Genomic DNA, 128391 nt, shown 5'->3' with positions numbered 1-128391 from the left:
AACTCTTGATTTGGGCTCTATACTCTTGATGGGTCCACATGTCACCCCAAAGAGCCTTTATCAGTTGAATGATGACAGCTGTCTGTATCAGGAAGAGGATCACAACCATCGTCATCATAATGACAATCACAGATTAGTTCATGATAATGAATTCTCCATGTTTGAGATCTTTGCAGAACTCAAAGCATTGTTGTTCTGAGTAACTTGGATCTATGCCATACTGTAAAAAAAAAAAAAAAAGGCAAAAAATGAGGCTACCTACCACCCAAATAATATTGTTTAAAACTACTACATGGTATTTTTGTAACTGTTGCATTTGGAGGTTCTTAAAATAAATGAGTAAATAGAGTATGACAATGGCCACATAGAAAACAAAAGTAAAGTACATATGCCCGTATATGGTGCTGCTAACCACTTGGCAGGTAAAGAATCCAAGCTCGCAGATGACTAAGACATAATAGCTGAGGCGGAATGGAAGGCTGACCAGGAGGATGGAGTGTAGCACTAGGATATTGAAGATGATTGTAGCAATCATTGATTGGCTATTCCTTTTGAAGATCATACGTAACATCATAACCATTCCTGTAGTGCTACCAAGTAAAATCACACTGTACAGTGTCATGAGAATCATCTTATGATGCATGTCACAGTGATCTAAGTCTATGTTTGAGGAGTCTGACAGGGTGGTTGTATAGATCATCTCCATGTTTTGCCACACAGAGCTTGGACGAACCCCTAAATAAAAAGTTTTACAAAATAATGATAAACATATTAAAACTAAACAACTGTGTATTAACGTTATTGAACTTGGCAACTCCAGATAATTATTTTAAAAACAAACCTATATACCAAAAAAAATTGTCAGAGATTCCACCCAACTGCCAAATATACTTAAGAGACAGAAGTTAGTGAAATAAATTAACAATAAAAATTTGTTTGAATATAAAATTCAGAGCTGTGCACCTACAGACAAGTTTAAGCACACATATCAGGTTCAGGGCTGGTATGAGACATATTAGCTTCAGGGGTAAAATTTAAGGAAAGGCCAAAAACTCAGGAAACAAAATAAATAATATTTTGAAGCAATATTTTTTAAATGAAAACTAATGCAAAATATCATGAACAAAATAACAAAAGTTTAAGTAAATGCAGGATCAGTATACATCCAGTCCACATTTAGGTCAGATATATAAAGGTCATCCTATTGTCATGCGATCCAACTGGGGAAATGTAGAGAAAAAGACACTAATCATGTGTAATTATTGTAAGAAGGCATATCAGACAACATTTTAGAATATTTTCTGTGGGATCTATTTATTGCAGGATCTGGCCAAGAGCCCACAATGCAATGGGGCTCTTTCTTTGTTCCCAGGTGGATTGGCAGGTCGAGAAATAATGGACACACACAAGATAGTGAAAGTTGGGTCCAGGATGGTCACTGCCTTCTGGTCCCACGATGCCAACAATGCACTGGATATGCCAGCATTTATTATTAAGTTTAGTGAGGGCAGGGGTAGGTTAGTGAGGGATTTAGGGTCATTTGATTATGAGATGAGATGGTCACATGGGGATGAAGTAGTTCTTTAACATAACATCTGTATGCAGAAGTACAGTATACAGAGATAAGAATTTATAACATAGTGTAAATTACATCACAGCATCATAAATTACAGCATCATTAATTTCTAACAGAGCCTTAAAAAGTAAACAGTCTTTCCATAACCTATGATTAGCAAGATATTAATCAGCCATAACAGTTGCAGCAAAAGCTGGTTACAAACAATCCATATAAACAGGACGTGAAGCTAGACAACTGGTTAGATCAGAAATTCTCAGAAGGGAGTATGCCTTAACCCTAAAGAGGCCTAGAAGAGCCATGGCAAGATGAGGGCATTTATAGCACTATCTTATCCATATGAACAGGCACCCTCATGCGTCCGTTTATAGGCTCTCCATGAGGGTCGCATTCCATTCCCAGAGCTATGAACATCTGCTTTACTGGGATAGGAATCTTGGTGATGTGAAACCTCCCTGACTGCACGTCCATTCATAGGCTCTCTGCAGGGGGAAGCACAGCATGTGCTGTCGGCTCGTTCTGGCAGTCCAACCTGGCATTGTCTTTACACAATCCTACATGCAATTTTGTATTTACAATAATCAGGAGCATTTCATCTTTTATTCCATAGCAATAGTTTCAGGGGGTCTCCCTATATCTATTAAGCAGAAAGTAGCATATAATATATATGTTTACTATAGTCCTTTCTTCTTCTTAGACCTGAATCTCTTCTTGCACTGATGTGGTACATTTTGGTGAAATGTTGGGGATTGAAGATGGGTTCCTTTTAGTTTTTATTTGAATTTTCCAGGTGTGGGAGTTTAAGGAGCAGTGATCATGTAGCAGAAGGACAGAACATTGTCGATCTGCCACCCAGCAAATAAGCACCAACTCTGTCATTTGGTTACTGTGGGCCTGCCATGAGTTACTTGACTTCTTAGGGCTTCAGCTGTGAAACAAGAAAAGTTGTACTGCCTGCCTTAAAGGGCTATTCAAAAGTTAAGTAAATTGGCAGGGCGCAGTGGCTCCTGCCTGTAATCCCAGCACTTTGGGAGGCCAAGGCAGGTGGATCGCAAGGTCAGGAGTTCGAGACCAGCCTTGCCAAATGGTGAACCTCTCTCTCTACTAAAAAAAAAAAAAATTAGCTGGGCATGATGGCACACTCCTGTAGCCCCAGCTACTCGGGAGGCTGAGGCAGAAGGATCTCTTGAACCCCAAAGGTGGAGGTTGCAGTGAGCTGAGATCACGCCACTGCATTCCAGCTTGGGCATCAGAGTGAGACTCCATCTCAGAGAAAGAAAAAAAAAAAGCCATATAAATGTTATGGTTCTTAAGGCAAAACCACAACCACAAGATGACATTATTTGCCTCTTCCTCTCTGCTATAAGTAGGGCAGAAACATAGTTACGATCCATAAGATTATGGTTGCATCAATAGCTATTTAGTAAATATCTAACTATTTAAAAACAAACAATAACTTTTCCAGACCTTGTTCTGACAGTAAGAGAAACTCAGGCAGCAACAGCTCAAAATGTTCTCTCTGGGAAGACCTGTGTCATTTTCTTCATGTATTTCCTACCTACCTGGCCACATTGGAGTTTGATTGTATCAGAGTGAAAAGGTATTCCACAGTGAAAGTCTAAATATCTTAGAGCTTTTCCTCTGCTACTACAGAATCTTCTTAGAATAACTAAGCTTTTTGTTTGTGATAAATTATATTGGACTTGGCATATTTACTACCCTCAATAAGATTTTATGGCAACTTAAAAACATAATTACAACTGATATAATGATCTAAGTTTTATGTGTTAAAATATGCATTTTTTAGAAGTATGTGTGTATATATATATATAAACGTAATGCTTATAAGCTTTTGGGTGAAATAGAGTAGGTTTATATGACTTAATAAGCAATAAATATGATACTGATTCAGTTTTAAAATAGTGGTCATTCTCAGGTCTAAGCATACATGATCTTTTAAAATAATTTCAAAAGAATGAAAACCTAAATTATTTACCAGTTCCATGGTTTATATGAACATATCTCCTAAGGCAGTGTGATATTTGGAAAAGGACAGGTAGCGCCACACCTTACTAGCTGGGGAATCATGAGACAGATACTTAACTCTGTAGCGGTTTCTTCAGCTATAAAAATGAGAATGATAATGACTATTTTGTAAGATTTTTGTGGGCAGGAAGTTAGATCACATCTGCAACAGACTCTCTGACATATTATAGGTTACTGAAGTGTCAATGGCCTTTCTCTTTCTATAATGTCCACAAAGATATTTCACAAACACAACGTGCAAAAGCCCATTCTGCTTAAGTTGCCTCTCAGAAACCTACAAATGTTTAAATTCATAAGGACAAATACAGACGGAGGGGAGAAGTTACACAATCACTTTTCTTTTTTTTTTTTTTTTTTTTTTTTTTTTGAGACAGAGTCTTGCTCTGTCGCCCAGGCTGGAGTGCAGTGGCCCGATCTCAGCTCACTGCAAGCTCCGCCTCCCGGGTTCAAGCCATTCTCCTGCCTCAGCCTCCCGAGTAGCTGGGACTACAGGCGCCCGCCACCTCGCCCGGCTAGTTTTTTGTAGTTTTTAGTAGAGACGGGGTTTCACTGTGTTCACCAGGATGGTCTCGATATCCTGACCTCGTGATCCACCCGTCTCGGCCTCCCAAAGTGCTGGGATTACAGGCTTGAGCCACCGCACCCGGCCCCACAATCACTTTTCATATCCCTCAAGACCCTATCCTATGACTGCACCACCACTCATAACATTATCTTTCAAAAGCTTGTAATTTCTGGGATGATACTTGCTTATTAAAACCACGTAAAGACATTTTTGGATCTGTATTATACTCAGAAACAAATGGCTACACAAACTACTTACTTGTTCTTTTCCTGTTACAATTTGCTTAATATCACAGTGGGTGTACAACCTGTAATATTATTTGTAATATCATCGTAGGGGAATATTATCCCTAATATCATAGTGGGTGTACCCCTGCTGTGTACACACTGTGATATTATTCATAATAACTTAGGGGGATGTTACTTCTAATATCACAGTGGGTGTACACCCTGTCATATTATTTGTAATACCTTAGGGGGATATTACTGCTAATACTATAGTGAATGTACACACTATGATATTATTCATAATATCTTAGGGGGATTTGACTCCTAATATCACAGCGGGTGTACAGCCGGTGACATTATTTGCAATATCTCAGGGAAATATTACTCGAAATATCACAGTGAGCGTAGACCCTGTGATATTATTTGTAATCTCTTAGGGGGATATTAGTCCTAATATCACAGTATGTGGACACCCTGTGATGTTATTCATAATATCTTAGGGGGATATTCCACCTAATATAATAGTGGGTGTACACCAGGTGTGTACACTTTGTGATATTATTCATAATATCTTAGGGGGATATTCATCCTAGTATCACAGTGGGTGTACACGCAGTGCGTACACCCTGTGATATTATTTATAGTATCTTAGAAGGATATTCATCCGAACATCACAGTGCATGTACACCTGGGGTGTAGACCCTATGATATTATTCATAGTATCTTAGAAGGATATTCTTCCTCCTATCACAGTCCGTGTACACCTGGTGTGTCCACCCTGTGACATTATTCATAATATCTTTGGGGGATATTTCTCCCAATATCACAGTGAGTGTACTCCCGGGGTTTACACCATTTGATAGTCTTCATAATCTCTTAGGAGGATGTTCCTTTTCATATCACAGTGGGTGTACACCCAGTGATATTATTTGTAATATCTTAGAGGAATATTACTTCTAATATCAAAGTGGGTATATACCTGGTGATATTAAGAGTAATGTCTCAGGGGGCTATTACTTCTAGTATCACAGTGGATGTACACACAGTGTTATTAGGAGTCATATCTCAGAAGACTATGACTCCTAATATCACCGTGGGTGTACACCTGGTGATATTATTCATAATATCTTAGGAGGATATTACTCCTAATATCACAGTGGATGTACACCTGATGATACTATTCATAATACCTTAGGGGAATATTACTCCTAATATCACAGTGGATGTACACCTGATGATACTATTCATAATACCTTAGGGGCATATTATTCCTAATGTCACAGTGGGTGTACACACGTGATACTATTCATAATATTTCAGGGGGATATTACTCCTAATTTCACTGTGGGTGTACCCCGGTGATATTATTGGTCATATCTCAGGGGGATATTACTTCTAATATCACAGTGGGTATACACCTGGTGATATTATTCATAATATCTTATGGGGATATTCTTCCTAAGGTCACAGTGGGTGTACACCCTGTAATATCTTCAGAGATTCCTCTCCTGATATCACAGTGAGTGTACACCCTGTGATATTATTCATAATATCTTAAAAGAATATTCTTTATGATATCACAGTGGGTGTACACCATGTGGTATTATAAGGAATATCTTAGGGTGATATTCCTCCTCATATCACAGTGGCTGTACACCCTGTGATATTATTCATAATATCTTAGGGGGAAATTTCTCCTAATATCACAGTGGGTGTACACCCTGTCATATTATTTGTAATATTTTTGGGAGATATTTATCCTAATATCACAGTGGGTGTACACCCTGTGATATTATACATAATACCTTAGGGAGATAGTCCACCCATTATTACAATAGGTGTATACCCTGTGTTATTATTCATATTATATTGGGGGATATTCCTTTTAATATCACAGTGGGTGTACATCCTGTAATATTATTTATAATATATTAGGGGGATATTCCTGCTAATATCACAGTGGTGTGCACCCTCTGATGTTATTTGTAATATCTTAGGGGGATTTTTCTCCTAATATCACAGTAGGTATACACTCTGTGATATTATTCATAATATCTTTCAGTGATATTCCCCCTAATATCACATTGGGTGTACACACTGATATTATTCATAGTATCCTAGAGGGATATTTTTCCTAATATCATAGTGGGTGTACATCCTGTGATATTATTTGTAATATCTTAGGGGGATATCTCTTCTAATGTGACAGTGGGTGTACACCCTGTGATATTATTTGTAATATCTTAGGAAGGTATTTCTTGTATCACAATGGGTGTAAACCCTGTGATATTATTTGTAATATCCTAGGAGGGATTTCTCTTAATGTCACAGTGGGTGTACACTCTGTGATATTATTCGTAATGTATTAGCGGGATATTTTTCCTAATATCACAGTGAGTGTACACCCTGTGATATTATTTGTACTATCTTAAGGCGATATTCCTCCTAATATCACAGTGGGTGTACACCTGGTGATATTATTTGTAATATCTTAGAGAGGTATTCCTTCTAATATCATGGCGGGGGGGAACCCGATGAAGTTTTTCAAAATATCTTAGAGGAATAGTCCTCCTAATATCACAGTGTGTGGACAACCTATGATATTATTTGTAATATCTTAGGGGGCTATTACTCCTAATGTCTCAGTAGGTTTACGCCCAGTGTGTACACCCGGTGATATTATTCGTAATATCATAGGATGATATTCCTTCTAATATCAAAATGGGTGTACACCCTGTGATATTATGTGTAATATCCAAGGGGGATATTTTTTCTAATATCACAGTGAGTGTACACCCTGTGATATTATCCGTAATATTTTAGGGCGATATTCCTCCTAATATCACAGTGGGTGTACACCTGGTGATATTATTTGTAATATCTTAGAGAGGTATTCCTTCTAATATCATGGAGGGGGAAACCCGATTATGTTTTTCAAAATATCTTAGAGGAATATTCCTCCTAACATCACAGTGTGTGGACAACCTACGATATTATTTGTAATATCTTAGGGGGTATTACCCCTAATATTTCAGTAGGTGTACGCTCAGTGTGTACACCTGGTGATATTATTTGTAATGCCTTAGGGGGCTATTAATCCTAATATCACAGTGGGTGTACACTCAGTGATGATATTTGTAATGTCTTATGATATCACAGTGGGTGTACACCCAGTGTGTACAACTGGTGATATTATTCACAATATCTTAGAGTGGCATTACTCCTGATATCACAGTGAATGTACACCCGATGTGTACACCCAGTGATATTAGGAGTAATATCTCAGGGGCGTATTACTGCTAACATCACAGTGGGTGTACCCCCGGTTATATCACAGTGGGTGTACACCCGGTGTTTACACCTGGTGATATTATTCGTAATATCTTAGGTGGATATTCCTTATAATACCACGGTGGGTGTAAACCTTGTGTTATTATTCATAACATCCTCAGGGAATATTTATCCTAATATTACAGTGGGTGTACCCCCTGAGATATTATTAGGAATATCTTAGGAAGATATTCCTCCTAATATCACTGTGAGTGTACAACCTGTGATATTATTTGTAATATCTTGGGGGATATTCCTCCTAATAACACTGTGGGTGTACACCCTGTGATACTATTCATATTATCTTAGGGGGATATTTTTCCTAATATCACAGTGGATGTATACCTGGTGATATTATTCCTAATATATCAGGAGGCTATTTCTCCTAATATCACAGTGAATGTACACCTGCTCATATTATTCGTAATATCTTACAGGGATATTACTCCTAATACCATAGTGGGTGTACACCTGGTAATATTATTTATAATATCAGGAGGATAGTACTCCTAACATCACAGTGGGTGTACACCTAGTGATAGTATTTGTAATATGTCAGGGGGATTTTACTTTTAATATAGCAGCATGTATACACGTGGTGATATTATTCTTAATATCTCAGAAGGATAGTACTCCTAATATCATACTGGGTGTACACCCAGTGATATTATACGTAATATCTCAGATGGATAATACACCTAATATCACAGTGGGTGTACACCCGGTGATATTATTTCTAATATCTTAGGGAGAAATTACTCCTAATGTCACAGTGTACGTGCTACAATATTATTTGTAATATTTTGGGGGATATTTCTTCTAATATCACAGTGTGTGTACAACCTGTGAAATTATTAGTAATACCTGAAAGGGATATTTCTCCTAATATCACAGCGGTTGTACCCACCATAATATTATTCGTAATATCATAGGAGGATATTCCTCCTAATATTAGAGTAGGTGTACACTCTGTGATATTATTCTTAATATCTTAAGGGAATATTTTCCTAATATCACAATGTGCGTACACCTTGTGATATTATTCATAATACCTTACAGGAATACTCCTAATATCACAATGACTATACAGCCTGTGATATTATTCTTAATATCTTAGGGAGATATTCCTCCTAATATCACAACGGGTTTACACCCTGTAATATTATTCACAATATCTTAGGAAAATATTCCTCCTAATATCACAGTGGATGTACACCCTGTGATGTTATTTGTAATATCTTAGGGGGATATTTTTCCTAACATCACAGAGGGTTGGCACTCTGTGATATTATTCCTAATATCTTTGGAGGATATTCTTCCAACTATCACAGTGGGTGTACACCCTGCGACATTATTCATTATATCTTAGAGGGATATTCCTTCTAATATTACAGTGGGTAGACATTCAGTGATATTATTCATAATACCTTAGGGGGATATTCCTGGTATCACAGAAGGTGTACACCCTATGATATTATTTCTAATATTTTAGAGGTATATTCCTCCTAATATCACAGTTGGTGTACACCTGGAGATGTTATTCGTAATATTTTAGAAGGGTATTCCTCCTAATATCACAGTGGGTTTACTCCCGGTGATATTATTTGTAATATCTTAGGGGGATATGCCTCCTAATATCGCAGTGGGTGTACACCCGGTGATATTATTCCTAGTATCTTAAGTGATATTACTCTTAATATCACAGTGGGTGTACACCTGGTGTGCACACCCACTAATATTATTCATAATATCTTAGAAGGATGTTACTCCTAATATCACAGTAAATATACACCAGCATGTACATCTGGTGATATTATTTGAAATATTTTAGGGGGATTTCCTTCCTAATATTGCAGTGGATGTATACCCTGTGATATTATTCATAATATCTTAGGGTGCTATTCCTCCTAATATAACTGTGGGTATATGCACTGTGATATTATTTGCATTATTGGAGGGGGATATTTCTCCAAATATCACAGTGGGTGTACACCCTGTGATATTATTTATAATATCTAAGGAAGATATTCCTCCTAATGTCACTGTAGATGTACATCTGGTGATATTATTCATGATATCTTAGGGGGATATTACTCCTAATATTATTGTAAGTGTAGACCGGTGATGTTATTCATAATATGTCAGGGAGATATGATTCCTAAGATCACAGTGGGTGTACACCAGGTGATATTATTCATAATGTTTCAGGGGGATATTACTCCTAATTTCACTGTGGGTGTACACCTGGTGATATTATGCATAATATCTGTGGAGGAGATTTTTCCTATTATCACAATGGGCGTACACCGGTGATATTATTCGTGATATCTCAGGGGGATATTAGTCCTAATATCACATTGGTGTACACCTGGCGATACTGTTTGTGATATCTCAAGAGGATATTACTCCTAATATCACAATTGTTGTACACCCGGTGATGTTATTCGTAATATCTCAGGAGGATATTACTCCTAATATCACAGTGGATGTACACCCAGTGATAACATTTGTAATACCTCAGGAGGATATTACTCCTGTTATCTCAGTGAGTGAACGCTCGGTGATATTATTCATAATATCTTACGGGGCTATTCTTCCTAACAGCACAGTAGCTGTACACGCTGCAATATCATTCGTAATATCTTAAGGTGATATTCCTCCTCACATAACAGTGAGTGTACACCCTTTGATATTATGCATAATGTCTTACAGTGTTATTGCTCCTAATATCACAGTGGGTTTACACTCTGTGATATTATTCGTAATATCTTAGGGGGATATTACTACTAATATCACAGTGGGTGCACACCCTGTGAAATTATTCGTAACATCTTAGAAGGATATTACTCCTAATATTAAAGTGGGTGTATACCCTGTGTTATTATTCATAATATCTTAGAGGGATATTACTTCTAATATCACAGTGGATGTACTCCTTGTGTTTACGCCCTGTGATATTATTCATAATATCTTAGGGGGATATTACTTCTAATATCACAGTTTGTGTACACCTTGTGTGTACACCCTGTGATATTATTAGTAATATATTAGTTGTATATTACTCCTAATATCACAGTGGGTGTACATCCTGTAATATTATTGGTAATATCTTAGTGAGATATTACTCCTAATATCACCAGTGGTGTACACCCTGTGTTGTTATTCGTGATATATTAAGGGGATATTACTCCTAATATTCCAGTGGGTGTACACTCGGTTTGTACACCATGTGACATTATTCGTAGTATCTTATGGGGATATTACTCCTAATATCACAATGGGCATACACCTGTTGTGTACAGTCTGTGACATTATTTGTAATATCTTAGGGGGATATTACTCCAAATATCACAATGGGCATACACCTGGTGTGTACACCTGTGACATTATTCATAGTGTCTTAGGGGGATATTACTACTAATATCACAGTGGGTGTACACCCTGTGATATTTTTCATAGTATGTTAGGGGAATGTTACTCCTAATATTATTTTTTATAATGATATAATTTACTGTAGTCATTTACTAATCATGATCAGGGCAGGCAATGAGAGCAACTTACTGGAACCAAGACTTCGCTAACCTCAACAGTCTTGAAAACCATGTGAAAAATGATGAACCGAGGGAATAGCTTTAGACTGAAGGCTCACAAGGAGGAACAGTGAAAATGGAGAGCCCAGATGAACCATCCCAGCCACAAAGGAATGTTTATCTCTACAGTTAGTGGTGACACACATTCGAGAACATTCCCATAAGTAAATGCTTCATTTTCACTCTCAATGTCTTATTTTCAGAAATATTCCTTATTAAAATGAAACACTTAAAAGATATTTTTCAGTGCTGTTTCTCATTGTATTTATGTGTTGCCCCAAATGTTTCACATTCAGAATGAAAACAACCTGTGGCATGACTCCCTGTGAGATTTTTGTATTCTCAGCAGTAAGCCTCCAATATTTAGAACTATAATTTTCCATTGTCAAATGTCCCTTCTCTCAACAACTGCCATTTGGACATATGGTTTTCTTTGAAGTCCAATCCTCTGGTGATGTAACTTCAACAATGAAGGTTGTCTTCCTCAAAAGTTTTTAAGTTTCATGTATCAACCGTCTCACTTTCTGTCCTAACTTCACAGTCATCTGTAGCTCTGCTAAGACATCAAAGCATAATTTTGAGGAAGTATTGGGTGAGTACACCCTACAGATGGAAGGAACTAGCAGTTACAGGCAAACTCAGCACCAAATCATATTACTGCTCAACTACAGGAATTCCAAAGGACGAAAATGCATAATGCAAGTGCGTTATGGCCTATGTTTAGGTAACAACTGATAAAGTTCTCATTTGCTTTGGAAAACAGTAAGTATTGTCCCCACCTGTGCCATCTGCTCCACAATCATCCAACAGTACTTGCGGCCACAGAGATGTAAAACAGCAGAATCCAAATGTTATGGAGCCATATGCTTAATTATTTCAAAAAAGGCTCTCAATAAAAGGTAAGATTTCAATTCTTATTATCAAAATCAAATATGTACCAATTCAACTCAGCTGGAAAATTTCACATGAAACCAATTTTTCAACTAATTTTAAACAATCTACTTAAATGAAATTCATTCAAAAATATAAAACCCAGGTTATAGCCCTGAATTTGGATGTATTATCTGACAGTTCCTTATTTTTCAGATAAAATGTGTTCCTGGAATCTTCAGGAGAATGTATGTTCCCATAGAAACCGTGCTATATTTAGGGGTTGCTTGTCTAACAAAGGATAAACTAAGAAATAAGTTAGATGTGACCAACAGTGGAGTATAAAAGTAAAAATCAGCTACGATTTGGAACTATGACCAACACATACTTTAACTGTTCGCATTGATGATATTAGGATTTCAAAGTACTAAAATCTGTACATATTGCATTTGCAACACAGCTAGAAGAATGCAGGTGTTTCATATAATTTCTTACTATACTCAGAATTTAGCACTTTTTTCTTGGGTAGTGCCAAGATTTTAAAGAAAACTAACAATTCCTTAATGTGGGAGCTTAGAAATAATTTCCTCCAGAATAGTACAATTCTCTTATTTAAGAGATGAGCCCACCCCAATTCAGAGATTAGGAATTTACCACAAGGCCACAGGGCTACTTAGGGAGAAGATAAAGATGAAAACCAGGGTTTGTGTTCCAAGTCTTCATTTCAACTGCACCATGATGGACACTACACATGGCAAGGAATTTGAGACAGTCTCTGGCAGACACATTAACAATCTATGGCTTCATTTTCCACCTTTTCCTTTTTGCTATCTGGAAACTAATTTTTGAGTTGGAACTTAATCTTTAAAGTAGAAGTATATTTTTAAATCTCAGATAATTAAAATTCTTTAAATATAATTACTTTCCCCCTCTGAACTGTTAAATTAAGACATTAACATAAGTGATTAACCTAATTTCATTTTCAGAAGACAAAGTCAATCTATCCTCAGAAGTCCAAAGCAAATGCTGCTGGAGATGTCACCAACTTGCCCACTTCTCCTTTTCCATGGAAGTGCCATTTGAAATGGCCATTGCTGGGATATTTCTCCTAATATCTGCTCCTGAAAGAATGGGTGGAGGTCATTTTTCTTCTCTAGAGTTCTTAAACTGCCACTGTGAAGTATTCTTAGGAAAGTGGTAACAAAATCTGCAACTGCTAATTTCCAAACCTGTTTACGCTCAAAAGTCATTAGCCAAAAACTTGAGATGCCAGGCTTGGTGCCCTGTTTGATCTAAAGAAAACCCAGAGTCTTAACCATCCTAGAAACTAGGAGTGGTGTGTAGGCTCTTCATACTAGGCACCTGCATTCTTAAAGTATGTCTTTATTCATCTTTCCTTCTCCACATATGTGCATGTCTCACTCTGTCTCACTCTCTCTTGATTGAATGTATCCATGCTCTGGGATGCTTCCAAAGTGTTAAGATATACAGTGCCCTAAAAAGGCCATATTTGGAATTTGGAGAACCCTCCAGCTGTAGTGGATCTGAGATGGTCAAGTTGGGTGGCAGAGCTTGTTAAGAAACGATGATGAACTGAGAATCTCAGAGCCAGGGCATTTCAGTGCTTTCCACTCAGGCTGGCTCTCTGGGTTCTGTTGCTAAAGTATTTTACAGGGAAGAAGCAGAACCCAGAGAGGTAGCCTGAGGTGAAACCACAGAACAGAGATTTCCCAGCAATGGTACAATAGACCTTTCTTCCATTGAAACATGAGATTTCAAATGAGAAGAGTCCAGATAGGTTATCCCATCCCTGTCTTCCACTTTGCAGCTGAGAGATGAAGGCCCACAAAGGTCATTCTGTCTCTCTCACTCCTCCCCCAGAGGAAGGTGATCCAAGGCCACATTTCTGAGCATCCACAGGACCAAGAAAACAAGCATGTTAAAAAAACATATTATCTGGCATTTCTTTTCTAGTCTAGATATAGTCTCAAATAATGAAATCATAGTTGGCACACAAAAGTCTTGGATGATCGAAAGCTCTGGATATTAGTCTCCAAATATTTATAAATGCATACTCTGCCCTGTAAGAGTGTTCTCTACATCTAACAAAATGACAGATGATTTTAAGTGCAACAAGAGAGCTTGAGATTAGACACTAAGAAGGAATCTGTAATGACTACAGAGAAAGATTTATGCTGGCCTACAACATCCTCCTTTTATATGCTGGACCATTATTCATACCACGCCACGCTCCATCCGTTGGATTTTATTTTGCTCCTGGAGCCCACCCAGCTCTTTGTGCATTGTGTTCTTTGCACCTGTGGGTTTCTCTGCCTGGAGTGTTTTTCTCACTTCCACCTGTGGGGCTGTCCCTGGTCATTCCATTCTTAGTATTAATGGCACATACTTGGGGAAGCCTGCTTTGACTGCCACAGTGTTAGGAAACTGCTCAAGCACTATCACATTGTTCTTTTTGAATTCTTTGCATATGACTTTCCACCAGATGTTTTCATTGCCCTATTACTTGGCATGGGTTTCTTGTCTGCCTTCTGCTGAGATATTCTGCTTCCACTATCTTAGTGGACTTAGCCACTATACTTTTAAATCAAACAGGGCACCCCCACCTGGCATTTTATAGTTTTGATCAGTGTAAACACGCAGGGTAAACAGGTTTGAGAATTAGCAGTTGCTGATTTAGCTAACACTTTTCTAACGATCTATTCCACATGGCCCTAACTATATTGTTTATTGTTATTTCCCAGTGCCCAGAATAATGCCTTGCACGTATTTGTTCAATTAATACAATATTTTCAATGATGATCTGACTATACATGATTTTCTGAGAGTGGTCGTGGAATAATACTTATTTTGTAGATAGCTATTTAATCATTCTTAACTTGATTTTCAAAACTTTTCTGGGATCCCAGTTGAATGTGAGGAGAACTGACCTAAAACAAGGCTCTATCAAATCCATATACAGTATTTTACAGGGAAGGAACAGAACCCAGAGAGGCAGTCTGAGTAGAAAGCATTGAAATGCCCTGGCTCTGTGATTCTCAGTCCTTCTTCCTTTCTTAACCAGAAGTGGCACCCAAAGGGACCATCTCAAATCTACTACAGCCAGAGGTTTCTCCAGTTCCAAAGATGGCCTTTTTAGGGAGCTTTATATCTTTATTTTAATATTAATATATGTGTTTCTTTATTACTATAGTAAATACAGTATCTAGTGACAGGTTTAATGGTCACTGTAACATTGAAATGATTTGCATAAATGGTATTCTGAGAATGTGCCACAGTTGCAGTGTAATGTCAAGTGATCTGTGATTCCTACTGGTGACAGAGTCACTGGTTTCTCTAATACAATTCTCCTTTTTTGTCAACATTTATAATTGAAGGAAATGACAGATTTAGTTATAGATGAGTGAAAAATAAAAGTCAATTGTTTTCTGATCCCAGTTCACAGCTGAGGGCACGATATATCTTAACACTTTGCAAGTATCCCAGAGCATAAACACATTCAGTCAAGAATGAGAGAAGGAGGAGCAATATGACTAAATAAAGCCCTCAATTTATCATCCTGCCAAAGGAACACCAAATTGAACAATTATCCACACAAGAAAGCACCTTCTCAAGAAGCACAATTTAGGTGAGCGATCACAGTATGTGGTTTTAACATTATATCAAGGAAAGAGGAATGGAAGAGGGATAGAAAGACAGACTTGAAACACACCTTCCCCATCCTTCCACAACACCAATGTGGAGCATGGAGAGATAATTTGTGTGCTTGCAGGAGGGAAAGTGAGTGATTGTGGGGCTTTGCACTGGAAATCAGTGCTTCCCTGTTAACAGTGGAGAGCAACACCAGGCAGAATCCAGCTTGTGCCCAAGGAGGGAGTATTTAGACCATCCCTAGCCAGAGGAGAATTGCTCATCTTAGTGGCCTGAACCTAAGTTCCAGCTAACTTCACCACTGCAGGTTAATGTGCTCTGGGATCTTAAATAAATTTGAAAGACAATCTAGGCCACAGGACTTCAATTCCTGGGCAAGTCTTGGTGCTGTGCTGGGTTCAAAGCCAGTGGACTTGGAGTGCATGCGACCTAGTGAGACACCAGCTGAGATGTCAGGGCCAAGGGATTGCTTTCATCACCCCTCCCTCAACTTCAGGCAGTGTAGGTCACAGCTCTGAGACTTCTTCCACTTGAGGAAAGGAGAGGGAAGAGTAAAGAGGAGGCCAAGGCAGGTGGATCACAAGGTCAGGAGATCGAGACCATCTTGGCTAACATGGTGAAACTCCGTCTGTACTAAAACTACACAAAAAATTAGCCAGGCATGGTGATGGGCACCTGTAGTCCCAGCTACTCAGGAGGCTGAGGCAGAAGAATGGCATGAACCCAGGAGGTGGAGCTTGCAGTGAGCCAAGATCAAGGCACTGCACTCCAGTCTGGGTGACAGAGCGAGACTCCATCTAAAAAATTAAATTAAATTAAAAAATAAAAAATAAAAAGAGGACTTTGTCTTGTAGCTTGAATACCAACTTAGCCACAGTGAAATAAAGCACCAAATAGAGTCCTGAAGCCCCTGTTCCAGGCCCTAGCTCCCTGGGCCAGAAAGGAATCTGTTGCTCTGAAAGGAAGGACCCAGTCCTGGCAGGATTCACCATGACCTGCTGGCTAAAGAGCCCTTGGGCCTTGCATAAACATCAACAGTAGCTGGACAGTAGTCACCATGGGCCAGGGCAGTGGTAGACACAGAGAGAGACTCTTGTTTGAGGAAAGGAGAGGGAAGAGTAAAAGGACTTTGTCTTGCAACTTGGGTACCGGTTCAGCCATAGTAAAATAAAGCACCAAGTAGATCCCTTAAATTCCTGATTTCAGACCCTAGTCCCCAGATAACATTTCTAGACCCACCTTGGGCCAGAAGGGAACCTGTTGCTCTGAAGGCCTGGAAGGATACACCACTTGCTGACTAAAGAGCCCATGGGCCTTGAATAAACATCAGTGATAGCTAGGCAAGAGTCACCACAGGCCTTGGGTGAGGCTCACTACTGTGTTGGCTTCAGGTGTGACCCAGCAGTGGAGGCCACAGGAGTGGTTCCATCAGCCCTTCCCCAACTCCAGGCAGCTCAGCACAGAGAGAGAGACTCCATTTGTTTGGGGGAAAGGTATGGAAAGTGAACCAGAGACTTGGCCTGGGAATTCAGGGAATTCACTCAGATCTTACCCAAGACCACCAAAATGATGTTTTTACAAGTCTGCAAGAGTCACATTGTTACTGGGCTTGGGGTGTTTCCTAATGCAGATGTGGCTGTAGTGGGTGACCAAAGACTTAAATCACAACACTCAATTCCCTTCGAATACTTGGAAAGCCTTCTCAAGAAGGACAGGTACAAACAAGCCCAGAGTGTGAAGATTAGAATAAATACCTAGCTCTTCAATGCCCAGATGTCAGTGAATGTCCACAAGCATCAAAATCATCTAAGTAAATGTGACTTTATGAAACAAGCTAAATAAATTACCAGTGACCGATCCCAGAGTAACCGAAATATGTGACCTTTCAGACAAAGAATTCAAAATAGCTGTTTTGAGGAAGCTCGATGAATTTCAAGATAATACAGAGAAGGAATTCAGAGTCCTATCAGATAGCTTTAGTAAAGAGATTGAAATAATTTTTAAAAATCAAGCAGAAATTCTGGAACTAAAAAAATCAATTGACAAACTGCAGAATGCATTGCTGTGTGTTAACAGCAGAATTGATCAAGCAGAAGAAGGAATTAGTGTGCTTGAAGACAGGCTATTTGAAAACACACAGATTAAACAAAAGAAAAAAAGAGTGAAGCATGCCTACAAGCCTAGAAAATAGCCTCAAAATGGCATATCTAAGAGTTATTAGCCTTAAGGAAGAAGCAGAGAGAAAGAGATCAGGGTAGAATGTTTATTCAAATGGATAATAATAGAGAACCTTCCCAAAATATACAAATGTATTCATGTTTAAGTACAAGAATAGTATAGGCCACCAAGCATATTTAACTCAAATAAGGATACCTAAAGACGTTTAATAATCAAGTTCCCAAGGGTCAAACATATAGAAAGATTCATAAAATCAGCAAAAGAAAGAAACAAACAACATATAAAGGAGCTCCAATACACCTGGCAGCAGATTTCTCAGTGGAAAGCTTAGAGGCCAGAAGACAGTGGCATGACATATTTAAAGCACTAAAGGGAAAAAACTTTTAGCCTAGAATAGTGTATCCAGCAAAAATAAATGAAGGGGAAATAAAGAGTTTCCCAAACAAATGAAAGCTGAGGGATTTCATCAACACCAGACATGTCTCACAAGAAATGCTAAGGGCAGTTCTTTAATGTGAAGGAAAAGGATGTTAACAGGCAATAAGAAATCATCTGACAATACAAAACTCACTGGTAATAGTGAGTACAAAAATACAGAATATTATATCACTGTAACTATGGTGTGTAAATTACTCATCTTGTGTAAGAAGACTAAAAGTTAAACCTATCAAAAATAATAACTACAATGACTTTTTAATATATAGATAGTAAAATAAGATATCAATAGAAAAACAGTAAAAAGTTATAAGGTGATGTGGATGAAGTTAAAGGTAGGTTTTTCATTAGTTTTCTTTTTGTTTTTGTAGTCAAAGTTTTCTCATCTTAAATAATTATTTATAAGATATTATGTGCAAGCCTCATGGCAACCTCAAATCAAAAAACCTATAACAGATATTAAAAAAAGAAAAGCAAGACATTTAAACAAATCAGAGAAAATCACTTTCAGAAAAGAGAAGACAGAAAGAGAGGAAGGAAGGAAGGAAGGAAGACAATACCAAAAAACAACCAGAAAACAAATAGCAAAGTGGCTGTACTAAATCCTTATTATCAACAGTAACATTGAATTTAAATAGACTAAATTACATAATCAGAAGACATAGAGTGGCTGAATGGATTGAAAAAAAAAAGACCCAACTGTCTATAAGAAAGATATTTTACCTGTAAATAAACACATAGACTGAAAATAAGGGCTACAAAGATACTCTATGAAATAAAAATTTAAAAAGAGCAGAAGTAGCTATACTTAGATAAAATAGATTTCAAGAAAAAACTTATAAAAGTGACAAAGGTTGTTATATAATGATAAAAGGGTCAATTCAGCAAGAGGATATTGGGTAAATATATATGCATCCACTGTTGGAGCACCCAGATATATAAAGCATATATTATTAGACCTATATAAAGAGATAGATCTCAATACAATAATAGCTGGAGACTTCAACACTCTCCACTTTCAGCATTGGACAGATCACTAAGACAGAAAATCAACAAAGAAACATTGGACTTAATCTGCACTATAGAACAAATGGACATAATAGATATTTATAGAACCTTTCATCCAATGGATGCAGAATACACATTCTTCTCCTCAGCATATAGGTTACACTCAAGAATAGACCATATGTTAGGCCACAAAACAAGTCTTTGAATATTAAAAAACCTGAAATCATATCAAGTATCTTCTCCGAGCACAATGGAATAAAACTACAATCAACAACATGAAGAACTCTGGAATCTATACAAACTCATGGAAATTAAACAATATGCTCTGAATTACCAATGGTTCAATTAATAAATTAAGAAGGAAATTTAGGCCGGGCATGGTGGCTCACACCTGTAATCCCAGCATTTTGGGAGGCTGAGGCAGGTGGATCGCCTGAGGTCAGGAATTCGAGACCAGCCTGACGAATATGGAGAAACCCTGTCTCTACCAAAAATACAAAATTAGCTGGGCACGGTGGCACATGTCTGTAATCCCAGCTACTTGGGAGGCTAAGGCAGGAGAATCACTTGAACCCAGAAGGCAGAGGATGTGGTGCATCAAGATCGTGCCATTGCACTCCAGCCTAGGCAACAAGAGCAAAACTCCATCTCAAAATAAATAAATAAATAAATAATAAAAGAAATTTAAAAATTTCAATTAAAATGAAACCACAACATACCAAAACCAATGAGGGTACAGCAAAAGCAAAACTAAAAGAAAAGTTTATAGTAATATGCACCTACATCAGTCAAGTAAAAATTTTTCAAAAAACAGCATAATAATCAATAAACAACCTAATAAACAAACTAATGATGCATTTTAAAGAACTAGAAAAACAAGGGCAAACCAAGCCCAAAATTATAAGAAAAGAAATAGTATAACACAAAAGATCAATGAAATGAAAAGTTGCTTTTTTAAAGATAAGCAAAATCAACAAATCTTTAGCCAGACTAAGAAAAAAAGAGAGAAGACCCAAACAAATAAAATCAGACATTAAAAAGGAGATATTAAAACTGATACCACAGGCCAGGCACAGCGGCTCATGCCTGTAATCCCAGCACTTTGGGAGGCCGAGGCAGGAGGATCATGAGGTCAGGAGATCGAGACCATCCTGGCTAACACAGTGAAACCTTGTTTCTACTAAAAATACAAAAAATTAGGCAGGCATGGTGACAGGCACCTGTAGTCCCAGTTACTTGGGAGGCTGAGGCAGGAGAATAGTATGAACCCGGGAGGTGGAGCTTGCAGTGAGCTGAGATCATGCTACTGCACTCCAGCCTGGGCAACAGAGAGAGACTCCATCCCAAAACAAAAACAAAAACAAAAAACCCTGATACCACAGAAATTCAAAAAGTCATTACAGATTATTCTGAACAACTATATCCCAATAAATTAGAAAAACCAAAAGAAATTGATAAATTTCTAGATACCTGCATCTACCAAGATTGGCCAATGAAGAAATCCAAATTCAGAATAGAACACTAACAAGTAATAAGATTAAATCTCCTAGCAAAGAAAACTCTAGGACTTCATGGCTTCCCTGCAGAATTTTACCAAACATTTAAAGCATAACTAACACCAATCCTACTCAAACTCTTCTGAAAAATAGAGGAGGAGGGAATATATCCAAACTCATTCTATGAAGCCATTATTACTCTAATGCCAAAACCAGACACAAACACATCAAAAAATGAGAGCGAGAGAGAGAAATACAGGTAAGTATCTCTGATGAAAATTGATGCAAAAATTCTCAACAAAATACTAGCAAACTGAATTCATCTAAACATTAAAAAGATGCATTATAATCAAGTGGGATTTATTCCAGGCATCCAAGGATAGTTTAGTGTATGCAAATCAATCAATGTGATACATCATATCAACAGAATAAAAGACAAAAATCATATGACCATTACAATTGATGCTAAACAAACATTTGATATCATTCGACACCCTTTCATGAGAAAAATCTCTCAAAAAACTGGATAAAGAAGAAACTACCTCAACAAAATAAAAGTCACGTGTGACAAACCCATACCTAGTATCATACAGTACGAGGAAAAACTAAGTCTTTCCTCAAGATCTGAAACAAGACAAGGATGCCCACTTTCACCACTGTCATTCAGTAAAGTACTGACAGTCTCAGCTAGAGCAACGATATGAGAGAAAGAAATAAAGTGGATGTAAATTGGGAAGGAAGAAGTCAAATTATCCTTCTTTGCAGATGACATGATATTATATGTGGAGAAAGCTAAAGACTCCACCAAAAAAACTATTAGAACTGATAAACAAATTCAGTAACATTTCAGGACACAAAGTCAACACACAAAAATCAGTAGCATTTCTATATGCCAACATCAAACAATCTGAAAAAGAAGATAAGAATATAATCCCATTTACAATAGCTGCAAGTAAAATAAAATACATACGCATAAACTCAACCAAATAAGTTACAGGTCTCTAAAATGAAAGCTATTTTATTATAACTATTACTGATACTCAGTAATTTATAAAGGAAAAACGTTTAACTGACTCACAATTCAGCATGGCTGGAAGAGGCCTCAGGAAACACAATCATGGTGGAAGGAGAAACAAACATGTCCTTCTTCACATGGTGGCAGCAAGGAGAAGTGCCAAGCAAAAAGGGAAAAGCCCCTTATAAAACTATCAGATCTTGTGAGAACTCACTTTCAGGAGTTGGAAGTAACCACTCCCATGATTCAATTACGTCCCATCAGGTCCCTCCCACAACATGTGGTGATTATAGAAACTACAATTCAATATGAGATTTGAGTGGGAACACAGCCAAACCATATCATTCCACTCCTGCCCCCTCCCAAATCTCATGTCTTCAAATTTCAAAACACAATCATGCCTTCCCAACAGTCCCCCAAAGTCAACTCATTCCAGCATTAACTCAAAAGTCCAAGTTCAAAACCTCATCTGAAACAAGGCAAGTCCCTTCTGCCCGTGAGCCTGTAAAATCAAAAGCAAGTTGCTTGCCAGATACAATGGAGGTATGGGCACTGGGTAAATATGCCCATTCCAAGTCGGAGAAATTGGCCAAAATGAAGGGGCTACAGGCCCCATGCAAGTCTGAAATCCAAAAGAGCAGTCATTAAACCTTAAAGTTCCAAAATTATCTTGACTCCATGTCTCACATCCAGTTCATGCTGATGCAAGAGGTGGGTTACCATGGTCTTGGGCAGCTTCGTCCCTGTGACTTTGCAGGATACAGCTAGCACTGCTTTCACAGGCTAGCATTAAGTATCTGTGGCTCTTCAAGTGCACAGTGCAAGCTGTCAGTGAATCTACCATTTTGGGGTCTAGAGGACAGTGGCACTCTTCTCACAGCTCCACTAGGCAGTGCCCCAGTGAGGACTCTGTGTGGGGGCTCCAACCCTACAATTCCCTTCTGCACTGCCCTAGCAGAGGTTCTTCATGAGGTCTCTGCCCCTGCAGCAGACTTCTGCCTAGATACTTAGGCATTTCCATACATCCTCTGAAATCTAGGTGGAGGTTCCCAAATCTCAATTATTGACTTCTGTGCACCTGCAGACTCAACACCATGTGGAAGCTGCCAAGGCTTGGGACTTGCACCCTCTGAAGCCATGGCCTGAGCTGTACCATGGCCCCTTTTAGCCATGGCTGGAGTGGCTGGGATGCAGGGCACCAATTCCCTAGGCTGCACACAGCAGGGGAGCCCTGGGCCTAGCCCACAAAACCATTTTTTCCTCCTAGATATCCAGGCCTGTGATGAGAGGGGCTGCCGGAAGAGTCTCTGACATGCCCTGGAGACATTTACCCCATTATCTTAATGATTAACATTTGGCTCCTCATTACTTACGCACATTTCTGCAGCTGGCTTGAATTTCTTTGCAGACTATTGGTTTTTCTTTTCTATTGCATTGTCAGGCTGCAAATTTTCCAAACTTTTATGCTCTGCTTCCTCTTGAATACTTTTCTGTTCAGAAATTTATTTTGCCAGATATCCTAAATCATCTCTCTCAAGTTCAAAGTTCTACAGATCTCTAGGGGAGGAGCAAAATGCTGCCAGTCTTTTTGCATAGCAAGAGCGACCTTTACTCCAGTTTCCAACAATTTCCTTATCTTCATCTGAAACCACCTCAGCCTGGACTTCATTGTCCATATCACTATCAGCATTTTGGTCAAAGCCATTCAATAAGTCTCTAGGAAGTTCCAACTTTTCCCACGTCTCCCAGTCTTTTGAGCCCTCCAAGTCTCTAGGAAGTTCCAAACTTTCCCACATTTTCCTGACTTCTTCTGAGCCCTCCAAACTGCTCCAATCTCTGCCTATTACCCAATTCCAAAATCATTTCCACGTTTTTGATTATCTTTATAGGAGCACCCCACTCTCTGTAGTACCAATTTATTATATTAGTCTGTTCTCATGCTGCTAATAAAGATACACCTGAGACTGGGAATTTATAAACGGAAGAGGTTTCATTGACTCACAGCTTAGCATGGCTGGGGAAGCCTCAGGAAACTTACAATCATGGTGGGAGGGGAAGCAAACACATCTTTCTTCACATGGTGGCAGCAAGGAGAAGTCCCAAGCAAAAGGGGATAATCCCCTTATAAAACTCTCAGATCTTGTGAGAACTCACTCACTTTCAGGAGAACAGTATGGGGGTAACTGCCTCCATGATTCAGTTACCTCCCACCAAGTCCCTGTGGGGATTATGTGAACTACAACTCAAGATGATATTTGGTTGGGGACATAGCCAAACCATATCAACTATAAAAAGTTGATGCAAGAAATTAAGGAGGATACAAAAAGATGAAAAAATATTTCATGTTCATGGATTGAAAGAATTAGTATTTGAAAATGTCCATAATATCCAAAGCAATCTACAAATTCGATGCAATCCTTATCAAAATACTGATGACATTGGTCGGGCACAGTGGCTCACGCTTATAATCCAAGCACTTTGGGGGGCCGAGGTGGGCAGATCATGAGGTCAGGAGTTCAAGGCCAGCCTGACCAATATGGTGAAACCCAGTCTTTACTAAAAAATACAAAAATTAACCAGGCATGGTGGCATACACTGTAATCCCAGCTGCTCAGGAGGCTGAGGCAGGAGAATCGCTTGAACCCGGGAGGTGGAGGTTGCAGTGAGCCGAGATCGCACCATTGCACTCCAGCCTGGGTAACAGAAAAGACACTGTCTCAAAAAAAAAAAAAAAAAAAAATACTAATGATGTTCTTTATATGGAACTATAAAAGACCCCAAATAGCCAAAGCCATCCTGAGCAAAAATAACAAAACTGAAGGAATCACATACCTGATTTCAAATTATATTACAGAGAAATGGTAACCAAAACAGCATGGTACTAGCATTAAGACAGACACATAGACCAATGGAATAGAATAGAGAATCCATAAATAAACCCGTACATCTACAGTGAACTCATTTTCAACAAAGGTGCCAAGAATATACATTGGGGAAAGGACAGTTTTTTCAATAAATGGTGCTGGGAAAATAGGATACTCATATTCAGAATAATGAAACTAGATCACTATCTCTTGGCACATATAAAAAAAATCAAAATGGATTAAAGACTTAAATCTAAGACCTCAAACTATGAAACTACTAAAGTGAAATATTGGGAAACTCTCCAGGACATTGGTTTGGGCACAGATTTTTTGAGCAATATCCCAAAAGCATGAGTATCAAATAATGGTCAATCACATCAAGTTAAAAAAAAAAAAAAAAAAAAGCTCTGCACAGCAAAGGAAACAATCAAACAAAGTGAAGAGACAACCCAAAGAATCGGAGAAAATGTTTGCAAACTGTCTGTCTCACAAGAGATTAATAACTAGAATATATAAAGGCACTCAAGGAATTCATAAAATCTAATAATCCAGTTAAAAACGGCGTTTATCAGAAGAAGACATACAAATGGCAAACAGATATATGAAAAGGTACTCAACATCATTGATTACCAGGGAAAATGCAAATCTAAACTACAATAGGATATCATCTCACCCCACTTAAAATGGCTTTTATCCAAAAGACAATCAATAATGAATGCTGGTGAGGTGGTAGAGTAATGTGAACCCTGATACATTGTTGGTGAGAATGTGAATTATTATAGCCACCCAGGAGAACAGTATGGAGGTTGCTTAAAAAAACTAAAAATAAAACTAATGTAAGATCCAGCAATCCCACAGCTAAGCATATACCCAAACTAAAGAAAATCAGTATATCAAAGAAATATCTGCATCCCCGTGTTTATTGTGGTACTATTCACACTATCCAAAATTTGGAATCAATCTAAGTGTTCATTAACAAAATTTTTTTCCTATTGAGTTCCTTGAGCTCTTTTATACATTGTAGTTATTAATCACTTGTCAGACAGACCATTTGCAAATATTTTTTCCCATTCTTGGGTTGTCTCTTCACTTTGTTAATTGTTTCTTTTGCTGTGCATTTTTTTAACTTGATGTGATCCCTGTTGTTTATTATTGTTTTGATACTTGTGCTTCTGGGATACAACTCAAAGAAATTTGGGATAAAGAAAATGTGGTACATACACACAATGGAGTACTATTCAGCCATAAAAAAGAATGAGATCTTGTTATTTTCATCAATATGGATGTAACTGGAGATCATTATGTTAAGTGAAATAAACCAGGCAAATAAAGACAAATTTTACATGTGCTCATTTGTAGGAGCTAAAATTTAAAACAATTGAACTAATGAACATAGAGAGTAGAATGATGGTTACCAGAGGCTGGCAAGGGTAGTGGGGAAGTGGCAGGGGGAAGAGTAGGGATAGTTAATTGTTAATGGGTGAAAAATATAGTTAGATAGATGGAATAAGATCTAGTACACACATACAGTCTGCAGTAATTTATTGTACATTTAAAAATAACTAAAAGAGCATAATTGGAATGTTTACAACACAAAGAAAGGGTAAATGCTTGAGGTGATGAATACCCCAATTACTTTGATGTGATTATTACACATTGTATGCCTGTATCAGAATATCTTATGTACCTCAAAAATATGCACCAATATACCCATAAAAATTCAAAATTAAAAAGTAAATAAAAGGAATGAAAAAACATTTTGTCCAATGTAGACTTCTTCTCTGATCTTCTTTTTAGTCTTAGATCCTTAAATGTTTTGTGCAAATCTTCACTCATGCCGTAGGGTACCAGTCTGATTTTAGTATAGAAGAAGCAAGTGACCTCTTCAGTGGTTACTGTACAATGAGGTTTAATTTTTTTCATCTTCTTTATTCTACGTCGTTATGAAAGAAAGATACTATTTATTTCCTCAGAGCACAGGAAGGGAGCTGGCGTTTTTTCTAACAAATGATATACACTGGACTAAAGAATGACATGTAGCTCACATCAGTAGATTAAACTCAACTGTTTGCAGACACAATTATCTTAGAATTTTGACATCCAGAGGAATGTCAATCAAGATATAATCAACAAAATATCTGATAAATGTGACAAGGAGGACTTTGTAAGAATTCACAGAAAGCACTTTCTTCAAGGCATAATAATATCCAGAAGCTGTACACATGTCTACCACTCTAGTGGTTTAAAAATTAAACTTCTAAAGCAGTATTTCTCAAATATTATTGTGCTTACGAATCATCTGGTGATCTTGCTAAGATGCAGATTCTGAGTCTGTAGATCCAGGGAGGAGCTTGAGAGTAGGCGTTTCTAACCAGCACCCAGGTGATGCAGAAGCCACTGGGCCATGGACCACATTTTATGTGACAAGACTCTACAAAATACTGTCCAATATGACAGTCATTTGCCACATGTGGCTTTTTCAATTAATTTAAATTAAATTACATTTAGCAATTTACTTCTTCAATCACATTGGCCACATTTCAAGTGCTCAATCAGAGAGTTCTATTGAATAGATTTACTAAAGAAAACACAATTTATCAAACAACTCCTAATCCCTGTGATCTCACCTCATCTCTCTTTCAGCTGTGGGCTGACAGCTTACATTTGAAGAAGAGCAAAAATTGACTGGATAAGCACTTGGATTTGGAACTGGGGGCAATGGGACTGAAGAGAACCAGGAAGAATAATTGTTAAGGAATCAAAAGAACAAGGGGATTTCAAGAAAGGCGTGGTCAACAGGGTCAAATGCTGCTGGGAGGAAAAAGAAGCTAAGGCTTAAAAACTGTTCACTGACCTTGAAGAGGGCAGAGTAAGAGGGCAGAAGTTTGTGGAATATAGCATCAAACAAGGGTTTCTGAAGATGGAAGATTTTTGCCTGTTTACATGATAACTCTCAGAATGGCCATAAGGATATATTGGTTTTGAATGCTCAAGTCAAAATGGGCCCTGTGGTGACCTAGTTTATGCTCTGACAGTTCAAAGAACTCAAATAAATACCATTAGCTATTAAAGATTTCAGTCTCCCATTATAAGAAGCAGATCACAAGCCTTCAAAGAAACTTCCCATTTCCTTCTGGCTAAGTAGAAAAATAATTACTTTGTCATGAATACACCGGTGACTACAGAACTCTTCGCTCTTTTGCAGACTCTAGTTAGGATGAAGAGCAATTTCACTAATCACTTTTTACTCAAAATCTCACCAGACCCTTAAAAACAAACCCTCTAGGCCAAGCCCTGTGGGATTTTGCCAATCGAAATCTGATGCCTTGTTCAGAGCATGAAAAAGCAGTTTTAATTTGGAGCACAGGCCAGCCTCTTTTTAAAGGAAAGAAAACTTCTTAAAATTACATTAATTGCCCTATTATTAGTAAATAAGAAAACACACACACACAAAAGCCTGTAGAACTCGGTGATGGGTGAAACTGATTGCATTTTCCCGCTGCAGCAGCAGCAAAGCCCACTGAAGGAGAATGGCATCATGTGCTGGGGTAGACAAGGTTTAATTTCCCCCAAACAGTGCCGCACCTTGAACACTGAGAATATTGCTTCCTGGATTGTTCCAAATTGCTACCAGAACATTGCATCACTGCACTACATGCTGGCAAATGACAGTTGACAAAGTTACTTGAAAGGACTCTTGGACAAGTTGGACAATGGGAGTTTGGCTCAAATGAGTACTGTGTGACTTCAGGCAAACCACAGAATATTTTAATTCTTTTATTTTTAAAATAGGCAAAATATATTTTTTTCTTCTCTTAAGAGATTTTTTTTTTAGAGGAACAAAAAGCAAAATAAACAAGGACATAAAAGGCATCTTGATTTCTTCAGGTAGTTGGGCAGTGCTGACCCAGCTCATGCACCGAACATTAGTTGATGGCTTAGACTTTCATTTTAAGCAATTGAAAAAAATCTGAGTTTCCTTTGATTAACTAATAGAGGTCATTCATGGGGACACGGTATCAGTGGACATCTAGGAGATGACATAATTGAGTTGAGCTTAATTACAGGCACTGGAGAGAAGGATTAAGACAGAAAGATGGGACTGAGGAAATGGACACTACTAAGGAGCTTGCCCCACTGGGGCAGTGGGGCCTTGCAAGGGTAGGCTCAGATGAAATGACAGCCTCAGCCAAGTTCGACCTGGTGAGGGCAAAGAAGCAAGAAGAGATCCAGGTGGCGGATGTAATCTAAACCCAGACAGGTAGAGGCAATGAACCTGGTATTGGGTTCATTCATGCATGGGCCCGGTGAGAGAAGAGTCAGATGGTAGGCGGAGCTTTCAGCTTTAACCCACTTCAGAGTCATCTGGGAGGCTTGCTGACAGGACCCTTCCTGATGGACTGTGGGGAGCTGGGAGGGGACCAGGCATCCACACTTTTGAAAGCCGCGTGGTTATCCTAATGTGATTGATCAGACGACCCTTCTAAAGCAATGGAAAGCAGACCTTGTCACTCCAGGTGTCAAGGCAGCACACAACAGGGCCAGATTTTACCTGAGGGCCTCCTAAAAAGGAAGCCAGTGTTCTAGAGAAGAAATGGAAGCAGAGTCATAGTTGCATGGACCAGGCAACAGGCTGATGAGCAGAAAACGTTTAACTCGGGCTGGCCAGATGTTTTCACCTCATACATGTTGGCCAAAGCCCTAACACACTTCCTGCATGACTATGGTCTGTGAGATATAACTCTAGAGGCAGAGTTTAGAGGCAGATCCAACCACAGAGAAGTCTAGAAGGTAGAGATACATCACATCTAGAGTAGCCTCAGTAGTATTCATTACCAAGTGATGCCTTCAAGTTGAAGAATCCCAATACAAGAGTCTTGGATAAAATGAGAAATTTTATATCCCACATTACAAGAGATTCAGGGTGGATGGCTCCAGGCTAGGTTATTCTTGAGCACTCACTGATGGCAGAACTCTAGCTTGGTTTCCCTGTGGTCTCACGGCCTTCTTTTCATGACTATAAAAAGATGAATGTTGCTTCAATTTTCAGGCCATCACACAACCTTCTGGAGAGGAAGACAAAGAAACTGTATCTTCCTGGTGCCTCTTTTTATCAGGGAGAAAAACATTTCCTGAAGCCCTCATGCACACCTGCCTTTACACCTCACATGACAGAATGAATATTTGTTGATTCCTCAATCCATCTTAGAAGCATCATGGTTCACACTCTGTGGCTAGAGAAGAGCCTCTTTTCCCTGAGCCTACTCCTCCCAGTACAGAAAAGTATTGTGGTGCAGGGAGCAAGGAAAGAGTTGGCATATCTCTTCAAAGACAACACATAGTGCCTTTACCCTTTGACTCAGGAACTTAATCAAGAGATTCTAAATGCCAAGAACATATCCGTGCAGAGTTTACTGCATGAATTCCTCATGGTCTGCCCATTATCAAATTATGGCAGTAAAGTTATGGTCAAAGAACTAAGCTCCAAATACAACTGAGAAGCCTGTAAGTCCTCCTTCCATTCATCCTCCTCTGAAAAACAGTAAAACAGTGTACATTCCCAGCACACAGCCTCCTGTGCAGGACACTGCGGATCTTCTTTGTGTCATTGCAACACTTGTTGTGATGCACTTAGCAATATTTCATAACTTAGATGTTTCCTCACTTTTTAAAAAAACTATAAATTCCTTCTTCTAACTTCTTTTCATTTTATTTTTCTCAAGGCTCATCTAAAGATATTGCACCTCTAACATATTTCCTTCTTCAGGGGAAAGTGTCTTAGGAAATGCTGTACAAAAGTAGTCTGGGTTCTGGTTTTGAAATGACATGAAACCATGTTTTTCTATATGCCCACAAGGACATTCATGCCTAATGATTTCTGTGAATAATGTGACTTAGAAACATATAGGTCAGGCGCAGTGGCTCATGCCTATAATCCTGACACTTTGGGAGGCCGAGAAGGGAGGATCACTTGAGGCCAGGAGTTCGAGACCAGCCTGGCCAGCATGTCAAAACCCCATCTCTACTAAAAACACAAACAAACAAATAGACTTCCTGCTTGGTTCCATTAATGTTTCATAATTTCATTATCGGGTTTGCACTTTTAAAGCTATGTCAAGAGAATACATACTAGCAATAAGAGTATCTTAGTTGGCTTCTGTATTCCTTCATTCCCTTTTATTTGGCAAAGGTACATTTAAAAAATCTCAGTATCAAACAACTCACATTTGAATATTCAAAACAAGCTTTTTTTTTAGGAACAATAAAAAATATTATTGCAGGACAATTAGCCATTGTATCTAGAATTTAGGTAAAAGTCCTGATGGCTGGATAATAAGTGAAAAAAATCCAGAAGCCTACTTGCTGAGAGAAAGCATAGGATCATAAAATCATCAGTGTTCAAATGAAACATCAATAATCTGTCACAGCCACCAATCTTACTATAAGGCATCAGAGCTGGAGACGTTTCAAGCCTTGCCACATCTCACATGAAGAAGGATGCGGAGACAACCCTTGTCTTGCTTGGGCTTATAGCTTGGGCCTGCACTGCTGAAGGCAGCAGCCCCAAGTCAAGTGGGCCTGAACCCTTTAAATATGGTCATCCTAGTTGAAATTCAATATGCGCTGAATTTTGAAGTCTGTTAAAGAAAAGAAAGGTAGGCTATATTGTTAATATCCTTATATTGATTACAAGTTGAAGCAATATTTTTAATATATTAGGTTAAACAAAATGATATATGAATTTTGCCTATTGCTTTTTACTTTTTAAAAAATGTGGTTACTAGGGAATTTAAATTTTCTCACATGGCTGGCATTATATTTCTATTGTATTGAAACAGATGGTTAGCTCTTTTGGTTCTGAATACTAACCCTATTGAATGAGAAGGGTGTAGTCTGGCCTCATGAAAGGTTTGTCTCACTATTATTTAAGGAGGATTTTTTTTGGGGGGGAGGGCATAAATTGTGATATTTTTTATTGGAAAAATAAAAAAAATCAACTCACAATGGGAGTGGATTTGAGGCAAATTGTGCCATAAGCAGATTTTCTTTAAGTGGCTAAGCAAAGTTTAAAAAGCAAGTAACAATAAAAGAAAATGTTTCTGGTACAGGACCAGCAGTACAAAAATAGTGTACAAGTGCCTGGATAACATACCCATTTTGCAAAGTGCAACTTTTAAGTACACTATTTTAATGACTTTATTTGTTGCTTAATCCTTTGGATCATTATAAAATAGTTTTATGAATCAATCAACAGCCAGGAAATCTGAGGTATATTTCCTACCTGTATTGTTTATCGTAAGAGTGTTGGTCTCTAATCCCACTTAAACTCTACAGCCCATGCCTGGCAATTAGGGACTAATTAACACTATGGATAGAGGTATATGGTTTTACTAGAATTTCTGACTGAAGAAACAATCAGCTTTAACTGGTTAGAAGTCATCAGTGCTGGCTTACACATTAAATAAATCTTTTCCATAAGTCTGACAGTGCCTTAGAAAGAAGCACTTTTCCCTGGAGACCTTCACCCATGCAGAGCACAGAAGAATGAATTCCAGAGCCAGCCATTGCTGGGAGATGGAACAACAGTAAGGAAAGCTGAGAGAAGCACAGTGTCAGTCCAGGGCTATTCCCTGCAAGCAGCAGAAACTTTGCCTTGGCTGACATTACACAGAAAAGGAGGTTTTTGCAAGGTTATTAGTTTGTTCACAGAATGATTGGGAATATGCAGAACTAGTGTCTGGAAATAGGCATGAACAGAGGGCAGCCAGAACCACAGCCAAAGTCAAGACTTAGAACTTGATCTTAGGGTGGTCAACGCCTCACTGCAGATGCTGCAGCTTCCCCTACAGCCACTGTTGACCCTGGACACTGAGGCTGAAACTGCCACCCCCAGACTCCAGCAGCAGGTGACCCACTGGTGCTGGTGTGCTCAAAACTCTTTGCCGGTTTTAAAACTGATAGTCTGGGCTTCTGAGTACCCCGTCTGCCTCAGCAAAGCAGGACAGTTGGTCATGCTAGTGGCAATAAATTCTCCACCATCCCTGGCTCCCATGTCCAAGTGCTGGGCACGTATGTCTGATTAGACCCTGCTGGGTCACCTGTCTAAGTTCTAGCTGCCAGAGAGATGAAGAGAGAGGGTCTGGCCATCTATCTTCCCTAGTGGGCGGCTGGCTAAGCTTTCCATCAGAGGCTTATGACTAAAACATAAGGAGACTACTTCTCAGTAATTTAAGTTAAACAGAGGATACAGAACACAAAGAAAAGCAGCCAGGAGCAACGGGAACTGATGGCTTTCCTTCTGAGGCAGCACCCTGTGGTCGAAGGAAGAAGTGCTTTGCTGGGACTCATTTTGTTCATTCATAAGTTGGAGAAAGGACTCTAAAGGAGCTCATGTAAGGAAAGTGCCTAGCCCACATCACATGCTCAAATATTTCTTTCCCCTTTCTTCTGTTTTTCACTTTTTTTCCCTCACCCCTTCATTGGAATGTGATGTCACTAAAGTATAGAAACTTTACTATGGAAACTAAACTGATTTACATTCTCTACCAACTAGCCATTATTAAAAATTCAAGTAATAATGTGTAGAACTCATCACTTACTGTGTTTTATTTATTTATGCTTTTGAAGTTACTTATGTCTTAGTTGCAAGTTGCGAGTTCTACATAATGCTATGTCACTGCACATCTCTTCCCAAATCTGTGTTTGGTGACATCAGTCGGATAGCTTGAAATTGGCCTGGTGGGAGTATACACATTTCAAAAATTGGCAAATGCTACAAATTAGGGCTCAATTTATCTTTTCTTGACTGTCTAGACTTATGGAAGTGGTAGAGAAAATGTTGATAAAGCAGATTAAACTTACAAGTGTGTTGTATGTCTGTAGTTATGAAAAATACAGTTTTCTAGTATTCAACCACTATTATACAATTCAACAGAGAAGTTGCTCACACCATGGACAAAACAGTGAAGCTCCGAGACATGAGTCTTCATTGTTTCACTTTTGTCTTACATGAGATAAACAAATGTGTCAATTAACTTGTTCATCAGTTGCAAACAAAGGTTGGCTATAGATAAGAGTTTGGTAGAAATTAATGAAGCGTTCTGTGGGAACTAACTGACTGTATGAAATTTATAATAACGAATATTGTGTATATATATAAAATACACATACATACACACACACATACGTGCGCGCACACACACACACACACACACACACACACAGAGATTTTTTTAGGGAGAAGGGAACCAGTTCAAAAATTACCAGTATACTGCAGCGACCTGCCGTCTTTACAGATGATCTATTGTTATAATCATATTATTGTTGTTTTTAATTTTTATTTTACTTTAAGTTCCTGGATACATGTGCAGAACGTGCAGGTTTGTTACATGGGTATACATGTGCCATGGTGGTTTGCTGCAACTATCAACCCATCATCTAGGCTTTAAGCCCCACATGCCTTAGCTATTTGTCCTGATGCTCTTCCTCCCCTCCTCCCCCTACAGGCCCCGATGTGTGATGTTCCCCTCCCTGTGTCTATGTGTTCTCATTGTTCAACTCCCACTTACAAGTGAGAACATGTAGTGTTTGATTTTCTGTTCCCGTGTTGGTTTGCTGAGGAAGATGGCTTCTGGCTTCATCTATGTCCCTGCAAAGGACATGATCTCATTTATTTTTATGGCTGCATAGTATTCCATGGTGTATATGTACCACATTTTCTTAATCCAGTCTATCATTGATGGGCATTTGGGTTGGTTCCATGTCTTTGCTATTGTGAATAGCGCTGCAATAAACATACGTGTGCATGTGTCTTTATAGTAGACTGATTTATAAGTCTTTGGGTATATACCCAGTAATGGGATTGCTGGGTCAAATGGAATTTCTGGTTCTAGTTTCCTGAAGAATTGCCACACTGTCTTCCACAATGGTTGAACTAATTTACACTCCCACCAACAGTGTAAAAGCATTCCTATTTCTCCACAGCCTTGCCAGCATCTATTGTTTCTTCTGTCATCCATGTCATCCTCTGTTCAGTTCTGTGCCTTTGCTGGAGAGGTGTTGTGATCATTTGGAGGAGAAGAGGCACTCTGGCCTTTTGGGTTTTCAGTGTTTTTTTTGTTGATTTTTTTCTCATCTTCATGAGTTTGTCTAGTTTTGGTCTTTGAAGTTGTTGATACTTGGATGAGGATTTGTGGGGACTTTTTTTGTTGATGCTATTGCTGTTGCTTTCTGTTTGTTTGTTTTTCAATAGTCAGCTGCCTCTTCTGTAGGACTGCTGTGGTTTGCTGGGGGTTCACTTCAGGCCCTATTCATCTGGTTCACTCCCGTGCCTGGAGATATCACTCAAGGAGGCTGGAGAACAGCAAAGATGGATGGCTGCTCCTTCTTCTAGGATCTCTGACCTCGAGGGGCACCAATCTGATGCCAGTAGAAATGCTCCCATATAAAGTGTCTGACAATCTCTGTTGGAGGATCTCACTCAGTTGGGTAGCATGGGATGCAGGACCCACTGAACGAAGCACTTTGGCTGTCCCTTGGTGGAGGGGGTGTGCCTTGCTGTGGGGGAACTTACTCCTTTGGGCTGCTCCGATTCCTCAGAACTAGAAGAAGGAAAGACTGAGTCTGCTGGTCCACGGAGACTATGGCTACCCCTTCTATGGGCTCAGGCCCAGGGAAATTAGAGTTCTGTCCCTGAGCCCCTGGCTGGAATTGTTGGAGTTCCTGCAGGGAGGCCCCACCCAGTGAGGAGGGATAGGTCAAGGTCAGGCCTGAAGAGGCACTTTTTCAGTACTCTGCCACAGCCGGTTTATTAGGCCGTGGGGAATACCTCCTGGGACCAAACCGTCCAGCCTCCTTGGCTCCAGCAGGGGAAAAGCGTGGCCTGGAGCTGTAGAGATGGCTGCCACGCTTCCCCTGCCCTGGCAGCTTAGTGCGTCAGGCAGCTAGCATTCCCAGTGTTGCCTGCTGCCCCTCGTCCAAGGAGCCCAGACAGCTTAGACAGCAGGCAGCTACAGCTGTGATGATGGCCTCCCCTCCCCTCAAGAACCGGGCAAGCTTAGGCAGATTCTAGCTGACTGGCTGTTGAGAATCTGCATGGCTCCATGGTTGGGACGCTAGGCCATGGTGGCTTGGGCTCACAAGTGGGATCTTCTGATCTGTGGGTTGCTCAGTTCCATGGAAAAAGCACAGTTTACCAGACTGGGTAGCACACTCACTCACCACCTCCCTTGGCTGGCAGTTGGCGTCTCCTCTGTCCTGTGTGGCTCTCAGGTGGGCCGCCCATCACACTGCTCTTCCTTCCTCTCCGTGGGTCACGCCAGCCTCCTACACAGTCCTGATGACGGAACCTGGATACCTGGGTTGCCGGTGGAGGATTCGCACACTGTTTTGGTTCTTTTCTATGAGAGCCTCCGATCGACACTGATTCTAGTTGGCCATCTTGGCCCTGCCCCCCAGTCATATTATTTTCTAAATCAAATAAAAATACATGATTGGACAGATTTATTTTCTGAGTTGTAGAACTTTTTACATGAAAATGCTTACATACAATTAAATCACATTTAGTTTTATGTTTACTAGGTTGTCTTCACTGAAAAAAATTTGTCACATAAAACTAATACACAATTCTGTATAAATTATAACACTTAATGCATTACCTGACTATTTGAATAATGGTAATGTACTATATTATGAAAATATAATCAGAAAGACTTAGTGTTCAGCTTTTCCTATGTGATATTGGGCAAATTATTCTGAGTATCAGTTATCTCATCTATACATGCAATTAATGATATCTCTCATCCTTTTATTCAACTCTTTTAAAATAATTTCAACTTTTATTTTAGATTCGGGGGTAGGTAGGCAGGTTTGTTACATGGGTATACAGGATGATGCCAAGCTTAGGAGTATGAATTATCTCATCACCCAGATAGTGAGTATAGTACCCAATAGGCAGCTTTCCAGTCCTTCCCTCCCTTTCCCCCTCTAGTAATCCCCATTGTCTACTGTTCCCATCTTTATGCCCATGAGTTCTCAGTGTTTAGCTCCCACTTATAAGTGAGAACATGCAGTATTTGGTTTTCTGTTTCTGTGTTACTTCACTTAGGGTGATGGCCTCCAGCTACATTCATATTCCTGCAAAGGACATAATTTTATTCTTTTTAAAGAATGTGTAGTATTCCACGGTATATGTACCATATTTTCTTGATCCAGTTTACTGTTGATAGGTACCTAGGTTGATTCCATGTCTTTGTTACTGTGAATAGTGCTGCAGTGAACATGAATGTATGTGTCTCGTTTGTTGAATGATTTATTTCCCTCGGGTATGTACCCAGTAATGGGATTGCTGGGTAGAATGGTAGTTTGTTTTTTGTTTCTTTGAGAAATCTCTAAACTGCCTTCCACAGTGGCTAAACTAATTTATATTCTCACCAAGAGTGCATAAACTCAACAAATATTTATTGAGTACCTACCATGTACTTCACACAGCACAGAGTGCATTGAACAAGACATGGTCACTATTCTCAAGGAGCAGACGACTTCATGTCATATGAATTTTTTTTTAAATAGCATGTAGACTGTCAAACATGGCAGGCTTTCAGTAACAGTTGGTTTCTTATTTCCTTCTCATTTTTCCAGTTATCCAGGTTATATGGTCTTCAAAGCTATGTACATTTCGCCCTCCCTGTGCTCTTAAAGAACCATAACTTTCTTCCCTTTGACAATCTTAATCATAAGATCACACACACACACACACACACACACACACACACACAAACTGGAGAACAAAAGTGTTTCTTCTGCAAGTGGTCCTCTGACATAATAAACCCTAAGTATCAGAGGCAGAGAAGAGAAATTCAAAAATCAACCAAATTAAGAGCTGAAATAATATAGAAAACACTGCTTCCCTAGAAGCTGAAAGTGATATTTTTCTTGTTCCTCTGTAAGTGAACTTAGCTGGCCCCTGAAGTCTTTCCTGGCCAGGAATTAATTAACTGTGTAAGTTCCCTTTCTTATTCTCAATTTCTATCTCAACATAGAAGTATTCCAAGCTTGAAGTTTTATATGAGTCTGGTTTTGCCACAAAGGAAATGCAATCAGCACCTGGTAGAGATATCTGCACTCTCATGTTCATTGCAGCATCATTCACAACAGCCAAGTTATAGAAACAATCTAAGTATCCATTGATGGATGAATAGATAAAGACATTATAGTATATATCTACAGCGGAATATTCATCAGCCTTATAAAAAGGAGGAGAACTGCTACTTGCTACCACGTGGATGAACCTGAATGACACTGTACTAAGTGAAATAAATGAAATCACAGAAAGAAAAATACTACGTGATCTCACTTATATGTAGAATCGAAATAAAAGTCAAAAACATAGAAACAGAGTTAGAATGGTGGTTATCAGGGGCTGGAAGGGAAAAGAAATGGGGAGATGTAGGTCAAAGAGTCCAAATGCTATCATGTATGCTGAACAAGTCTAGAGATCTGATGTACGGCAGGGAGACTATAGTTAATAATATTGTATTGTATATTGAAAATTTGATAAGGTGGTGAATTTTATATCAAGCATTTAAAATGAAAATGTTTACATATAATTAAATCACATTTAGTTTTATGTTTCCTAGATACATCTTAACTGAAAAAAATTGTAACATGAAAGTAACACACAATTCTACATAAATTATAACATTTAACGCATTACCTATTTGAATGAGGCATGTCTCTAGATAATGTACCATAGTACAAAAATACAATCAGAAAGACAGTGTTTTGCTTATGCTGTGTGATACTGGACAAATTATTCTAAGTATCAGTTATCTCATCCATACATGCAATTAATGATAGCTCTCTCTCTCATCCTTTTATTCAACATTTTTAAAAATAACTTCAGTTTTTATTTTAGATTCAGGGCTACATGTGCAGGTTTGTTACATGGGTATATAGCATGATGCCAAGGTTAGGAGTACGAATGATCCTATCAGCTGGATAGCAAGTATAGTACCCAATGGGTGGCTTTTCAGTCCTTCTTGCCCTCTCTTCCCATTTCTAGTAGTCCCCAGTGTCTATTGTTCCCGTCTTTATTTCCATAAGTGCCCAATGTTTAGATCCGACTTATAAGTGGGAACATGCAGCATTTGGTTTTTTGTTTCTACTTGAATTAACTTGGGATGATGGCCTCCAGTTACATCCATGTTCCTGCAAAGGACATGATTTTATTCTTTTTAAAGAATGTATAGTATTCCATGCTATAAAAGTAAAGGTACTCCAAGGTGAGTAATAATTTCACCACATGTACGAACGCATCATGTTGTGCACTGTAAATATATACAATAAAAAATAAATCAACTGATTAGTTCATTAATGAAAACACAGTCATATTTCCTCCAGTATTCAAACTGTGATGACAATGTCCCCAAGCACATGGTTGGAAAGTGAGATTTTATTCTGGGCTTCTATCCAGGTCATGCTAAGACTCTCTAGTGTAGTTTATACTCCTGAATAATTAGCTGTCCTTGGTGTTTCCCTGCTGCTGCCATCTGTCTGGAGAGCACAGAACCAGCTGTGCCCACGACAGCTGATCTCTAATCTGCTCACTTCTGGGCAGGTGGTGCAGGCCCCATGTTCTGCTGGGACCCAGCGAGCAGTAAGCCAGTGTGATCCCACAGCTCTGGAGCTGGGCTCTGCTTGCCCGAGGAATCACCATGGTAACAAAGGCCCAGCCACCCTTGCACAGTTGGCACTCCAGCAACCCTGTGTAATATGCTGTCTACAGTCTTTGATCCTTCAGTGTTTCTCTGTAATGGATGAAAGTGTTTGACTCCTAATAGTACACTCGACCAGGTGTGCCCCAAAGCAACAAGCACAGGATGCAACACCCAACAACTGTCTGGGCTCTGAGATACCAGCTCTTTGAGTTTGCATACATGCAGCCTCTTCCCAGTAGAAGATAGGAGGAAAGAGTAAAATAATGCTGCATCAGGAAAGGGTACAGTACAGCCACAAATTGTGTCTCAATCCAGCCTTTTTCTAAGAATATCTAGGCCCTGGGGTTACATCCAAATCACTCATTTAGCTCCCTCCCTGATGGTGAGTTTCCTCCTGGGGTACCCTGTTGACCTTTCTTGGTAGCTGGTTTTATTTGCCACCCTTCTAATCCATCACACATGTTCTAGTTAATTATTGTAAACTTCAGAGATGATATTTGTGTTCTATTTCTCTTTCTTCCAGAAAGGTCCTTGGCTTCTAGGAAAAAACATAAAGCAGAATCAAATCAATATGTAAGAGATACACTTTGCCTAACTATACACAGCAAGGTTTCTGTGTCCCAGGTTCCTGCTGAGCTGTACATGGGTGACACATTCTTTCAGAACCGTGAGTGGGGTACTTGATCTACAGCAACATCACTAAGAGGGACCATTGAGAGCAAAAGGGTCTATTTCAGCAGGCACAAAATTTCAGGTACAAAAATACAAAGTCTGGTTATCTCCAGCCCTAGGGAGAAAACTGCTTTCAAAGGAAATGGGAGCTTTTCAGCCGGCATCTAAGTTCCATCTGTTATGACATATTTTCCATATGTTCCAACATGTTTCCTTGAAGAGGAGAGGACAATGCAGAATTACAACTATTCCACAGGGAATATCCACCAGCCTCCAGCCTCTGTGAGTTTTACTGGGAGATATAGTGTTCCATGTGTGACTACTATCCATCACAGGATAGGGAAGAATAGTTGAGAATGACTGTGCAGAACTACATGCACCTGCCTGCTCACTCACTTGATGCTGCATGTGTCACCGTTGCCTACATGAACACAGAAAATATTTCTAACAGGTAGTTTGTCAAATATTTTGTTGTCCCCAAATCTGGTCAAATTCAGAGAATGTAACTGGGCTCCTGTCTGAGATGACTGTCCAAATGTTCTTGGACATCGCTAGACTGCAGTTGAACTAGGAAAGTAGGCCCATCTCAACCTTTGCCCTCCTGATCCTGACACTTGTCTCTCTCCACTGTTTCTTCCTTAGTAACTAGCCCTCATGGACTCCTACTCAGAACCCACATTCCAGGGACTTGCAGTGATTTTCTGTCAAAGTCAGCCTCCAGCAAGGACTAGTTCGTTCACACTGAAAGAAAAATGACTGGTCTGGCTAAGTGCTACTCTTCCCAAAAGCCCAAAAGAATGCAAAAGGAAAAGAATGAGAATCTGAAAGCTCCCCACTCTCCAGGTGATACTTGCAAATACATAATAAGAATCTCGTTACCTTGGAGAAAAGCAAGTCATCAGGACTGAGAGTTACACAAATTCTATTTCTTCCAAAACTCTGTAGCTTTAATCAAGGCATGCTGACACCAGATGATGTCTGGTTTATGGTACCACTACATTAAATTAAATTAAATGATTAATTTACACTAGATTAAATATTTAACTGCTATGACCACATGGCAGACTTTGAGATAAAGATTGTTTCAGCAACAGGCCCTGCCTTCAAGGAGCTCACGATCCAGGAGACATATAAGCAAATACTTAAGAGCAGATTATATCAAGTACCTGCCAACAAGTGCACATAAGGGATTGATGACTAAAACCACAGAGCCTAGGGAGGGTGCAGCCAGTTTTGTGTCCTACTAACACTCTGTGGAAGTACTACCAATTGTCTTTTGCTTTTGACAAAAGTGATGACATCGCTGTGGTGTGAGAGCTAATCAGCCACATCTGAGAGCACTGGTTAAAAATCAGGTCAAGGCCGGGCACAGTGGCTGACACCTGTAATCCCAGCACTTTGGGAGGCCAAGGCGGGATCACCTGAGGTCAGGAGTTTGAGACCACCCTGACCAACATGGAGAAACCCTGTATCTACTAAAATCACAAAATCAGCTGGGCGTGGTGCTGCATGCCTATAATCCCAGCTACTTAGAAGGCTGAGGCAAGAGAGTTACTTGAACCCAGGAAGTGCAGGTTGCGGTGAGCCAAGATCATGCCATTGTACTCCAGCCTGGGCAACAAGAGCAAAACTCCATTTCAAAAAAGAAAAAGAAAAAAAAAAACTCAGGTCAAATGCTGCACTAGCGCATGGCCAGAGAAGATGAGGCCCTGGCTGTGGGACTTCCCCCTGGAGTGCTCCCATCATGCGTGGCAATGCCAGGGGACTCTTCCACAAGGGGCCCAGATGATATTCTGTTACCTCACTTTGATCGGAATATCCTAATTTTAAAACTTCATTATTTGTTCTTTTTCTGAAAATACTCACTTAAGCACCTAGGAAATATTTTATTGAAAAGAAAAAACGCAAAAATGAAAAAATTGTATTGAATCTAGTTGCACTTCGAAACTCACCCTTCTCTGTGAGGCTGAGTTCTCTCTCCTCATTCCAACAGAGAGTAGCCATGTGATACCACCTCCTTCCAACTGAAAACCATCCTCTTTCCTTATCTGTGACTACAGCTTACTGTCATTAGACACCCAGCCCTCACAGCAAAAATATCACTTGGCAGATCAAATGAGATTACTTCATTATCAACATTCTTTCAATGCTGCTTTTAATTGTTCACCAAAGGTGGCCATTGCAACATTAAATTCACCTTTCCCAAGAGTGAATAGATTGCTTTCTTAAACCTTAAAATATTCTGTAAGTCATACAATTTACTACTTTAAAGTCCACAGGAGTAAAGACATTCAGAAAAAAGAAAAAGCCAATCAGAATCAACTATGAGTATAGCCAAAATCTCAATTTATATTCTTCTCAATAACTCTACATGAAAAGAGAAACACACACACTGGATTTATCACATGCTTAGTTTCCTTAATAATACATAAAGAACATTTTCTCATAGAAAGAAAAGTTCAGCAGCACCATTTTTAGGAGTACATAATAATATAAAATACCTGTGGATAATAGGCAGGGTTGTACAGATGAAGGAATGATCAGCTCTTCCTGAAGGAATGAATTCTGTTCTGGGTTTTAAAGCACAGTCAGCAATTGGCTGGGCAAACAATAGAGACCACTGTTGGCAGCAGAGAAACAAGACAATGGCATGTGCAAAGTCACTGAGGCAAGAAAACATGTGAAGTGCTTTGGGAGTTTTAAAGAAACTTCATAATGCTCACACATAAGAAATTTATAAGTGATGACTTTCTAGAAAAGTAAAGTTTTCTAGTTTGATGTAGTCCTACTTGTCTATTTTTGCTTTTGTTGCCTGAACTTGTGTTGTCATAACCCAAAAATCACTGCCAAAGCCCATGTAAAGGAGCTTATCCCCTATCTTTTGTCCAGGAATTTTACAGCAAGTCTTACACTGAAGTCTTTAATCCATTTTGACTTGATATTTGTGTGTGGTATAAGATAAGAGTTCATTTTCCTTTTTTCGCATGTGGATATCCAGTTCTCACAATAGCATTTATTAAAGAGACTATCCTTTCTCTGTTGAGTATCATTGGTTTCCTTATTGAAAGTGAGTAGTCCTTATATGTTTGGACTTCTTTCTGGACTCACTGTTTTCTGCCATTGGTCTAGGTGTTTGTTTTTATGCCAGCATCATACTCTTTTGATCACTATAACTTTGCAGTATAATTTGAAATCAAGAAGTGTGATGCCTCCAGCTTTGTTCTTCATGCTCAAGAGTGCTTTGGCTATTTTGGGTCTTTTGTGTTCTATTTGAATTTTAGAATTGTTAAAAATGTCATTGCAATTTTGAATAGGAATGCATTGAATCTGCATACTGCCTTGGGTAGGATGAACATTTTAATCATATTAATTCTTCTAAACTATGGACAAAGGATATATTTCCATTATTTCTATATAAGGATTGGGGGAATATATTTCTAAACCATATATCTGATTAGGGGTTAATATCACAAATATATAATAAATGCACACAACTCACTAACCAAAGAAAAAAATAAAAAAACTCAAGTGGTTTAAAAATGGGCAAAGGACCTGAATAGACATTTTCTTAAAGAAGACATACAAATGACCAACAAGTATATAAAAAGAAACTCAACATCACTAATCACTAGGAAAATGCAATTCCAAATCATATTACCTCACACTCCTTAGGATGGCTGTTATCAAAAAGACAAAAGATAGCAAGTGTTGATGAGGGTGTGGGAAAAAAAAGGGAACCCTTGTACACTATTGGTGGGGCAGTCATTACGGAAAACAGAATGGAGATTCCACAAAAAATTAAAAATAGAATTGCCACATGACCCAGTAATCCTTCTGTTGGATATACCTCCAAAGGAAATGAAACCAGCTCCTGGTAGAGATACCTGCACTCCCATGTTCATGGCAGCCTTACTCATAATAGCCAAGCTATGGGAACAACCTAAGTGCCATTTGGTGGATTTATGGATTAAAATGTTGGATTTATGGATTAATATTAAAATTAATATTATATATACACACACACATGCATGTACAGAATAGAATGTCATGTGACCTTTAAAAAGGAGACACTGCCATTTATGACAACATGGATGAACCTGGGAGACATTATGTTAAGTAAATAAGCCAGACACAGAAAGAAAAATACTGTATAATCTCATTTATATGTAGAATTTTTAAAAGTTAAGTACATAGAAATAGGGATGGGGAGGTAGTTGAAATGGGGAGATACTGGTCAAAGGGTACAAAGTTGCCATTCTGTAGGATGACTGTTTAGAGACCTAATGACTAGCAGGAGGACTCCAGGTGATAATACTGTACTGTATATGGAAGATTTGCTAAGAGAGTAGATTTTAGGTTCTCTCACCATAAGAAAAATAAAGTCAACTCTGTGAGGAGATGGCTATGTCAATTTGCTCAACTATAGCAATCATTTCACTATGTATGTGTATAAGCAAACGTCATGCTGTACACTTTAAATACATGCAATTTTAAAAAAAAGATAAAACACAGGCAAGAGCCAGATCATCAAGTTATAGAGGTCATAATGAGCAATGTGGGCTGTATCCTGTATGTTGTTACTTTCAAAACTTCTTTTGAGTTGCATACTGACTTTGAAAATCTAGTGAGAACTATGGATTCTATATCTGGAAAATGCATGCATATAAGGTACACACAAACATTTACAAATAATTTAGGAGAATCAGAGACCTCTCAAGTTAAAACCAGTGAAGATTTTAGGCAGTGAGGTGACAAAGTTACATTTGTCCCTGATTGATTTCTGGTAATAATGCTTAACTGGGTTATATTCAGTCCCACACACATCCTTTTCCCCTTCAAATAGCTTTGTCACCTAAAAGAGAGATGTAAATATATTGTGCAATCTCTAATGGCCACGTGTAACAGTGATTTGTCATTTGGGATATGTAAATTCACAAAATAAAAACTTATACACTAAGAGATATCTTTCTCTTAAACACTAACAGACACACAAAATGTGACCCTGTTCTTTAATTCTGCTGTGTAAATCTTGAAACTTTTGTCCTTAATTATTATCATTCTCTATAAATATTCATAGACCTCCTAGCAGAGCACTCTTCTAAATCATGTAGATAAAAGGGGAAAAGGGAGTTGGTTCCTGCTCCTGAAAGAAGTAAAACTTTAGAAAGTCTGTAATGCTTTAAATCAGAATCTTTACCCAACATTAGCTCATAATTATCTCAATTCCTTGACAAAGTTCAGCTGTCATTACAAAGGAGACATGACTTCTTTTCTAGATGGTTTCTGTTTTCCTGTCACTTTGTTGTGATTTTTTTTTTTTTATTTTGTAACCAGAGGTTTTCCTCTGCCTGTCTTTCATACAGACAGAGCACCAGCTTTCAGCCACAGATACCTGGGCATATCCACATCCATGTCTGTGCCAAGTTTTAGCCCTGTGTCCTCAGACTAGTCACTTAACTTCCCTGACTCCTATTCTTAGCCCTGGAATAAGTGGATGATAAGACCTATGCTTGTTGTTATGTTACTGTGAACATGTGTAAAAGTAGTACATATAGTTTTTAATGAAAGAAGACTCCTGATTCATCAATGAAACAGGAAACAGCAATAACAGCAGCAAAAACAACAATGTACCAATAAATGTGCTATGAGTAAGCCATCATCCACCTTTCCTATGGCCATACCACAGCTCTTTTTCCCACTTGAACTCAGAGAATCATTACAGTTCTCAACAGAGGGGTCCAGGCAGACAGTACTCTGATGTAACTGGTCCTCAGGTTGAAGATTCTTTGATAGCCTGAGCAGCTGATTCAATCACAAAGCCTCACAACACTGGACAAGCATCAACTGCTTCCCTCAAGTGCACACCTGCTCGGGGATAGGCTCTCCCCTCTTTCTTATTACATTTAGGTTATTGAAAAAGTAATTGTGGTAAGTAATTATTTTTAATGGCAAAAATTGCAATTACTTTTGCACCACCCTAATACCTTTTGTTTATGTAGAGATGTTATTAATTTTTTTAAATTAATCAAATTCACTGAGAGAGATACTCTAATTAATTCCCACAACAATTTTGTCAAAATTATTAAAACAAGAACATAGTCTATTAAGGCCTAAGGCACTCCTGAAGTTTATGCTCTACTGGACCAATTCACAAAGTCAAAAAGAGTCATTACAAACCCATCAGAATTACAGAATTTCCCCAAGCACATAATTTATCATCTCTGAAAGAATCATTTTTAAATCATCCAAAAGAGACCAAAAAAACCATTTTATTAATGAAAAGAACTTTTCAAAGAGGCCCAACCATGACACTTTTATCTGAATACAGGCTGTACATGCTAAGTTGTTCAGTGAAGGACAATTCACTTAGATATCTACTCGGCTTTATGGCATTGTGCATATGGGCTGGCACTGTTTCCATACCTCACAAATACCATCTCACTTGAGATCTGGGACCAAAATACCTCTGTCCCATATAAACAATGCCATAGAACATACTCTCCTGCCCCAGTGCTAACCAAATCTGAGACAATATATTCTCCCTGTTTCTTTATTAACCAATACTGAGAAGCAGCAAAACACACTTAGCTACTTGCTCCTTGAAACACTTGCTCGTGGAATATAAGACCGTGAGCCAACCCAATCACTTATTCATTAGGACTAACAGCTTGCTAACTTAATTCACTTTACCACCCTCACCCTACTGTGTCCATCAAAGCACAGTTATTTCATAAACTCTGTCCAATCCAAACCTTAAAAGATACCTTTAAAATCTCCCAGGCTGGCCTGTGGCCCTATAAATATCCTGCCCTAATTGCTCTTTTTAAGAAACTCCTTGGGCTCCATCAAGAGATGGCTCTGCTTGATCAAGAAGTCTTTCTGTTGGTTTTCTGAGGAGTTATCATCCAACCTGGTGAATTTTCACATTAACTTCAGAGAATTAAATGTTTTAAACTATCATCTTAGAGAAGAAAAATTTGAGGTTCTTAGATATTGAGAAACTGACTCGAATTTTATATGCTAAAAAATGGCAGATCGTGGGTTCAAATCAGTCTGATGAAAAGCAGGAATTCATTCCTTTACCCATTTTTTTATTCTTGCAACATATATTTATTGAATGCCATTAAACCTTAGCTCACAATAGCCAGGCAAAAATAATGTCCTTCTTTATGACACTTAAATTCTAGTGGACAAAAATTTAATTAATTCTTGTTAATTAAGAATACATAACAATTTGTGGTAATAATAAATGCCATAAAGAATGTAAAGTAACCAGGTGTGGTGGCTCATGCCTATAATCCCAGCACTTTGGGAGACCAAGGCGGGGAGGATCACTTGAGGTCAGGAGTTGAAGACTAGCCTGGCCAACATGGTGAAACCCCATCTCCACTAAAAATACAAAAATTAGCTGCGTGTGGTGGTGCACCCTTGTAATCCCAGCTACTCGGGAGGCTGAGGCAGAAGAATCTCTTGAACCCAGGAGGTGGAGGTTGCAGTGAGCCGAGATGGCGCCACTATACTCAGCCTGGACGAGACCATGAGACTCCATCTCAAAAAAATAAAAAATATATATATATACATACACACATACACACACACACACACACACACACATATATACACATATGTATATATAAAATAGTATAAAAAGTAGGGAATGAAGAGCTACAATTTTAGATAGAGAAATAGAGAAATCAGGACCGTCTTTGTGGAGATGACACTGGAGCAGATGTGAATGATACGGAGGAACCAGCCATTTGAGGAAACGTTCCCATCAGAGATAACAGAAAATTGAAAGCTTATGAGGCAAAAACAAAGGAACAGAAAGAAGTTAAGTGAGAGGCAGGCAACGGTCTGATCATGGTGTTTATATTTTCATCTGAGTGGGATCGAAAGCCACAGGAAAATTTTCAGTGGAGACTATCATGATTTAACATCAGTACTATAAATTAGTATAACATTGAATTTATAATTCCACGTGATGTATGGCTAATGTGCAGAGAATTGACCACAGTGCAACAAAAGTGAAGACAGAGAGAGGCAGAATGTTGTGCTAGCCCGAGAAGGTAGTAGCAGCAGAAATGGTGAGAAGTGGTCAGATGAGAGACATGCTTTAAAGCAGGGTCATCCATATTAGAAGATACAACGTATGTGGTGTGGGTGTGAACAAAAGAGAGGCTATCCATCCATATATTGTCTTCGGCTCCAAATCCACCCTCTATTACCCTGCCATGAAACTAGCATGTTTCTCCCTTACCAGTGGGCAGGATGCTAAACTAATCTTCATCATTACAAGGCGCTAAAGCAGTACTTGGGGAGGAATAGGCTTTTCTCCCTGGCTTTGGTACCTGCTGTCTTGTAGCAGGCTGCTGCCTAATGCACACAATGCATGTGGCCTCCTCGTGGACAGTCACCCCTGCCCTTCAGAGGGCAGCTTCCAAAGGCATTCAGTTCCTGGACAGATGCCCAGCATGGCCTGAGATGCAGTTTCTCCCCTTGGAGAGCTTTTCCTAATACCCCTATGAATGACTTTTCAGCGAGTTCCATCAGCACAGCACCTTTGTGAACTTCTCCATCATTCAGGGGACCCCCTCCCCGCCGCCACTGCCCGCCACCATTTCCTGCAAGGTCTGCATTTCAGCGCTGGTTGTGTGTGTATGTGAAGTGGGCTGGTGGGGGCAAGGGGGAGGATTCCTTACCCAGGTTCTTTTTTCTTTGCATGCTTTGCCTCCGGTCTGAAGATAGTGGCTGCTGGCTGTATCTCCTACTCTGTATTCTTTAGACATCTCTTTACCTCTTAGTAGCTAATCTCTCAATGCTTCAAGAGATTCAATCTCTCAACGCCTGTTATAGCTAATGATTAAACTTTCCCTGTTTAAATCACCAAGCAGTTTCTGTCTCATAACTGGAACCTGATGGACACAAAGGGCATTGAGAATAACTTCTTGGTATTTGGTTCGAGCTAATGGGTAAAAGGTGATGCCATTTTCTGAGACGGGGAAGGCTGCTGAGGCAGGAAATCCAGTGTTCTGATCTGGTGAAATTAAATTGAAGTTGCTTATTATTATAAGTAGAAGTTTCAAGTGTAGCTGGAATCTAAGAGGGAAGACAGAGAGATATAAATTGGTGAAGATCAGCATACAGATCACATTCAAAGCCACAAAACTGGCTAAGATTTTTTAGGGAAGTGTGCTGAGAAAGGCAGGAAGGTTGCTGAGGATGAAGACCTGTGCACTCCAACCTTTAGAAACTGGGAAGAAGAGGATGAATAGCAAAGAAATGGAAATGGAGGCAGGGTGTGGTGGCTCACGCCTGTAATCCCAGCACTTTGGGAGGCCAAGGCGGGTGGATCACGAGGTCAGGAGATCAAGACCATCCTGGCTAACACGGTGAAACCCCATCTCTACTAAAAATTAAAAAAAAAAAAAAAATTAGCCGGGCATGGTGGTGGGCGCCTGTAGTCCCAGCTACTGGGGAGGCTGAGGCAGGAGAATGGCGTGAACCTGGGAGGCGGAGCTTGCAGTGAGCCGAGATAAGCCACTGCACTCCAGCCTGGGCGACAGAGTGAGACTCCACCTCAAAAAAAAGCAACAACAACAACAACAACAACAACAAACAAACAAAGAAATGGAAATGGAATACTCAATGAGGTAGGAGAAAATCCAAGAGCAGGAGACATTTTAGTAATTAAATGAGGAAAATATTTCCATAAAAAGAGATAGCTCAACTGCATCCTACCTTACTTTGAGATTGAATAAGGTGAAGACTCAAACTTAACCATTGAATTTTATAATTGATACCATTAATGATCTTGACAAAATTGGTATGGAGTGGGGCATAAAGGAAACTATGGAACTGGGCCAAGGGAATAATGGAAGGTGAGGAACTGGAAACAGAATGCAGCTTTGGGAGGCCAAGGGTGGTGGGGGGGGTGAATCGCCTGACATCAGGAGTTCGAGACCAGCCTGGCCAACATAGTGAAATCTCATCTCTGCTAAAAATACAGAAATTAGCCTGGTGTGGTGGCTGACACCTGTAATTCCAGCTACTCAGGAGGCTGAGGCAGGAGAATAACTTGAACCCAGGAGACAGAGGTTGCAGTGAGTCAAGATCACGCCATTGCACTCCAACCTGGGCAACAAAAGCAAAACTTCTTCTCAAAAATAAAATAAAATAAAATAAAATAAATAAAATAAAATAATGCGGGTGTTACTTTCAAGGAGTTTTCTTGTAGAAAACTTATAAAGGGAAGCAGAACAATAGCATGGCATTTACTGGAGATGATGGGAGTGGTTTTGTTTCATTAATACTATATTATTTATGCAGATGTGGATGACTCAGCAGAAAGAGAGAAAATGATGGTGCGGGAGTCTGAGGCCACAGTAGCAGAGGCAAAGTCCTGAGTTGACAAGAGAGGATGAGGTCTGTGGAATAAGTACATATTTATATACTAACACTCAAGATTTGGTAGTTTCATAATTTTGGAGCATTTTTATTTCAAAAAATTATCTGCATTGATCTTTTAGGGTAATATCCTATATTTAAATATCTTTAAAGGTTTTGTGGTTTTAAAGCATCACAGCAGACAAAACTTATTATATCATGCACTAGAGTTGCTTTGATCATTTGCATTTAGTTCAATAAATCTGAAATGAATATGTGAACACTCATATTTTCAAGAAATTCTGCATGACTCTCCTTGGCAGGCTGGATGTTTATTCTCATCATGCCCTTCTGTGAATTTACTCACAACACAATTCATGGCATACACATTTTTACTCTGTCAGGTTTTTTTAAAAACATTCAAGGCCAGATGCAGTGGCTCACACCTGTAATTCCAGCATTTTGGGAGACTGAGGCAGGTGGATCACCTGAGATCAGGAGTTTGAGACCAGCCTGGCCAACATGGTGAAACCCCATCTCTACTAAAAATACAACAATTAGCCAGGTGTGGTGGCAGGCACCTGTAATCCCAGCTACTCAGGAGGCTGAGGCAGAAGAATCACTTGAACCTGGGAGGTGGAGGTTGCAGTGAGCCAAGATCGCGCCTTTGCACTCCAACCTGGTCAACAGAGCAAGACTCCATCTCAAACAACAACAAAAAAGAACATTCAAACAGATAAACTGGATCAAACTTCACTTTGACATGTTTAACATGCTTGATCTTTTAATATCCATAAAAGGCAGAATTAATTTTAATCATCAAATATATCAAAAGTCAGGACTTTGAGAGAAATTCAATGTGTTCACTTATTGATTGTTTACAACTAATTTCAATCTCATATAAAAATTTATTTTTTAAAAAACTTTGCCAGATATTTTTGGGGCAATGTGTCATCTGGGGTGACTTTACTGATAACAATAGCAGATACAGGATTCATTTTGTGTCCATGATATACCAAGACTGGCCAAAGGGCACGTAAGACCAAAGACTGGAAACTGACCAGTATTTTCAAGAAAGTTGTCTATATGTGGTTCTTAGCACAACCACCATCTTGCAGATTACTTAATTATAATCTTATAAATGGTGTTTATAATATTTCTAGTACATTATGATATAATACAAATAAAGTGATTATAAAAATATGTCTCTGAATATATCATTAAATATGTTTCACTTTAAGAGAAGCACAGTGCATCATTGCTGCATTTCTTATTTCCCTGGAAAAACAAAATTTTACTATGAAGCAGCACCTGTCATTTGTGGATTGAAGGCTACTTGGAGGTTCACTGACATTGGAGGGAGAGGGTTTGTACACACACAAAAAAGGCAGTTTCTTCACTCCAGAATCATTCTGGGTACACAGGGCTGACCACTTTACACAAGGGAATTAATAACTATACAAAAGAAACTGCAGTGTTAATAGAGTTTTCCATAATCGCTACAGCCTCTTTCCTGCCCTTGGGCACTTAACACCAGGAACTGGTAATCAATCTCCAATTTTTACATTTAAGTAGAAGCCTCTAATAGTGTCTGATAATAAGGACTTGATGAGAAGAAGCCACTGACACAGTTGGTAAGAAAAACTAAGGCCTAGCGATCGCTTATTTAGGAATACAGGAATAAGAGGAGAAAACTACACGTGGCCAATAACCGGAACTACTCAAATGGTAGAAAGAGTACGTTTGAATAGAATTTTCTGAATGAGAAAAAGATATTGTAGACAGTACTGGTCAATTTTAAACCACTGACAAAATTCAAAATACATGTTTTCTGTAGAACAAGAGGTTAAATGTGAAATAGGTTAACAGGTTGTGATAAAAATGGAGATGAGGCAGAAATTTAATTTTAGGAAAGTTTAGGAAATAAGGTTGTGAAACTAAATATGCAATAAAAATTTAAATGCAAAGCAAAATTTTGAAGATGATTGTGATAGGAGGAGAGAGACAATTATTTCAGAACAGATATCTGGCTCTTTCTAGTCTAACTAAGGAAATAGTGACATGGAAGCGGCTCTAAGAGTGGATGGAACATGAGAACAAGAGGCCAAGGAAACCTGCCTTCCTATTGTCAGAATCATGGAAGAAACATTTTTCTAGACCGAGTGCTGAATGGATCTTATTCTAAAAGGAATGTTAGGATTCGCCAGCAACTTGCCTCCTGGAAAGATAATTTGGCCTCAAGATAATCAAGTAGAGTTGCTCTCCTACCTGGGGAAGACCCTGGAGTTGGAGAAGCAATGGCTTTGAGATGATAAGCCACGAGATGGAGAGGAAAATCTGTCTCAAGTCCCTTTGTCTACCTAGGGGCATGCACAGTAGTTGCCTGCTTAGAGAGTTCTTAGCCATGACGTTTTAAACCAAAATCCAATAGGCATTGACTCCCATTTTCTGGCACTTAGGCTGTGAAGGAAAATAATACCTTTCTAATTGTTTTTCTTTCTTTTAGAGGTAAACATTTCTCTTGCCTGGCTCTTTTTGTACTAATTCTTTGTTCTTAATATTAAAAGCATTCTCCAAGGATATGTCCAGATGTGAAGTGTTTTCCATTTGCTTTCCCTATAGGTAGTCCCTTGATAGGAGGACTGAACTCTTTTTATGTCTCAGACTAGCTTTTTTCTTTCTAATATTTTAACTTTCTCCATCAGCTCAGTTCTTGCCTATTAAAGTTTCTAAATATATACATATATATATTTAGAAATGTTATATATATAACTAAATATATATGAGATATATATATCTTCTAATTTAAAAAATTGTTTATTGTGGTAAATATGCATGACATGAAATCAACCATCTTAGGCATTCTTAAGTGTACAGGTCAGCAATGTGCGCCATTGTTAAGCACAATGCTATGAAAATAATGGAATTCTGAGAGGCAAAGGACAACTCAGAGAATGGGGTACCCAACTGGGCTGTGGTAAGAGGTGTGCTGTGTTATACAGAATTGAACATCACTGGAGAGGGGGCCTAGATGTCTTTCCAGACCCTCCTGAGGGTGCCAGAAGGCAGGTGTAGACTTTGGCAAGTGTCTACTCCTGACATGTAAGATGATGCTTTCCTGAAAACAGAAGGGAAACTCTTCTGACTCTTCTAAATCCAAGGGATTCTTTTCTTACTTGACTTAGGGATGAGCTGGAGATCTTTATCCAAAATCTCTGATCAGGTTGCCAGTGGTTACATTTTTGTAACCACACCCTGTCCTCCATGAGATCTGTGGCCCAGATCAACAACAAAGGGCAGGAATCATTCATTGCTAATGACATAAACGATTAGGACAAACTGCAAATAAAATAAACCTCACTCTCCAGCACCTTCTTACCTCCTGTTCAAAACTGTCTTCTTTGTTTGCTGCCTCCATTGCTCTGTTTTTCAAGAACAGTCCTGTTTGCTCAGAACTCCTGAGCAAGACTCCCACAAGCCCCTCCTGCTCTCAGCTAGCGGTTCTCAGTCGTGGGTCTCATTTCCCCAGCAGCTCCTGCTGGTTCTTCAGATTCCCCTGGTTTCCAATCCCCATGGGTGTTCCTTGGCATGTTGCAATCTCTGAGCATTATCCCCACAGTTCTGCCATCCCTGTGCCCCTTTACCATGGAGCTCTCAGTACCAAGTATTTACAAAATGCTGTAGTTGGCCCCTATAACAAGAAGAGCTTCCTTGTTCCTGCCCCAATAGGTGTGAGAGTCTTTGGCCTCTGTCTGTCTCATAGAGGAAAGTGGGCAAAATCTATCCAATCAAAGCTACGACAGCGTCCCAAATTCTAACTTCACACCAAAAACCAGTGACTGAGAATGGATTGGCCAAATACCCTCCTTCAGAAAAACTGAATCTTAACCCAACAATCGTGTTTTCATGGCAGCTTCATTGAGGAGGATTTGGGGAGGCAGGAGGGATTCATTAGCACCTCTTGAATCACTTTACAAAAAGTTCATTCCACCTACAAGTGAAACAATCTTTTTATCCCGAATTTAAATGAAGCTGGGGAGGAAGGCAGCGGACTCAATGATCCTGTCACAGGAAAATTAAGGAATAAATAAGAGCATGTACTGTCTCTTTTAATGGGTGCCTGAAGAGATCTTTCTGCCTGGACCTCAAAAATTATTATGCCTGGGTTAAAAATCTGGTAGATGTTGATCAAGAGCCAATCTGAGAGTGGTGAGGCTCAGAAAAAAATGTATTTTTCTCATTAAAAAAGAAAATACACATGTATATTTTCTTCACATTTTTCTAAAAGTTGCATTTAATTGCTTTAGAAACAAAAGAAGTAATTTAGAATTGAATGAAGATGAGGTAAGTATCTCAGAAACACAGAAATATTTTTCCTGTTTATAATGTTAAAATTTATAAATTTCCCTCTTATTTTGTCCCTTTGTGGTAATTTAGTGGTTCTCAGCTTTCTCAGACCCAATACTTTGCTTTTTATCACAAATATTTGATAATAGTTTTACCATTCTAAAATAAAACTTACAGATAATTTTACCATTTCGGAATGAAATGTATATGCTTTCTACACTAATAATGTAAACATACACATTATTTTTACATATAATGTTCTCACTGTAATATAAATGAGTAATGAAAAGTTATCAATACTAGTATATAATTCAGTGTGTAAATGCTTAGGCATCACCACATAAAGAGACAAAATGAGTGAGTCTGATGCTGACACCTGTATGTAATATTCCCTGAATACAACAGCTACAAATACTGCCTACAGGCATGTTGTGTCATATTTTAATGTCATAAATGGCATTGCTACTTATGTCATTTCCAAAGGACTGAACAACTCTTGGTAAAGTTCAGAGGAAACCAAAGTAAAATCTTTCTTCAATCCATGATAATTGCATTTCCAGAAAATTCAGAGAATTAAAGCTATACAAAAAAATACTATGTGTTTATGAAAACTGGGTAAAACCTGGTAACTGCTCTGATGGTTTTGTTTCACTTCATTAATATCTAATAGGGCATTCAAATAGAGAGCAAGGCCTGATGGTTCTTTATTGTACGGACAATTATGTGCAAGGCAGGATGTCTATTCCTTGGCTCCCACCGCCAAATGCTAATACTAGTGCTCTCTTATAATGGTGATATCCAAAAATGGCCCTAGAGGCCAGTGTCACCCCCAATCCCACATGAGGTTCATTTCTGTATTGACTAAAGACAAAGAACAGGAAAACTAAAATTTTTCTATTTACTCTGTAAATACTGATGAAAAAGATATTTTATATTATGAAATATTGCATTTCTATATTTTGAGTAACATTTGTAATAAGCCCTTTATTATAATGTATGAAAATAACATAGTGTTATGTTAACATTATAACAGATTAATACAGAGATTAATTCTTTTGAATTGCCTGACCTCAACATATATAAAATGTGGAAGAGAGTATGATATAATCTACAAGGTAATGAAATTCTAATGAATACTTTTAATTTAAATATTTTCTAAATTTCTTTTTTTTACATATTTACAGGTATTATAAATTTTCTTAAAACTATCAGGGGTCTTAGTAATTGTCTTATAAATTTTATGGTCCAAAATGAGAGAGAAAAAGTGTAAAAAATAAATGGGAAAAAAGGCAAGAAAGAAAATAAATATTACTTTTTTAAAAGGACATTTAAAAGAATATATAAAACAGAAAATATATGGAAACAAGTCGTGTTTGAACTATGTTGCTACTTCTGCTTCCTCAAATTAATTTCTGTGGCTCACTAATTTTAGTTGTCACAGAAATTCACAGAGGTATTTCTTATTCATCTGAGGAATCTGTGGATCCACAGAGTGATAATAAATTAAGAAAAACTTTTAAATCCTGAAGATACATCTTGATGAAAAAAAAGTTCCCTTAATTCATTATGTTATTCTATTCATGTTACTAATTACCCTAGGTTTTCTGAAGCATTAAATACGAAACTGGATCTGATCCTGGGAAATTTTTAAGGAGATAAAACATTGAAGATAGTAGAGTATGGGCAGGAGGTAAAAAAAACCCAAAAAGCAAAAATCCACAAGCCAATGTATCAGCCTAGCTAGTAATGGAAGTTTTTGAAATAAAGTCAGTTTAACATGCCACATGTCACAAGTCATTAATACAATTTTACAGAAAGTAACTCAGAATTTGGAAAGAAAATCCAAATTATTTTATTATTATTATTACTTTAAACTTTTATTTTAAGTTCAGGGGTACATGTGCGGGTTTGTTACATATGTAAACATGTGTCATGGGAGTTTGTTGTACAGATTATTTCATCCTAAAGTATTAAGCCTAGTACCCATTAGTTATTTTTCTTATATTTTAAAGGATTATACTTTTATTACTTTCGAATACATTTATTTATCCATTCTTCAAATATTCAGAAAACCTTCTTCATGCAACCTAATCTCACAGAGTCTAAATTAATGGTTTTGCTATATACTTCTCAAAAGTTCTCTTTTAAAAACATAGTTTTCATTTATTTAAAAATATATAATTTTAACCTGGAAACCATCATTCTCAACAAACTAACACAAGAACAGAAAACCAAACACCGCATGTTCTCACTCATAAGTGGGAGTCGAACAATGAGAACATATGGACACAGGGAGGGGAACATCACACACTGGGGCCTGTCCAGTGGTAGGGGGCTAGAGGAGGGGGAGCATTAGGGGAAATGCCTAATGTAGATGGGTTGATAGGTGCAGCAAACCACCATGGCACATGTAAACCTATGTAACAAATCTGCACATTCTGCACATGTACCCCAGAACTTAAGGTATAATTTAAAATATATATATCTATAATTTTAACGGTGGAAGGGAGCTCTAAAGATTTCAGTATAACTTTCTGTCCCCATAAAAATCTTAATTTACTGTGGCCCAGGACATCTAGAAATTCTCTCAAAAAACAGAAGAGAAAAAATTTTAATCACTTCCCTTGGGAACTCATTTTAATGCCTACCAGCACATTGGTCAAGAATATTGTCTAAATTACAGTTTCACCATTATGTAGATATGTCCAGTAAGCTTTTAAATGATTTTTGGAGCAACAGTGCAATTGGTGATATTGAGGAAATTGATCCTCATGTCGTGAAATGACCTTTCACAGGACAAATCTAGAAAACCTTGTTAAAACAGAAGGCCACACGTTCTTTGTCTTTTGATTTCTAGACAGATGACTTCCCACCAGAGTTATGATACCCTAGAAAAATTTTTAACTATTCTCTCCCCTTATCAGTTTTCATCAGGGTGTGAGATGAATGGGGCATCTAACCTGGTTAGCCAAGGAGAGTTTGTGTCTTTGGAGCTGGGTGGTGGTCAGGATTTACTTAGTGGGATGAAAAGAACTAAAGGGCTGAGTTCAGTCCAACACCTAAGAAAAGATCATGCTTCAAACAGAGGAAATTAGAATGAGCTAATGAAACTCCAAAATTCTTAAGACCTATGTTGCTTTAATGGGCCATGCAGACATTCTGTATTGGAAAGTAATGTAATATTGCAACTCCAGGTGGAATCAACATCACTGGTCTTTGTATGGGCATCACTCAGAGATGGCAGGGATCCCATAAGGACTACAATGAAGGCTCTGACATTTTATAGTTCTTTCGTTTTGTGTAGATCAAGGCATGGTTTTGATTAAGTAATGAAATACCATTCTTACCTCCCCATACCGATTTTTATTCCCAATATAAAGGAAGCAAATATGAATACTGTAGTTTGTGGCTAACGGCACAAAACACAATTCCATAAGTCAATTATCTTTTGCTTAAACCAATGGCTTCCTCCAAAGACAAAGAGAAGCAAATCACAGCAGCTAATCGCTGTTACACTCAAGAAGATTTCGTTATAAAATGCAATCTTGCTGTTACAGGTATTGGAGTGCGTCACAACATTCAGGTAATAGATCCTAAAGAACTGGTAGGGAAGGAAACAAACAAGGATGACCCCTATAAAAAATAGGTTTTTCAGCTGAGCCCAGAACTCCTGGTGGGATAGTAAGGAGTGGCGTAGCTTCTGCACCATCAACATAATGATGAAGACCTGGAAGACCAAAAGAATCACAGCAATGGCTATGACAAAAATGACTATCATATAGTTGATGACTTTCACATACGTGTAAGCAAGCTCTTTGTGAAATTTAAAACAGTGCTTTTCATTGTATTCCTCGTGAATTCCATACCGGGAGACAACCAGGGGTACCACAATGACAATCACCAGCGTCCACAGGCCAGCACTGGCAGCCACAGCATGCAGTTTTCTGTAGAATTCCACTTTGTCTTTGCGCTTGAAGAAGATGAGGTACCTGGTGACCAGGATCACCACATAGAACAGGAATGTGAGATACATGTGGATGTGCAGCATGGCACTCACGAATCTGCAGAAGGGCAGCCCAAATATCCAAGTCTCCTTGATGAGGTAGGTCAAGCGAAATGGCACTGTCAGCAGAAAAACGCTGTGGACCACCACCAAGTTAATGACCGCCATGGTGGTCACTGACCGGGTGTTCATTTTCACCAGCAGGAACAGAATGGAAATGACACCCACCAGCCCTCCAATGAGCACTATGAAGTAGAGGCTGATTAAGTGGGATGTCACTAAAGGATCGCAAGAGGAATTCCTGGAGGCATTGTGGCCAGGCATACTTGGGAAGTCACCTGGAGGAGACAAAGCACCAGAGTAACTGACAAGCTTTCAGAACTTTGTTCCTATCTCTTTTCTAGCACCGACAATGTGACTTTGTCATTTATCTGCTTACATGATATAAACTTTACATGCTTTAAGAATGAAGATTATGTCCTATGAATGTTTGCATACCCTAAACCTAAAGCACAGGAAGCCATTGATTCTTACTCTTTAATAGGAATAAAAATCGAATTTTAATCTTCAAGTTGCCCCCCAGAGATGTGTATGTAGATAAGACAATTTACATAAAGCTTCAGGAGGATTGCAGACCATCTGGAGCTGATACTTGGATACTAGTACTACAGTAACCCTTAAAAAAGTTGTAAGATGGATAGAAAGGTCGACGGATTCATGAAGTATACAATTTTTTTTTTTATGGACATGATTATAATTCTCTAATTCTTTCTTACTTATTAGCAAATAACCCAAGAATATTCATACTTAATTCATTTAGAATACTGATTAATTTGACCAAAAATATCATCTAAGTCAAGGCAGCAGCAAGTAATAGGAAGGTTTACCTGAATTTCTCATTATAATTATGTGATCATCCAGCAGTGAGGCCTTGCTAAGCCTTCCCATGGGCCCCACTGAAAATACAGCATGTCTCCCAATCTCTCATCTACTCTCAAAGGCCTTGAAAATTCATGACAGAGCCATCGTCATTTATCCCCTGGACTCCTGAAAGATCCGCTCCACAAATACTCTCAGTCCTTTCTAATTCATTCTCCATATTCTTATTCATTGCTTGCTATAAAAGATTTAGTAATCTTTTAATTTCATGAGAAAGTCATGTCAGTTTCTTATCTAAATCCCTTCAATGGCTTCCCATCTCTTCTAACATAAAGATTGATAGCCTTACATGTCTGGAATGTTCTGGGTTACAGTGGCAAAATCTGATCCCTTGAGACAAGATTCAAGCAATAATCAAGAGATGAAATTGGCAGGCTTTAATGGTTTTGATATGGGGAAATGAGGTAAAATGAAGTGTCTTGATACTCTCAGATTTTTGACTTGAACAATTGTGTTATTAGAGGTATGTCTACTAACACCAGGGAGACTAAGATTTGAGAAAGAACAGTAATTGCATTATGCACTCACTCCCTGACCTTTGTAACACATATTCAATTATTCTTATTCATTTATTGAATGTCTCTTTGTATAATGGAATATTACCCAGCAATAAAATGAACCAACTTCTTATATACGCAATACTGATGAATCTCAAAAACATTACACTAAATCATGTATTCTCAATGGAGTGACAGCACCTTGTAAGGGGCAAAACATTTTGAGCTGTGAAAAAAAAAATCTTACTCTGTATAAAGCACAGGTGTATACACAGTACATAGACATATAGATATATCTGTGGTAGCAAAATTTCATTAAGTGGGGAGAGACAATTAGGGAAAAATACTCATTAGAGGGACCATAACAAACACAAAAAGTTGAGAAACATTACTAAATAAAAGGTACCAGCCACCAAGATTATATATTGTATGATATCTTTTTCTAGAAAAAGCAAAACTAACATGACAAAAAGCAAATCAGTTAGCCCAAGGTCCAGGTTGTCGGGGAAAGGATTAGTTTCTGTTTTATATTATGTTGGTTACCATTGCAGTTATTCGCCAAAGCTCATTGAATTGTATACTTAAAATTGATTATTTTTATTGCATATAACGTATACCTCAATGAAACTTAAAAAAAAAAAAAGATAATAATAACCCAACTTCAGGGAGCCTTCTGCATTTGTGGGCATGGAATACAATTTCAAGGAACTGTGACTCACTTAACTGAATATTATTTTTTTGTTGGTTCTGCAACAGCTGTCTCATGTTACACTGTGTATTTCATCCGTAGGCTGAAATCTCTCTACTTGCCTTTTATTTTCCCCTGTAGAAAAGTAGTTTTGTCAAGGAGACATGAAATTATATTGTGTTCACATGTGAGTCAAGAATGAATGTGCCACCATAAGTTCTGCTCACCATTTCCTTTGGCTATTGGCCTAGTAGGATTGACTCCTAATTGAAGAAAGTAAAGTAAGTAAGCACATCACTTGTCCCAAGTCCTCTTTCTTATTATAAACTCTCATGATCGTTGCCAGATAACAGAAACACATGTTAAATATCTTCCATGTTTCAGGACTACACTACATCCTTGCCTGTAGTTTGTCTTATTTAATTTAACCCTTACAACAGTTCTATGAATTGTGTAATGTATTATTATACTGAATTTTAGATGACAAAACTGAGCCCTAGCAGGATAAGTCATTTGACCAAGGTGTCCAAAGCACACACACACTCCCCAAAACTTTATTATACATTACAGAGAAGCATTGTGAATCTCCTAAGTCCAAGTTTCTAAATTGTAATACAAGAAGGAAAGGAGGCCACGGAAATTTGGTTCTACTCACATGGCTGTATGCCAATATATCTTGAAAGGTGCTTTTCTCTCTTTTTTGATATCTTACTTTCCCATTCCCTTTACTTGGCTTATAGTCAATTCCATATGTTAATTCACTCAATATCCACCTGAACCTTTTCTGGACTGCTTTTCTGTACAGACTTTTTGCATCTACAGTGCTTGTATGTGCCTTAGTTTCTGCTAGTCTGTTGCACTATTGCAAAACTTGGAGGCAAAAGTGAAGCAAATGAGGGATGTCAATGTGCAGAGAGATTAGACCAGAGGTGTCTAATCTTTTGGCTTCCTTGGGCCACACTGGGGAAGAAGAAGAATTTTCTTGGGCCATATAAAAAATACACCAACAATAACTAATGAGCTAAAAAAAAAAAAAAAAAAAAAAGTTAAAAAAAATCTCATAATGTTCTAAGACAGTTTACAAATTTGTGTTGGGCTACATTCAAAGCTGTCCTGGACTGCATGTGGCCCATGGGCCGCAAGTTGGATAACCTTGGATTAGACCATTTGACAAGACAGTGGTAGATTTATCTGGTTTCTCTAGGACTGTTATAATAGAATCCTGGATTTCAAATACTAATATGATATATTACACATAATTTCAATCACATTTTACATTAAATATAAATAGATTAAACAGTCCAATTAAAAAATAAAGGTTGTTACACTGAATTAAAGAAACAGGATCCAGCTACATGGGTTTTAAGAAAGACATTATAAATACAGGAATTATAATAAAAGTGATATATTCATTATGAAATGTCCTCTTTGTTTCAAATAATGATTCTTCTCTGAGATCAACTTTTGACACACTCAAGCTTTTTTGTTTATTGTGTGTACTTTATATGTTTTCCCTTTTTCTTGCGATCTTTATGATTACTACCTTTAAAATGTGTGTTTTGTAAATAGAAATTTTGACTCTTCCTTAAAATGTTATAAATTCAGAGCATTTTAATTCCATTTACACACTCCCTTCTTCTCTTATAGTTTTCATACTTTTTATTTCTATATATCTAGTTAAACCCCACACAATATTATTATATTGTATCACTAACATTCAATCCCTAGTCATTTATTTTTGTCCATTTAGTTTTCTTAACCATTGATTTTTATGTCTTCTTGAATTTCTGTGTTTCCATTGGATATAACTTTCCTTCTGCTGAAGAACTCCATTTTAAATTTCTTTCAGTACAGATTTCTTACAGATAAATTCTCTCAGCTTTTGTACGTCTGTGTCTGAAAATGTTTTCATTTCATCTTTATTTTTAGGATATATTTGCAAGCCATAAAAGCCAAGGTTGGCATTTCCTTTCAGTACTTTAAAGATGTTATTACATTGTCTCCTGCCTTTCATCATTGAAACTTCAGTTGTCAATATTGCCATTGCTTCTATTAAGGTTGCATGTCTTTTTCTTTCCTTCTTTCTTTTTAAGAAAGATACTTTTGCACTTTTGCCTGTGTCGGTTTTTTTTTTCTTCTTCTTCTTTGTTTATACTGTTTGGGGTTCTTAAATTCATAGGTTAATGTCTTTGTCACTTTTGGAAAATAATCAGTTTTACCCCTCCAAATATTGCTTTGTCCCAATCTGTTATCTCCTCTTAAAGTTCAATTACAGTTATATTAGACATTTTAACTGCTTCCCTTCTGTCTCTACTTTTTTTCTGAATTTTATATACATTTCATCCATCTCTTCTTCCCTTTCTCCATTTGGATATATCCTTTTTTTTTTTTTTTTTTTTTTTTTTTTTAAAGAACTTTGTTCTGTCACCCAGGCTGGAGTGCAGTGGTACGATCTCGGCTCACTGCAACCTCTGTCTCCCAGGTTCAAGCAATTACCCTGCCTCAGCCTCCTGAGTAACTGGGATTACAGGTCTCCATCACCACACCCGGCTAATGTTTGTATTTTCAGTAGAGACGGTTTTCACCATGTTGGTCAGGCTGGTCTCGAACTTCTGACCTCAAGTGATCCACCCGCCTCAGCCTCCCAAAGTGCTGAGATTATAGGCATGAGCAATCATGCCCAGTCTGGATATATTCTTGTTCAGTGCTTTTATCTTTGGTTGTTTCTATTCTGCTGTTAAACCAACTATAGTTCTTCATATCAGACATGTAATACTTTCAGTTCTATGCTGTGTCAGTCTTATACATTCTACATTCTACTTTGTGAAATTTTCTCATCTATTTCATTTTCTTCACCTTTTCCTTTAATTTTAATTTCTTAAATACTTTAACCATCGTTATTTCAAAAGGCTCGTCAAGAACATTTGTAGATATATTTCTATTATCTCTTTTTTCCTCTTGGTTTTCCATTATGTAATCTTATCCTTTGATATGTCTAGTAATTTACTAATAAGTTCTGTATATTTTTCTTAAAAAAGGTAGTGGTTCCAAGAAATGTTCTTTTTCTTGAGAGGGGTCATCCTTTCCACCACTATACTAACATTATTTTCAGTCAAGCCTTGTTTGCAGTTCTAGTAAGGCTTAGTGTACTTCTGGGTCTCCTTAGCCCCTTTTGTAATTTCAGCTACAGTCAACAGTCTTATCTCTGACCTCTTTTTCTGATGAATCTGGCCTGACTTCAAATCCTGGTCTTACAAAACTGCTGACATTGTTGCTATATTTTTCAGATGTTTTAAGGCTTAGGATTTTAGTCTCCCATCTCCCCAAAGTCCCAGAATTCATCAAAATGTGTTCATGCATTGGTGAAGAATTTGAATTCTCAGCTCTGAAAAAGCTACTGTGGTGAACGAAGTTGCTTTGAGCTTTTTCTGTCCTTGGGAGTCACGACCTCTTCACTAATTGCCTCAACTGTGCTCCACTGTCTTCAAGCAAATAACTTCAGTATTTTACTTTATTTGATTTCTTGGATTATTCCTGGCGGGAGCACTAACCAGTTGATCAACCTTCCATCCTATGAAGATGCAGAAGCTAATGCAATTTTTAATGTTTCAGTGGTGCAATAAATTCTTATAGTCTTGAAATTAATGGAATTAACAAGAGAAAGATAACTTCCTCCCCAACATATAAAGATTAGTTCCCTTTTATAAATTTATATTCTGATGTAAATATGTTATAGTACTGTTATTTGTACATTTTAAAGTGCATCATCTAATCCCTGCTTACAGCACCCACACTCCATAACACCTTACCTTCACTGAATGCCTCAAGCTCTTTCTTGCCTTAGCACCAACACTTCTTCTCTCCCCTCCCCACCCATCTACTAATCCTTCAGGTCTTAACTCTATTATCAGTTCTTTAGGAAAGTTTTCTCTGACTCCCATACTAGATAAGATCTACTTGGCCTTCTCTTTCAGAAGATAAGTCAGAGAACTCCTACACTACATGAGATCTACCTGACTTTCTCTTTTCTCCTCTTCTGAAAAGAATCACCTCTACAAGGGTGATTAAATAATCACTTGGGTAAATGGGTGCTGGTTGCTGGTATCTTCCCTCTTCCCCCCAGATTATAAGCTCCTAAGCTCCACAAGGACAAGGACTGTGCATGTTTTTATTATTTTCCACTCTTAGATCCATAGCAATAGCCAACACATAGAATATAGTCTCTAAATATGAAGTAGAAGAATAATTAAATATTCATAACATGTAACTAACAGAACAGTGCATTACTTCAATTCTTGCTTCTGCTACTGTTTGCAGTGTTACTGTGAACAAACTACTTAACCTCTCTGAGGCTTATTTCTCTCACCTAAAATGTGGATAAGCCCTACCTACCTCATATACCCATTATGAGACAAACTAGATAATTTATGCCAAATTAAAACAATATACAACATAATTAATATTGATTAATTGAGTAATTAATTAGTTGGGACAGTCTCGCTCTGTTGCCCAGGCTGGAGTGCAGTGGCATCATCATGGTTCACTGCAGCCTTGATCTCCTGTTCGCAAGTGATCCTCCCACCTCAGCCTTCCCAGTAGCTAGGACTATAGATGTGGACCACCACGCCCGGCCTAATTTTTGTATTTTTTGTAGAGACAAGGTTTCACCATGTTGCCCAGGCTGGTCTCAAACTCGTAGGCTCAAGAAATCCACTTGCCTTGACCTCCCAAAATGTTGGGATTACAGGCATGAGCCACCATACTTGACCAATATTGATTAATGTATGAGATAAATATCCAACGTGTGAAGTGGAAAACATCTTCTAGGAATATTTTAAACATCATCTTGTGGCTGCAAAATTCCTGCAAACTTCTGTTTTTCTGAGGGGTCTATCAAGTTGGCAATAACTGGAATGGTAACTATCAGGGATGCTAATCCTAGCAATACTTTTCTTTTTTTTTTCTTTTTTTTTTTTTTTTTTTTTTTTTTTTTTTTTTTTTTTTTTTTTGAGACGGAGTCTCACTCTGTCACCAGACTGGAGTGCAGTGGTGGGATCTCGTCTCACTGCAACCTCCACCTCCCAGGTTCAAGTGATTCTCCTGCCTCATCCTCCCGAGTAGCTGGGATTATAGGTGCCTGCCACCATGCCTGGCTAATTTTTTGTATTTTTAGTAGAGACAGAGTTTCACCATTTTGGCCAGGCTCGTCTTGAACTCCTGACAGGTCATCCACCCTCCTCGGCCTCCCAAAGTGCTGGGATTACAAGCGTGAGCCACCGCGCCTGGCCACAATACTTTTCTGTGGCTTTCCTCATCCATGTCCCTGCTCCATTTGCTGGGACAAGTCACCATGTGTTATGGTAACATCACAGTTATTCCCAGGAGCAGAGGCTTCTTCCCATCCCAAAACCTAGGACCCAAGCTATTTATAATAAAATTCTTTGCCAGGTGCATGATAATAAAAGCACCTGTAGATATAGCTGCAAAACATTCAGCTAGCCAAGCACATTGAGCCAAGTGTATGTCTTCCCAGCCCTGCCCAGATCCATCCACGTACTCTACGTTACTTGTTCTTGACTTGCCACCTGATATCTGGTTTTGGTTCTCTGCCTTACCTGACACACTTTGGCTCACTCCCCACCAGCTCCCTGCCTCAGACTCAGCTCTCTTGATTGTTTCCCAGGCAAACTCATCTGCCTGACTTTAAAGCCTGCTTTTCCCTTCTAGGAAATGCCTCTTCATGTAGCAGCTCCCCCATATACTCTTGCTACTTTCCTGTGACTACATCTCTACCTCAAGTTTTGGATTAACCTTCTCGCAATCAGAAAAGGTTTATCTGCATCTCAGGAGATTCTGCATGAACCACTGCTGTGCCAACCCTCTCCTTATGACCATCTAGCTCTCATAAAGAGTTCTGCTCTGCTCCTTTGTTACAAATCTTTTACTGAGATTCCTTGGTGGTGCTGTTTACCTGCTCACTATCTTCATAATCTATTTATTTGTTCCTATATTGTAACCTTGAGGTCAAGTTCCATGATCCCACTTACCTATGATCACTTGTCCTGAAATTGAGTCCTGATAGGTTTTCCAGATGCTGCCTTTTATGTCTGCCTGAACCCAACATGTTTCCAACTTCCAAATTCCTTTTTTATTGTGCTCTGTCCACACTTAATCAGGATATTGCACAAGACTTTCAGATGATCTGCATCAGATTGCAACATCTCCATTCTGTCCCATGGACTATAGCTAAAATAATCATTCCGCTAAACCATGCGCTCTCTCAATCTGCCTGCTGGGGGCAGACTCTCGCAACTCATCACTCTCAAGGTGCGGGGCTCTGACTCTAGCCTAGGTAATAGGTTGTTGCAAAAGTAATTGCGGTTTTTGCCATTGCTTTGAATGCTTTTGCGACAACCTAATAACGAAAAGAGAAAGAGGTTGCAGTAAGCCGAGATCACGCCACTGCCCTCCGACCTGGGTGACAGAGTGAGACTCCATCTTAAAAAAAAAAAAAGAGAGAGAGACAGAGAGAGAGAAAGAAAAGAAGTTAGAAAGTTCTTCCTGCACGTTGTGCACATGTACCCTAGAACTTAAAGTATAATAAAAATAAAAATAAAATAAAATAATAAATAAATAATAAAAAGCAAACAAACAATAAACCTCTCTTCCTCTTTGCTTCTTTCTACAAGGCACTTACTCCCTTATTGTCCCCTCAAAGACCACTTCATCTCATGTAATGAGCACCCCACTCCCAAGATGGCTCCCCAGCATCTAAAAGCCGAGCAAGAACTAGGATGGGGACAAATGGAGGAAGACCATGAAGCAATAAACTCTTTCAAGATTCACAGATAGTAAGAAAGGCCAGAAAGGGATTGGGGCACAATTTTTTCCTAGTGGGACAAAAAGATTATATATTTGTGTAAGAAGTATTCCTCTGCGCCTGTAATCTCTGCACTTTGGGAGACCGAGGCGGGTGGATCCCGAGGTCAGGAGATGGAGACCATCCTGGCTAATTTGGTGAAACCCCGTCTCTACTAAAAATACAAAAAAAAAAAAAAAAAAAAAAATTAGCCGGTGTGGTGGCGGGTGCCTGAAGTCCCAGTTACTCGGGAGGCTGAGGCATGAGAATGGCATGAACCCGGGAGGCAGAGCTTGCAGTGAGCCGAGATCTGGTCATTGCACTCCAGCCTGGGCAACAGAGTATTCCTTTGCATATGGGATACTATTCTAGGGATTGATGGGAATTTGTAATTAGTTGACCTAAAATTTTCTCTTTACATTTCTTTCAGAGAGACACCTTGTTCTCCATGTGCATAACTTGCTTGCAGCCATGACTATATTCAGTTCCCAACCAGCAGAGCTGGACAATCACCTCCCCACCTATGCAGGTGCATGGGGGATTGCTACATATTCATAACAGCCTGTTCTCTAATCCCTGAGAAGAGATGGGTATGCAGGATCAATAACATGATTTTATCAGTATTATATTAAAGAACTGTATTCTCCAAATCGAATTTGAAACATTAAAATCTGCAGATTATTCTCATTTGAGTTTTAATTTTAGCAGTGTCACATTTGTCCTCCAGGGCATATTTCTTTTTACAGTGGTTTCCTTCAATGGCAATTAATAGCAACATCAATTCAATCAAAGTAAATATATTTGTTTGAACTTAGACTGTTAAATATTCCCTAGTCTATTAATTTACGTGTCTGTTAGAGTTGGATGCCCACAAAGAATGAAGGCAATTTTGAGCCTTTTCACAAAATGGAAAGTTCAAAGCTTAATAACCTTGAAAGGAAATGTCTTCATTGCTAAAAAATTGAACGCATACAAAAAGAATAAATGCTGCTCAGAAATGCTTCCAATGCCTCACTTCAGAATATTAGCTTGTTATTTAGAACAGTCCCCGAGACTGTGGGAAAGCCAAGAGAAGGTCTGAGAGACACAGTGAGCTGTGAAGCAGTGAGCCTGCCAGGTATGAGACAGACAAGCCTGAGAGACAAACACCATGGCCATGGCCGGGCCCTGGGACTCTGGAACAAGCAAGCCAGCACCCACAGTCACAACAAGTGCAACTGATGGCTTTGATGTGTGTTATATACAGAACCTGCCAAGTGTGGTTAAAACAAACACTGGTAGGTAAGAAATATGCACTCTCTGATCAAATGAAAAGCTCTGTTTTCCTGGGTGCCAGCTTTAGATGATACATGTTTAGATTTCTTGATATTCAGGTTCAGGTTTTGAAATTTGTCCTGAGCTTTGGGACACAGGCACTTTGAAGAGAAAACAGTGGAAGCTTACAAAGTGTCCAGGATAGACTGTTTGAGACACACTTGTTGTTATTATTTAAAGATCCACCTCACACTTAATTTTGAAGAAAAATATAGCATGTACCCTAGCTCAGAATTTGGGACGTGGTATGTGTCAAGTACTTCTGTCATGATGCAATGAATTCATGAAAGAAAGAGGGTGAGAGATCAAGAAAGTGAGGGAGGAACAGAGAAAAGAGAAAGAAGTGGGGAAAACAAAGAAAAGGAGTAAGAAAAATAAAGAAGAGAAGAAGATGAAGGGAAAATAGGAGAGTAGGCTCTGAGGGTCCCAGCCAGTGATGCTGGTGTTATACTTAAGGCATTGAACTGACCGTAATATTTTCCTGGGCTTCGGTCTTTCTTTTTACACCTAGAAATGATTCAAATGTCTCAGTTACTCTCTCAGTTGATTGACCAATATAGTTTTGCTAAGGAGTGCAGCTGATCCAGGAAAACCTGAAAGAAGGTAAGAAAGAGGTAGTTTCTGCTTCCACAGAGACAATCCATTCCAAATACAAGAAACCAGGGAATTTTTTTTCAAATAACATTAACAACAGTTATTTGTTGATGCTACTTAGATATTTCACCTATATGTCTTCACTGTGCTTTCTCTTCCCAAAATATTACCCCCACTCACACAGTCTTGCACATCTTTGAGGTGTAAACACGGACTTTCAAGCTCTTCAGGCCCCCAGGACATTCTCAGCTGCTTTCTCAAAATGCTTTACAGGTGCCTCTCAGTCCTTCCTTTGTTGTCTTATTAATTTCTCTATTTTAATTATTTTATTCATTTGTGCACTTGCTTTTAACTTTGAATTTCTTTCAAAACTAGCATATAGTTTTTTAATAGCGGTCATGAGTTGTTAACTGAATGGGTGAAATAATGGTGAACAAGTGCCTTGACTGGATTAAATATGTTTTGGATATGGCCACATTTGGATCTAGACCAACAACTGACATCAGGATCCCAGAAATAAACTGCAAACCCAGAGCCAGCTCTCTCAGGGGGCAGGACTGCCTCTCTGGCTGACTGTGAACTTCCTTGTCCCACATGGGGATTCCCTCTTTACCTCTGCAATTGATCTTGGAAGGTCATCATGAAGTCTGGCCTCAAACTCTGATTTTCCCCTGCCCTCTATCATGTCTCTGCTTAAAATCCTCTTTGTTTCCTGTTAGAGAAAAGAATAAATTCTGAGTTCCTACGATGACATGTAAGCCCTTTGCAAACTGGCCTCAGCTTCTATTTCAAGGGACACCTCCTCTCTAACCCCCTTCCTTCAGCCTCGTCCTGTGACTCAGACTTACCTATCATTCTTGGAATGTTCTCTTTCATACCCCCAGCTTGTTTCTTTTTTCTCTATGCCCCAAATGTACAGCGAAACAACTAGACTGAAGTCCAAATTGCGTCATCAATGATTTCATTTCTCTTTTTAAAAACTTTCCCTGGCATCCCATTGTCTATGGGAGCTGTGGAAACTGACATATTAGCTGACCTGACATACCGGGCCAGGTCTTGCTGGTATTTGTAGCTCTAAACAAGCCTCTCCCCTATTCTGGTGCACCAGGATTCTCCCATCGTGCCTGCATGATTCTCTTATGATTCTGATCTGATCTCATCCCACACACAAGAGAGCTCCTCAGGTCTGCCTGAGGCCTGGCTGGTGGCTATTCCCTTGTATCTTACCAACCCCCTTCCCAAAGCCTTGCCCACAACCTTGCTTGGGTCTCAGCAGTCATTGTCCATGGCCTGAGGACTACGTCAATGTCAGAAGTGAGATACGGAAGTGGTTTTAGTGGCTGTTTCATAAGAAACCTATGGTAGAGCCAACATCAGAGACCAGCCTACAAAATGAGAGTCCTACACAATTTGTAGAACCCTGCAAAATGACATTAAATAATCCAAATGCTCATTAGTGTGTAGACCTTAGTCACCAGAACCCCTCCCTGTACCATTTTAAAACAGGCAAACAAGTATAACCTACTTTGGGATTTCTCACTTCATTTATTAAACAAATGATATCACTCTAAGTGTCTATTGTACAGTAGGTAGCAAATATTCTGAAATGAATAAAACACATCCCCGCATTTAAATCTCCTTCTGTTTGGTAGGAGAGAAAGAGACACATCAATTATTTACAGAAACACCTACAGATACATGAAAAATGCTGCAAGAATTCAGAAAGAGCAGTAGTTATTTAAGAGGTACTGGAGGATGAAGGCATCAAAATAAAGTAAAAGATGCTTGGGTACAGATATGTAGCAGTTACTGGAGCTTAAAGGATGCATTGAAGTTCTAGATGTAGACAGGAGGAAATAAAGCACTCCAGGGAAAGAGAAGATTCTGGGCAAAGGCTTGGATGCACATTCTGGGAATTACCAATAGTTTGATGTGCCTGGAACATCTGACACATGAGGAGAACATGAGTGAGAATCTGTAGATGAGGGTTTCCATATATACGGCATGTTGCCACTCTAAGGATTTTCCATTTTATTCTGAAAATTATGAGGGATGCAGGGAATTGTAGAATACTGAATGACATCTTAATATTTCAATTTTGAAAGTTTGTTTTGGCAACAGAACAGAGGGTTGGAGAAGGGTTATTCAAGTTAAAATATTATAAGGATTGGAGGAAGATGACACCCACCTAGGAGAGCTTGCCCCCAAATTAAACAAAAATTGAAGAGTCTGGGCTTGGAAGAGAAAAGTACATGCTTCAGGTACCTTCATCCACATTCAACAATAAGAAAGCAAGGATGAGTCACTGGACATTTTAGGAGAGCTAATGCCACGTTAGATGGATACCAAATTTCCCAGACGAAAGAACTAACAGATGGGTTGGTTTGCTAAGAAGGCAAAGTGGAAAAAAGTAACTTTAAATGTGCTCAGAGAGGAGAGAATGGTGTGAAGTAAGACTCAGAGTTGTTATTTTAATTAAAATGCACCAAACCACACAATCAATGAGATTGTAAGAAGGTTGAGAAGACTCCCACAGATAGAACCAATAAAGGTCAAGAGATGGAAGATTTAAAAGAAAAGCTAAAAAACACCTAGAATGAAACTATTATTAATATTAATAGAAGTTCCAACATCATCTGTTATTTTCCTGATCTTGACCATTGTATGTGGTTGTATAAGAGAATATCCTGTTCTTATACAATATCACTGCATACCATATGGATAAACGCAGCATGCTTTCAATTTATTCTCAAATAGATTGAAAAAAATTACAACATGTATATACAAAAAGGGAAAAGCCAATGTGGAAAAGATTACAATTGGGGAATCTGGGTGAAGGTTATATTGGAGCTCTTTATATCATTCTTACAACACTGTAAATGTTGTGTGTAAAATTATTTCTAAATTTAAAAATTATGAAAAATTACATAAAATAAACATACAGTTGGTCACCTCTTCATTGCCTACATTGCAACAACTGGGATTCAGCCACATTAACTCTTAAAGGGATTATTACAGCAAATCATTTTTTACTCCTATCTCCCCTATTCCCAACTCAGCAACCTAAGTAATCTTTCAGAATGTAAGTTAGAAGATGTCATTCTTCTTATCTCAATCCTCCAATGGCTTCTCACCTTTCTCAGAGTCAAATCAAGATTTGGAAATGGTGTGGAAGACTTTATAGAATGCGATCCCTCCTCCCCGTTCTCTGTCTTTGGTCTCACTTCCTACAGCCAAAATGCAGTGAAATACATTTTAAACCTACAATGCTCATGATCATACCAAATTAAAACACCCATTGGTTTCCACAAGGTGGAAGTGAGGGAAATAAAAGAGAGAAATTGTATGTGAATATCTTAATATTTTTTGGTGGGGAAGAGGTTAAAGGTACTGTTTAAGTGTAGAGAAACAAACAAACAAAAAAAATGAATGTAACTTCTTCTTCTTTTTTTTTTTTGAGACGGAGTCTCACTCTGTCGCCCAGGCTGGAGTGCAGTGGCCGGATCTCAGCTCACTGCAAGCTCCGCCTCCCGGGTTTACGCCATTCTCCTGCCTCAGCCTCCCGAGTAGCTGGGACTACAGGCGCCCGCCGCCTCGCCCGGCTAGTTTTTTGTATTTTTTTTTTTAGTAGAGACGGGGTTTCACCGTATTAGCCAGGATGGTCTCGATATCCTGACCTCGTGATCTGCCCGCCTCGGCCTCCCAAAGTGCTGGGATTACAGGCTTGAGCCACCGCACCCGGCCGAATGTAACTTCTTGACGAAAACTTAAGAGCAATCAATTAGTGAACCAAAGTTACATGTATGGCTTGCAAATTATGAGAAGGAAAAACAGAGCACAGCAATAGCAGTAACAGAGGCAGGAAGGAAAAAAAAAAAGCAAACATGGTAAATAAACGTATTTTAAGATAAAAGAATGAAAAGTCCAGACATCCGAATTCACACAATTTATAATTTGTTCCTTCTTCCACCTACAAAAACGAGAAATTTTGTCTATCACTCTGTGACTGTACTAAAAACCACTGAATTGTGGTTCACCAGCCATAAAGTTGTCCTTTGAAAAAAATGACTTTTATAGTTGGTGAATTATATTTCAGTAAAGCCATTGTGCAAAAAAAGAGAGAAAGAAATTGCATCTGAGCTGAGCCTTGGTGATGAGGGAGGAGCGGGAGAAATATTGACAGAGAATCAATGCTGCCGGTGACTTCCTTCATTTATTCATATCGAGGGCAGAGTAGGAAGCTCCCCTGGTTAGAGGGCTAGGTGGATGCCGTGCCAGGAACCAGGAGCTCTGGGTGTCTCACCCTGCTCAAGATCGCAGGCCTAGTCCCTCTGATGTGGCTGCTCATTCCTCCTGGCTCTCCACTCCATCCCTGGCTTCACTTCTTTCTGCTGCACATTGGACAGATGGCACTGCAGATTCAGCTTCTTGATTCTTGACCACTCATTACAAGGAACCAGCCCTACCCAAGCCATGTGCTTCATATGTCATCTCTTTTGATGACATATGAATCACTGTCATCTCACTTTTTCTTTGTTATTCTCTATATTCATCCCTGCTTCCAAGAAGAAAAGATCCATGAGAGTGGCCATGATGTCTCCATCTCCAGGACAGAAGGAACCCTTGGACCAGGAATCAGAAGACAAAATCACGAATTCTTAGTGTCAGAGTGAAACCTAGAGATTATAGCATCCAGTGCACTCATTAAACTGAGGAAGACATCGAGGCCCACACAGGGACCTTCAAAAGCTAGCAAGGTTTGTCACTGGCTAAATTCCAGGTTCTGTGTCTCAGTCTGGGACTATTCCCATGACACAGCACTACTACAGGCAGACTCCAGAGGCCCAGTGAGACAGATGGCAGCTTCTAATCAACAGAACTATGCTTTAAGTCCAGCCCCATAGGCCCCACCTCAAGGACACCAGTTGGGAGCCAGGATGGATGTCCGGCCCCAGCTAGAAGAGGCATCACAGGTTGTTCTGAGAAAAAGTTGTCAGCAGACAAATGGCTTCCCTGCCTTTGAGCTCTCCTTAGAACGAATTATAGTTTGTTGTGTTTGCAGAAAACAAATGGGAGCAGTCACTTTAATCACTCACTCAGGGAAACTCAAGCAGCAGTTCATCCAAAATATATTGAAAAAAGATTCTGGGATGGCAGCTCCCACATTAAGGACCAGCTCAGTATAGCTAAAAAACCAAAACCAAAAAATCTGTCTGAAAATATCTGAAGCAGTGTGGGAAACAACAAAAGAGAAATATCCACTCTAAAGAAATCCACTGGAGAAGATTATAGGCCTAAGTAAAATATGAAAATTGCCCCCTGCTTTGTCCATATTCAAACTCTTCTCACAGTCCTCCTCCTCTTTACGTCCTATTTCTGAAGTTTTAAAGGACTCTCTCAGGTTTTCTATGGTTTGTTTAATAGCAAAAAAAAAAAAAAAAAAAATACATTTTTTAGGCAGTTTCAAGTAAAATTAGATGTGCAGCCTCACTCATCAAAGACATCATTTTCCACCAAAGAACAGGCTTCTGGATTTGAGCTATCCATTCTCTCCTCACTTGAGGAGTTCACCATTGCTGCTGACTCTCTAACAGGTGAGGATGCAAGTTCTGGTTACCTACAAGGGAAGTGGGAACTGAAACTCAGAGGCTTTGTGTCTGTGTAGAGTGAACCACACTGCTCCGCAAGGCACTCAGGCTGCCCCAGCTGCCACCCGTGTTCTCCAAAATAAGGAACTGTCAGCGAGTTCTTTCCATTCCCAGTGAGAGCCTTGCATAGATCTGTAGGTCTGCAGATATTAAAATGAGCTATGAATTCTGATCTTCTTGAATGTCCATCTCCTTACCAGAAATTTTGCTTCAAAGTAATCTTTCATTGTCCAGGGACTGTGCTTTATTCTCTGAAATTGTTAAATCTGGGAGACTGTGTTCCTGGAATTCCTGAGTGTCCAGTGCTACCACGGCCTTCTTGTCACCTTCGACACACCATCTGGCCTACTTAATCCACCCAGCCTCAAAAGACAGAGAAACATGTCTATACGGACATGTAAGGGACGAGGCCTTCAGATAGGCAAAACGTGGTATTCAACAATGCTGGTAACTTCCTTGCCTCCAAGCCTCCTTATGGCCCATGAAGCACTAAAACGTGATAGAGCAAGAACAGGACATCACTAAAGGAGGCTGCTTTTCACATCATCATTTCACAGGATTCACTCTGTGCTTCACCCAGTATCATAGTTTCTTCCCTCCCTCACCATGTTCACTTCAGGCATTTCACTATCTGACTTGCTTATCTTCCATGCCATTCACTTTTTTTTTCCTTCCAGTAACTTCTAGGGTTTTATTTCTTTTTATTTTCTCAGTGTTTCTGGGATTGTTTTATATCAATAAAAAAAGAGGCAACTAAATGTCACTAAAGAAAAATTAGGCATTTCTGGACTCTTAGGCTGGGCACAGTGGCTCACGCCTCTAATCCAGGCACTTTGGGAGGCCGAGGTGGGTGGATCTGCCACCACGCCCGGCTAATTTTTGGATTTTTAGTAGAGACAGGGTTTCACCATGTTGGCCAGGCTAGTCTTGAACTCCTGACCTCAAGTGATCTGCCCGCCTTGGCCTCCCAGAGTGCTGGGATTACAGGCGTGAGCCACTGCACCTGGCTTTTTTTTTTTTTTTTTTTTAGAGAGGGAACCTCACTATAGTGCTTAGGCTGGTCTCAAGCTCCTGGCCTCAAGTCATCTTCCTGCCTCAACCTCCCAAGTAGCTGGAACTGCATATACAAGCCACCATGCCTGACCTGTTTCTGTGCACTTTTATATGACAGCATAACATCTCATCAAGTGGATGTCTCCAAAGTGATTTAACCAAATTTTCAATGATGTTATGTTTCTAACTTATTAATGTTATAAATAACTCTGGGATAATCATTTTTGTGAATTTAGTGTTTTACATATTTTAGATTTTTCCAAAAGGTGGTGTCCAGTAAAAAAGTGGTCATAGGACATGAAAGTATTTGTGGATACAGATTGATACTGCCAAGTTGCTTTATGTTGACAGACATGAAATATTTCCTTAAAGTCAAAAGTTTATTTCTGTTTTCTAACTTAAACTATTCCTGTCAAGAAGTTTTCCAATATGTTATCCAGATGACTTCAATCAACCATCAATCTTTATTCACTGTAGGTGAAGTACACTTGTAGGCAAAATTCTGAAATGAACAAGACAAAAAAGGCTGTGGAAAAAATACATCCTTCAAGCAACGCATTGGCCCCTGAGACAGACACCATACTTTCAGGCCTCAACAGTCCAGGCCGACAGTGAGAGAAGACTCTCCCAGAAGTTCTAAAAATTGTGTCTCCACTTCACACCCAGAGACATGGAGATATTGTCGACCTTTGTCTTGGAGCCCAATATAATCTGCCAACAAGTTCAGCTGCCATGCCAACAGAAAATCTAGGGAGAACCAGGAATGGAAAATAGTTTTAGGACATGTTGGGCATGTTTATAAAGGGGATTTCATCTATAGAAGTAATCAACATCTATGGATGGAAAACACCACACCACCAAAGTGAAATCCATTCAAAGAAGATCTTTCTTAAATCAAAGCTACTGAGACATTAACCAGACCAATCTGTCCAAGTTCACCCTTATTCTGTCTTTAGTCCCAGGTACCTCTAGGTTTATGCCTTTTCACCAATAATGGGCACATCTATTATAGTATAATGTATTGATAACTTTTGCCACCAGGTCCTGAGTGCCTCCTCAGTTCCTGGCACTAAGATGCAAATTTCTTATATGCTACTTATAATCCTCCCAAGAAATCTAGGACATGGGTACTTTTATTCCAAATATTAGTTGAAGAAATGAAACTCAGAAAAATTAAGCAGCTTTCTGGGTTCACTCAACTAACAAATGATAGCCCTGAAATTGGAGCCCCAGGCTGTTTGACTCTGAAGCCCAAAAGTTCTGCAGCACATCACAGGGTCACAGCAACATAGAAGTCCCTTTCCTACGAAAAAAGAGAAAAAGTGACATTTCTTCGCTGCTCCATCCCTGCTCTCCTTTGGAGCTGTGGATTCCCCTAGACAATCGGTCCTTGTTTTTCAAATGTATTGTTTGTATCTCTATGACCAATTATCAGGGTATTGAAAAGTAATTAATTAGAATACTGGAAGAGGACTTGGAGAAGTAATTAAAACAGGCCTACTTGAGTTCTCTAAAGCCAATAAATGTTTGAAAAGCAGTTCATCAGATTGCAGTGTAAGAGCAAAACAAAATTGCACTAAAATTTAATTCCCCAAATTTAATTTATCCCAGAGAGGGTTCTGAACCCTTTTCTTAATTTCTTTTCCTTTTTGAACTCTAAGTCCTTAACTCTCTGCTTTTGTTGAGATTGGAAACTACACTCAGAGACTGTTATGGTGCACTCAACTCACATGCTCAGCTCCAAGAAGGCCTAGCCCAAGGTGGGCCAGGTAAAGCCATCAGTGGGCATCAGGGTCTGGTATCTCTAAGTGTCTGCTGCCCTGTGCCCTGTGAACACGGGATGAGTGCCGGGGACAGTCCCTCTTTTGGAAGTGCCAGGCTTGAGTCACGGCACACCTTTTCTCTGCCTGCCTTCTGCCCAACTCCTGATTCACCTCCCAGGCCCTGTTGAGTCCCAAGCCTTCCTGAACCCCAACAATCTCCCCACACTCTAGAACCTCTTCCGTTCATGTTGCGGCCATGACAATAGTTTAGATGTTCCTCTTTGACCAGTGACCCTCCAAGACTAGTCACCCCTTCAGAGGCTGGTTCCAGCCTGACTCTGACACTCTCTGGGGGCTGCGTTCCCCATTATTCCTGCTGTTCCCTGTTTCCAAGGGCTGCCCTAGCTCCCCAATCCTTGCCTTATTTCCAATGGGATCTCTGAAAGGATTCAAGCTCCACCTCACACTCTCATTCCCTAATCTCTTCCAATAAGCTCATTCCCTGCTGTATGTCATAGGAGTTGAAAGAATGTTTTTCCAAAAAATATTCCTGACCAGGTGGAGAATCACTAATTTCACTCATTTCCTCAGTTTCTCGTCTAATTCTCAGCCCCCTTTTTCTGGTTTTCTACTCAGCTGCCTATGAACTGTACATTCTAAATATGGCCAAGGTGAACTCTAAGGTTAGACAGTTTAGTCCCTTATGACAATGACTCATAATTCACAGACATGTGTGGCAAAGGTGAGTGTCAATATTTTTGAGGAAAGCAACTAAGTTGCTAGAATCATTTTGATCCTCCATATAAGATGGGAGAGGACCCATCTGTTAATTAGAAGAAGTTAAAAAGTTTATAACTAGTAAGGGTGATTAGAAGCCCTAAATTCAGCAAACGTTCAGCAAACTATTTAGTGTTTACTAGGTATCTAGTATCATGCTAGTGATGAACTAAATAATCACTCTCACCACCCTCATGGAGACTATAGTCTAGTGAGGAAAATGGTCAATTCATATGCAAATTAACAAATAGATTTACAGTTAGACATTGTATAAGTGCTATAAAGAAGTTACTAACCATCAATGCTGGATGAAGGAAGAAGAGATGCAGATATCCAAGCATTATCAGGAAACTTCTTGCCGAACTGAAAACTTGCAAGATACAAAAACTCATCACTGAATCTGATGGTCAGACAAGATGGCTTATCTCGAGAGTGTATGATTTGGCAAAGTCCTGGCTTTTGCAGTCATATCTTTTTTTTTTTTTTTTGAGACGGAGTCTCGCTTTGTTGCCCAGGCTGGCGCGATCTCGGCTCACTGCAAGCTCTACCTCCCGGATTCATGCCATTCTCCTTGCAGTCATATCTTACCACCTCTCATAGCTCACACAAACTTCTACCTTAGACTCAATCAACACAACTGTCTTGTGATAGTGCCGGTTACCAAGCAGCCAAAGGCATTTCTTTCTTGGCCCAACCTTTGATTCTGGCATGGCAGAACCAACCAGAACTGTGTGGACATTTTGAAGTATAGATTGGCCATCCTCCACATCACAGCTTTCCCAGGTCACATGAGAAAGTTGAAATCGTCTGGTGAAACTCTTCACACACAGGCAAGACAGCTTGTTCTTCTTGCCTCCATAATGCCCTCCAACCCTATCCCCCACCCTGCAACACACACACACACACACACACACACACAAAACTTATCAGGGAAGCCTAAAATACAAATGTATTACAAATGTGAGCCCTGCTTAAGATACTGCATCTTCAGTTCTATGTCACTGGTGTGCATTCAAAGCTTAACAGAAGCCCTTGGTTAAGGTTCAGTGAGCCAGGGAGATCTACACAGGCTCTATCACCCTTGTGATCTCAGAAGAGCAATTGTTAAGTGGATGTAGACAGGGTTCTAGTACCAATTTATCTCTCATTTATGCTCAGGGCAAATGTTGTTTCCTTTGCCAACCAGTGGCTTTTTCATACATCTCCATGAATGAGGATAGCTCAATTTATCTTAAATCAAGCTCATCAGCAGAAATGACTTTCTAACCCACATTTTCTCTAAACCTTTTTTTCTTGAATCAATCCTTCCTTCCTTCCTTCCTTCCTTTTTTAGAGACAGAGTCTCACTTTGTTTCCCAGACTGGAGTGCAGTGGTTTAATCATAGCTCACTGTAGCCTCGAACTCCTAGGATCAAGCAATCTTCCTGTCACAGCCTCTTAAGTAGCTTGAGTAGCTAGGACTACAGGCACACGCCACCATGCCTGCTAATTTTTGTAGTTTTTGTACACATAGAGTCCTGCTATGTTGCCCAGGTGGCCTTGAATGCCTGGCCTCAAGTGATCCTCTCACATCAGCCTCCTAAAGCACTGGAACTGCTTAATTTCTTTATAGCACTTATACGATGTCTAACTGTAAATCTATGTGGTAATTTGCATATGAATTGACCATTTTCCTCACTATAGTCTCCATGAGGGTGGTAAGAGTGACTATTTAGTTCATCACTAGCATGATATTAGATACCTAGTAAACACTAAATACTTTGCTGAACATTTGCTGAATTTAGGGCTTCTAATCACCCTTACTAGTTATAAACTTTTTAACAATTCTAACTTTCAATATAATTGACTTATTTCAGCCCAGAGAGAAGGAATACTTTGCAAAGCTATTAGGCCAGGGGATCCACTTCCTGGTACATTTATCACACAATTATATTTAACAATTATATTTATGAGCAATGTAAACAATCATATTTAAGATATATGTGTTTGCCCAAGAGATGTATAAGGATTGCTCAGTAATGAAGGAGGGACACAAAGTAAAAGAAGAGCAGTCCTGCCCTCAAGGAGCTTATAATTTAGTGAAGGAGACAGATGCATGTTGTAGAAATTCATGAAGGTAAAATAAGATAGTGCATCAGGGCATTGTTGTGGGAGAACAAGCCAATCTTGGAGAAGGGGGAATCTGTGAAGGCTTCATTCAGGAAGCTGGTTTTGGAGTGACACTTGAAGATAGAAAGGATTCAGCACACAACAAGGAGGTGAGGGAAAGAAAGAGGGGGCAGAAAATATCAGGGATGGATAGCATAAGCCAAAAAGGCAGGCACTGATGTTGAAACATTTGTTAATGAACAAAATGGTCTTCTCCATTATGGTCTGAAATGTATCAATCAGCAAATACACAACCTCCACCTAGACGTTGACTATCTACTCCTCCTTTTTCAGAGATGTCCTCAATCCTCTTAACCTTTGAGGGGAAGGGAGATTTCAGTAAGAAATATACTTGCAATTCTCTTTTATTGGTTCAGTTTTAGGTCACAGGCCACCTACTTTAAATGTAGAAGCTTAGCTTTCCCTTTTGTAGATTTGAAAACAGCTTTTCATTCTTCTTCTCGCAAGCCTTCATGCATATTTTCTGAACCACATTCCCTCCTAGTGTCTATTATGTATTTACAAAATGAAGCAAATTTTCACCTTAGTAAAAGACACACATAATTAGCAAGGCCTATCTGTCCTCAGAGGCACCCGTGATTTGGACATGGCTTGATTCTCTTTTGATCCTCTCCATCATCAAAATTTGAGGCTCTTAGATGGAGGACCTCTCACCTATCTTCCTGAGAACCTTACATGGAGCTGAGCCCTTTTAAATGCTCACAATACCCTCAGCCCTTGGCAGGCACTTTATCCATCTCCAGTGTGTAAAGGAAAACCTTCCCTTTAATATTTAGAAACAGAATTTGAGTTGAAAACTTAGCTGAAAGCTCAGGTACTTTGAGTCTTCTTTTAGAGCAAAAGAGATATAAGTAAACAAATATAGTTGAAACTTTATTCAGAAATAGAAATTCTTAAGAAGGAATCATATAAGCTGACAGAAAATATACTTTGCAATACTCTGGTTTCCTGAGCAAAGAGCTAACTCACCAAAGAATATAGAACTTACCATTTTTCAGCCAACAAGAAATTATACTTTTGTCCACACACTTCTGATTTTTTGACCACACTTATTGGAAAAATTGATCCGAAGTAAAACAGCGAAATTGAGTAATTTTTGTTCTTTGGAGCCTTATATTTTCTACTAAAGCCCTGGGCATTACCTCTCCTCATCTTTCTGTCTATCCTGTTCCCTAACAAGTCTTACTCTCCCTATGTCCCAGTTTCTCTCAGCATCATATCACATGCAGCTAAAATAATTCCTATTCCTAAGTACCCCTTCGAGCTCTGAGAAATCTCTCACCTGCCTTGAAAATTTTCCATTATTTGTGCCAAAAAGTAATTCTCCTTCTCACTCTAATAGGTAGTTGCCACTTTTATGTCACAGCATTTCAGGTTTTGATTATAGTTATTAATTTAGCTCCTCCCTCTTCATAACAAATTATAGGCAGCCTGGACAGGAACTATGTCTAATTCATGTCAGTTTCTCCCACTGTTCTTAGCCAGATTGCTCTCTAGATGCAGCTTTGAAAGAATAAATGATGTTGTGGACAGCTGGGTTTGCCTGGCTCCCAGACTTCCATGTCTGTCTGCCTTCCTCAAAGCCTACCACTTCCATTTCAAGATCCAAGTTGTTCTGAAAAGTTGACTCTGTCTTAGCTCCAAGGATGGGATTCTTGACTTGCGCTGTGTTAAATGGAGCAGTGCATTTCACCCCCGCCTCACCCCTAATCACAATTACTAGTTCGGGCTGCACATAAGGCTTATGGTGGTTTAATCAGAATGAATTTCAGGACTCGTTTCAGGAAGCGTGGACAAAGGCAAATTCTCTTGTTTTAGGTAGTGGAATGTGTGCATCGGCGACCTACAAATGCTGCCACCATTTTGTTAACATAACAGAGGTCAATATTTCAACTAATACTCACCTCCTGATGCTAATACCTGCTGGCCACAGACTTTTAGGGATCTGGTAGAAGAACTATGTTTTCATATGCAAGGAAACAAACAAAATTTCCTATCAAATTTTGAACCCATCAAAGCCTGATAACCAAAAAAGCTAAATTAGAGATCTATGCAGTTTGCATTATCAAATGCCATTGTTTCTTCAGCTGTAATATGGAACTAACATTGCAATAAACTATGTAAAGCACCCAGCATAAGATTGGATGCTGAACAACCACTCCATAAATATCATTTGTTTCCTTTTATTTTCCTCCTCATCTAACGGGGTTTTCTTTTTAAGGAGGAAAAAAACCCCACTATTTAAAGGAGAAAATAGACTAGGCACAGTGGTTCACATCTGTAATCCCTGCACTTTGGGAGACCAAGGTGGGAGGACTGCCTCAGGCCAGGAGTTCCAGACTGGCCTGGGCAACATAGTGAGATCCTGTCTCTACAGATATAAATTTTAAACAAGAATTAGACACATGTGGTGGCTCACATCTATAGTCCCAGATACTCAGGAGGCTGAGGCAGGAGAAGTGCTTGAGCCTAAGGAGTTCAAGGCTGCAGTGCGCTATGATCATGCCACTGCACTCCAGCCTGGGCAAGAGAGTGAGACTTTGTCTCTAAAAAACAATAAAATAAGATAAATAATAAATAAAAACTTTAAAACCACTAACATATATCAATAGCCAACAATTCTTGTTAATAATAAATAAAACACTTTAAAACCACTAACATATATTAATAGCTAACAATTCTTGCTATAACATGTTTTGCAGAATTCAAGATAAAGACAAATAATACCCAGAAAAGAAATGCCATTTTCTAACTTTCATGAAGATAAAACTAACCCAAATCAGAACTCATAGAGTTTTTTGAAATTCCTAATGCTTGAGACACAGATGAATGGGAAGCCATTGCAAAGAACATAACAGCTTGCATCCTGTTTCCACACATCAAAGTAACCGCCATGGCGTAACAGTGCTTGCTACATGAATGGCATATGAAAACAACATGAAGAAAAATAAACATGATTTTTTTTGGACCATATCTTTACAGTAAAACATGTTCATTGGAAAGTGAGGACAATGGAAGGGAAGAAATTTCAATTTGCTTTCTTCAAGGTTATTTAGATAAATTGAAATTAGTTTGACTTCTTTTTGGGTTATCCTTTAACTTAAATTGTCCAAGAAGTTAAGTAAACAACCAATAGTAACAAGAGTCCCAAGTTATTCAAAAATCCTTTTATAAACCCAACACTCTAGAACTTAGTGGGCTGTATGGCTGAATAGTAACTATCCTCTGCCATCTTATTTCTATGTTATTGCAATGTGAAGAACACCCATGCTATTTTTATTCCCAACCTCTTCCAGAACTATATAAATAGTTCCTTAGTTCCTTTAGGTCCTTTAGGTCCAAGTTCACTGGTTAGTTCCAGCAGCAAAATTGTAGACTCTCACACCTTCGATTACCATGATTAAACATAGTAATTTAAATAAGAGAGGAGGAAAATATACTGAGTCTGCATCCCAGTCCCTGTAAATCTCTTCACTTCAAAGTACTAGTCCCTGCAGCTTTATAGAAGATAATAGTAACACGTGCCTTGCCACACTCACAGGCTCTCAAGAGAATAAAAAGAGATGGCACTAACACTTGCTACCCAAACATTCTTTACTACATCTCAGAGAAAAATTTAAAAACTCAAGTATATGGGTAAGAGGAGGGGAGATGATTAAAAAAAAAAAAAAAAAAAAAAAAAAAAAAAAAAGATACATGGAAAATAGTAGAAAAACCATTGGCTTCGTAGCCAAACCAAACTGTATGAATTCTGATCTTATTACCATTTCGTCCTTAAGCAATGTATTCAATCTTCCTGAGTTCAGTTTTGTTTACATAATGGGGATTACTCAATGAATACTGCAGTGTTGTTGTAAGGTTTAAAGGAGATGACAAAGAGATACATAGGAGTTAGTGTAGATTCTTCCATTAGAAGGTTCTCAATATGTGGCAACTAAAATTACACAGAATATTCGAGGAGAGAAATAACATCTCGGTGACGTAAATATATAACTGATGCGTATTCTGCAGAATGAACTGGAGGCTCTTTCACAGCAACTTTAAAGACAGGGTATCTTTAAAGTGGCAGAAAAATTGCAGTTATAGAGTCTGAGAATTTTAATTGAGTAACAACATTCAAGGCAGACAAGTATAGCTTTGGAAGCATGAGGAACACAGGAAAGAATTAGAAGAATCTATATAGCAGAGGAGCAAAAGAATTCTGAACAACACCAGTCAGATTTGGATACATTGACTAAAGTGTTTTAACAGTTTATTCACAGGAAAGCATTATAAATTAACATCAGGCCAGGCACAGTGGCTCACATCTGTAATTGCAGGACTTTGAGAGGCCAAGGTAGAAGGATTGCTTGAGCCCAGGAGTTTGAGACCAGCCTGGGTAACATAATGAGATCTCTAAGAAAATAAAAAATAGCAATAAAAAAATTAGCATCAGAACCTAATGGTATTTTATCTAAATTATCTTACATGTATTTAACTTAATTGATAACACATGGTGTATATTTGTGTTAGGGACACTATTTGCCCAATTCTTCATGCACTGCCTAAGCCTATATGCACATTTCCTGACTTATAACTTTGCAGTTTCTCAAAGTTATGCTGTAGGAGCATAATGTATTTCTGGCCCTCTTGACCCTGTGTTTGGCCAGGTGACTTGCTTTAGCCCATAGACCAAAGTGGAAGTCACAATGTGCTAGTTTCCGGCTCTGGCATTAAGAGACGGTTTTTCTGTACATTCCCCTGTGCCTCTATCACTACCATGAGAAAAACATGCTTGGCTAGCCCCTGGTTTTAAGAGGAAGATGAAGACACATGGAGCAGAGTGAAATCATCCAGGACAGCCCAGCTAGAGTCAGCAGACACCAGACATAGAAGCAGGACCAATCGAGCTCTGCAGAGCCACCGAACTCAGCCTTGACCATCTGGCTGACCCTTGGCCAATACACAGGTCCATAAGGATAAATGATTGCTCTTTTGTGCTATTGAGTCTTGGGATAAGCTTATTGGGTGGCATTTTGTTGGCAGTAGCTAACTAAACACAATGTTCTTCAGAGGCATCTTATTTATCTTGTTTTAAAAATTACTGTCCCCATTTGCTCATGCATTGCCACCAGAAGGGCAGCCACTGTTTTCCATCTTTCAGGTATCAGGTGTGCTTAAAAACAAAAGGCCTTTGATTCATGACCTGGTGTTCTTGACCTGAGGTATTACCTGGAGAAACAGAGGGGCAGGTGGTGTGAGGAGTAAATGGCAGTCTAGCATCAATGGCCCAAACAAAAGCAGTATTAAGTAGACAACATTGATCACTTTATTAACCTCCTTGTCTTTGTTTCTTTTATACTCTTTATTACTTGACCCGCCCCGCCCTCAGACATACACACCCTGAGTCCCTTAATGCTTGGGTCCTCCTCCCTACACCATATACCACCAATTCAGGTGAGCCCAGGAGATATGGAGGTGAAAACATAACTGTTATCAAGGCGATCACAGGTGGGAATTTGATTGCTGCTCTCTTGCTGTGTACCAAAGGTCAGCCAGCTTCTCAGTATCCCAGGGATGCCCCCACCCACTCTCTCCACTTAGAACTTCTCTGTAGGGCAGATTCTGTCTCCCTGGGATCTGCCTTTGAGATTTTCATATTTTTGGTTAATCAAGTAACAGGAGATGAGAAACTCAAATACCCAGGGAGAGTTACAAAGCTTCTAGCAACTTTAAAATCCTAAAGGTGCTTCTTGGACTTAGATTCCTGAATTGTTATGAAATGAAGTTATCTCCCCCGACTTTGAGGGCATGTGTCATCTATTTTTACCATACAAACAGGACTGAGTTTTCTAAACCTCCGGCACTCAGGCTACGACAAATTGAACTTGGAAGCCGTTATTCGAGCGAATCAGTGTACTCTTTTGTGGAGTTTAAAATTTGCATCTCTGGCATAACCCAGGTATCCAGATCACTGCCTGTTCAAGAATGTCTAAACAGATCCAGTAAGGAAGTAATCACAGACAAGAGATGCATACAGGCAGAGGCTGTGGGATTTCAGAGAAAGGCTGCCTCCAGTTAGGAGACTCACATAAAGATATCTGGCAGTGTTTGCAACAGGCTTACATTGCAATCAGTGGTTTAAATTTGTCTGGAGAGGGAGAATCTTTCTTAAGGACTTGATTTTTAAAAGGAGGAGTTATCTCAAAGGAATGAACCTATGATGAAAAATTGACAACCCCTAGTAGATTCAGTGAGGCAGCCGAGCCTTCTCTATCTGTCACATCAGGTAGGAAACAACCTGGTCAACCCACAATTCACCTGCTCCTGCCCCATGACTTGATTTTTCCAGCACTTACTCCCATGTAGTGCAAAGTGAGTTCCTCTGTACTTTAGCAGGGCTGTAGCCAAGAAGATGCTCCCATTGGCTGTTAATTAGGCAACATGTAGATGGATTAGTGTCACTAAATCAGTCAGTGCATTGGCAGCATCGGCATCACCAGGGCCCCACCCAGACCTATTGAATCAGAGTCTCTGGGGTGAGGCTCAGCAACTGGGTTTTAAGAAGGCCTCCAGATGATTCTTGGTCATGTTAAATTCTGAGAACCATTGATTTAGATCACCTTGAGCAAGTCACCTTTCCAGCCTTAGTGTATCTCTCTACAAAATGAAGAAATCAACTAGAATGTTTTCAGTAAACCCCTGTAGCTCTATTACTCTGTGATTTTACTTTAAGTAATGTCAGTCTCTCCACTTGCTTTGTTTTCTTTTCTTTTTGATTCATTGATGTTGCAGAATATAAAGGAAGATTTTGAAAGCCAGATCACTGGTAAGCCCTCCCATTCTCACCCAGAAGAACCCAAAACACTGTTAGTTACAATAATCACACTGAGTATTTAAGAAGATACAGAACTCTGATACTCAGGAGAGAAAAAATGACCTACTGTTATATAAATAAGTAAATAGCAATTAAAATTCTGTATGTAAAATAAAAATACCCTCCTATTACTTTCTAGCTCTGTCCAGAAATAATAACCATCAGAGTCGCAATAAGTGTCCCTGGCACTCAGACTGTGGGCATTTATTTAAATATCATTTTCCACCAGAAGTGCCATTTACTTATACTTATTAAAGTGAGTACAACAACAAAACAACAAATGCAAGGTACAAATCTTGTGTGGAACCCAATTCAAGAAATCAACTGAAAAAAATATGAGGCAATCAGGAAAATTTGAACAGTTATTGACTATTTGGCAATTTTAAAGAATTATTTTGGGCAAGATGATAGGTTTTTCAAAAACCATCTTGTAGAGATATATACCAAAATATTTATGGATAAATGGTATTACATCTGGGATTTCTGGGATTTTCTTCAAAATGATCTAGCTGAGGGGTTGGCGGGGAGACAGAATAAATCACTCAGGGCAGCCTTGCATGGAGTCTATGGAGTTGCATGTAGCTGAGTAATGGGTACATGCAACTCTGTATGGGGTTTATTGCTCTCTACTGTGCTACAGATTTCAAATTTTCCATAATAACATTTTAAATTAGTAATCTAAGAACAAAAGAGTAAGGGCAGAAAAAAATACCCAAAAGAAAAAAATCCAAATAGTAACAAAAGTTATACTTCCATTTTCTATTATGAAGAGTAAGATGACTAAACTCAATGCCTCAAAAGGAAATGTTGCCTGTGGGGCATCCTCCAGGTCATCACGTACTCTCAGTTTCTGTACTTGGAACCCATTCTTGTTTTATTCTTTGCAGAGAGAGCTTCATGAACAGAGAATCCATGCTGTGAGAGAATGCTTACTGCGGGCGTGCATGGAACCCGGCAGGCATTGGACAACTGTTCATGCAGTGAAAAATACTCAGAATGGAAGAAAGAAAGGCAAGCTGACAAACAACAGACATCCTTTAGTCCCTGCTGCTGTGCTCCCAGTTCTTGTATGCAATACCCAAGCCTCCCTTACCCTTGAGTTCTTATCTTGGCCCTCACCCTTGAGTTCTTATCTTTTCCCTTGGAGGGAAACATCCAGTTAAGCTGCCTTTTGCAAGGATTTCTTTTATCCATGTCTTTAATAAGTTGTGTGGACAATGTAAAGTGACCATAAAGTGACCATGCCAAGTGAAAATTAAAACAACAATATCTTTTAATCTATAAAATTAGTGAATTAAAATATTGTGACAATCTTCAGTGCTGGCAAAGACAAGCTGATGTTGCTCATTAGAGCTGAAATTGGTACCACATTTCTAACAGTCAGTTTGGCCATATGTGGCAAGATCACTAATAGCAATCATGCTCTTTGGGGTAGTAATCCTTCTAGGAATTACGAAGAGCAATATCAGCAACAGGTACAAAATACATATACTATATGAAAGAGATTTGTTAACAGTAAGTTAAGTAAATTATGCTCCACTCATATGATCTACTATGTCATTAAAATGATGCTTACTAAGAATATTAAATAAAATAGAAAATGTCTGTGATAAAGAAGACAACCCTGTACACACACTATAATCCTGACCATATAATCCAAATATATTTATTTATTGAAAGTAACTGCACCAAATATTTAAACATTGTTGCTTTGGGCAGGTGGATCACGAATAATTTTTATTTTCTTTCTGTACAGTATACAACGATTTCCTATTTTTCTGCAATAATAAGAACCCTGTTTCATATGTTCTTCTAATATATCTTCACCATGCAAAATTGGCCAAATTTCTTAGTTACCTAATGACAGAAACAAAACAACAGTCTTAAATGCACTCAAAATAGGTGCTATAGCTTGTGGATATATATATATAATTTTACTTGGCTTAATTAAAAATATAGTTTAATAATACCTCCATCTCAGGGTCATTTAAAACATAAATGAGATATTAACCTTCATATGCCTTTACATTCATAGTTTCCTTTGAATGTAAAATGTTGAGAAGTCTTGAGTGAGATGTCAAACCTGAACATGCATTGTAATCTACGAAATGTTGTAAAAATGGTAGCCTCTATGATGACTTATTTAAATGGGTACTTCAAAGAAAGCATTTGAGCTTTGATACCTTATTGCTCTTCTACACTCTAGGTGGCTCTTACATAATGAAACTAATAGTTATGCACGAAAGGACCCTGTCTGTATGAGGTCAGTATCCTACGAAAGCCACCCTGATTTCCCTCTTGAGTTTCTTGGAGTTATCTGCCTCTTCCCAGAGGGAACCCCTGACTTTGCTGTAGGCACAGCATGGTATTATTGCTCTCAGACAGGATGAGTACTCATTTTTCCCAGGTCTTATAAGGTCAGCTTTAGCTTTCACTACCCTCTGAACATGGCACCTTATTTGGTCACCACCATTCCAGTAGTTCTACTACAGCATAAAGGAAGAAATGTGTCTTCCTAGCACAAAAAATAAATTCCAGAACAACTCTCTGCTTAATTAAAATGCAGGTTGCTTTTGGCCAGCTTTTTTTTTTTTCTTTTTTTCTTTTTTTTTTTTTGGGCAGCAATTTGTCAAGAGGCAGTTTGAAAGAAATGCTGGCAAAGACTAGAAATGCTGGCAGAGACTAGATTCTGAGCTGAGTTCAATGACTAGATTAGTCATTTACATGGGTTCAACCACTTGTCCTTATCATGCTTCAGTATGACCACTTATAAAATGTTATCATTACATCTGTCGGGCTGCTGTGATGGTTTCAAGGAGCTAACTTGTCTATCCAAAGCATCTAAGAGGTCACATATTAGCTTAGAGGTCATATACACTCCAATGTTCTCTTCAATTTAGGAAATTTCTTTAGCATCTGAAAATTTCCAAGGTCAAAATCTTCACACTCTGTTTTGAGAGGCAGTCTGTGGTGTTGTTAAAAATAGTTGCTGGAAAGTCCTTTATCATATTGTGCAGAAATCTGCCTTCCTAGAAAAACCCTGTCGTAGCATTGCAATGTAATTGTTTTTCCTCTCTAGTTGGTATTTCCTTGTCAACTGAATATTCCTATTTTCTCTCTTTGCTCCCAACCTCCATCTTCCTCTGTGTCCTGTCATCCTTTCTTTTTCAGGCAAGTAACTAAAGTTTCCAGTGTAGTATATGATCATAAGCGTTGGCTCTAAAATCTGCCAGCATTTCTAGTCTAAAATCTTGCCTTTATTATTTACTAGCTGGGCCATCTTGGGCAATTTACTTAATATCTCCATAATTTATTTTCCATATCTGTAAATTGGGATGATTATAATGTTACCTGTTTCATAAAGTTTTTGTACTGTTTCACAAGCATGTGAATAATCTATATAAAATACATAATAAGACTTGGCATAGAGAGTACATTTGATAAATGCTTATTGTTGATGAGAGTGATAAAGATAGTATGGTTTCAATACCTTCCTCAGAGGGCCAGGATATTTGGACACTAGTTCATCAATGACCTTCATAAATTATAATGCCACAACTAGAGTCATAAAAATGTTATAATCAGGGAAGCTCAAAGTACAGTGGGATATATACCACTTGATTTGAATAGTAGCTATCTGAAATTGAGCAAGGTATTTGACCTCTCTAAGCCTACATTGATAAAATGGGGATAATGGTAATAACATTATCTACTTGTAAGGTACAAACTACATTCAAATCACCATTCTCAGCACTAAATTTAAAAATACTTAGAATTGTCTTGTCAAGAAGTAAACACTCTATTATCATGTAGAAGTTCTGGGAGGTTCAGGATACAGATGGCTGCCTCTAGGGTGACTTTTTTCTCATGGGCACAGTACCTGAGGTTACCCTGCCCCTGAGGAATCCCAAAGGCTCTGACCACAGCTCTGTTTGGCTCCACCACCACACACTTTTTAACAGGAAGGAGGTAAAGGGAAGGAGAAGAGGGTCAGGGAAGCACTGGAGGGAAAGAGAAAGAGGAAGGGGCAGTGGGAGTGGAACAGAAGAAAACATACCAGGTGGGTGGGTGGTTGCTCTCAGGAGGGAGAAGAGGGAAAACCACAGACTTAAGAAGGGGCAGCTCTTCTTTTCCTTTGTCCATGACCAGGCTATTTGTAAGGGTCTCTAGTCAATCATTACGATTTATATGAAAAGAAAATGTATGTGAAAAACATCCTACAAAATTCACACTGTCACTTGCATATAGAGAGGCAATGGTATGGAGAACAAAGGATGTGAACTTTGGTATCAACACATTTTCCTTTTGTATAGTCACATTTTCATGACCCCCATCATGAAACCTCTCCATTTGAGTACCAGGTTCAGCTGAGCCTCTGCCAAGTGTGGCCTTTAATTTGTTTGGCTAGAATCCTCTTAAAAATTATTTTTTGCCACTGATTTGTGAATTCTTTAATGCTGCCAGAAGAGTGGAAGGAACTCTGGTAGGGAGTCGGGGGAGATAGTTCCACTTCCTCCTGGTACTTACAGAAATCTGGAGGGTTGAAAAAAGTTCTCTTCACTGGGAATGTTAAACCTCAAGCCTTCTTCTTGAATCTAGATAAATGCTTTTACAAATATTTTGCTGTTTAAAGTTTACTAATACAACAGAGTACATCAGTGCTCTGAATTTTGGAAGTTCATCTATCCCAAACCAATGGTTCTTAATCTGGTTTTTAAACGCTCTCCAAGTATTTCTCAATCTATTGACAGACTTGCACCATCTTGTCCCTTCTGTGCATCCGTAGAGTCCCTGGCCACAAAGGTTAGCGTTAGACGCCATGAATAATAAGAGCTGATACTGTGACAGCTGCAGGTAGAACTAAAGAGAAGCCATTATTTGTGTATGTGTGTAAACACTGTGCAGGCCAGAGAGCTTCTGGAGAAACGAGACCTGTAGTTCACCAGTGGGTCTCAGGCTTCTTCTAAACCACCCACATTGGAGCAAAGCAGCTGCCCTCTTTAGTGGTAGTTTCTAAAGATTCTTGCATTTCCTGATTTCTGGAACAGGAGCAGCAGCTTTTTCTGGTCTCTTTTCTCTCTCAGCCCTTTCAATGCTGTTGCAGCCTCTGATTCCCTACATTAGACCCCTTTCCTGTTTGAAATACCTGGAGTGGTTTCAGTTTTCTCATGACATCCAGATTGATGCACCAACTCTGGCTGCACTATAGAATTGCCTGGGAAGCTTTTGCAAAATAGTGACACGTGGTTCTCACTTCTGGGAATACCATATAGGTGTCTATATTTTTTATTGCTCTCCAGATATTTTCAATGGGCATCCCAGGATGAAAACCATTTTCTCAATTGCAAATTTGAATTTTCAACCTCAGGCTTTGGTATCTTTTCTCTCAGACCCCCATCTCATTGTCACTTCAAATCAGGTTTACTAAGTCACAGAACTCACTTTATTTCTTGCCCTCAATATGTTTTCTCAACATATTGAGAAGAGGCCAGCAAGCAATTTCCAATGTAAAAACCCTAGATTTGCAGACATACTTTCCTTCAGACAACTAGCCTAAGCCAGAATCCAACTGATATGTCACAGTCCCCAGCATTTCCTTTCTCTACTGTGGTCATAGAAATAATATTATAAATGGAGAATACATTCTTTAGATGGATTTATGCTGTGATGTAAATAATTTATCAGCGATATAGGTTTTACCATTTAGTCTGGTGATCAAACCAACATTTAGAGTATTATTTTCTATGGAAAAATATTCTTCAAAAGAGCAAACACCTGAATTGTGGACTGCCCATCTGAAGTCAATAAAAATTCCTAAAGTTGCAGACTGAGGCCTGTATTCTCTTCGGAGTTTTAATAGAATGTTTTAAATTTAACATATTTTAATTGTCTTCAATGTCAAAGTAAGCTTTCCTTGGGTTTTTAGAGAAATATCTAAATAATACCAGGGTTACATTCAACTATACATATAATTATTCATTTAATAAGTATTATTAGAGTGGCTATTGCATACCAAGTATTGAGCTTGTCACTGAGAATACAGCAATAACTCTGATGTGGAATTTGAGGCAGAGTCAGTAAGTGTTGACCTCAGTTCACAGTGGAAAGTACCCTAAAATGCCAAAAATAATTTTTAAACATCTTTTAAAAATTCATGGATGAGTTAAAAATAAGTATAAAGTCTTAGTAGAAAAGAATAATTTAGTAATACATAAATCAAGAAAGGTAAGCTAGTAAGTGAGTACTAAAAGCAGAGGCAGCCCTGAAGTTATTCATCAATGCTGGAGACTTAGATCTTTCCTGTTAACAGACCCATATACACAGGACAACAGGGACAAAGCCTGGGCCCCATATAAAGTGTAAAGTCAGATTGGACTCAACCACACTAATATGGTTTAGCTGTGTCCCCATTCAACTCTCATCTTGAACTGTAATCCCCACAATCCCCATGTGTCATGGGAGGAACTCAGTGGGAGGTAATTGAATCATGGGGGTGATTTCCCCCATGCTGTTCCCATGATAGTGAGTTCTCACAAGATCTGATGGTTTTATAAGCAACTGGCATTTCCCCTACTGGGTCCTCATTCTCTCTCCTGCCACCCTGTGAAGAGATGCCTTCCGCCACGATTGTAAGTCTCCTGAGGCCTCCCCAGCCATGCGGAACTGTGAGTCAATTAAACTTCTTTCCTTTATAAATTAACCAGTCTTGGGTATTTCTTCATAGCAGTATGAGAACAGACTAATACACACACAAAGCTACAACCTAAGACAAGGAAAACACTCGGGAAAAAAATCCACTCCAGGGAAAGACACAGTCTACTTACTTGTCCTAGTTTTAGCTTTGCGTGGAAAAGAAAAAATATATTCTCCCCACAAAAATTCATAATCATAAGACCGCCTTGTCAGAGTTTGGACAAAGGAATCTATACTATCACTGGGTCTCAAAAAACCCCATATTGAAAATTTAGTTTGAAATGGCCCAGAGTTTCTGGGTATCTGGCAGAAGGTAACTGGCAAAAGCAAATGTCAATGTAAATATACATGTATAAAATAATGTAATATATTAAAAGGAAGCGATCTTCAAAAATGAATAGGTATTTTGAAAAATAACCAAAAAATTACTTTTGGAAAATTGTATTTTTGAAAGTGAAAAATATACTAATAGAACTAGAAAGAGAAAATAAAAATTGGTGAACCATATAATAGACATGAAAACAATTGTTCAGAGTGCAACACAAAAACTAAATAAGAGCACACTGTTCAAGCTTCTTAGCACTTTACACATATTTCATCTTGCAATCCTTACAACAATCCTATGAAGTAGATACTATTACTTCCTCCACTTTAGAACTGAGTGAACCGAGGCACAGAAAGCTTAAGAAACTTGCTCAAATTTATATGCCTACTAAGAGTTAAAGGCATCATTTCAACCTAGAGAGTTTGGACTCAGTTCTGTTTCTTAGCAACTATGCTATGTTTCTGTAAGAAAACTGAAAATTACAAAAAGGAAGTCACATGGAGGTTAAATTTGTTCCAGAGTAGAAGATAAAGAGAGCAAAGTAAAGGCAATTTTTTCGAGAGATAATAACTGAGAAATTTCCAGAGTTGATGAAAAATATCAATCATCAGATTCAGTAAGGTCAAAAGTTCTTAAGCAGGGTGAATAAAAAGAAATCATACTTAGACACAGCATAGTGAAACCAAATAATACTAAGGAAAAAGAAGCTGATATTAAAGGCAGCCAGTTAGAGAAGACAGACCACTGAAAAAAATCCTCTACACAGTCAAGTGGCTTCTTAAAAGTAGCAGTGGAAGCAGGAAGACAGTTGACTATTATCTTTAAAAAATGAGTGAAAATAATAATCAACCTACAATGTGTACCCAGTATAATTCTCTCAAGAATGTGAGCAAAATAAAGACCTTTTATACAAATGAAAATGGAAAGATAATACTACCAGTTTACCCTTACTAAAGGTACACATGGAGGACACATTTGAAAAAGAATGAAAGTTATACAAGAAGGAAAATCGAATAATAAATGAAGAAATGTTATACTCCAAAACACTGTAAATATTTGGGCAAATATATTTTGTATGAATCAATAATATCTAATTTATCAGTTTAAAATATAAGAAAATACTAAAATACCAGGCAACAATATTATATGACTTCGGGGGGGTTTTCTGTCTATGTGTTCTGAGACGTGTATTGTTTGAGAAGAAAGTAAGATTATTTAACTTCCATTTTCTTAAATTAATGTGAAAATTTGTATTTGACAACAATAAAAGAGTAAAAATAGAGTGTATATCTTCTGAACTAGTAAAGGTAAAAAATGAAGTAAAGAAGAAAAAAGCTTACTTAATTAAGAAAAAAGAAATGAAGGAAGGAGAGGAAGGAATAAAAAAAGAAGTGAAGGAGGGAGGAAAGGAGGGAAAAGAGAGGAAGAAAGGAGAAAATATAAAACCTACAAAAATATAGACAAATAGTAAACAAAAAATTAAAAGGCAGAAATAGATGTACATATTATTCAATAGATAATTTGTGTACCAAACTCTACAGTTAAAAATAAGATTTTTAAAATCAGACTTTGTGTCTAAAAATTGCTTTAGAAGGCCATTATTTAGACATGTTTTAAATAAGATGACTTGGAAAGTTTTGAAAGAAAAAAAATCTTATAAAGTTATGTCTGACAAACACAAACCAAACAAGAAAGAAATTGATATGTCTATGTCATTATTACGAAACAAGCCTTAAACCATGTAGGTTGCTGCAACAGAAATAAGTACAGCCTGTTAAAAAGGAAAAGGGAGGAGCTCCTTATTCTTCTCAGAAAGGTTAGGAGAGCACTGAAGTAAGTTTGAGAGGCAAAAAGAAAATAAACATTTACCTAATGTTTTTTGAGCAGCTGCTGAATCCTAACCTGAACCTAGGAGATTTATTTGCATTCTCTCCATTTAATCCTCATGACAACTCTACAATATGAATTATTAGCTCCAGGTTAAGCAAGTTTTCTAAAGGCTTGTGCGTGGTTGTGCAGAAAATTAAATCCAATTCTGTTGAACGAGAAAACTCTCCACATGAAAACTCAGCGCCTTAAGTATTTGTGTGTAGGGTTGACAGATAAAATGCAGGATACTCAGTTAAATTTGAAATTCGGGCAAACAACAAATGATTATTTTGTATAAGTACCCCATGCAATATTTGGAACAAAGTTGTACTAAAAAAAATTTACCATTTATCTGAAATTCAAATTTTACTGGGAGTCCTATGTTTTCATTTTCTAAATCTGGCAAGTCTGCATAGGAAGTGGAATAGAACGGAAGACAGAATTGAGCTGAGATCTAGTGGTGCTTCTCAAAGGCCTTTCCTTGGGTCATGAAGCAAGTCTCCCTCCATTCCTCTCCCAACAACCCACTCGAACATTGAAGTGAGAAATATATGGATGACCATTTATCTATTATGATTTATATTTCCTTTTATTAATAGTTATTACTATTTTCATAAATGAATATACAGTGAGGTACTGGAGAAAGAAAGAGACTTAGGAAAAATAATCATACATTTTCTTCTACATTCCATTTGAAGCATTTGGAAGAATTTTCTTTGCCAAATCACGATGAATCGTAAGATGTATTGTCTCAAGGTTTGCAAATGGAACTACTAGGAGTATGTTCACTCTAACAATGTCCTACCACAATGACATAGTTCCATGCACAAGGGGTATATGCTCACTTTTCAGCATAAGCTAAGGATGCAAATCCTGTCTAGACTGGAAGAATAAAGCATCCACACTCAGGTGAATCAGACACCATTTCCTGGGGCAGATGAGTTTACCAGGCTGGTGGTAGGAGAAAAATATAGGTTGGACTCTTCTAAAAGAGAATATTGTTTAGTGGCAATATTAAAGTTTTGAAGATTTGAAGATCTGGCTTCAAATTTCATCTTACATATATAATATACTTGTGATATTTTGGGGATATCTTTCATATTTATCCATAGAAATATGTAGAAGCCGGGTATATGGTATAAATGAATGTAAACATTATATGACTAGGAGGTTGTTTTAATTAATTTGCATGAAAAATATCATTGTGTGTTTTTTGACTATAAACATGAAATCATAAGAAGGTACCTGTACCATTACATGTTACCTATACATGTTTGTATTTGTTTTCTATATTCAGCGAATAGGAGATTTTAGTTGAAAATTCCTTTTGACTGAGATCAGTGGCATAGCATGTGGTAGGAGAGGTTCAGAGTAAATCTCTCTCATGATATGCCTTACTTCATCTTTCTACCGTCAAGCTACAGTGGAGACAATCTGACACGGTGGTGGTAGATGATCTTGGTTTTCGGGTGGCGTTATTATGCTACGCTTTGCTGAAAGAGGAATATATAAAAAGGAAATTAGCATGCTGAGGCTCAATATGCAATGCCCTCCAACACTATGGTACTGAATTCTAATTTCCACATTTAGCCTCTAATTCTAAGTTTTCAAAAAATTTAAATATAACAAAATACACTCTGCACTAAATTCAATCTGATCACATCATTTTAGTTTGATGATTCAGAAGATGATCCAAAGATCTTATGCCCCAGAGCACCAGTTGAATAATTTATAATAATTAAGGATAGGGTATAGTGGAAAAAGTGTGAGTTTCAGCACTAGTTCTACCACAATATCTGGATGACCGAGGACAAATAGTTCAGCATCTCTGAGCTTCAGTTTAGCAAACAAGAGTTATCCTTTAAGGAATAATGAAAGGAAGGGCCAAGCATGGTGCCTGATAGACTGAAGGACAGAAAAACTATTCAATAAACACGTTGGCCTCACAAGATCCAGTTGTCACTATACAGATGGAAAAAGCAAATGGCATGAGGCACCATGCTGATTCTCTGTTGTGTTTGGAAATAAGCGTTTTTAAAAATTATATATAAATTAATAAATCCCTGAAAAACCAAAACCTCACAACACGTCTATTTGTTCATATTTATTTTATATTTATTACACATATTTACTTATTCAAAGCAACTTTAAATGTGTTAAACACATTTTTAAAAACCCAAGTTCATTTGGGATCTTTGTTTACTTATCATCTAGATAAAAAGTTTGCAAACTATAGCCAAAGGGCCCAATTCCACCTGCCACCTGATTTTATAAATAAAGTTTTATTGGATCATAACTACACCTATTTGTTTACATATGATCTATGGCCACTCTTTCACTACATTGCCAGTTGGGTAGTCCTACTAGAAACTTTATGGCCCACAGAACCAAAAATATTTACTATCTGATTCTTCATAGAAAAAAAATTGCCAATCCCTGATTCTAGATCAAAGTATGTTTTCTATCGTAAGTAAAGTCAAAGGCAAGCCATTTCAACAGACAGGCAGGAATTCATTCACATGCTCTAATGGTGCCCAAAGCACAGCTCAATAAGGGGACAGCACACCAGACTGGGAGTTTTGGTGGTTAAAAGTCAGATAGATCTGGCTTCAAATCCCACCTTATGTAGATAATATACATGTGAGATTCTCAGAAGCATCGAAGTTTATCTTGATGTAGGATACAGAAACTGCTCAACAAATGTTCAGTGTCTCAACACTTCTCCACCTTCCATAATTCAAATGTATATCAGCTTTGCTCCTACATTTTCTTTTATTTCAGATGTGATAAAGAAAAAAAAAGAGAGCAGCTCAAGTAAGATCACTCTAAGGCCATGACAAAGTGGTACAAAACAAGTCTACTGCACACTTTTGTTTAAGCACAGACAAAAACAAGGTCATTGGGCCACTCATAAAATACCAAACACCCCCTTTTCTGGTTAAAATTGGTGACTGACATTTCTTTACGTAACCATAAATTTGTCCCTGCCTTCTGACAGCAAAGAGCATCCAATACATAGCAAATCCCCACATTCCCTAGTCACCCAACCAAAACCCAAATCCTTCCATAGATTGTTTCTAACACTCTCTTGCTGAGTTGCCCCAAGATTCCCCATGGCGTGTGTTTCCCCTCCCTACAGTGAGTCATAGGCCCTACACACACGTTCTCGTGGCCTTTGGCTGAAAGTCGTTGATTGATGGAATAGTGAGATAGGATAGTTTGGTTTGATTTATAGATGTTATAAAAACTAAAAACTGTACAATGGTGGTAGTGGGGAAGAAGGGTAATAATTTTGAATAATACTCTGTCCTAGGCATTTTTCACACATTATTACTTTCGATCCTCACAATTTTCATTTGAGTTAGATATCACTCTCTTCCTTTTACTTACACAAGAATCTGAGGCTTGTTGAAGCTGACCAAGGCCATGCATCTGGAATATGGCAGATTAGCTTGTTTCTTTAAAGTACACAATAGCAGACAGAATCATCACTGTTTTTATAAAGAAAATCTAGGAAATAAGGAATAAAATTACTAGCCTGTATATCCCCCTGTGGCATAAACCTCCTGTATGTATCCCATGCTGCCAGGCATGGTGGCCAGGATGCACAGGTTGTCTCTGAATAGTCCTCCCTTTCTTAAAGTTAAGCCCTCAGAGCAGCTGTTAGTTATGTCCTTGGTATTGGCACTTACTATACAAGATTAGGAGACAAGATGAGAGATAACCGGGCTCCTAACCTCTAGCCTTCATAATCACCTAAAGAGATTAATCAAATCCCTGGTGCCCAGAGCCTCTTCTCAGACCACTGGATTAGAATTTGTGGAGAGACCTTGAAACTGGTGCTGATAAGTGGTTCAGGTGATTCTGAAACAAACCCCCTTTGAGAATCACTGCCTTAATGTGCCTGAGTGTCAATTTCTTTGTTGTTTATCCAAATGCCATCTGTACACTGAGACTCAGTGAACAGTCAACCTTCTGATCTCTCCACCTTCACTGACCTCCCTCCTTCCTAAACCACCTCAGCGTTCAGGGTCCACATCCATAACTCATGCCTGAGCGTGGAGGCTGCTGAGACACACTTAGAGCTTGAAGTCAAAATTCACTCTCCTGACTGGCTAGGTGACCTTGAGCCTTGACTTTTCCATTTGCATTATAAGGCTTTAAAGTTTTAAAAATAAACTTTAATGGTATTAGGACATATTCTAGAAAACTAGCTACAAAACTAACTACCCACTCAGTCATTTGGTTAATGATATTTACTCAATGTTCTTTTTCCATTTATGCTAACAAAGATTATCTAATCACTCTGTTTTTCTGCAAATGTCTCCAAATTGGCCTGTTTTAGATCTGTTCCCGTGAAGAAAATTTGACACTTAACTTGTAATTTCTCCTAATTAAATATCTGGGGAAAAAACAGTAAAATAAGAATTATTACTTCTACCTCCTCTTTATAAATCATAAAGCATTTTACAAGTATAGAATTTCAGAAAGTCTTCTGATCTTGGCATTAGTTTTACATATATAAATTGTGTCCTTCTAACTAATTATAACCTCCTGGAATGCATGGGTTATAAAAATATCTTTGAATTTCTCTCTCTCTCACTCTCTATCTATCTATGGTATTATAAAGAGTAAATTAGGTAAAATAATTTCTATTTTACTATTAAAATTTTTTCCAGAAAACTCAATTAAGGAAGCCTATATATGTTTGTGTCAAATTTACTGCATCTGAAATGAGTATGAAGGGTGACTGGGAGAGGAGAGAGAGAGTAGGCATCAAATTAATGTGACAATTGTTTAACTTCTTAAAAAATTATTGCATCTCATATCTAAATCTCTAAGCAAGGCCATCACGTAGCATAAAGACTGGATCCTGTTCTACAAGGAGATTACAACCAAATAATAAGATTAAACCTAAACTAAAATTATCTTTGTAAGGCAGCATATGATGTGTTATATGAGTGCCATTATACTAAATGACATAGAGAAATGAGAATTATTCCATATGTGCACATCAGTGGTCCTTGTACTGGGTCGAATGACAAGTTGCACTGAGGAAAATGAGGTGGTTGAATGACAGGCATAGATCATAACATTCCAAAGAAGGGAACAGACAATATATGTTTTCAGGAGCAACAGGTGGAGGATAGTGGGAAGTAATGCATGAAAAGCACATAGCAGGGTACTCTTAGACCAGATTCCAATATGGATGCTCCTCAATTTTCAACGGGGTTTTGTCTTTATAAACTCACTGTAAGTTGAAAATACCATTAAGTTGAAAGTGTATTTAACATACATAACCTACCAAACATCATAGCTTAACCTCAACTACTTTAAACATGCTTAGAACACTTACATTAGCCTACAGTTGGGCAAAACCATCTAACACAAAGCTATTTTATAATAACATTATTATAAATGACTTTTAAGCAAAAGTCAAGATTCAGAGTCTGTTTTCTACTGAGTGAGTATTGCTTTCACACTATTATAAAGTTGCAAACTTGTAAGTCAATCATTGTTTAAATGGGGGATTGTCTGTACTTTCAAACCAGAGGTGGCTAGAGGCCAAGGTATATGGGTAACTTATTTTTTCCTGTGACTCCAAGAACAGATGCAAGAATTTATGTTTAAGCAAAAGAACAAATACTATATGCTTTCACTTATACAAGGGACCTAAAATTGTCAAATTTATAGAGACTGAAAGTAGAATAGAGATAACCAGGGGATAACCGCCACACAGTGACAACATGACATGTTGGCTTGTCAATATACATTTTTTAATTCAAACACTATGGAAGTGTTTAAAGAGAAAGGATAGCTGAGTGACAGAAAGATGGCTAACTAGAAGCCCCTAGCACATGTCCTCACCACAAAGACAGACAAAACAATGAATACATAACTACATTTTAATAAAAATAGCTAGAGCAGAGTGGCAGAGTTGCTTAAAGAAGTAACAGAAACCTGAATGAACACAGAAACTTAGGATACCCACATAGAGAACAGAAGGAAACACAGGGACTCCTACATCCCATCCCCCAGCCAGGGACTCCTACATCCCATCCCCCAGCCAGGATCAGCTGGGAGCGAGGAGGAATTTCTCCCATTGTCAGAAAGGTGAGCAAGAGAACCCTCGCCAACCTCATCCACACTTTGAACATCTACAGACCTTGCCAGTGGGTCTCTACTGTCCTCACAGGCATTAAGTCGAGCTGAGGGAGCTGCCTGGAGTTCACACAGCTGTGCTCCTAGCAAAGAAGGAGTGAACACAGTGTCCCACCCCCAGTGGCCTGCATGGCTACTGTTATGCCATTTCGGAACTGGAACTGTGTTAGAGTGTGTCTTGCTCCAGGGGCATGGAGCTATGGGGGCCCCTTCATCCCTGAAGTTAAGCTGCCATGGAACCACCCCCATTCTGTGGCCTGATATCCACAAGCTGAGCTGTGAGCAACTGTTACACCCTTCCCTGGAGGCCAAGTGACAGTGGAACCACTCTACCTGCTCCTTCTTCTGCCCTCTCGTCTGGAGCTGAAGCTGAAGCTGTGCAATCCCCACTGGGGAAACCCTGCTTTGGCAGAACAGCTCCATATACATCTCCCAGTAGTGGCTGTGCCCTGCCTTCAGGGCCCTAAGCTGACGCTGCACACTGCCTGCTGGGAAAATGGTGCCTTAGTGGAATTCCTTTATCTACCCTTCCCAGTCACTGAGCTCTACCCTTAGGGTAGAGCTGTAGTTTGGGTATTTGACCCTCTAAGCCTATGTTGAAATTTGATCCCCAATGTTGGAATCCAGGCCAAACACGAGGTGCTAAGGTTATGGGGGTGGATCCCTCATGAACTTGAGGCTTGGTGCTGTCCTCATGGTAATAAGTGAATTCTTGCTCTATTAATTCTCATGAGAATTTCCCTGAGAGCTGGTTGTTAAAAAGAGCCTAGCACCTTCCCCATCTCTCTTGCTTCCTCTCTTGCCATGTGATCTGCACACCTGCCATGTTTCTTGTACAGGCTGCAGAACCATGAGCTAAATAAACCAGTCTTCTTTATAAACTACCCAGCCTCAATATTCCTTCACTACAACACAAATGGACTAAGACAGGGCCTGAGCTGGAGCTGCACGCTCCCTGCTAGGAAAACAGTTCTTCAGCAGAACAGCTCCATCTACCTCTCCAGTTGTTGCTGTGCCCTGCCCCTTGGGGCCTGAGCTCAAGTAGCACAGTCTTTCCTGAGGAAATGGCGCCTTGGTGGAGTTGCTTAATCTACTTCTCCCGGTTACTGCTGCACCCTGCCCCGAGGGGCCTAAGCCAAGGCTGTGCACTGCCTCCCAAGGAAAAAGTGCCCTGGCAGAGCTGCTCCAAAACCCCTCCCAGTCGCTGCTGCACCTGTCCCACAGGACCAATACTGAAGTTGCACACTGCCTCTCATCCCTTCTGATTACTATTGTGCCCTGACACAGGTTTCAGAGCTGAAACAATGCCAGACATCCCAGGAAAACAGTACCTTGGCTGCCCAGGGCAGTCATACCTCACCAAAGTCTAAGTCGAAGCAACAACCTGCCTCCCAGGAAATGGTGCCTTGACTGTCTGAAGTGGTCATACACTGCAGTACCTAAGCCGAAACAGTGCCCTATATCCCAAGGAAATGGTGCCTGAGTCATCTAGACTAGTCTTGCCCTCCAGGACTGGCTGAAGTGGCACTTTGCCCTTGGGAACTCTGTGCCTTTACAGACTTCAAGCTAAGAAGCTGCACATCTAAGGCTGAATTGACAAGATACCCTATATCCAAGAAAAACAGCTGAGACACCCCATCCTACAGGCAAAATAACTCTAGTATTCTGCTTCCCTGGAGTTGGACTAGTCCGCTAGAGTCTGAACTACTGAGATACCTCTCTTCAGAGGGAGTAGAGTCATTGGTGTGCTGCTTCATGCTCCCGCAGGGCCCTAACAGCTGTGCCCCACCATTCTGGGGTACTTGCTGCCACTGTACCTGCTCTCACAGAGACTGGGATGCTGCTAAGCCCCACCATCCCAGGGTCTAGACTCACCACTACAAGGTGCTTCATCCCCTTTGTCCCGAGTTGCCACTGAGGCCTATTGGCTCACTTTACAGAAATACAGCCATACCTGACTCCTCTAGACCATATAGCTAAGGCAATCCTAAGCAAAAAGAACAAAGGTGGAGGCATCAAGCTACCTGACTTCAAACTATACTACAAGGCTACAGCAACCAAAACAGCATGGTACTGGTACCAAAACAGATATATAGACCAATGGAACAGAACAGAGGCCTCAGAAAGAATGCCACACATCTACAACCATCTGATCTTCGACAAACCTAACAAAAACAAGCAATGAGGAAAGGATTCCCTATTTAAAAAATGGTGTAGGGAAAACTGGCTAGCCATATGCAGAAAACTGAAACTGGACCCCTTCCTTACACCTTATACAAAAATTAACTTTTGTATAAGATGGATTAAAGACATAAATGTAAAACCTAAAACCATAAAAACCCTAGAAGAAAACCTAGGCAATACCATTCAGGTCATAGGCGTGGGCAAAGGCTTCATGACTAAAACACCAAAAGCAATGGCAACAAAAGCCAAAATTGACAAATGGGATCTAATTAAAGAGCTTCTGCACAGAAAAAAAAAAAAAAAAAAAAAATTTGCAATCTACAAGGAACACAAACAAATTTACAAGAAAAAGACAACCCCATCAAAAAGTGGGCAAAGGATACGAACAGACACTTCTCAAAAGAAGACATTTATGTGGCCAACAAACATATGAAAAAAAGCTCATCATCATGGGTCATTAGAGAAATGCAAATCAAAACCATAATGAGATACCATCCCATGCCAGTTAGAATAGTGATCATTAAAAAGCCAGGAAACAACAGATGTTGGAGAGGATGGTGAGAAATAGGTATGCTTTTACACTGTTGGTAGGAGTGTAAATTATTTCAACCATTGTAGAAGACAGTATGGTGATTCCTCAAGGATCTAGAACCAGAAATACCATTTGACCCAGCAATCTTATTACTGGGTATATACCCAAAGGATTATAAGTCATTCTACTATAAAGACACATGCACACGCATATTTATTGCAGCACTATTCACAATAGCAAAGACTTGGATCCAACCCAAATGCCCATAAATGGTAGACTGGATAAAGAAAATGTGGCACATATACACCATGGAATACTATGCAGCCATAAAAAAGGATGAGTTCGTGTTTTTTGCAGGGACATGGATAAAGCTGGAAGCCATCATTCTCAGCAAATTAACACAGGAACACAAAACCAAACACTGCATGTTCTCACTCATAAGTGGGAGTTGAAAATGAGAACACATGGACACAGGGAGGGGAACATCACACACTGGGGGCTGTTGGGGGATGGGGAGCTGGGGGAGGGATAGCATTAGGAGAAATACCTAATGTACATAACAGGTTGATGGGTGCAGCAAACCACCATGGCGCGTGTATACCTATGTAACAAACCTGCATGTTCTGCACATGTATCCCAGAACTTAAGATGTAATAAAAAAAGAAAAGAAAGAAAAACAGCATGCAATTCAGCCCACCAAAAAAAAAAAAAAAAAGTCAAAGACAGTCAGAATTCTTAAAACAGCAATAAAAAATATAAAGTCACTCTAAGGGAATCCCCATTAGATTAACAGCACATTTCTTAAGAGAAAGCTAACAGGCCAAGAGAGAATGGGATGATATATTCAAAATGTTAAAGGGGGAAAAAAAAACCCCACTCAAGACTACACCCAGAAAAGGTATCTTTCATAAATGAGAGATAAAAACATCTTTCCCAGACAAACAAAAACTAAGGGAATTTATTACCACTCACCAGCCTTACCAAAACGTGCTCAAGGGAGTCCTACATCTAGAAGCAAAACGACAATCATCATGAAAACATGCAAAATATAAAACTAACTGGTAGAGCAGATACACAAAGGAGAAACAGAAAATAATCAAACCTTATACTACAGAAAATCATCAAACCACAATAATAAACAATAAGAGAGGAAGAAAAGAACAAAGAATATACAAAACTACAAGAAAACAATTAACGAAATAACAGGAGTAAGTCTTCACCTATAAATAATAACCTTGAATGTAAATGGATTAAATTCTTCACTTAAACGATATAGACTGACTTGAACCAGGGAGGCAGAGGTTGCAGTGAGCCAAGATGGCGCCACGGCACTCCAGCCTGGGTGACAGAGTGAGACTCCATCTCAAAAAAACAAAACAAAACAAAACAAACAACAATAACAACAACAAAAACAAAACAAAACAAAAAAAGATATAGACTGGATAACTAGGTTAAAAAAAAAAGACCCAACTATATTCTGTTCACAATAAACTTACTTCACCTATAATAGTACAGATAGACTAGAAGTAAAGAGATGGAAAAAGACATTCCATGTAAAGAGAAACCAAAATTGAGCAGGAGTAACTATACTTACGCAGATAAAAGAGATTTTAATCAAACCTCTAAAAAGATATAAACAAGGTCATCCTATAATGATAAAAAGGATCAATTCATAAAGAGAACATATCAATTGTAAATATAGATGCCCCAACACCAGAGCACACAGATACATAAAACAAACATTATTGAATCTAAAGGGAGAGATAGACTACAATACAGTAATCACAGGAGACTTCAACACTTTGTTCTCAGCATGGGCAGATGATATAGAGAGAAAATAAACAAAGAAATTTGGATTTAAGCTGCACTTTGGATAAAATAGACCTAACTGATATTTACAGAACATTTCATCTAGCAGCTACAGAATACATTTTTTTTTTTTTCATCAACACATGAAACATTCTTCAGGACAGGTTACATGTTAGGCCACGAAACAATCCTCAACACATTTAAAAGAACTGAAATAATATCAAATATATTTTCTTACCACGATGAAATAATCTAGAAATAAATAACAAGAGTGTATTAGGTTGTTCTTGTATTGCTATAAAAATTACCTGAGACTTGGTAATTTATAAGAAAAGAGGTTTATTTGGCTCATGGCTCTGCAGGCTGTACAGGAAGCACAGTGCCAGTATCTGCTTCTGGGGAGACCTCAGGAAGATTTTACTCATTGTGGAAGGTGAAGTGGGAGCAGGCACATCACACTGTGAAAACAGGAGAAAGGATGGGTGAAGTGCTACACACTTAAATGAGTGGATCTTGTGAAAACTCTCTCACTACCAGGTGGACAGCACCAAGCCGTGAGAGATCTGCTCCCATGACCCAAACACCTCCCACCAGGTCTCACCTCTAACACTAGGATTTACATCTCAACATGAAATTCAGAGGGGACATCCAAAGTATATTACAAGAGAAACGTTCAAAACTGTAAAAATGCATGGAAATTAAAAAAGAAAAATGCTCCTGAATGACCAATTGGTCATGAAGAAATTAAGAAGGATATTTTAAAATGTCTTGAAATAAATGAAAATAGAAACCTAAAATTCCAAAATGTATGGAGTACAGCAGAAGCAGTATTAAGAGAGAAGTTTATAACAATAATGGCTACATCAGAAAAGTAAAAAGATTTCAAATAAACAATGTAACAATGTATCTCTAGGGACTAGAAAAACAAAAACAAAACAAACCCCAAATTAGTAGAAGGAAAGAAATAATAACGATTAGAGCAGAAATAAATGAAATTGAAACTGAAAACAAAATACAAAAGAGAAATGAAATAAAAACTTATCTGTTTGAAAATATGAATGAAACTGACAAATGATTACCTAAACTAACCAAGAATAAAAGAGAAAATACCCAAATAAATAAAATCAGAAAGGAGAAGAGACTGTACGATTAATAGCACAGAAATTTAAAATAAAAAAAGAATCACTGAAGACTACCATGAACAACTGTACACCAACAAGTTGGGAAACCTAGCAAAAATGGATAAATTCATGGATACGTATACCCTACCAAGACTGACTCAAGAAGAAACAGAAACTCTGAATAGACCAATTATTCCAATTATTAATAATAAAACTGAATCCATAATTTTTAAAAAGTCTGCCATCAAAGAAAAGCCCAAGACCACATGACTTTGCTGCTGAATCCTACCAAACATTTAGAAAATAACTAATACTATTTCTTTTCAAACTCTTCCAGAAAATTGAAGGGGAGGAAATTCTTTTAAACTCATTCCTCAAGGCCAGCATTAACCTGATTCCAAAACCAGACAAGGATACAACCAAAAAAGAAAACTATAGGCCTATATCCCTGATGAGCACAGATGAAAAAATCCTCAACAAAATACTAGCAAATGGAATCTGGCATCACATTAAAAAGATTATTCACCATGACCAAAAGGGATTTATCCTGAGGATAGAAGGATAGTTCGACATATGCAAATCGACAAATGTGATATATCACATCAACAGAATGAAGGACAAAAACCATGTGATCATCTCAATAGATGCAGAAAAAGCATTTGATAAATTTCAACATACCTTCATAAGATTACCAGGGGCCTGAGAGAAGGAAAGAATGAGGATTAACTGTTTAATGAGTAAAGAGTTTTAGTCTGGGATGATGAAAAACTTCTGGAAATGAATTGTAGTCCTGGTTGCACAACAAACTGAATGTATTTAAGCCACTAAGCTATATGGTAAAATTTTTAAAATGGTAAATTTTATATACTTTACCACAAAAGAAAGGGAAAAGGAACTGTCTTTACAGCAGACTCTCCCTTTAGTCAAGAAAGGAAAATTCTGATAAGCCGTTTAGTGGTATGAATGGGAGATAAGCGCTACTGGTAGTTTCAGAGATGCTTCCGACCTCCATGGACCACATTTCTGTTCAATGGGTCTTCCTCTTGTCAGATGATTATGGCATGAACTTGTTTTTCACATCCCTAGCTGGGGCTTAACATACAGGGAGAAGAACCTGAACTTGTGGAAGTGAAGGCAAGGAGGAGAGAGGACTTCTGGCCAGGAAGGATGAGTGGGTCTCAGTAGCACGGCCTCAGGCCAGGATAAAATGAGTGATGGGCACCTCCAGGAAGGGAAGTACTAATACCTCTGGAAGGCATTCTCCAGCTGTGAGTTTTGTATATCTTTTTACTACATTGTAATTTTTTTTTTTTTTTCTGAGGCGGAGTTTCGCTCTTGTTGCCCAGGCTGGAGTGCAGTGGCGTGATCTTGGCTCACCACAACCTCTGCCTCCTGGGTTCAAGTGATTCTCCTACCTCAGTCTCCTGAGTAGCTGGGATTACAGGTGTGTACCACCATGCTCGGCTAATTTTTATATTTTTAGTAAAGACGAGGTTTCACCATGTTGGCAAGGCTGATCTCGAACTCCTGACCTCAGGTGTACCACCATGCCCGGCTAATTTTTGTATTTTTAGTAGAGACAGGATTTCACCATGTTGGCCAGGCTGTTCTCGAACTCCTGACCTCAGATGATTCAACCACCTCCTGAAATACTGGGATTACAGGCATAAGCCACCACGTCCGGCCTACTACATTGTAATTTTTTAAAGTTGACACCAAGCATTCAATATAGTTCATGGACCAGCAAACTACATCCCATGGGCTGGCCACTCATTTTTGTAAATACAGTTTTTATCTGATCACAGCCACACTTATTTATTTATGTCTGTGGCTGCATTCACACTACAACTATAAGTTGTATTGTTGCAACCTAGGTTGTTTGGCTCACAAAATCTAAAATATTTACTATCTGGTCCTTTAAGAAAAACCCATTTTGCCCCCAAAATAGGTTTGCCACAGATGTAAGTTTACCTGTCTTTGAGAGGAAATGAAAGGGGTCTTGACCACTTTTTGGAGTAAAGCCTTCCAGAGAAGTGCAGAGGTCATCTGAAAAGAGAGCTCGGGGCAGCAGTTGAAGTGAGAGGAGTGGGTGCTACCAGTCTTGGATTTGTAGAACATGCAAGCACTGCTCAGGGAGTCTCAGAAATCCTCAGAGAGGGGACTAAGCTTCCTGCCACACAAGTGAGACCTTGGATCATAAGACATATTCGAGCTCCCATTCATGAAGGTTCTGGTCTTTGGATTACATCTGGGACTAATCTCAATCCTTAAGGAGATCTGGAAATATGTCCTCGGTAAAACTGCTAAATGTGTGAAGAAAATGGTGCTATTTAATATAGAGTGGTTCTGCATAGGTTCACTGTATAATTATATCCTAAAGCAAAGAGTACATTGCTATTTCCTAACAGCTTCTGAGATGAGGGGATGACAAGAGCAGAGGTGAGAGGCACTTTTTTGAATAAGGATGTCTCAGGCATGATACCAACTATATACAAAGCTACTCAGGTTTTTCATTACCATTTCTTAAAATTTTAAACCTTAAATTTCCCTGAGAAGTGAGTGAATAATATACTAGTTATTATAGATTGGATTTCTTTTAGTGGAATTGTTCCTGGAGTGTGAACAGAGCTACGATTTGATTGATTACAAGTTATTCCCTGCCCCAGGTAGCTGTAGAAAATTCCCAGGAAACAGTGCACTGACTGCCATCATCAATTGGGCAGGCAGTGGAGCACAGTCTGAACTTTTTTATCAGGGAGCAGAGTAGTGCCCTAAGTTCTACCAGACTTGACTTTTGGATTTCCCAGAAGAGCTACCATTTATGCATGATGTTCCAGCTGATAATATCTTCTACCCAGTCTCAGGACACAAAGGGCTTAGATGCTGATGGCAATGCTTTTCATTAATAAAATTTCACTCTCCACTCATGCCATCCCAGAGAGTAGGTTACTAGCAACCTTGTAAGAAGTATTTCTCTCTCCTATGTTAATTAAATTTCACAAATTTCACTCTTTTTAAAAAGTGACTTAATCATCAGGAACTGCAATATTGAGTTGGCCAGTTATTTTGAAATCACAGTTACCTCCAAATTTGAAAAGAGAAGCCATCTTTGGACTTAGCAACTACTGCTTTTAGACCATCTGGAGTTCCAAGCCTTCAGTATCTATACATAATCTCCATGATAATACCTTCATCATTTCATTCACTTATTCACTCATATAACCATTCCAAAGATGCTGAGTACTTACTACGGGTCAAACACTGTTCTAAAATATAAAGGTAGCAAAGGCATAGTTCCTGCCCTTAAGCAAATTATGTTTTTAAGAAACAGACTATGCTTAGATTAAGTTTGATTATGATTGTCTTGAATAATAACATTGTCATTCAAAATAAGATGGGACAATAACAATTTTTGGAAAATACTTTGGTATAACGCATGAAGTAGCTTTGAAAACACTTTGCTGGGGGCGTGCCCAAGAAGGCCAAATAGGAACAGCCCCAGCTTCCAGCTCCCAGGGTGAGCGACACAGAAGACGGGTGATTTCTGCATTTTCAACTGAGGTACCGGGTTCATCTCACTGGGGTGTGTCGGACAGTTGGTGCTGGTCCGCACATGCAGCCCGACCAGCGAGACCTGAAGCAGGGCGAGGCATCGCCTCCCCTGGTAAGCGCAAGGGGGAAGGGAATTCCTTTTCCCAGCCAAAGGAAATTGAGACACACAACACCTGGAAAATCGGGTAACTCCCACCCTAATACTGTGATTTACCAAGGGTCTTAGCAAATGGCACACCAGGAGATTATATACCACACCTGGCCCAGAGGGTCCCACACCCACAGAGCCTCCCTCATTGCTAGCATAGCAGTCTGAGATTTAACAGCAAGGCAGCAGCGAGGCTGGAGGAGGGGCGCCCACCATTGCTGAGGCTTAAGTAGGTAAACAAAGCACCTGGGAAGCTCGAATTGGGTGGAGCCCACCACAGTTCAAGGAGGCCAGCCTGCCTCTGTAGACTCCTCCTCTGGGGACAGGGCATAGCTAAACAAAAAGCAGCAGAAATCTCGGCAGAGGTAAATGCCCCTGTCTGACAGCTTTGAAAAGAGCAGTGAATCTCCCAGCACAAAGGTTGAGATCTAAGAATGGACAGACTGCCTGCTCAAGTGGGTTCCGGACCCCTGAGTAGCCTAACTGGGACACATCCCCTACTAGGTGCAGACCGACACCTCACACCTCACACCTCACATGGCAGGGTACACCCCTGAGACGAAGATTCCAGAGCAAGAATCAGACAGCAACACTCACTGTTCAGCAATATTCTATCTTCTGCAGACTCTGCTTCTGATACCCAGGCAAACAGGGTCTGGAGTGGACCTCAAGCAAACTCCAACAGACCTACAGCTGAGGATCCTGACTGTGAGAAGGAAAACTAACAAACAGAAAGGACATCCACACCAAAACCCCATCAGTACATCACCATCATCAAAGACCAAAGGCAGATAAAACCACAAAGATGGGGAAAAAGCAGTGCAGAAAAGGTGGAAATTCAAAAAATCAGAGCACATCCCCTCTTCCAAAGGAATGCAGCTCATCACCAGCAATGGAACAAACCTGGACGGAAAATGACTTTGAAGAGTCGAGAGAAGAAGGCTTCAGTCGATCAAACTTCTCAGAGCTAAAGGAGGAACTACGTAACCAGTGCAAACAAACTAAAAACCTTGAAAACAGATTTGATGAATGGCTAACTAGAATAACCAATGTAGAGAAGTCCTTAAAAGAACTGACAGAGATGAAAACCATAACACAAGAACTACGTGACAAATGCACAAGCTTCAGTAACCGACTCGATCAACTGGAAGAAAGACTATCAGCGATTGAAGATCAAATGAATGAAATGAAGCGAGAAGAGAAGTATAGAGAAAAAAGAGTAAAAAGAAATGAACAAAGCCTCCAAGCAATATGGGATTATGTGAAAAGACCAAATCTACATCTGATTGGTGTGCCTGAAAGTGACAGGGAAAATGGAACCAAGTTGGAAAACACTCTGCAGGGTATCATCCAGGAGAACTTCCCCAACCTAGTAAGGCAGGTCAACATTCAAATTCAGGAAATACAGAGAATGCCACAAAGATACTCCTCGAGAAGAGCAACTCCAAGACACATAATTGTCAGATTCACCAAAGTTGAAATGAAGGAAAAAATGTTAATGGCAGCCAGAGAGAAAGGTCAGATTACACACAAAGGGAAGTCCATCAGACTAACAGCAGATCTCTCGGCAGAAATTCTACAAAGCAGAAGAGAGTGGGGGCCAATATTCAACATTCTTAAAGAAAAGAATTTTCGACCCAGAATTTCATATCTAACCAAACTAAGTTTCATAAGTGAAGGAGAAATAAAATCCTTTACAGACAAGCAAATGCTTAGAGATTTTGTCACCACCAGGCCTGCCCTACAAGAGATCCTGAAGGAAGCACTAGACATGGAAAGGAACAACAGGTACCAGCCATTGCAAAAACATGTCAAAATGTAAAGTTCATCGATGCTAGGAAGAAACTGCATCAACTAGCCAGCAAAATAACCAGCTAACATCATAATGGCAGGATCAAGTTCACACATAACAATATTAACCTTAAATGTAAATGGACTAAATGGTCTAATTAAAAGACACACACTGGCAAATTGGATAAAGAGTCAAGACCCATCAGTTTGCTGTATTCAGGAGACCCATCTCACATGCAGAGACACACATAGGCTCAAAATAAAGGGATGGAGGAAGATCTACCAAGCAAATGGAAAACAAAAAAAAGCAGGAGTTGCAATCCTAGTCTCTGATAAAACAGACTTTAAACCATCAAAGATCAAAAGAGACAAAGAAGGCCATTACATAATGGTAAAGGGATCGATTCATTAGGGAGAGCTCACTATCCTAAATATATATGCACCCAATACAGGAGCACCCAGATTCATAAAGGAAGTCCTTAGAGACTTACAAAGAGACTTAGACTCCCACACAATAATAATGGGAGACTTTAACACCCCACTGTCAACATTAGACAGATCAATGAGACAGAAAGTTAATAAGGATATCCAGAAATTGAACTCAACTCTGCACCAAGCAGACCTAATAGACATTGACAGAACTCTCCACCCCAAATCAACAGAATATACATTCTTCTCAGCACCACATCACACTTATTCCAAAATTGACCACATAGTTGGAAGTAAAGCACTCCTCAGCAAATGCAAAAGAACAGAAATTATAACAAACTGTCTCTCAGACCACAGTGCAATCAAACTAGAACTCAGGACTAAGAAACTCAATCAAAACTGCTCAACTACATGGAAACTGAACAACCTGCTCCTGAATGACTACTGGATACATAACGAAATGAAGGCAGAAATAAAGATGTTCTTTGAAATCAATGAGAACAAAGATACAACATACCAGAATCTCTGGGACACATTTAAAGCAGTGTGTAGAGGGAAATTTATAGCACTAAATGCCCACAGGAGAAAGCAGGAAAGATCTAAAATTGACACCTTAACATCACAATTAAAAGAACTAGAGAAGTAAGAGCAAACACATTCAAAAGCTAGGAGAAGGCAAGAAATAACCAAGATCAGACCAGAACTGAAGGAGATAGAGACACAAAAAACCCTCCAAAAAACCAGTGAATCCAGGAGCTGGTGTTTTGAAAAGATCAACAAAATTGATAGACTGCTAGCAAGACTGATAAAGAAGAAAAGAGAGAAGAATCAAAGAGATGCAATAAAAAATGATAAAGGGGATATCACCACCCACCCCACAGAAATACAAACTACCATCAGAGAATACTATAAACACCTCTATGCAAATAAACTAGAAAACCTAGAAGAAATGGATAATTTCCTAGACACTTACACTCTCCCAAGACTAAACCAGGAAGACGTTGAATCCCTGAATAGACCAATAACAGGCTCTGAAATTGAGGCAATAATTAATAACCTACCAACCAAAAAAAAGTCCAGGACCAGAAGGATTCACAGCCAAATTCTACTGGAGGTACAAGGAGGAGTTGGTACCATTCCTTCTGAAACTATTCCAATCAATGGAAACAGAGGGAATCCTCCATAACTCATTTTACAAGGCCAACATCATCCTGATACCAAAGCCTGACAGAGATACAACAAAAAAAGAGAATTTTAGACCAATATCCCTGATGAACATCAATGCAAAAATCCTCAATAAAATACTGGCAAACCAAATCCAGCAGCACATCAAAAAGCTTATCCACCATGATCAAGTGGGCTTCATCCCTGGGATGCAAGGCTGGTTCAACATACACAAATCAATAAATGTAATCTAGCATATAAACAGAACCAAAGACAAAAACCACAAGATTATCTCAATAGATGCAGAAAAGGCCTTTGACAAAATTCAACAGCCCTTCATGCTAAAAACTCTCAATAAATTCAGAATTGTTGGAACGTATCTCAAAATAATAAGAGCTATTTATGACAAACCCACAGCCAATATCATACTGAATGGGCAAAAACTGGAAGCATTCCCTTTGAAAACTGGCACAAGACAAGGATACCCTCTCTCACCACTCCTATTCAACATAGTGTTGGAAGTTCTGGCTAGGGCAATCATGCAAGAGAAAGAAATCAAGGTATTCAGTTAGGAAAAGAAGAAGTCAAATTGTCCCTGTTTGCAGATGACATGATTGTATATTTAGAAAACCCCATTGTCTCAGCCCAAAATCTCCTTAAGCTGATAAGCAACTTCAGCAAAGTCTCAGGATACAAAATCAACGTGCAAAAATCACAAGCATTCTTATACACCAGTAACAGACAAACAGACAGCCAAATCATGAATGAACTCCCATTCACAATAGCTTCAAAGAGAATAAAATACCTAGGAATCCAACTTACAAGGGATGTAAAGGACCTCTTCAAGGAGAACTACAAACTACTGCTCAGTGAAATAAAACAGGACACAAACAAATGGAAGAACATAACATACCATGCTCATGGATAGGAAGAATCAATATTGTGAAAATGGCCATACTGCCCAAGGTAATTTATAGATTCAATGCCATCCTCATTAAGTTACCAATGACTTTCTTCACAGAATTGGAGAAAACTGCTTTAAAGTTCATATGGAACCAAAAAAGAGCCCACATTGCCAAAACAATCCTAAGCCAAAAGAACAAAGCTGGAGGCATCACGCTACCTGACTTCAAACTATACTACAAGGCTACAGTAACCAAAACAGCATGGTACTGGTACCAAAACAGAGATATAGATCAATGGAACAAAACAGAGCCCTCAGAAATAATACCACACATCTACAGCCATCTGATCTTTGACAAACCTGAGAAAAACAAGAAATGGGGAAAGGATTCCCTATTTAATAAATGGTGCTGGGAAAACTAGCTAGCCATATGTAGAAAGTTGAAACTGGATCCTTTCCTTACTCCTTATACGAAAATTAATTCAAGATGGATTAGAGACTTAAATGTTAAACCTAAAACCATAAAAACCCTAGAAGAAAACCTAGGTAGGTAATACCATTCAGGACATAGGCATGAGCAAGGACTTCATGTCTAAAACACCAAAAGCAATGGCAACAAAAGCCAAAATTGACAAATGGGATCTAATTAAACTAAAGAGCTTCTGCACAGCAAAAGAAACTACCATCAGAGTGAACAGGCAACCTACAGAATGGGAGAAAATTGTTTCAATCTACTCATCTGACAAAGGGCTAATATCCAGAACCTATAAAGAACTCAATCAAATTTACAAGAAAAAAACAAACAACCCCATCAAAAAGTGGGCAAAGGATATGAACAGACACTTCTCAAAAGAAGACATTCATACAGTCAACAGACACATGAAAAAATGCTCATCATCACTTGCCATCAGAGAAATGCAAATCAAAACTACAATGAGATACCATCTCACACCAGTTAGAATGGGGATCATTAAAAAATCAGGAAACAACAGGTGCTGGAGAGGATGTGGAGAAATAAGAACACTTTTACACTGTTGGTGGAACTGTAAACAAGTTCAACCATTGTGGAAGACAGTGTGGCCATTCTTCAAGGATCTAGAACTAAAAATACCATTTGACCCAGCCATCCCATTCCTGGGGATATACCCAAAGGATTATAAGTCATGCTGCTATAAAGACACATGCACACTTATGTTTATTGTGGCACTATTCACAATAGCAAAGACTTGGAATCAACCCAAATGTCCATCAGTGACAGACTGGATTAAGAAAATGTGGCACATATACACCATGGAATACTATGCAGCCATAAAAAAGGATGAGTTCGTGTCCTTTGTAGGGACATGGATGCAGCTGGAAACCATCATTCTCAGCAAACTATCGCAAGAACAGAAAACCAAATACCGCATGTTCTCCCTCATAGGTGGGAATTGAACAATGAGATCACTTGGACACAGGAAGGGGAACATCACACACCAGGTCCTATTGTGGGGAGGGGGGAGGGGGGAGGGATAGCATTAGGAGATATACCTAATGTAAATGACGAGTTATTGGGTGCAGCACACCAACATGGCACATGTATACATATATAACAAACCTGCACCTTGGGCACATGTACCCTAGAACTTAAACAATAAAAAAAACTCTTCTTCAGTTCAAAAAAAGGAAAGAAAACACTTTGCAAAGCAATGTCTCAGAAATCTTTGAGCAATTGAAAATTGTTTTCAATGTTACTACTTTGAAGGATAATACTGACTTGCACATACTCTAATCTTCTTTAAAATATTTTTTGTCTGAGTCTGAGTCAGGAAGACTGCTTGAGCCCAGGGATTTGAGACCAGCCTTGGCAACACAGTGAGACTCCCCTCTCTAAAGAAAAAAAAAAAGGCAGGCAGGGTGGCTCTCGCCTGCAGTCCCAGCTATTCTTGAGGCTGAAGTGAGAAGATCACCTGATTCCAGGAGATGAAGGCTTCAGTGAGCTGTGATTGCGTGACTGCACCCCTGCCTTGGAGACAGAGCGAGGCCCTGTCCCAAAAATATATTTTTAACGTATTATTTAACAATATATTTAACATATTTTAGTCACAACATGCTATGTCTCTTATAGTGCTAGCACAATGGCTTATACATAGTAGACACCAGTAAACATTTCACGGGTTCATTGATTTTAAATTTGGAAAGCACTTTTAGAAATTAGCTAGATCTATGGTCCTTAACTTTAATTGGATTTTGGACCACTTTGAAAATCTGATGAAATCCGTGTTTTTCTTATTTAAAAAAGAAAAAAAAAAAAAAAAAAAAAAAAGCGCTGCCAAGCACAATGGCTCATGCCTGTAATCCCAACACGGCCAAGACAGGAGGATCACTTGAGCCCAGGAGTTTGAGACCAACCTGGGCAACATGAGCAAGACCCCGTCTCTATTAAAAAAAACTTAATTAATTAGCCAGGTGTGGTGGCAAGTACCTGTAGTCTCAGCTACTGAGGAGGCTGAGATGAAAGGATCACTTGACCCCTGGAGATTGAGGCTGCAGTCAGTGAGCCATGATTGGGTCACTGAACTCCAGCCTGGGCAACAAAGAGAAAGGCCCTGAAGAAAGAAAGAGAGAGAGAGAGACAGAGAGAGAAAGAAACAGAGGGAGGGAGGAGGGAGGAAGGAAGGAAGGAAGGCAGGCAGGCAGGAAAGAAGGAAGGAAGGAAGGAAAGAAGGAGGGAGAGAAAAACAAACACACACAAAAAAAAGAAAAGAAAAACACACATTACACTTTTGCATGCAATTTCAGAGGATTGGTGTATCACTCTAAAGACCATCCAGGATCTCCCTTAGCTGAGCATCTCTTATTCTAGTCTACAACTTCCATTTTATAATTGTTGAAAATCATTGCTAGAAGAAGAGTTGGAAAACTGTGTCCCCTAAGTCAAATCTGGCTCACTTCTTGTTTTTGTACAGCCTATGAGCTACAAATGATTTTTATAGTTTTAAATGGTTATGTAAGTACCAATATATTACCCTCAGTTCTACCTCTCGGCTTGCAAAGTCTAAAATATTTACTATCTAGGCTTTCATAGAAAAAGTTTGCCAACCTGTGGTCTGGAATCCTTAGATAATATTCCCCCAAATTATGCAGCCAGTTACTAGAAAACAGAGGACTAGAGTTCACACCACCTGATTCCTCATTCATTGGTCTTCCTATTACTCCTATTGACTGATTAAAATCCTGACTAATTAATTGATTTAAACCCAATAAAACAGAAAACAAAGACATGTAATTCTGGAGTACTTACTAAGTAATTTCTCAGATAAGTAATTGTGCAATTATGTAGAACGTTGAAGTCCAGAGAATTAAGTGACCTATCAAAAGTCATATAACAAATTTGTGAAACAAAATTAAATGCCTATATTCAGGTTAGGCATTACTTATTTTTTTAAAAACTTTGCATTATAATTCATTCAACATATTTGAAAAATGCTACTTCTTGGAAGTAGAAAATATCGGTACAGACGGTATTTTACTTAAAGTAAAATTATTTGAACAGATGTTGTTCCTTTTATTTGTCTTATTTAAGAAGTTATTTTTGGATCCTTCCTGTTATGTAGTACTTTAAAAGTGGTATGGAAAGAATTATAATTACCATTATTTCACATGTTATTTTGAATATGCTTCTTTTAGAAATGTCTAAGTACCTGATTGCTTACAGATTGTTTCCTTCTATTGACTAGGGCTGCCTGAATAGTTTCAAACTCTATCTGAAAATAATGCAGTAATAGAGTTAAAGGATTTTTCGTAACAAAAGAAAATTAAGACATCACTTAAAAGATAAGCATTTAAATAATTACACATAAATTCAATAGTGCCAGGTGCCCTAAAAAATTCTATGATACGTTTAGCTGGTATTTTGACAGAGAGATTCTGAAATCATTTTGGTTCATAGTTACCAATAAAAATTAGGTTTTACTTTCAGAGCAGCATATCCTAAGCAGTAACATTAGAACAATTCTTTCTATGAAGAAGGAGTTGTGGTTAGAGAGAATAAGCTTGCTTTTTATAGCAGAACCGTTGGAAGATTCCGAATTAGAACTATGCCAACCAATTCAGTATGCTTTATTTCTACGGCATTTTCATTCATGTCTCCCCAAACCTAAGTCTTCTGCACTTACCTTGAAAATCCAGATTTCTCAGTGATGGCTACAGAGATGGGCCACATGTCTGCCTTCCAAATAGGATTCTGTTTCAACAGCAGGGCAGCTGGGGCATTTCCATGCTCTGCATGCATTTACAAGGGCTCTGGACAGCTCACCAAGCAAAAGGAAGTGAATGTGTTCTAAGTTCCTCAGAATGTCAACAGACCATAAAACCTCAAAACCGTTTGAAACACAATAGTCTTGAAAAACTAAGCTGTTAAACATGAATAGTCCAAGTTGCAAAACTACAGAGAGGCCAATTATGTCAAGAAATATTTATGAAGGATTGATGACTATGATGAATCAAGTTTTTAAAATGTTATTCAAACGAAATTTTGTAGAGAATGGGGAAAAAAGTGATATTATCAAAAACAAAAAGGGAAGATAAACTGTGTATTGTTCTTCTGGTGAAGGAATATGTGTAATATTTCCTTTCAGTAAGGAGAAAATTTCCAGAGTTGCTCTATACCTCACTGGGCTCCCACTTAGGGCTCCCACTTTTGTAATTGTGTTAATTAGCTGTTACTGATAAATGACATTGACTGTGATATGGTACTATAATTATGTCATTTAATTAGAATTAAGATAAGAAGCATTTAAAATCAGAGTGTGCTATAGGGGCAGGGGAGGGGAGTAAATTTGTCACAGCTTAACTTCTTAGACTGTCAACATTATCTCCAAAAGAAGCTGTCCACAGTCATAGAGATGCAATGCAAGTATTAAAAAAAAAAAAATTGTCAGTTCCTCAAACTGTTTTAACTTTCCTACCATTTTATGACCACTCTATAAATTAGGATTTTATAAATGTTCTAATTATCATGTCAATCAGCGGTCCCCATCGTTTTGGCATCAGGGAAAGGTTTCATGGAAGACAATTTTTCCACAGACAGGGCTGGGGGATATTTTCCAGATGACTCAAGCACATTACATTTATTGTGCACTTTATTTCAATTGTTATTACATGATAATATATAATGAAATAATTATACAACTCATCATAATGTAGAATCAGTGGGAGCCCTGAGCTGGTTTTCCTGCAACTAGATGGTCCCATTTGGGGGTGAGGGGAGACAGTGGCAGATCATCAGGCATTAGATTCTCATAAGGAACACTGCAACCTAGATCCCTAGCATGGACAGTTCAACAATAAGGTTCACACTCCCATGAGAATCTAATGCTGCTGCTGATCTAACAGGAGGTGGAGCTTAGGCAGTAATGCAAGTGATGGGGAGCAGCTGTAAATACAGACGCAGCTTTGCTGGCTCATTTGTGCATTGCTCCGCTCCTTCTGTACAGCCCAGTTCCTAACAGGCCATGAACCACTACCGGTCTGTGGCCCCAGGATTGAGAATTCCTGATGTAATGAGCATGATAATATTATATGGAAATTTGTCAGTTAAAAAGTACTAATTTATTAAATATCAACATTTTAAACATTCCCCTATTTTAAAAATCCACTGTGACATTTCACCATTTCAAAAAGAAATTTTAAAAGGCATCAAAATGATACTGGTCCTGGGTTCTTTCTACTTTAAAGTCCCTAAGTAGAATAATTTTGGTCATTTTGGGTGATTCCTGGTCTTCTTTACAATGCTAAAACACTCATATTTTAGGCAAAATTTTTGCAGTTTTGCTTTCATCAGTGTTCACATTTCTTACTCCGAACATAACGTTATAAGTGCTTCCAACTTTGTTTCTTAGTTTGAAGGAAAGGCCTCTACATCAGGAAACTCTTCAATTTCAGCAGATGTACGTTCTTTCTGTTATATGCGTTAAAATGTTATCTGCTTCAAAATAACTCATGCTAGAGATATTTCAAGCTTTATTAATTGTAGAGAAGATTGTTGCTGACAAACCCTCCTGCTGAGAGCAGCTTAAAAGAATGAACAGAATGCAAAACCTGTAAGTTCAAAGGCTTTAGAAAGCTGCCCAGGTGATGAGAACTTAAAGAAATAAAATCCCCAGAAGAAGGGAAGTACCAAAAAGTGAATCTGATTTTCAACTCTTGAGTACTTTTTACTCAAGGCACTGCTGATTTGAAATTGGACACTGAGAGGTAAAGAAACAGGAGAAATGGAGTGTCTAAGATGCTCAGAAGTAAAGGAAATCTAGTTTAAGAAGCAAAATTAGAGTCTAGAGACCACCAAGGAGGTGGTGCCCTTATAATTACCTCAAAATTTTCAGTTAGGACCCCTGAAGGGCTACACCCTAGGAGAGAGCATGCACTAGAAATATTGTACCATCATGAAGTGGGAGCCCAATTTCAAATCACCTAAATGACTTAATTAGGTAGACAATCACTGAATAGATTAGGAGATTTGCCACCATCATAACAACCTCCTCGCACACACACCAAGCAAAAGTAAAGAGTCTCTGGAGGACAATAACACCAACCAGATCAACAAATTGGTTCTCAAACTTTTTTGACACAATGTCCAAATTTCAATAACTATTAACAGCCATGTCTGAAGACAAGTCTAGAAAAACAGACCATGAAAATAAACAGAAAATAGAAACAAATGCACAAGGGCACTCAGAATTCATTGGCTTTAAAATAGCTGTAATTAATTGAAGAGCGTACACAAAATATAGAAAATTTACACTAGAGAATTTTTTAATCAAATAGAAATTCTGAAACTGAAAAATAAAATAACTGAAATTACTCAACTGATGAAGACTCATAGAAGATTAGACACAGAGGATGACGGAATTGAAATATTGGTCAGTAGAAAATACTAGATTGGGCTGGGTGTGGTGGCTCACACCTGGAATCCCAGCACTTTGGGAGGTCAAGGTGGGTGGATCACCTGAGTTCAGGAGTTTGAGACCAGCCTGGTCAACATGGTGAAATCCCGTCTTTACCAAAAATACAAAAATTAGCTGGACATGGTGGTGGGCACCTGTAATCCCAGCTACTAGGGAGGCTGAGGCAGGAGAATTGCTTGATCCCAGGAGATAAAGGTTGCAATGAGCTGAGATGGCACCATTGCCCTCCAGCCTGGGTGACAAGGGCGAAACTCAGTCTCAAAAAACAAAACAAAACAAAACAAAAAAAACAAAAAAAGAAATACCAGATTGAGGAATGGCAACAAAAAAAGATAAAAATCATATAAAATCACACAAAAGACATGAAAGACACAGGGCACAGTTTTAATATGCCTATAATGTTGCTCTGGAAAGAAACAAGAGGAAGAATTTGGAAGAAACAGTATTTTAAAGGGCAATACATTTTTAAAAAATCATAATTAAAAAAAGGCATAGACTCAAGAAGCACTATGAATCCTAAAGAGGATAGAAACAACAACAAAAACTCCACCAAGGTCCAGTATATAAAACTTTTCAACAATTGCAATGGAACCCAAAGGAAATGGAACAACATCTTCAAAATTATGAAAGAAAATAACTAATTTAGAGTTCTTTATGCAATAAAAATACCCATCATCTTAATGACAAAATAATAATTTCAGACAAACTGAACCTATGATTTGTAACCTGCCAACATGAACTAAGGGAAATGCTAAAAGGACTGATTCCAAAAGTGCAAAGGCAATCGCAGGTGAGAGCCAGAACTGCACAAAGAAACCAAGAGCACTAGAAAGAGCAAATGTGTGGGTAAACCTAAGTACATATCGAAGATTTACAATAACAATAGTAATCACCTAACAGGATTTAAAATATAGGTAGAGTCAAAGTTCGTGACAATAATAGGATAAAACATAGAAAAGTGTTCTAAAATCTTTGCATATTCTTGAAGGTGGTAAAAGTACTAATTAATATTGAACTTTAATCAGTCAAGAATGCTCACCATAATCTTTGGAATAGTCACTAAAAAATAACAACAAAAATAGCAAGATAAAACAGGAAAAAATGGAACGAAGAAATAATAATCCAAAAAATGCCAAAAAGTAGAGAAAAGACATATAGAATGGATAGATAAGTAGAAAACAAAGAGTAAGAGAGCAAACTTAAAACCCCAAATTTGATGACAATAATATGTAAATGCACTGAGCACTTATCAGATTACACTTTAAGGCAAGAAACATTATTGGCAACAAAGAGAGTTAATTTCATAATAAAAGTGTCAATCTTTCTAAAACATTACAATTCTGAATTTGTTGCAGTTTTAGTCTCAAGTATGTGAAGCAAAATAATGACATGACGCGAGGGAAAATGGACAAATTCATTATCATAGTAGAAGATTTTAACAAACTTCTCTGTAATACAAGAAGCAGACAAAAATTCAATGTGGATATAGTACATTTGAACAATGCAATCAATAAACTTGACCTAATTCATGTACCTTATACACAGCAAATGCAGAATTCACATCACATGAACAACCTCAATTAACTCAATGGTAGATATAAAACAAATATAACAAATATAATAAGACTGAAATTATACAGAGTATATTTTCTGACAAAAAGCACAATTAGGCTAGAAATCAATAACAAAAAGATAATGTTAAAACCTGTATATGTTTGAAAAGTACTCAATATACTTCTAAATAAATCACAAGCTAAAATGTGAGTACAAATGAAAATTAGTAAATACCGTCATTTGAATGATAATGAAAATTCAACTTGTAAAAACTTTAATATTACAATTAAGGCCATATTTAAATGCATATAGTAGAGGTGGAAAGATGAAATGAATGAAACTCGAGGTAAGCAGCAAGAAAGAAGTAAGAAAAGTCAAGCAGAAGTCAATGAAAGATAAAACAAATGTATAAAAGAGAAAATAAATCTACAAGTTCGTTCTTTTAAAGACTAATAAATTTAATGAATCTCTAGAAAAATAGAGAAAAAAAGAAAGAGGGCACAAAATCCAATATCAAGATTTTTTTAAAGAAGGGACTTAACTACACATCCCTCAGGTAATAAAATGCTAACAAAAATATATCATAACAATTTTAGAGCAATGATTTCAATAAAATGCTGAAATAACTTAAAAAGCCATTATTTATATACTAAACTGCCACATGAAGAAATATATAACACAAATAGTTAATATCTCGTAAAAGAAATGAAATCTGTAACTACAACCCTTTGAAAACAAATTTCCAGGCCTAATGATTTTATGTGAATTCTTCTAAACATTTAGAAATAACATCAATTTTATATACATTATATATTATATATATATACATTATATACAATTTTATATACAGCACAGAAAAAAGGAAAGATTTTCTAACTCATTTTCGGAGGTTATCATAACTTTGATAGCAAAATTCAGTGAGGAAATTATAATAAAGGGCCTAAGCAAAGTCTACTCTGATTTATATAAACACAAAACTCCTACACAAAATATTAGCAAATAAAATCTAGTGATACATATATATATATATAAATTATAGCTGGGCATGGTGGCTCAAGTCTGTAATGCCAGCACTTTGGGAGGCCAAAGCAAGAGGATTTCTTGAGCCCAGGAGTTCAACACTGCAGTGAGCTACGATCAAGTCACTGCACTACAGCCTGAGCAACAGAATGAGACCTGCCTCAAAACAAACAAACAGAAAAATCACACACACACACACACACACACACACACGCAATGGCATGGCATTATGGTCAGGCAAGAATTATTCTGACAAGACAAGACATGTAAAAATTAGTGAGTGCAATTCACCACATAGGCAAAATAAAGGAGAAAAATCATAGGATCATTTCAAATAGAGGCAGAAAAATCACGATAAAATTCAACACCTATCCATGATTTTTTAAAAGGTACCTACAAATGAAGAATAGACATATACATATAAAATCCTACAGCAAACGACCTGCTTTAATGGGAAAATATTGAATGCTTTCCTCCTGATAGCAAGTATAAGTCAAGGATGCCATCTGTTGCCACTCTTACTAAAAATGTTTTATTGGATCCTAACAGAATGTAGTGAGGCAAAAGAATTAATAAAAGGTATAAATATTGGAAAGAAAGAAGTAACAGAATCTTTATTTGCAAGGGACATTATTTTATATATATAAAATACAAAGACTCCACAGATAGACTTACAGAGTAAATTTGTTAACTATTGCAAAGCCAAAAGTTACATATTCATTCTCAAAAATCAATTGCACTTCACACTTGCAGCAAAGAAGCAAAGAATACAATTTTTAAAATAATACCATTTAAATTAGCATCAAAATGAAAAACTTAAATACCTAGGAATAAATTTAACAGTAGATAAGCAAGTCTTCAATGTAGAATAATATAAAATATTGAGAGAAATTAACAAAGACCTCAATGGGTAGAAGACTATGCAACTATGCATTACTTTCAGGTAAAAAGATTCAATATTGTGAAGATAGCAGTGCTTCCCCAAAACTACCTATATTCAATATATTCCTAATAAAAATCCAAATAAGCGACTTTGTGAAAATTAACAAGTTAATCCAAAAATTTATATGGCAATGTAAAGAGCCTTAAATGTCCTAGACAATGGAAGAAAATACAAATATTTGAAAGACTGAATTACCAGATACCAAGATCTATTTTAAAGCTAAAATTATTAAAACAGCATAGTATTAGCACAATCATAAACAAGTATAGTACAGAGTCCAGCAAATGAGCCACATGCATATATGAACACTTATTTACAAAAACAGTGGCAATATAAAGCAGTGGGGAAAAAGAAAAGAAAGAGGGAAAGAGAGAGAGAGGCAGGGAGGCAGGGAAGGAGAGAAGGAAGAAAGGAAGAAAGGAAGGAAGGAAGGAAGGAAGGAAGGAAGGAAGGAAGGAAGGAAGGAAGGAAGGAAGGAAGGAAGGAAGGAGGGAAGGAAGGAAGGAAGTCTTTTTAATAAATGGTGTTGAGTTGACTAGACATTCAAATCAGGGGGAAATAATGAATCTTGAGTTTCTACTTCACATTATTTGCAAAAAATCAGTTCCAGATAGATTGTTGATCTAAATGTGAAAAGTAAGACAATAAGGCTTCTAGAAGATAACAAAGATTATCTTCTTGACCTTCAAGTATAGGAAAATTTTTTTAAGAATACAAATTTCACTAATCACTAAAAAGGAGACTGAGTCAAATTACTTTAAAATAAGATTTTATGCTCATCAAAGATACCATCAAGACAGTAAAAAGACAAACCATGGAATGAAAGCAGATATATGCAGTTCATATAACTGACCAAAGATTCATATCAAATATGTATAAATGAGAAAAAAGATAGATAATACAATAAAATTAGTACATATAAAATACATGGATAAGCAATTTGCAAAAGAAGGTTTTCTCATAAGTACAGGCGATGTTACTCATCTAAATTTGTCATTTGGTAAATAGTAATTAAAAGCAGCCGTGGAAAAACACTAAATATATCCCAAATGGCTAAAATTAAAAAGATTCACAATACCAAGTATTGAGGAGGATG

The 128391-nt window shown here is 38.5% G+C and overlaps 1 protein-coding gene across 12 annotated transcripts; it reads right to left on the bottom strand.

Annotated features, from left to right (window-relative positions):
* Positions 1-58113: 58113 nt before the first annotated feature.
* GPR141 (G protein-coupled receptor 141) lies at positions 58114-121981 on the bottom strand. 12 transcript variants are annotated; one of them, XM_031665364.1, is made up of 6 exons: positions 120989-121282; positions 94162-94260; positions 70496-70594; positions 69758-69881; positions 61147-61250; positions 58114-59329 (listed from the first exon to the last, which is right to left on the bottom strand). In XM_031665364.1, exons 5-6 carry the CDS (start codon positions 61190-61192, stop codon positions 58398-58400), a joined length of 978 nt encoding a protein of 325 aa, XP_031521224.1. In that variant the 5' UTR covers positions 61193-61250; positions 69758-69881; positions 70496-70594; positions 94162-94260; positions 120989-121282; the 3' UTR covers positions 58114-58397. The 12 variants fall into 12 exon arrangements, 9 of the variants coding, with proteins under 9 accessions (XP_031521224.1, XP_021791575.1, XP_021791576.1 ...); XM_021935883.2 differs by lacking the exon at positions 94162-94260; XM_021935884.2 differs by lacking the exon at positions 120989-121282 and having other exon boundaries at positions 94162-96526.
* Positions 121982-128391: the final 6410 nt, after the last annotated feature.

This window comes from Papio anubis, chromosome 4 (assembly GCF_008728515.1).
Source record: "Papio anubis isolate 15944 chromosome 4, Panubis1.0, whole genome shotgun sequence".
NCBI lineage: Eukaryota > Metazoa > Chordata > Mammalia > Primates > Cercopithecidae > Papio > Papio anubis.
Note: the sequence above shows the minus strand (reverse complement) of the source record. Positions and strands in the feature narration are given on the sequence as shown.

What these genes read in the sequence shown, in the direction of transcription:
- GPR141 (XM_031665364.1), bottom strand. Translation starts at nt 61,192, where the DNA reads ATGAGACAGCTGTTGCAGAACCAACAAAAAAATAATATTCAGTTAA. An exon ending in AAAAAATAATATTCAGTTAA is followed by an intron (nt 59,330 to 61,146) that starts GTGAGTCACAGT and finishes TGTCTCCTCCAG; the next exon opens with GTGACTTCCCAAGTATGCCT.